Raw genomic sequence first — 144179 nt, 5'->3', positions numbered from 1 at the left:
GCCTTAGAACTGCTTATATTCCCTAGAGCATTATTAGTATTGACTCTAAAACAAAAGGTGAGGGTTTAAAAAAATAAAAGAAACACAGAGAAGGAAGGCAAACTACTGACAGTCCTATGAATTATAACTTCATACTGTATTAATAATAAGAAAAATGCAAATCAAAACAATTCTACATATATTTCTCATTCAGCAAAATAGCAAGATTTTTTGTCAGGGTATAGAAGAGTTAACATACTAGTGGAACCATGAATGAATGGGAACAGCCCAGTGATGGCAAACCTATGGCACGTTACCAAAAAGGGCACCCAGAGCCCTCTCTGTGGGTCTGTTTGTTTCACCCATTAGAGATCATTACTAGAAAGCCAAAGGGACTTGGGTGGAGCTACTCCCCTCCCCCTCTCCATGCATCTGAGGACATTTCTCACTTCTACCCCACTGGCCAGCAGTCAATGGGAGCACTTCCTCCCCTGTGGGGCAGGGGGGGGGGGGGTGGAGCACAGCACATGGCCTTGGGGGTGGGGGCAGGGCCTGGCACCCCATCTCTAAAAGATTTACCATCACTTCTATATCCTTTCTGGAAAGAATTTTGAAATAATACCCCCAAAGCTCATATTCTTTACAGGGACTTCACTTTTTTAACCCCCTAATGTATGCTTATATTCCCTAAAGTATTATTTCCTAAGGTATGTGTATATTCCCTAAAAGACAGAAAGAAAAGTCTTATATACAAAAACATACAAAGTGGTGCTTTTTGTGATAGCAAACACCAAATACCCAGAGGTTCACATCAATTGGTGAATAGCTAAGCAAATTGTGGTATATATGACTATAATGGAGCATATTGCACCATAAAAAATCATAAACTCAAAAAGTAAGAAAGATTTCATCATGAAATGTTAGATATAAATAGCTCATCATGGACTCGCCTTGCTTTTTGGAGAGTCTTTTGGAAAGCCTCTTTCTGGAGACTCGCCTTGCTTTTTTTAGTATGGTATATAGAGATTTTATTAAATATTTGACAGAGTTCTTTGCTCTTTTTATGAAGAAGACAAAGGAGCATGAACTAGATAATAGACTAGTTAGGTGGCATCAGAAATGGTTGAATGGCTTGACCTAAGGAACAGTACTTAATAGTTCATCATTAATATGAAAATTAGTTTAGTGGATTTCCTCAGAAATACATGGTTGGCCCTATAGTGCTTGGTATTTTTAAAATTCCAAAGACACGAAGTTAGGAGATATTACTAAAATGCTGGATGGCATCATCAAGAATCAAAAATATTCAGAAGCAGGTAAGTGATTTAGTGGATTGAGATCCCGGCTCAGAGATGGAGGGTCCTGGGTTCAAATCTGTCCTTAGGCATTTCCTAGCTGTGTGACCCTGGGTAAGTCACTTAACCCCCTTTGCCTAGCCCTTACCACATTTCTGTCTTGGAATCAATACCAAGTATTGACTCCAAGATGGAAAGTGAAGGTTAAAAAAAAAAAAGAATCAAGAAGATTCTGATGGACTAGAGTATTGGACTGAGTCTACTAATATGAAATTTAATAGAGATAAATTTCAAGTCTACAGATCGATCAAAGAATTATCTTCAAATCTACAAGACGAGGGAGACAGGGCTAGTCGGTGGTTCATCTGAAAACAGATTAGAGGCTTTTGGAGGACTAAAGATTCTATACAATCTAAAGTAGAGAGAGCAGCGTTCAAAAGTCACTGAGATGCAGAGTCACTTTGACTGGCCTGATGTACAGGACCTGCTCTGACCACATCTGGACTATTGGGTTCCAGCTGAGGTGCCAAATTTTAGGCTGATGAATACTTAGAAGAGCAGAAGGCTAGACTGGTGATGGGTCTAAAATTTATGCCACCCAAGGATAGTGCGAAGGAATTACAGTTGGTAATGTGAGATTAAAATGAATATCTAGGGAGCAGCTGGGTAGCTCAGTGGATTGAGAGCCAGTCCTAGAGACGGGAGGTCCTGGGTTCAAATCTGACCTCAGACACTTCCCAGCTGTGTGACCCTGGGCAAGTCACTTGACCCCCATTGCCCAGCCCTTACCACTCTTCTGCCTTGGAGCCAATACACAGTATTGACTCCAAGATGGAAGGTAAGGGTTTTAAATTAAAAAAAAAAAGAATATCAAACACACCAAGAATTATATTCTATAGAGTTTATTAATAATCACTTGAAGTAGAAGGAATAAAAAGGAAATACAAGTAAAAACCCCTAAAACTATCTAACCACATGAGCAAGTTCTTCTGCCTCTCCCTCACCTCACCTTTCACTGAAAAGAGAGAGCAAGAGGCGGGGCTACACCAAAATTAAATCCCCCCCCCCCACCCTTCATCAGCAACTAACGTGAGAAGGAAATGGGATGCTGGGAATTGGAGTTCTAGGACACATCAATTAATTACGCAGTAAGCCTAAGCAGAGAAGGACAACTATTAAGCTGTCTTGTATCACAAAGACATTAGACTTGTCCCAGGAGTCAAAACTAGCAACAATAAGTGGAATTACAGAAAGTCAGAAAATGTTTCCTGAAATCAAACTTGAACCTATCCATGAGAAAAGTTGAAAAAACAAATGGACTATTCAGGAGCTCGTGTGTTTTCCCTCCAATCTCTATTCCTCACAGCTACCAAGACAATTGTATGTAAGTGTGTTATAAGTGTTAAAAGGATATATAATTTGGATAGGGGGAAGGAAAGCAATAGAGGGAAAAACATATACATATATGAATAAGAGAGGGATATAGCATGAGAGGATGGTCTGCAGGGGACAGATGCAAAGGATGGAGGCAGGGAACCAACAGGGAAAGAATTCTGGAATGTTGAAAAGAGGGGTGAGCTGAAAAACTCAGAATCAGCCTCTGGGCTTTGCTGATTGCAGGCATCTAGGAGGCTTTGCTGCCAGGCTACCTGGGGGTTACCTTTTCCTGTCTGTGGCTGCTAAGGACTCTGGTTCCTGAGAAGAAGATCCTTGAACCGAAGCCAGCCTGACTCAACATCCAGTCAAGCCGCTGTTCGTGTGAGATCTGAGCCCGTCCGGACTTGGGATCTTTCCCTGCGCCCTGCTAAGCTTACCACAGACCATTACCCTTTGATACTAACTAAGGGGGTGTAGTGCAGAATTAGCTAGAACAGGGCCTGGGAATTTTAGGTAACTGAGGGGAGGGTTAGAGTAAGCCATCAACTCTGTGAAGACTCTCCTCGAGGAGACATTTAGATTCTTGGGACTTTATTTAGAGGGAATTTAGTGTCAGGGTTATCCTGTTTCCCTTTCAATCTTTCCCTATTTAATTAAAACACTTTCCTAGTTACTGAGTGGTTTGTGTGTTCATCTCTGACCAGGTTCTGCCCTGGTCAGAGTTAACTGTTGGCCTTCAACCCACCGTGTAATATCTGGTTACTGACCCAATTCAATCCATCTTACCCCATCCCCAATACCACCCTAACACAAGTGGAGGCATGAACACGTTACTCTCTTGCTCAGTAACATCCAGCAGCTCCCTATTACCTTAGAGTCTTCACTAGCTTACCTTTTGGCCCCCTCAAAAATAAAAATTGACCAAACAAAGAAGTTAGTTACTGAGTGAGATAATAAGAGTAAATCAAAGTAAAAAAAAGAAAAAATAAAAGAAAACATAAGTTATCATATCAAAAACAGTTTTGACCTGAAAAAACAGCATAAGGATAAATAATATAAGAATAAGCAGGCAACATGAAACCAGTATATATTTTTTTAAAACCTGGATATCATATTTCAAGAAATCATGAAAGAAAACTGACCAGATTTCTCATGAGGGTAAAGTAAAAATAGAAAGAATCCACTAATCACATCCTGAAAGAAACCTCAATATGAAAACTCTTAGGAATGATATAAACAAACTCCAGAACTTCCAGGTCAAAGAAGAAGAGTACAAGTAGTCATTCAAAAAGAAAGAATTCAATAGCAAAGAACTCAAAATCATACAAAATTTAGTAACTATCACATTGAAGAAGACAACATGGAATATGGTATTCTAAAGGGCAAAAGATACAGGCTTAGGACAGAGGATAATTTAGTGAAAACAAAAATAATACAATTGGGAGGGGGGGCAAGAATGGACTTTTAATGAAATAGAGAACATAGAAGTATTCTTGATTAAAAGATCAGAACTGAACACAGGAATAAAAATAAATCATAAAAAGGTAAATACAAGTAACGAATCAGAAAGAACTTTGTTGGGGCAACTGGGTGGCTTGATGAATTGATAGAAGCCAGATCCAGAGATATGAGATCCTGGTTTCAAATCTAAGCCTCAGACAATTCCTAACTGTGTGACCCTGGGGAAGTCACTTAACCCCCATTGCCTAACCCTTACCACTCTTTTTCCTTGAAACCAATACACAGTATTAACTTTAAGATGGAAGTTAAAGGTTGAAAAAAAAGAAGGAAATTTGTAAAAATGTAATATTTACATTGTAATGGAGGTTGGGAAGGATAATAGTATCTCCTCATAACTACAATGTTATTCATAGAGAAGGCAAATTCAAAAGGGTCTGGGAATAGTATATTATCTTTTGTTGATTTTTTTTTAAGAAAGAAAATGAAAGGAAAACAAGAACCACTAGGGAAGAAAGGAGGAGAAAGAGTGTAGAGAGGGGATTGATTACTTCACACTAGATGAGAACGATTTGTTCCAACAGCCACAAAAACAGCTGAAGTAGGTGCTGTGGAGTGCCTAGAAGTTGGTCAAGATCATTCACTGCATCTCACGCTATCCACAGTCATTCTGACTTTTGTCTTGATGCTGTTTATTGGTGGCTTTGGAAGAGAGAGACTAATGATGTTATGCAACTCTGCCTCACTTAAAATCAATTCACCTGCAAGTGTAGACATCACCCATGACATCATTGGTCCTCTGAGAAAATGAAGGAAAACTATCACTCTTTGCAAATGACATAATGGCATACCTAGAGAATCAACCCCCCCCCAAAACCAAATCAAAATAATTAATAACTTCAGCAAACTCACAGGATATAAAATAAATCCACTTAAACTATAAGCATTTCTATTTAACACCAAAAAAATAAAATCCACAAAGAGATAGAAAAGGAATTTTGATCCAAAATAACTCTAGACAATATAAAATACCTAGGGGTAGATCTATCAAAACAAATCCAGCAACTATATGAACACAATTACAAAATACTCTTCACACAAAGCCAGACTTAATTGAAAAAAACATCAATTGCATATGGATAGGTTGATCCAATATAGTGAAAACGACAATTCTACCTAAATTAATTTACCTATTCAGCATTAAGCTAATCAAACTATCCAAAAACTATTTCACAGAACTATAAAAAATAACAAAGAAATTCATCTGGAAAAACAAAAGGTCAAGAATATCAAAGGAATTAGTGGGGAAAATATATGAAGAAAGAACCAGATCTCAAACTCTACTATAAAGCAGTAATCATCAAAACAATCTGGTACTGGCTAAGAAACAAAGAAGTGTTGTTGGGTATTCAGCACATGGCAGTTAACATCTTTAGCAACTTAGTGTTTTGATAAACCCAAAGATCCAAGCTTTTGGGGAAAGAATTCACTATTTGACAAAATCTTCTGGGAAAACTAGAAAACAGTACAGCCTAGACCACAATCTCACACTATACATCATAGATACTTGATCTGGAAATAAAGTGTAACACCATAAACAAATTAGTGGAACATGAAAAAGTTTACCTGTCAGACTTATGGATAAGGGAAGAATTTATGACCCAATAAAAACATAGAGAATATTACAAAAAATGAAATGGATAATTCTGACTACATTAACTTTAAAAGGGTTTGTACAAATAAAGCCAATGCAACAAATTTGGTGAAAATTTTATAAGTACCTCAGACAAAGGCTTCAAAACATATAGAGAACTGAGTCACATTTAAAGAATACAAAGCATTTCCCAACTGAAAAAAAATGGCCAATGGATATGAACAGGCAGTTCTCAGAGGAAGAAATTAAAATGATCCATAGTCATATGAAAAAATGCCCTAAATCAGTATTGAATAGAGAAATACAAATTAAGACAACACTGAGATACTACCTCATAACTATCAGATTAACTAACATAACCAAAAGGAAAATGACAATTGTTGGAGAAGATGTAGAAAAAGTGGGACACTGTTGGCAGAACTGTGAACTGATACAGACATTCAGGAGAGCAATATGGAACCAGGCTCAAAGAACCACAAAAATATGCATACTCTTTGACCCATCAGTGCCACTACTGGGCCAGTATCCTAAAGAGATCAGAGATAAGGAAAAGGACATACCAGTGCCAAAATATTTTTAGTTGCTTTTTTTGTAGTGGCAAAGAATTGGAAACTAAGGGGTTGTCTATCATTTGGGAAATTGATGAACAAGTAGTGGTTTATCGTTGTAATGGAATACTATTGTGCCAAGAAGAACAGTGAACAGGATGAGTTCAGAAAAAAACTGAAGAGACTTATTATATGAACTGATGCAAAGTGAAATGAGCAGAACCAGAAGAAAAAATGCATACAGTATCATTGCATCGAGCACAACATAGACAAACATAGGTTTTTCATCTGTGGAGGGAAACTTTTGACATTAAAACATAGGGCAAGGGGGAAAGAAGCGTAGAGTATAAAGAATACACAAAGATATGTAATGAAAGTAACCCTGAGACTTCTTCACCTTGCAGGGGCTAAGGGTTCAGTATTTATTTGTAAAATTACCAATGAAAATTAAGGAATTGACATTACAAGAGATCACTGAAAATTACAATTTCTGGGTCTCAAAGATAAGCCACATTTGATGATGCAGGATATTTCTTGCTAACTTTCATGATTCTAAAAATGTCATACAATAAGTACACCTGCTTCCTGCAAGTTATGACTTTGTATGGACTTCATCAATCAACCTTGTATTGTACCCTATCTATAGGGTCCCTTTCCTGTGGCTATTTGTAATGTAGATAAGAAAACTGCTTGCAATGCAGATCTGAGGAGCTGTTTGTATAGTTAGAGAATGTGCTTACTTTGTTGGTTTTGGGGTAGCTAAGAGGATGTGCTTCTTTTGATAAGGAGTTAAAGTAAGTTTGTTTCTTGTCTTGATATCTTGGTCCCAAATCAATTCTTTTATTGAAGGTTTCAATACATATCAATCCTATGAATCTCAAAATATGATCATAAGAAAATTGCCTTTGCAATTATATCTTGTTTTAACTGTCCCTTAAACCTTTGTCATCAGGATTAGTTTTGACCATATTTTTATAATCTCAAGATTTGTCAATATCTATACAACACATTTACCATCCTGTCCAACACATTTCCTGTCCAATCCAACTGACCCCTCTCACTATTCAACCAATCCTTAACCTCAAAGCTGAACTAAAAGCTTACCTTAAAAGACAACTGGAAAATACCTGAAGTGATCTTGAGAAGAAACTGGAGGATAGTTTGGGGGGGAGGGAGTCTCAAGACTTATATAAAAAAACCTTGAGAAAAATCTTGAGAAATCCCCAGATTCAGAAGAGAGATTTATCTCCCCATGTTCCTCATCCTGTTCTAACTACTTCTATATCTACTCAGACTCCTCCAAGCCAACCTATTTCCCCTCCTACATCCATTACCTACTCTATGGCAACCCAAACATTGAGTCAATTAACAGAAACAGAAAATAATTAGGCTAAAATCTTATCCCCCTTAAAGAAAGTACCCATCTTCAATAAAATAGGAGATGGGATATCCTTAAGACACCATTCACCCATTACCCCCCCCCCAAGATGTTGAGAGATTCAAGCAAAATACTCCTTACTTTGAAGATGAGCCCATCATAGTTATAAAAGAGCTTGAAAACCTCAAACCTGTGCTTCTTCATTGATTGATATAGTAAATTTGCTCCAAGCTTTTATGACAGATAGAGAGAAAAATAAAATGATCTCTCTTATTAATCAGGCCCAAGGAAGAAGAGCAATTCATTGGCCACAGAAAGACCCTAAAGAGTCCCCCAACAATGAGCAAGACTACTTAAAACTATGCCAGGGTAGAGAGGCATTAGTAACAGCATGAGGGCTTGTTCTGATAGGCCTGGTGCATGGATGAGGTTTGAGAATCTTAAGCAAAAAAAACAATGAAAATCCCTCCCAGTTTATGGATAGACTTATTGTGTTGGGAGGTAGATACACAAACTTGAATCTTTCCAGAGAAAGATATCAGACAAATAAGAAAACAATTTGTAGAGAACTTTTGCAATGTGGTCACAGACTATTTTAAAACCAATTGCCTGAACTGGTCTAGTATGAACCTTTAAGAATTGAGGAGAGTAGGAGTTTACATATTTAATGTAATGATGACAGAGGAAAGATGAAGATAACAGTGACTCAGTAGAGGTATCAAAGAAATAAATTAAAATTTTAAAAGAAGAAATTGAAAAAGAAAGAGCAAATTGAGCAGTGGCCATAGTCCCTTTGCAAGAATCCACAAATAAAACACCAAAGTGTTATTTATGTTGAAAAAGAGGTCACTTAATTTTAAACTGCAGAAACTGGAATCAGGTATTCAATAACATAGATTTTAGAAATAATGGTAATTTCAGAAATAACAATAATTCTAGAAATAACAATAATCATAATCATAATAGAAAAAATTACAGAAATAATAATTAAAATGAGGCAACCGATACCTCACAACAATATACCCAAAATGGGGCTTGTTCACACTATACTTAGAGAAATCCCCCTCAATGTGGGGAACCAAGGACCTTTATTGAAGGTCTGAGAGAGGAGAAAGGACTCTGGAATCAGATAGCAAAACCTTTGATTACCTAGATCCTGATATCTTCACACCAGTTAGCTAAGTCCATTCTCCCCCAAATAGTAATGAATTTCATGTGACTCTGAAAGTTGGGATCATGTGTTATGATTTCCTCTTAGACACTGGAGTTTCCAGATCAGTTTTAGTGAGTAAATCTTATTCCAAATGCAGTTCTATTGGCTTTTTATCTGTAATAGGCATATCAGGAATACCTCTAAAAGTTCCAAAGCTTTTCCCTCAAATGGTATCTGTGGGACCCCCATCAATAGACCGCTCTTTTCTTTTAATGTCGTGTTCCTCTATGAATTTATTAGGGAGAGACATTTTATATAAACTTAAGAGTTACAATAACATGCTCTCAAGATGGTGCTATGATACTAGAATTTTCTGAGGAATCCTTAAATGTGCTCCCTTTACTTCTCTCAGACAGTCAGGAGGTGAGGAAGCCTCCCACCTTTGAAATACCAGCTGATATACTGGAGTGTCTGTGGGCCACATCTTCTTCCAGTGGAGGCCTACTAAAATCAGCTGTTCCTGTATAAATTAAAACAAAAGGTGGCCCACCTCCATTCATTCCTTAGTATCCCCTATGAAAAGAGGCAATTGAGAAAATTATCCCAGTAATAAATTCACTAATTGAGCAAGGAATAATAATTCTATGCAAATCAGAATACACCCATTCTACCTGTAAAAAAGCCAAAATTAGGCACAGTTGGAAAAATCTGTCTAGATTTGCACAAGATTTAAGGGCTGTAAATCATCACATCATCAAGAGACATCCTGTGGTTCCAAGCCCAGCCATAATTATCTTCTCTATTCCTAGCAAGCCACATATTTTACTGTAGTAGATCTATGCTCAGCATTCTTCTCAATGCCAACTCATGAAAATTCCAGGAATGTATTTGCCTTCACCTGGAAAGGTTCTGTGTGGACATGGTCCTGGTTACCACAAGGGTTCAAGGACAGTCCTACATTATTCTCACAAATTTTAACACAGGATTTAGCCAATATTAAATTCCAGAATAGCTGTTTAATACAATTTGTGAATGATTTGCTGTTGGCCTTACCAAATGCCACAATATGCCAAGAGGACAGCAAACATCTTCTTTTAGAACTACATAAGTGAGGCCACAAGGTCTCAAAGGCAAAGTTTCAGTAGTGTCTCACCAAAGTAGAATATTTAGGGTTAATTTTAACTGCTGCTGCCCACTTCATTTCCCCGAAGCACATTGAAGATATTCAGAAATTAAGCACTCCCTCCACTAAGAAACAGTTGAGAATAGTTTTAGGAGCAACAGGATTTTGTAGATGGTGGATCCCTTGCTATGGAGAAATCACTAAACCCCTTATATCTCTGACAAAAAATAAATGAGTCCCTGAACCACTTAGATTAGAGGTGGAACACCTGTCAGTTCTTAATCAAAATTTAAATAGGCTATCCTGTCCACCCCTGTTATAGGTATCCCAGATTACAAAAAGCCATTTACTTTATATGTACATGAACAGAGAGGGGTAGCTCCATGTGTTTTAACTCAAACTTTAGGACCTGTTCAATGTCCAGTTGCTTACTATTCAGCCCAGCTGGACTAAATAGTTTCAGGAACACCACCATGTCTTAGAGACATAGCTGCCACAGCTTTATTAGCAACCAAATCTACTGATTTATTATTGGGATGCCCATTAACAATAATGTACCCCCATGAAGTCAAAGCATTGTTGCTAAAGCATAGAACATAGGCATTTTCTGATCAGACTCTCAAGGTATGAGGCAATTTTGTTAGGCAATGAAAATATTACCTTAAAATTCTGTACAACTCTGAACCTTGCTACCTTGCTTCCAAATTTACCAGTTTCAGGAGAACCATTACAGAATTCATCACTGTGTTTTCAGCTTCACTGCCCTCAAATACAAGTGGTTAATGTACAGATCTGATATCTCTGTATAATTGCCAAAGATAAGAAGGCAACAATTTACATGGACTCTAAATAAATAAGCATTTGGAATGTCATGCAGTGGGTATGCTTCAAAGGGAACTTTTAACGTCAGTTGGAAAATGCATCACAAATGCAGAAATCATTAATGAAGTTATTTCTGCTCTCTAGCTACCTGAAGCTATAGCCGTAGTTCATTGCTCTGCCCATACAGGTGGAACTAACCCTGTCTTTAGAGGGAACCATTGGACAGATATTGCAGCAAAACTCAATGCCTTAGAAGGACATGAATTAATTTTAACTTTGGCAACTAGTAACAAATCAGATTTATCCTTATCCTATAATTTACTTCAGGAAGTAAAGAAATGGAAATAAAAGTTCAAAGCAAAACATATCAATGGAATACAGGTGTCATCTGAAGGAAACCTCCTGCTCCTTAGAAGTTTTATCATCAAATTTGCCTATCCATTCACAAAAACAGTCACTTTGGTACCCAGGTCATTGTAGACTCTGTTAAAAGAGTATGGATAGCCCCTGGTATAACTACCATAGCCTCTAAAATGTGTGCAGCCTGTCCCACCAGTCAAGCATATAACCAACATGCCTTTTGTGGCAGTGTTTGTTGGGTGCTCTTTGGCCTACATACCTTTTGAGCCTCTTCAAATTGACTTTATCACTATGCCAAAGGCTGGACATTATTCATTTCTGTCTAGTCATAGTGGATCAGCTGACCAGATGGCCGGAAGTTTTCCCTAGTGCCTAAACTACAATGGCTTTTGTTGCCAAGGGTATAATTGAAAGTCTGTTACCCTAAAAAAAGGACAACATTTCCCAGGAGCCCACTGACTTCCTGTCATTAAGTACTTCCTGTAGACAGGGGATATTAGGCAAGGATGTGAAGGATCCCACCTCTTTACTTCCTGTCCCATGCTTGGTGATGGTAAGGCAGGTGTTTGAACTGGCTGATCAGCCATGGACATGTGATCTTTATTTTGTATCTTCTTTATTCCTTGATTTTTAATGATCATTTAAAAATCTCTTAAAATATAATATTTTAATATTTGAAATCTTATTTTAATTTTTACATTTATGGCAACCAGAAAGGATGGAAAAAACTCTCAATTTTTTAAAGATAGCCTAGATAAATTTCTTAAGACACATTTCTCCTGTCAAGGATATTTGCCCACCCCACCCACCCTTACAAACTTCAAGAGACTTCCTAACTCCCTTTGGAGCTGCTGCCATGGTTGCACTTCCTACCAATTGGACTATTTTTAGCTGGGGGACTCTTGGAGAAGAGGAGATAAGCCACTTCTCTCACCCATCTGCTTGATGTTCCTCAGTTCCTCGCTGCTGCCTTTGGTGTTGCTGCTGCTGCTACTGCCTGTTCCTGCTCCTACTCCTGAATCATCTCCTGATCTCCAAACCAACCCCAACTGCTGTTGTTGGTCCTGCTGGGCTGCTGATAGCTGCTGGTGTGTCTTTGAAACTCACAAACTTGGAGCAGATCTCCAGGCAGCTGGTAAAAGCTGGGGTGCATTTTCCTTAGGCAACGATTAGCCTTCTAACTCCCTCTCCACATGACTGGGTAAACAAACTGCTCCCTAGCATTTTACCTTGGGGGGATGGGGAAGGGAAGAAGGAATTTACTCTTCCAAACAGGAAGTTGATTACAAGCATGGCATATTCTATGAAAGAGCAGTGCATTACCTATTTCAAACAGCTTTTAGCTTTAGGATGTTTTTTAATGAGTGCACTGATCCTTTCACTTATCTTGCCTGAGATTCAGGAGAGAAATTCATCTCCCTAAACCCAATAGGAAGTTGATTGCAAGCATGGCATATTCTACGAAAAAGCAGTGCATTGTCTATTTCAAATAGCTTCTACCATTCATGAGTGCACTGATGGTTTTACTTATCTTACCTGAGATTCAGGGGATAAATTCATCTCCCTGCAACTCTTTGTCATTTGGGCCTGCCCAGTTTGAGATTCCTAAAATCCATGTTCTCCCTCACTAAGGGAGATACCACAGTACTGACAAAAGAAATCTCAATGGATAAAAAAAATGAACTTTAAAGAGACTGAAGGTGAAAATTTTGAGCCTTTTCAGATTCCAATGTTTTATAAAAGTCTCTGTATTTTTCTGATTGTTTTATTTAAGATTTAATTTTGTTGTTTTAAGCTCATATATAAATGTATTCTATATTATTCTGTTACACTGAATCATTTTAATCTACTATGTTTTAACTATTAGATATATTCTGTTACCTTTTCTCTATGACTACTGAACAAAATATTGTAAAAGCCCATAAACAGTTTTTTTCTCCATTTTTCATTAGTTAATTGTCACATAGATGATGGATGGACTCAACATGGCTAACAACCTTTAGGGAATTTAATAAGCTAAGAATTTAGTGGTGATTCCAAGGGGTCTTCAGAAATAATTTTAATTAACTAGTGGTTTCTGAATGGATGAGTTTTTTATATTTATATTTTAAAGAATGCTGTATTAAAGGTAGAGAAACAAAGAAATGTTCCTACCACAGAGTTTCTGTGAACCAGGAAGCTGAAAAAAGAACTCCTGAAAAACCTCTTCAAGTTAATTTACTTCCACCAGAACAATATAGATTTCTTGGTTATGTTCTAGACCCAAATAAGTTTTACTTTGTTTAAAAATATATTTGCCAAGGTTGAAAGAATTGCTATGTCTGTAAAGATTGAGACAAATATCCATCAGTTCATAGGGTTGGTGTTTTTGTCATAAAGCAACTTATATGAAATATTAGAGTGGGTTTGTTTGCTATTGTCATTAAATGGGCTATTATAACTTAGGGGATTTTGATACTTCTTGAATGTACATTACCTGTTGTACTATTGTTCTTTATTAAAAACTGTTACTTTGTAAAAATCATTTGCTTGTACTCACAGTGGATCATGGCCAGGTTTGAAAAAGGAAATGGATCTCATTTTTTTATGAGAAACCTTTGTATTCTACATTTCTTTGGCTGACACTGTGTCAATGATTATAAGCTATATTTTTGATTTTTAAAACACTTTTATTATTGTTTTTGCTTGCATGTGCAATATACTATTTCAGTTTTTTTCTCTCCTTCTTGTATTGAAACACATGTCACCAGTATTGAGAAGATTTTCTTCAACTTTTTATGAATTTGCAGTAATATAAGTTTAAAACTATATTTGCTATAATGGCAATGCATACCCAATGTATGCATTGTCAAATACAATGTCAAAGCTTTAGACCATAAAAACGATGCCATCGATTGTGTAAAAAATTACGAATCTTTGCTTAATGGTTCTGTCTGATTCCAGGACAAGAGAATACAAAAGAGCCATTGCACAGTGCCACAAAGTGCACAGTGCACAGAAGCACAAAGCTAAACTTCATATGCCAATCGAGCACAAGGTCAAATAGACCAACCAATCCTGATGGAATTGATGAAAATTTTGAGTCAAGGCAAAAGGACTTGAACTTGTTTGGGGTTTGAGGCTATAGCTGTTTAACATGTGTTAAAGGCAGGTCTTCCTTATCCCACATTCTACCATGTATCTCAAATTTGGTTCCTACGTGGATCCTATAATCTAGTCCCATTTCTGTCTTTCATGGTGTGGCAAAATTTCTATAGTCCTGGCTACTTATTGGGTAAATGCACAATTGTTTAAATCATTTTAATTGGGCCCTGATTCAAGGACCTGTTATAGATTTTTTCTTTACTTAGAATTTTTACACATAAGACTTCGATAGTCTATATTTCATCAAGAAATTATTTTTTTTATTTGGATTTTTTTGATGTTTTAATTTCTCTGCCAATTGATTCATATACCTCATAACTCAGCCATGCATCCCTAAGTGATCTCTGTGTTTTTCAACACCCTCTTCAGGAGGGAATGTATAATTATTCTAAATTGCAAAGTTTAGATTCTTTTTGAGAGTAATTTTAGGTTAAGAAACATGCTACCTCTCCGAATCCAGAAAATGAACTGTTTGGAGAAGGCACCATGAAGATGCCTCCACAGACCACAAACTGCACCAGAAGCTCCAGAGTGAACTTTGGGATATGGTGATTTGAACCGTGTGGTGTTGAATGCATTTGTTGTGTATATATACTCTTATGCCTAGACTGCCCCTAATTGATTTTTTGTCAATGCACCTAGCAAACATTGATTTTGTTCTCTCTCTTCTATTTTCCTTTTATCTCCAACGATTATAGTTTTCTCTTAGAAAGTGCAATATTGTATACACCTTTAGCTAGAATATCTTCAGAGTATAGGGATTAAATTTTTGTTTGGACTAAATATAAGAGAATGTGGTCCCCAATTTAAAAATTAATACAGTTCAAGTCAAAATAATTTTTAGCAGCTTTATTTACAAAAAGAGTTAGAGTGAAAGTAGAGAAATATAAAAGGAGAGTAGAAAAGATATCTAACCTATGTGATTTTTAAATTCTTTCCATCTTGCTTGGTCTAGCACCCAGAAAAGTGCACACCCACACTACACAGGCATGTGCTAGCTAATGACAAATCAGAAACAACTAACTGCAACCCCTCCACCTCCCCTGGCTGTCCTAAGCCAAGCTTGAGCCACTATTGGCACATATGAGATGCAGGAAGTGAGGTACAGAACAGCCACTGGAGTTCTCGTCACTTCCTGTGGAGAGGGCGAGAAGCCAGTTCGATACTGGAGCTTGAGCTTGGAGGAGCCTCGAAGACAGCTTTCCCTCAGATTGGTCATGTGAGTGATGAGGACTGACTCCCTTCTCTGCCTTGGCTCTCCAAGGCCTTAAACTCCCCCTTAGACTCAGCCTGAGCCATAGCAGTTTGAGTTAAACTCCTTTCCTTCTCTCCCTCTCACTCTCTCCCTCTAATAATTTCTTCCTCCTGTTGTAATTAAATCACCATAAAAACTCCATTCTGACTTGAGTGTTTTCATTTAGGATTTTATAAATAAAATCCTTGGTGACCAATAATTATTATATTCAGTCTCAACCCCTAAATTTAATATTAACACCTAACACACTAAATATTTGCTCCAGTGCCTAGCTCCACTCACACAGGGCTTGTTAACCCCAGTCAGAGGGCCCAATGATGAATTAAGCCAGGGTTTCACCCACATAGCCTCCTCTGAGAGGGAGGCCTCTCCAGTGCTAGTCTCTCCAGAAGCCAGGAGAGGAGAGTCAGCTTTTTTCACTTACCCAATCCGAAGTACAAAAGGAGAAGATCCAAGATCAGTCTTACCAGAAGTAGTTTAAGTAGCCAGGATTCTTTAAGTAGACCATCATATTAGCCACAAAGCATGAAAGCTTGGTCTCCTCCTTGCCTATTTTGATGCCTTCAATTTCTTTTTCTTCTCTAATTGCTAATTCTAATTCTTCTCTAATTGCTACTGCTAGTGTTTCTAGTTCAATGTTAAATAATAGAAGTGATAATGGGCATCCTTGTTTCACTCCTGATCTTATTGGGAATTCATCTAATTTATCCCCATTGTAGATGATATTAGTTGATGGTTTTAGATATATACTGTTTATTATTTTTAGGAACAACCTTTCTATTCCTATGCTTTCTAGTTTTTTTAAATAGGAATGGGTGTTGTATTTTATCAAAGGCTTTTTCTGCATCTATTGATATAATCATGTGATTTTTGTCTGTTTGTTTGTTGATATGGTCAATTATGTGGATGGTTTTCCTAATATTGAACCAGCCCTGCATTCCTGGTATAAATCCTACTTGATCATAGTGAATGATCCTCCTGATCACTTGCTAGAGTCTTTTTGCTATTATCCTATTTAAGATTTTTGCACCTATATTCATTAGGGAGATTGGTCTATAGTTTTCTTTCTCTGTTTTTGACCTGCCTGGCTTTGGAATCAGTACCATGTTTCTGTCATAAAAGGAATTCGGTAGAACTCCTTCTTTGCTTATTATGTCAAATAGTTTGTATAGTATTGAAATTAGCTGTTCTGTGAAAGTTTGATAGAATTCACTTGTGAACCCACCAGGCTCTAGGGATTTTTTCTTAGGGAGTTCTTTGATGGCCTGTTGGATTTCTTTTTCTGATATGGGATTATTTAAGAATTCTATTTCTTCTTCTGTTAGTCTAGGCAATTTATATTTTTGTTAATATTCATCCATATCACCTAGGTTGGTATATTTATTGCCATATAGTTGGGCAAAGTAGTTTTTAATGATTGCCTTAATTTCCTCTTCTTTGGAGATGAGGTCCCCCTTTTCATCTTTGATGCTGCTAATTTGCCTTTCTTCTTTCCTTTTTTAAATTAGATTGGCCAGTACTTTGTCTATTTTGTCTATTTTTTCAAAGTACCAGTTTCTAGTCTTGTTTATTAGTTTAATAGTTCTATCACTTTTGATTTTATTAATTTCTCCCTTAATTTTTAGTATCTCTAGTTTGGTTTTCTTCTGGAGGTTTTTAATTTGTTGACTTTCAAGTTTTTTGATTTGCATTTCCAATTCATTGATCTCTGCCCTCCCTAATTTGTTAATATATGCACTTAAGGATATAAATTTTCTTCTGAGTACTGCTTTGGCAGCATCCCATAAGGTTTGAAAGGATGTCTCACCATTGTCATTTTCCTCAATGAAATTATTAATTGTTTCTATGATTTCTTCTCTAACTAACTGATTTTGGAGTATCAAATTATTTAATTTCCAATTAATTTTTTATTTGGCTCTCCATGTACCCTTACTGATCATTATTTTTTATTTCCTTATGATCCAAAAAGGTTGCATTTATTATTTCTGCTTTTCTGCATTTGTGTGCCATGTTTCTGTGACAGTGTATGATCTATCTTTGTGAATGTGCCATGTGGTGCTGAGAAGAAGGTGTATTCCTTTTTGTCCCTATTTATTTTTCTCCATATGTCTATTAATTCTAATTTTTCTAAGATTTCATTCACTTTCTTTTACCTCTTTCTTATTTATTTTTTTATTTGATTTATCTAAATTTGATAATGGTTGGTTCAAGTCTCCCACTAATATGGTTTTACTGTCTATTTCCTCCTTCAATTCTCCTAGTTTCTCCATTAAAATTTGGATGCTATACCATTTGGTGCATACATGTTGATTAGTGATATTTCCTCATTGTCTATACTCCCTTTTAATAGAATATATTTACCTTACCTATCCCTTTTGATCTGGTCTATTTTTGCTTTGGCTTTGTCAGATATCATGATTGCCACTCCTGCCTTCTTTCTATCAGTTGAGGCCCAGAAGGTCTTACTCCATCCTTTAATTCTAACCTTGTGAGTATCAATCCACCTCATATGTGTTTATTGAAGACAACATATGGTAGGGTTTTGGATTATAATCCATTCTGCTATTCATCTACATTTTATGGGTGAGTTCATCACATTCATGTTCAAAGTTATGATTGTCACTTATGGATTCCCTGGCATTTTGATATCTTCCCCTAGTTCTGACCTTTCTTCTTTAGCCATCTCCTTTTGAACCAGTGATTTACTTTAGATTAGTCCCCCTACTCCCCTCCCTTGAGATGCTTCCCTTTCTAGCCCCTCCCTTTTTATGTTCCCTTCCCCTCCCCCCTCTCCTTCCCTCCCTTTTTATACTCCATCCCCCCACCCCTCCTTGATTTCACCTTCTCTCTTACCCTGTTGGATAATATAAAGTTCAAGATCCCAATGGATCTAGATGTTCTAAGCTCTCAGAGTTGATTTCACTGAGAGTAAGGTTTAAGTAATACCAATTAGCAGTTTCTTCCTCTCCTCTCTATAGGAAATTCCTTCCCCTCCCTTTCCCATGTGTATCTCTGTGTGGGAAAGATTATTCTATTTAGTTTTTTTCTATTTCTTGAAGTATATCTTAGTACCATCAATGATTCACCCCCTTCCTTTTTCTTTCTTTCACCCCTCTATTCTCCATATCATCTTGATGCCCCAAACTTTCCCTATGTGTGATTCTTCTAACTACTCTAATGATGCATACAATTTTTGAGAGTTACACATCATATTTCCCCCACATATTAATATATATATAATTTGATATAAATGTAGTCCTTATAGAAGAGCATTTGAATAAAAGTAAACGATAACATTTTTCACCTTTTTCCTTTCCTTTATATTTACCTTTTCAAGTTTTCCTTGATCTTTGTGTTTAGATGTCGAACTTTCCACAGAGCTCTGGTCTTTTCTCTACAAAAATGTGGAAATCTTCTATTTTGTTGAATGCCCATACTTTCCCCTGAAGTATATAGTCAGTTTTGATGGATAGCTGATTCTTGGTTGAAGACCCAGCTCCCTTGCCTTTTTAAAAATCATCTTCTTTCAGATCATTCACGGTCATTCAGAGTGGAAATTGCAAGGTCTTGTGTGACCTTGATTGGCATTCCTTTATATCTAAATTGTCTTTTTCTGGCTTCTCATAAGATTATTTCTTTTGCTTGAAAGCTTTGGAATTTGGCAATTACATTCCTAGGAGTTGTCTTTTGGGGATTTTGTAAAGAGGGTGTTCTGTGAACTCTTTCAAGGTCTGTATTGCCCCCTTGTTCTAGAATCTCTGGGCAGTTTTCTTTGATGATAGCTTGTATTATGATGTTGAGATTACTATTTATTTCTGGCTTTTCTGGTAGGCCAATTATTCACAGATTGTCCCTCCTTCCTCTATTTTCCTGGCCTGTCACCTTGTCAGTGAGATATTTTATGTTATCTTCTAATTTCTTAGTCTTTTGCCTTTACTTTATTAATTCTTGCTCTTTTGCAAGATCATTGTCTTCCAGTTGCCTGATTCTGACCTTTAAAGCCTGGTTTTCCTTTTCAGTTTGTTCTATCCTGCTATTTGAGGCTTCAAGCTGTTTCTGTAATTGTGTTTTTTCATGCTTCTGATTGCTGAATTCCTTTTGCATTATTTCCCATTTTTTCCTGCCAGAATGCTTCCATCTTTTTGATAACTTCCAATTTAAATTCTTCAAGAGCTTGTGGACAATTTCCATTTCTTTTGGAAGGTTTTGGAGCTTTTGTTTGTGCTTCCTCTTCTGCTATTTCCTCTGTTTTTTTGTTTCCCCTCCATAAAATGTATCCAAAGTCACCCCCTTCTTCTTGCTTTTCTTGGTATTGGGGTTCTTGGGTACAGTTTGCCATCTCTGTGTTTTGTTTGTTTTTTTCTTCCTTCCTCCCCTTTCCAGTCAGAAATATTAATGAGTAGTACTTACCCTCAGTATAAGGGCATAATGGTCAAGGCTTTAGTCTCAGGCTAATTCTAGGTTCTCTGCAGCTGTGCTGTCTTCCTGGGGAGACCCAAGGACTGCTCTCCCCTGCCTGCTGGCGTTTTCGGAGTTAGTGCTCTCAGGTGAAAGTCTTTGGTGGTCTTAGCTAACTCCCAAGACCTGTAGGTGCCCCTTGCTCACGTCAGGGGATCCCTTAGGGCACTCGGTGATTACAGCATGCTAGTTCTTGGCACCTGAGATCTGTGCTCCCCTAGCCCACCTGCTGGGGTTTCAGGTGTTAGTACTCTCAGGAGAAGAACCTTATCTTATTCAGGTCTCCAGACCTGGGGCTGCCCGTTGTTCAGTCCTGGGGTGCCCCTCCCTCACTTGTTGATTCTGGCCAGTGTTATCTTTAACTCTGGCTCCAGCTGTTTGGTGGAGGAGGGGAGGGTGGGTCAGCTTTTCGTTCCCTTATATTGTGGAGGTGCCGGAATCCCACCTACCTTCAGATCTTTGCCTTGTTGTGAGGTCTTTCTGTTCTTATGAGAATGGTTGTTTTTTATTTTGGGAGGGTCTTTTGCAGTTGTCTGTGTCTTTGGGTCTGAGGAGAGGAAGCAAGTCGTGTCTACTCTGCAGCCATGCTTACCCGGAAGTCCCAAAAGATTTTTTTTTAATTTTATAGTATTTTATTCGATCATTTCCATGCATTATTCATTAAAGACAAAGATCATTTTCTTTTCCTCCCCCCCAACCCCGTAGCCGACGCGTGATTCCACTGGGTGTCACATGTGTTCTTTATTCGAACCCATTGCCATGTTGTTAATATTTGCATTAGAGTGTTCTTTTAGAGTCTCTCCTCTGTCATGTCCCCTCAATCGCTGTAGTTAGGCATTTGCTTTTCCTCGGTGTTTCTAATCCCACAGTTTGTCCTCTGCTTATGGATAGTGTTTTTTCTGCTGGATCCCTGCAGATTGTTCAGGGACATTACACCGCCACTAATGGAGAAGTCCATTACATTCGATTATAACACAGTGTGTTTGTCTCTGTGTACAATGTTCTCCTGGTTCTGCTCCTCTCGCTCTGCATCACTTCCTGGAGGTCGTTCCAGTCTCCATGGAACTCCTCCACTTTATTATTCCTTTTAGCACAATAGTATTCCATCACCAACATATAACACAATTTGTTCAGCCATTCCCCAATTGATGGGCATCCCCTCGTTTTCCAATTTTTGGCCACCACAAAGAGCGTAGCTATGAATATTTTTGTACAAGTCTTTTTGTCCATTATCTCTTTGGGGTACAGACCCAGCAGTACTATGACTGGATCAAAGGGTAGATATTCTTTTATCGCCCTTTGGGCATAGTTCCAAATTGCCCTCCAGAATGATTGGATCAGTTCACAACTTCACCAGCAATGAATTAATGTCCCTACTTTGCCACATCCCCTCCAGCATTCATTACTTTCCATAGCTGTCATGTTAGCCAATCTGCTAGGTGTGAGGTGATACCTCAGAGTTGTTTTGATTTGCATCTCTCTGATTATAAGAGATTTAGAACACTTCTTCATGTGCTTATTAATAGTTTTGATTTCTTTATCTGAAAACTGCCCATCCATGTCCCTTGCTCATTTATCAATTGGGGAATGGCTTGATTTTTTGTACAATTGATTTAGCTCTTTATAAATTTGAGTAATTAAACCTTTGTCAGAGGATTTTATGAAGATTTTTTCCCAATTTGTTGTTTTCTTTCTGATTTTAGTTACATTCGTTTTGTGTATACAAAAGCTTTTTAATTTGATGTAGTCAAAATTATTTATTTTACATTTTGTGATTCTTTCTATGTCTTGCTTGGTTTTAAAGTCTTTCCCCTCCCAAAGGTTTGACATGTATACTATTCTGTGTTTACCCAATTTACTAATGGTTTCCTTCTTTATGTTTAAGTCATTCACCCATTTTGAATTTATCTTGGTGTATGGTGTGAGGTGTTGATCAATTCCTAATCTCTCCCACACTGTCTTCCAATTTTCCCAGCAGTTTTTATCGAAAAGTAGATTTTTGTTCCAAAAGCTGGGATCTTTGGGTTTATCGTATACTGTCTTGCTGAGGTTGCTTGCCCCCAGTCTATTCCACTGATCCTCCTTTCTGTATCTTAGCCAGTACCAAATTGTTTTGATAACCGCAGCTTTGTAATATAGTTTGAGGTCTGGGAATGCAAGGCCCACCTCATTTGTGTTTTTTTTTTTCATTATTTCCCTGGATATTCTTGATCCTTTGTTCTTTCAAATGAACTTTGTTATGGTTTTTTCTAAATCAGTAAAGAAATATTTTGGGAGTTCCATGGGTATGGCACTAAATAGATAAATAAGTTTGGGTAGGATGGTCATTTTTATTATATTGGTTCATCCTATCCATGAGCAGTTAATGTTTTTCCAATTGTTCAAGTCTAGTTTTAGTTGTGTGGTGAGTGTTTTGTAGTTGTGTTCATATAGTTCCTGTGTTTGTCTTGGGAGGTAGATTCCTAGGTATTTTATTTTGTCTAAGGTGATTTTGAATGGGATTTCTCTTTCTAGTTCTTGCTGCTGAGCTGTGTTGGAGATATATAGAAAAGCTGATGACTTCTGTGGGTTTATTTTGTATCCTGCAAATTTGCTAAAGTTGTTGATTATTTCAATTAGCTTTTTGGTTGAATCTCTAGGATTCTTTAAGTAGACCATCATGTCATCTGCAAAGAGTCATAACTTCGTCTCCTCCTTGCCTATTTTGATGCCTTCAATTTCTTTTTCTTCTCTAATTGCTACTGCTAGTGTTTCTAGTACAATGTCAAATAATAGAGGTGATAATGGGCATCCTTGTTTCACTCCTGATCTTAATGGGAATGGATTTAGTTTATCCCCATTGCAGATGATATTAGCTGATGGTTTTAGATATATACTATTTATTATTTTTAGGAACGACCCTTCAATTCCTATGCTTTCTAGTGTTTTTAATAGGAATGGGTGTTGTATTTTATCAAATGCTTTTTCTGCGTCTATTGAGATAATCATGTGGTTCTTGCTGGTTTGCTTGTTGATGTGGTCAATTATGTGGATGGTTTTCCTAATATTGAACCAGCCCTGCAACCCTGGTATAAATCCTACTTGATCATGGTGAATGACCCTTCTGACCGCTTGCTGGAGTCTTTTTGCTAGTATCCTATTTAAGATTTTTGCATCTATATTCATTAGGGAGATTGGTCTATAGTTTTCTTTCTCTGTTTTTGACCTGCCTGGTTTTGGAATCAGTACCATGTTTGTGTCGTAAAAGGAGTTTGGTAGAACTCCCTCCTTGCTTATTATGTCAAATAGTTTGTATAGTATTGGGATTAACTGTTCTCTGAATGTTTGATAGAATTCACTGGTGAATCCATCAGGCCCTGGGGATTTTTTCTTAGGGAGTTCTTTGATGGCCTGTTGGATTTCATTTTCTGATATGGGATTATTTAAGAATTCTATTTCTTCTTCTGTTAGTCTAGGCAGTTTGTATTTTTGTATATATTCATCCATATCACTTAAATTGGTGGGTTTTTTTGCCATATAATTGGGCAAAGTAATTTTTAATGATTGCCTTAATTTCCTCTTCATCAGAGGTGATGTCCCCCTTTTCATCTTTGATGCTATTAATTTGCTTTTCTTCCTTACTTTTTTTAAATAGACTGACCAGTACTTTGTCTATTTTGTTTGTTTTTTCAAAGTACCAGCTTCTTGTCTTATTTATTAAATCAATAGTTCTATCACTTTTGATTTTATTAATTTCTCCCTTAATTTTTAGGTTTTCTAGTTTGGTTTTCTGCTGGGGGTTTTTAATTTTGTCGCTTTCGAGTTTTTTTATTTGCATTTCCAATTGATTGATCTCTGTCCTCCCTAGTTTGTTAATATATGCACTCAGGGATATGAATTTACCTCTGATTACTGCTTTGGCTGCATCCCAAAAGGTTTGAAAGGATGTCTCGCCATTGTCATTTTCCTCGATGAAATTATTAATTGTTTCTATGATTTCTTCTGTAACTAAACGATTTTGGAGTATCATATTGTTTAATTTTCAATTAGTTTTTGATTTGGTTTCCCATGTACCATTACTGATCATTATTTTTATTGCCTTTGGTCTGAAAAGGCTTCATTTATTATTTCTGCTTTTCTGCATTTGTGTGCCATGTTTCTGTGACCTAATGTATGGTCCATCTTTGTGAATGTGCCATGTGGTGCTGAGAAGAAGGTGTATTCCTTTTTGTCCCTATTTATTTTTCTCCATATGTCTATTAATTCTAATTTTTCTAAGATTTCATTCACTTCTTTTACCTCTTATTTATTTTTTTATTTGATTTATCTAAATTTGATAATGGTTGGTTAAAGTCTCCCACTAATATGGTTTTATTGTCTATTTCTTCCTTCAATTCTCCTAGTTTCTCCATTAGAAATTTGGGTGCTATATTATTTGGTGCATACATGTTGATTAGTGATATTTTCTCATTATCTAAAGTCTCTTTTAACAAAATATAATTACCTTCCCTATCCCTTTAGATCAGGTCTATTTTTGCTTTGGCTTTATCAGATATCATGATTGCCACTCCTGCCTTCTTTCTGTCAGTTGAGGCCCAGAAGGTCTTACTCCATCCTTTAATTCTAACCTTGTGAGTATCAACCCGCCTCATATGTGTTTATTGAAGACAACATATGGTAGGGTTTTGGATTCTAATCCATTCTTCTATTCATCTACGTTTTATGGGTGAGTTCATCCCATTCACGTTCAAAGTTATGATTGTCATTTGTGGACTCCCTGGCATTTTGATATCCTTCCCTAATTCTAACCTTTCTTCTTCAGCTCTACCTTTTAGTCGAGTGATTTACTTTCCCTTGTACTTCCCTTTCTACCCCCCTCCCTTTTTATTCCCTCCCTTATTTTTTCCTGTAGTCTTTAAAAAATTTCCCCCCCATCCTCTCCCTCCCTTGTACTGCTTCCCTCCCCACCAGTCTTTTTTTTACCCTTCTACTCCCCTATACGGCGCAAATCTATTCTCTTCTCCAATGGATTGGATTGTTCTTCCCTCTTTGGGTCAGTTTCAAAGTATGTAAGAGTTGAGTATTTCCTATCTCCAACCTCTTTACCCTTCCAGTGTATCGATGTTCTCCCCCCTCCCACCATGAGCTTCTTTGTGACATATAAATTTACCCCCATTTGTTTCTTTTCCCATTTCTTTTAGTCATAACCTCTTTTCTTTTTTAGCTTTAGTCATGTATATATATATATATACATACACATGTATATGTATTTATGCTTGCATATATCTATATACCTATTTATGTCTTGTCCTTTCATCCTATACAGTTTGTCACTGTTCCCTCTGAGTGTAGTTCTTCTAGCTGCTTAGGTGATAGCAACAGTTTTTAAGAGTTGCCAATGACCTCTTTTCTTATAGGGATACATATTTTAACTTATTGAGTTTCTTTAAAAAATTTTGTTGTTGTTGTTGTTGTTGTTTCCCCCCTCTTTTTTAATTACCTTTTGATGATTCTCTTGAGTTCTGTGGTTGGACTTCAAATTTTCTGTTCAGGTCTGGTCTTTTATTTATGAATGCTTGGAACTCTTCTATTGTGTTGAATGACCATACTTTCCCCTGTAAGAATATAGTCAGTTTTGATGGGTATTTTATTCTTAAGAGGCTGTAGGCCTAGTTCCCTTGCTTTCCGGAATATCGTATTCCATGCCTTTCGGTCCTTCATTGTGGATGGAGACAGATCCTGTGTTATCCTCACCGTGTTTCCATGGTATCTGAATGGCTTCTTCTTGGCAGCTTGTAATACCTGTTGTTTCATCTGATTGTTTTTGAATTTGGCTATAACATTTCTTGGTGTTGTCAGTTGGGGATTAAATACAGGGGGTGATCTGTGGATTCTTTCAATCTCCACTTTCCCCTCTTGTTCTAGGATCTCAGGACAGTTTTCCTGGATAATTTCCTCTAGTATTATGTCTAGTATTATGCTTTTTCTTTTGTCATGGTCTTCTGGTAGTTCAATTATTCTTAAATTGTCTCTTCTTGAACGATTTTCTAAATCGTCTGTTTTGTGAATGAGATGCTTCACATTTTCCTCATTTTTTTCATTCTTTTTGTTTTGTTTTATAGTGTCCTGTTGCCTTGTGAGGTCACTTGATTCTAGTTGTTTTACTCTGGTTCTTAAAGATTGGATTTCATCTCTGGCTTTGTGGTCATCTTTTTCCTTCTGGTCTGATTTTCTTTGAAGATCGTCTTTCATCCTCTTTATCTCGTCTTTCATCTCCTTTGCCTCATCTTTCATCTCCTTTGCCTCATTTTCCAGCTGGATGATTTTGGCTTTCAGGACACTATTTTCTTGTTTTAGTTCAAGTGCCTCTGTTTCCAGATGACTTATCTTAATTTTTAAGTTCTTTTCCCAATTGTTTTCAGCCTCTCTTCGTTGTGTTTTGAGTTCTTCCACAGCCTGTATCCAATTTGCTGGGATTTCTGGTTTATAGTTTGCTGATCTCTCCCCCTCTGTTCCATTTGGTGAGTAGTAGCTGTCTATTGTAGTTTCTTTCTTCTGTTTCTGTTGTTTATTCATATTCACCCCTTCTTTCCTCCCCGTATTTGTCTGTGCTCTTGTTCCTCTCATTTTTTTGTTTTTTTGGGACTTCTATCAGTCTCCCCTCTTGGAGCTTTAACAGAGGATCTCTTGGTGTAATCTCTGGGGGAGGGTTGTTGGGGGTTTGAGCTTTCCTGTCCTCTGGAGGCTTTTGATTGGCTTAAAGTCCAGCAGTCAATGAGGATGGATGGGGAGCCTGTGCTTCCCTGTGTTCTGGAGACTTTTGATGGAATTGAGTTCAGCTTAGTTGGGCTGGGTTTACTCTGAGTTTTAAACTTCCTGGACGGCTGGAGCAGATATGGAGGATCTCCAAAGCTCTGGCCAGGCTGCCAGGTCTATGCTCCTTCTAGGCTGCCATCTTGACTTCACCTCTAGGTTTCTGTTTTTTCAGAAGACCCTGCTCTCCAAGGGGGGAGATGCGTGGCCTCTCTAGGCTCTGAGGGCTCCTGATGGGATTAGGTTCAGCTGGTTCTTTCAGAAGACCCTGCTCTGTAAGGGGGGAGGGGTTGTGGCTTGCCTGGGCTCTGAGAGCTCCTGATGGGATTAGGTTCACCTGGTTTGGGCCAAATGAGCCCTGATGCAAAAAGCCTCCTCCTCCACAATCTGTGTTGAATGCCTGGAGAGTGGCCTGGGTTGTTTTCAAGGTAAGCCCTTCACTGGCCCTGAGGTTTTTGTTCTTTCAGAAGCTCTGAGGACTCCTGATGGGATTAGGTTCAGGTGGTGTGGGCTGAATGATCCCCAAGCCAAAAAAAGGAAGAAAAAAAAGCAGCAACCTCCTCTTCCACAGTCTGTGTTGAATGCCCGGAAACTGGCCCGGGTTACTTTCAAGGTAAGCTCTTCGGAGCAACCCCTTTGCCAGCCCTGAGTTTTCTGTCCTTTCAGTAGCTCTGAGGGCTCCTGATGGGATTGGGTTCAGCTGGTGCCCTAGAGCTGGGACTTCCCTTGAGACTCAGATGGGAGGACCCAGCCAGGGGGCTACAGGCTTCCCCCTTCTCTCTATGTTTCCCTGCCAACTGTGTTGGGCGCCCTGGAGACTGGCTCAGGTTGCTTTCAAGGTGAGTCCTCAGAGCCCTGAGGTTCCCGCTGCTGCCGTGGCCTCAGCACTCTGGGTTGGAGAGATGGGTCCTGGGACCTTCTTTCTGTCTACCCCTTAGATCTGAGTGATCTAGGGTTCTGGCTTTTGGGGTGTGGTACCTTTTGATCCAGGTCCAGGAGGAGGTTTCCCCAGGTCTATCCTGTTGTTCAGCTTGAATTTCGGTGGCCTAGGAGCGCTCTGTTTGTGATCGGTAAGGAAGGGTTTCTGAGGTCTGAACTTTTGCTGCTTCTATGCCGCCATCTTGACCAGAAGTTCCCAAAAGTTTTTTTTAAGGGAAAAGAGCCTCCTGATACAAAAATATTTATAGCAATTCTCTTTGTGATGGTAAAGAATTAGAAACTGAGAGGATGCCCATCCATCGGAGAAGAGCTGCACAAATTGTGGCCTATAGTTGTGATGGAATACTAGTGTGCTATAAAAATGGTGAGCAGTAGTTTCAAAAAAATCCGGGAAGATGTGAACTGACAAAAAGGGAAATAAGCAGGTGGTAGCTGGGTAGCTCAGTGGATTGAGAGCCAGACTTAGAGACGGGAGGTCCTAGGTTCAAATCTGGCCTAAGCCACTTCCCAGCTGTGTGACCCTGGGCAAGTCACTTGACCCCCATTGCCTAGCCCTTAGCACTCTTCTGCCTTGGAGCCAATACACAGTATTGGCTCCAAGACAGAAGGTAAGGGTTTAAAAAAAAAAGGGAAATAAGCAGAACTGAGAGAACATCGTACATGGTAACAGCACTATTATATGATGACTAACTGTGAATGACTTAGTGATTCTCAGCCATACAGCGATCTGAGACAATTCCATGATGAAAAAGGCGATCCACCTCCAGAGAAAGAACTGACAGAGCCTGAATGCAGATCAAAGCTTAGTCCTTTTCATTTCTTCATGTGTTTTTTCATGTCTTCTTCCACCACAAGACGAACATTGAAATACGTTCTGCATCATCACACATGTAAAACATATCAAAATGCTCACTCTCTTAGGGAGGGGGAAGTAGAAACAGGGAGAGAGAGAATTTGGAACTAAAATTTTAGAAAATGAATGCTAAAAATTGTTCTTAAATGTACTTGGGGAAAAAATAAAACATTATATAAACAAAGAAAGCCACAGGCTGATCTTATTATAGAATTTAAAATCAAAGCAAGGGACAGCTAAGTAGCACAGTGAGTAGAGCTCCAGGTCTGAAGTCAGGAGGTCCTGAGTTCTAATCTGACCTCAGATACTTCCTATCTGTGTGTTCCTGAGCAAGTCACTTAGCCCTGATTGCCTAGCCCTTGCTGCTTTTCTGCCTTAATCCAAACCAGAAGCAAAGTTTGTTTTTTAAAAAGCAAGATGCTTTGTAATTTCATTTTTATTCATAATTTGTAATTTCATATACAATCCTCCTTTTCTGTTCTATCATACATACGCAAAAGCCCATTCTGTTTGGTGTTTACATTCTGAGTAAAAGGCAATAGTCAGTGAGCACTGTCTGGAACTGAACAGGACAGGACATGGAGAGATAGGTGCTGAGCCCAGGCCCCGGGAGGCCTAGAACTGGGAGCTCCCCAACAGGCTCTCCTTAGGCCGGAGGGTCCCTTTTATGGACACTTAGCATCCAGGCCCAAGAGCTCCAGCATGGAGAACTGGTTTGCACGTGAGAAAGGAAGGCCACAACTAATTGAGGGAAAGTGAGATAATGAACTATTTTTCCAACCTTGGGCCTGTGGCTGGGACAGCAGGACACACAGAGACAAGGAGAAAGGGGAGGGGAAAGGCTGGCGCTCCTGGACTTTTCCCCTTTGGTGAGGGAGGACATGAGTCATCGGTGACTCCTCGAGGTGGATCCTGGGCTGGCCCACTGGCCACAGACTGAGGAAAGTGTGGGCCTGGATGCCTGCCCCACAGTCCGCCAGAGGCCAATGCTGGGATTCATTGCGATAAACGAAACCAGTGGGAGGCGCTATAAGCGCCTATAAGTGGGGTTAAACTGGCTAAGGGTTGGGGGGAGCAGCCGGGCAGCCTGGCAGGTAGGAGGACAGGGGTGATGAGGAGAGCTGTTCTCCGAGGCCCTCCCGAAGGCCCTGATTTGGTAGATGTGATCGGCCCACTGGTTAGCCAGGACTGAGGTAGCCTGGCAGCCAAGGGCTCCTGGAGGAGTCCCTGAGAAAGGGGGCCCTTGGGAAAAGCTAAGTCATTAGAGCAAAACCGGCTCTGGCAAGCCAGGGGCCTCCTGCGCTTGGCTCCTTGCAGCAGCTCTGGGACTGGAGTTGGAGACCCAGGGCAATGGCGGCCAGGGACAGGCCCAGGAATTTTATATTTCTCTGTAGAGTGTGCAGTGTCCAAATGCTCTGGATCTTGAGAACACTATGGCTCAAGCACATGCTTCCATGAAAATAAACAGCTTTTCTAAGTATGCGGCCGATTTCTTTATGGCCAGGGAGGGCTGGTGCCACCAGTCCTAGAAGCTTTTGGGAAGGGGCACAGATTGGGGGTTTTAGGGTGTGTGGAGCATCTCACACTCCAGCGTCCGAGGTAGTTCTCCCTGGGAGAGGGACAGGCAGCCTCCTGAAGGGGAAAACATGATCACTCCAGGCAACTGTGTCCCTCATGGGGTGTCATCCCAACCTAGGCTGATGAGGGTCCTAGTTATATGGAAAAAATACAACAAATACTCAAATAAAAACACTAAATGACTTAGCCTCTTGGAGATGTCTAAATGGTTTTTGTCAAATCACTTTAAGCCTCTTTTTAAATCTCCATGTTCTGTTTAACTGTGTTCTTGAAAATTGTGCCGTCAGTTTGGATTTTCAAAAAAAGGGGGGGGGGGGATTTCATAGCCTGCAGCAGCCAGGCCTGGCTGTAGAAGCAAGTACAGGTTGCTAAGGGAATGAAGGAAGAGACATATAGGAAAATTAAATGCATCAAGAAAAGCAAAACACACCTTAGCATGAATATAAGCACCAGAGTGCAATTTTTATTATGTTTTGAGGCTAAAAAATTAATTTGAATTCAACAAGCCTGGAATAAGAGAAGTGAAAAAAGGATCATGTTATTTGATGCACAAATGCTCACTATGCAAAAAATTGTCCTGCAATACATCTAATTTGCAGGGTTAAAAAAAAAAATCAAATTGCTTTTCTACACATGAGTATGGCGCAGAACTACAGTCCTCCCTGAATTCTGACCTGTCTCCTCAATTTCTAAAATAAACCCCAATAATTTCTCACAAGTGAAATAGAAACCAGAATTTTAATCTGCTCATCGGTTTTTTAAGTCATGAGGAGGCCCACTATATTAGCCATCTGGCAGATTTACTCTGCTAATGGTCAATCGTGGAGCCATCAGGAGTCCAGGATTAAGATTAAGGCCACTCCCAGGGAAACCCAGACATCAGGACTGGTTTATGGCATGGTTGACCCCACTGGCAAATGTCCACAGAGATCCTGCCTTGAAAAAGTTGTCGTTTTCCAGAGGAGTCATTGGCAAAGAAGGCAGCCTACGAAAGCACACAAACTACTCTTCTAGTTTCAATCTTGCACTCCCCTTACAGGCAGCATTTCCCACCCAGGCGGTCATGTGATTTCCACAGTCAGACACGTGAGCGCCACCTCTCTGTCTCGGGCTTGCAGGGAGCTCAGAGCGGGATGTTGGCGTGCTTCTTCCAGGGACTGGCCTGCTTCTTGCTCGCTAGCACGTCTAGGTCCTGGCAGATCCGGGCACGAGTGCTAGAAGGCTGGATAATGTCGTCCACAAATCCTGTTGGAACACGGAGGAATAGGTCATTACTTTTGCTTGGAGCCGGCAGACCATGGAGAGCTAAACAGCCAAGAGCGCCCTTCTGCCCGGGTACTTCCTGCTCTCTTGGGTAACCCAAAGCAAGCGGGGCAGGAAGCCGGGCCTGCCTTCACGGTACAGAGGCCCACCGGGGAGACACCATTGAAGTTCCTCCACTCGGTCTCTGAGCCTCCGGCCCGGGATGGAGGGATTCACTCCTTACATGGCTGGGGCAAAGCACGCCCTGGCCTGGGTCCCGCACATGTAAATGGGGGGCCGGACCTGAGGCTCGCGGCAGCTACTCCAGCACTCCTCCGGTTTCAGGTTAGGGGTCTGGATTCATTGAGGGAATCTGAGCAGAAGAAAGCCGAGTCTTCACTCAGCCAGCGAGTGTCCGAAGCTGGATTTGAACTCATTAAGAGGAGTCTTCCTGGCCCTGCCCTCACTGCCCTACACTAAGAATCCCTTGGCAGGAAAGGATTCTCAGGAGGTCTGTGCAGGCCCAGGAAGGAAAAGCGAGGGGCTCCTACTGCCACAGGAAGGAGAATGGGGCTGGTGCAGGATCATAAAGGACGGAGGAGGTTTCTGGCAGGCTTCACCAGTAGAAACGTGAAAATCCGCGGGGGCGGGGGGTGGGGATAGAGGGAAGTAGGGGGGTAAGCGGTGTGTGTGTTTGACGCAGCAAAATCTACCCCCTCCCCCCAGCATGGCAGCTTGCCCTTAGGAGCGATGCCCAGGGCCACCACTGCTCTGGCTGGGACAGATCCTGGCCCATGAATACAGGGGTGTTTTCCTGCACCCCCCAGAGAGTAGTGAGCAGTGGAGAAGAGCCGTAGAACCAGATTCTCGGGACTCCCAACTGGTCCTTATTTCTAGCACTCTGGCCTTCATCTGACAATTAAGAGGCCTTCAAGGAAAAGCTGTAAGCAGAGAACAAGAGAAGAGTGGCACAAGCGGAAGGGGGGGGGCGCCCACTTTGCCCTTCCTCCCAGGCGGATGCTGCCCATGCCTGGTTCTTTAGGGTGGTTTGGTAACTCAGTGGTCTAAAAACAAACGCGAGTCGTGAGATGTTTCTATACAAAACGATCTCATTCAAAGGATGGTCCTTGGAGAAAGACTCAGGTGTACAGCGGCAGTTGGAAGGGGCTGCCAAAGGATGGAATGGAGAGCAATAAGAGCTCAGGGAACCTTGAGTGACCAGAAAAAAGGACAGAGGCAGAGCGGGAACTCTCAGAGGGCGGAGGACAACTGGGTGATGGTAGCCAGAGGAGCCAAGTGATTCCACCAGGAAAGGGTGAGGGGCACCTGTGCTCACAAGTCGCAGGGACGCAGAGCTGGGAAGCCCAGGATAAGAACAATCTCCCCAGTAGGGGGCATCTCCCAAGGCCAAAGCTCTGACGTCTCCCTCTGGGGGAAATGGGCCAGGCCTTGTAGGGCCAGATCTCCTACCTCTCACTGCGGCAGGGAAGGGGTTTGCAAACTTCTCCACGTATTCTGCCTGGGCAGCTTCCACATTCTCCTTTCCTTTGAAGATGATCTCAACGGCTCCCTGTAACAGGACAGGCATTATGGTAGAACATACTGATGGATTCCTCCCACCCCAGGCGCTAGTCCAGCAGGTCTGCAGCGACCCTCAATGGGGGCTGCTACTGGGACAGGCAAAGATATGTAAATTTTACTGATACTGCTATCCACATCTGGAGAAAGCACTATGGGAGTGGAAATGCAAAAGACAAACCTATGATTGATCACTTGGTTATATGGTATGATTTGGGGTTGTGGTTTTTAAGATTATTCTATTACAAATATAAATAATATGGATATAGATTTGAGTAATAAAGACATGTATAACCCAGTGGAATTGCTTGTCAGCTTCAGGAGAGGGGAGAGAGAGAACATGAATTGTGAAAACATGGAAAAATATTCTAAAAAAAATTTTTTTACTGATAACAAGGACAGCTGAGTGGCCCAGTAGATAAGAGAGCCAGGCACAGAGATGGGAGGTCCTGATTCAAATCTGGCCTCAGACACTTCCTAGCTGTGTGACTCTGGGCAAGTCACTTAATCTAACTGCCAAGCCCTTGCCACTCTTCTGCCTTAGAAGCAATAAATGGTATTGATTCTAAGATGGAAGGTAAGGGTTTTCCTGGTACCATCCCTAGTCTGGAAACCTCTCAAAGTTAACTTCTAAGGGATTTTTTTTTGCTTGTTTTCATAAACAAGATTTTCTAGAAATGGGTATCCATGATGGGCATCCAGGCATACATAATGGACTTTTGGCATGTCATAAGACCACAGGCCAAAAAGCACAAATGGCTAACAGCCAGTGATGGCAAACCTATGGCACAGGTGCCAGGGATGGCACATAAAGCACTCTCTGTGGGCATGCAGCCACCCCTCCCCCCCGCAGAGTTCATTACTAGAAAGGCAGAGACTTGGGCAGAGCTGCTCCCTCTTCCTCTCTACCATGCCTGATGCCATTTTTCCACTTTCCCTGCCCCTTTGCCCAGCAACCCAATGGAAGTGCTTCCTCCCTCCCGTGTGGGGTAAGGTGGGGCAGGGCACAGCACACAGTCTCTAAAAGGTTCATCATCACTGCTATAGGGAATTGAGGGCTAGTTCTATGCAAAGCATTCCTTGACCTACGTGGTGTGGGGTACTAGAGAGCAAAGACAGGTTAATTCCTTGTCTTTGGGGGAAGGAGAGAAAGGGAGAGAGAAGGAGGGTGGGCCCTCCTCTAATTTCTTCTCTCCTCAACCCACCTTCCTCATTAGGCTCTCACTGTGGTACCATGTTTTATTGTTCTTATTAGAATATAAGGAAGGGTCATGGAGGAAAGGGAAGATGTCTAGTATTCAATCAGCTACCCTGTGTTCTTAACATAAAACAAAGTGTCCAGTTCAACAGTTACTTGTTGAATATATAAATCAACAGAGGCTCAATGCCCTGACCTTTGCCCCCATCACAGCAATCTCGGCTGTGGGCCAGGCATAATTGACATCCCCGCGTAGGTGCTTGGAGCTCATCACATCGTAGGCACCACCATAAGCCTAAAACAGAACATGCATAATAGTTATCCAAACTGACCTATAATATGGGGATTCATGATCATCCAGAAACCTCCAGAGAACTCAGTAAAATGGGAAGAAACCTCACACTGGCAATCAAGTTACATTCTCAAAGATGTTAAAAATGACAGACTGACCATTAACCTTCCTCCATCCCACATTCTCTAACTTCCCAGATTTTGCCTGGCTTCTCTCCCAGTTCCCTTTGAAAAGTCTAATTCACCAGGGGCCAGAGTGGGATATTTTTGTGGGATAGAGAACTGATTTCATGATATTTTTGAGACAATGGAGAGGTAAACCTCTGAGGGAACCAGCTTGACAGAGGATGGGGTAATGGACTTTCAGTCAGAACCCTTGGGTTCTCGTCTCAAGCTTTGCCACTTAAAAGCTGTATGATTTTTGGGGAGTCACTTTGCCCCCTCTAGCCTCAATTTCTTCATCTGCAAAATGAAGATGCTGGCTTAGATGGCCACTGGAGTTCCTTCCAGCTCAGAATCCAGGGTCCTATAATCTTACTCTCTTGATTAGCCCTTGACTTAACTAAATTAGCCCTTTACTCATAGAGTGCATCAGAGGAGCATCACTGAAATGAAGTGGTATCTTTCATCTCACCTTCCGTGTGATTACAGTGATTTTGGGCACAGTTGCTTCTGCAAATGCATAAAGTAGTTTGGCCCCATGTCGGATGATTCCTCCGTACTCCTGAGCAGTACCTAAGACAAAATGAAAATGCAAAAACTCTATTCCAAAAAAATTGATAAGAGCATTTGTGAAGAGCTTCAAAATCATGGATTGGAAAAAGACAAAACTATGAGAGGAGGGTCAGCTCCCCCTCCAGTGTCTTCCCCAAACATTCCTCCAAGTGACAGAATTGTATATGTTTCACTGCACTAACAACACCAAGCACTGTTTATTCAGCTTTTCTGGGGGCCGCTTTATTTCAGCCCCCAAAATTACAGAAATACTAAGAAATTATTAATTGTTCTTCCTCTTTTCTTTAAAAGAGTGAGAAATGATAGTGGATGATCACCTATGGTGTCAGACCCAGGTTAGTTTTACTGAACTGCTTTTTTATTCTTTCTTTTTAATTTGTTGTTGTAAGGAGTAACTTACTCAATGTAGGGGTTGAGGGAGGGCTATAATTGGAAAGAGAAAACTAAAGACCTGAATATAAAATTTAAAAATGAAAAGTCTGGTGTTTCTTACAAGATTTCCAAATAAAATACCTTCACCCAATCCCCATTTCTCTTGCATATTGCTGAGAGGCATGGAGTATAGAAATGAGACCCACCAAAACTCTTCCCCATTGGTTACTACTGACCAATGCTATACTTACCAGGCAAAAAACCAGGCACATCAACAAAAGTAATCAGTGGTATATTGAAAGCATCACAAAATCGGACAAAACGAGCACCTTTCACAGAAGAATTAATGTCCAAACACCCTAATGAAAGAATAAATGCAGTGATGTTAAACAACTATACTTAATTGTTCACATCTCAGTTCCTTAACTGTACTTTCTGGGCAGCAACAAATAAATGTTAACTGTGCTTTAGGATGCCGTCATGCTCATTTTAATTTTTGTTTATGGGAAGTATGATTATCTCCTTTATTCCAGCCTTGCTCTCATGCTCTGGTATGGTGTGAATGTTTTCTTGGAGGATGAATAAGTGCTCTGAGTGCCAGCATGGGAGGAGGGAAAGCCTTCTGCTTGTGCTGTCCAATGAACAGCCTGGCATTGTTTGGGGAAGAAAAAGAATCATGTAAACATGGGAAAATATTTAAAAATGAAAATAAAATTAAAAAAATAAAAGCAGCTTTAAAAGGAACAACAACAACAAAAAGACACCTTCAAACAAACAAAAACCCAAGAGCCAAAGTGAGTGAAACTTCAGAGGCTTGGAAGTGAAAACAGAGTAGATGCAATTTTTGTTTGCCTGTTGGAACTTAATTTAAATACTAAGGATTTTAAGAACATTTGATTCCTTAAATAGTATGTCTATATGATTTTCTGGATATATAAATTTATTATAATTTTAAAAATAAACAAAAATAGATACAGAGAAACATCAAAATATATCCAAGATCATGAAGAAAATATATGGGGGAAATAAGAGAGCTAATATAATTAATGTTCCATATAACTGTATCACTAACAAAGTAGTTAGCTACCTTGTATTATTGACTGATAAACTTCTTTTTAAAAAATTTTATTTAATTAGATGATTTAGAATAATTTTCCATGGTTACAAGACTCATGTTCCTTCCCTCCCCTCCCATATATGACACACAATTCCACTGGGTTTAACATGAGCCATTGATCAAGACACATTTCCTTATTATTAGTATTTGCACTAGGGTGATCTTTTAGAGTCCACTTTCCCAGTCATAGCCCCACAAACCCATGTGATCAAGCAGTTGTTTTTCTTCTGTCTTTCTTTTCCCACAGTTCTTCCTCTGGATGTGGATAGCATTTTCTCATAAGTTCCTCCAAATAGATCTGGATCATTGCATTGCTGCTAGTAAAGAAGTCCATTACATTCAATTGTGCCACAGTGTATCCATCTCTGTGTACAATGTTCTCCTGGTTCTGCTCCTTTTGCTCTGCATCACTTCCTGGAGGTTGTTCCAGTTCCCATGGAATTCCTCCACTTTATTATTCCTTTTAGCACAATAGTATTCCATCACCAACATATACCACAATTTCTTCAGCCATTCCCCAATTGAAGGGCATCCCCTCATTTTCCAATTTTTGGCTACCACAAAGAGTGCAGCTATGAATATTCTTGTACAAGTCTTTTTCCTTATTATCTCTTTGGGGTACAAGCCCAGTAGTGCTATGGCTGGATCAAAGGGCAGACAGTCTTTTAGTGCCCTTTGGGCATAGTTCCAAATTGCCCTCCAGAATGGTTGGATCAGTTCACAACTCCACCAGCAATGAATTAATGTCAGAACTTTGCCACATCCCCTCCAGCATTCATTACTTTCCTTTGCTGTCGTGTTGGCCAATCTGCTGGGTGTGAGGTGATACCTCAGAGTTGTTTTGATTTGCATTTCTCTGATTATAAGAGATTTAGAACACTTTTTCATGTGCTTATTAATAGTTTTGATTTCTTTAACTGAAAATTGACTATTCATGTCCCTTGCCCATTTTCCAATTGGAGAATGGCTTGATTTTTTTGTACAATTTATTTAATTCCTAATAAATTTGAGTGATTAAACCTTTGTTAGAGGTTTTGATAAACTTCTTAAAAGACTTTATATATTCATTACAATCCCAGGTGGAAGTTTTCTATGTTTTATAAAGAAACTAAGCCAAGAAGAGGAGAATTTTGCAGGTCCAGATGATAAATAATAGACAACATACAAAGAGAAGCAATATGGAATCTACCTTATTTTAAGCAAGGTTTTTGAATCTACCCCATTGGATGTTCACACTGACAAATGATGCTATTTCTTAGCCATTTTATTAATGACTTCAATGGAGGCAGAGATGGAATGCTTATTAAATTTTAGAACATGAAGCTGGGAAGAAAAGGGGGATGACAAAATCAAAATCCAAACTAAGCTTAATAGGTATGACAATGGGTTTGTGTGTATATATGAGTATAAAATATATATGTATGAAATAGCATATAGTGTAGCTTATAGAAAAGATAGGAAAAACACTGAGTTTTTCTTTATTACATTTTGTAGATATTGCATTTTTACAAACTGAAGGTCTGTGGCAACCCAGCATCAAACAAGTTTACAAGTGTCATTTTTCCAACCACATGTGCTCACATTGTGTTCCTGTGTCACATTTTGGTAATTCCCACAATGTTTCAAACTTTTTCATTTGAGGCTCTATGAACCATGCCCAGAGAGGACAGTAAACTTAATTAACATTGATGCATTTTGACTGCCCCACCAGTGAGCTGTTCCCCCTGTCTCTCTTTGGACCTCCCTATTCACTGAGAGACAAATATATTGAAATTAGGTTAATTAAATACCCTACACTGGCCTCTAAGTACTCAAGTAAAAGAGTCAATCCACGAAGCAAATTTCAACATCATTGTCTTCTTTTAATAAATTGCTACTGTCAGCCCAACCGTCAGCAACCACCACCCTCACCAGTCAGCAGCCATCGACATTGAGACAAGACCCACCACCAGCAGAAAGATTATGACTCACTGAAGGCGCAGATAATGGTTAGCATTTTTTAGCAATAGAGGATTTTTAAATTAAAGTATGTGCATTGTTTTAAGACATAATACTATGGCACACTTAATAGAATATACACAGTACAGTGTAAACATAACTTTTATCTGTACTAGGAAAAAAATTCATGTGACTCACTTTATTCCACTATTTGCTCCATTACAGTATTCTAGAAACAAACTTACAATATTTCTGAGGAATGCCTCTGTGTGTATGGATGTGTTACACACATCCATACACACGTTTATATATACATATGCATGTAATTTATGTTATTTATTATAGGAAATGTTATATGTAAATATATACACATATCAACTCACATCTATGTTTATATGACAAAATGCTTATAAATAAAATATATTGAGATACATATCCATTTATGTAATATAAAATAAAAATAATATAATATAAAGACTAAATTTATATTAAGCATGAAAATATGTAATATAAGCATATATACACAGAGCACTTTAAAAAACTTGAAATGGTTCTATCATCATTATTAGCCATTGTTATCCCTAAATCACTCAACATCCACTGCACCATAGAAAGTAGCCACTTGGATATCTGTTGATTTTGTTATGAGAAATAATAGTAAAACCTGGTACCTGTGTTTTAAAATGTAGCAGAAGATGCTAAGGACTCTTTCTCCCTCTCCCTTCACCCTCCAGATCCAATGAAAAGAGAAAGAGGAGCAATTAGGAGGTTACTGATTTCAAAACCAAACCAAACCAATATTTTAAAGGTTTTATTTTTGATCAAAAATCACATAAGTGCAGCAGCTGAGTGGCTCAGTGGATTGAGAGCCAGGCCTAGAGATGGAGGGTCCTGGGTTCAAATCTGGCCTCAGATATTTTTCCTAGTTATGTGACCCTGGGCAAGTCACTTAACTCCCATTGCCTAGCCCTTACTGCTCTTCTGCCAATGAATCCTAAATCCAGATTAGATAATGAAGGGGTCTACGCTCAATTTTGTTTTCATAGATGTTTTAATATCTAGGAGAGAGGAACAGCTCTAGGTTTCCCATCAAAAGTTCAAGAAAAAAAGTCATTAGTAGTTGAAATCACAGACCTAGAATTGGGAAACCAATTCATAGTAATGATTCTAAGATGGAAAGTAAGGGTTTAAAAAGAAAATCACAGAAGTATGTTAATATGTCTACCTTGGCTAAACCACATATATGGCATACACACGTTATGGTCCCAGCTACTTGACCACAACCAAGGTACCATGACCACCACCTGCCATGAGGTTGTCATCCTATTTTCCTTTATAAAATAACAGAGGAAATAATTCTGGAGTGCTAGTATATCCATGGAGCATACTAGGTAATGGTCATGGTAATCCATGAAGTAAGATTTTTAGGTCACACCTAAAAAAGACTTTTGGATTTCCAAAGAAGGGAAAAGTCTTGATTGGGAAATGAAAAGAACATAGGATCCTGGGTTTAAAATGGAAGAGACCTTAAAGTTTATCTAATCCAACTCTTTCATTTGATAGATGAAGTGAGCTGCTGAAGATACAACATTGTGAACAATGATCCATTTGAGCAAGAACTGAAGAGGGAGAGGGACAATGAATCCTAAATCCAGATTAAATGAAAACCAAATAGCTTATAGATAATGAAGGGGTCTACGCTCAATTTTGTTTTCATAGATGTTTTAATATCTAGGAGAGAGGAACAGCTCTAGGTTTCCCATCAAAAGATCAAGAAAAAAAGTCATTAGTAGTTGAAATCACAGACTTAGAATTGGGAAATAAAATCAAGCTTCTTAAGATGGGAAATGCTCATGGATCTAAAGGTCTCGTGACCAAAAGCATGAAATTGCTTGCCAGAACAAAGCACTTGGCAACAGTTTTTAATGATACAGTATGCAGGTAAAAGAAGCATTTTGAAAAAAGAGGGAGAAGATAAGAGCCCCTGAGGCCCTGGCTCCTGTTCATACAGGTCCTAGGAGTAGTTAGCAGGGATTTTGTTCCTAGGGTGGAAAATGTATGATCTGGAACATAAATAAGCCTGGCATATGCAAAGGGAACAGACAACAACCATTAGAGTGGCATTGAGAGAACTTGAGGAATGTATCTAAGGGAAGAGTTTCTGACCCAATAGTTCAATGATGTCTTCTAGAATTGTTAAGGACTATCTGACATCAGATTTCATTCACCTCTTTTACCTCTTTCTTGTTTATTTTTTGGTTTGATTTATCTAAATTTGATAGTGGTTGGTTCGAGTCTCCCACTAATATGGTTTTACTGTCTATTTCCTCCTTCAATTCTCCTAGTTTCTCCATTAAAAATTTGGATGCTATACCATTTGGTGCATACATGTTGATTAGTGATATTTCCTCATTGTCTATACTCCCTTTTAGAAGAATATATTTACCTTCCCTATCCCTTTTGATCAGGTCTATTTGTGCTTTGGCTTTGTCAGATATCATGATTGCAACTCCTGCCTTCTTTCTATCGGTTGAGGCCCAAAAGGTCTTACTCCAACCTTTAATTCTAACCTTGTGAGTGTCAACCCATCTCATATGTGTTTCTTGAAGACAACATATGGTAGGGTTTTGGGTTCTAATCCAGTCTGCTATTTGTCTACGTTTTATGGGTGAATTCATCCCATTCACGTTCAAAGTTATGATTGTTATTTGTGGATTCGCTGGCATTTTGATATGTTCCCCTAGTTCTGACCTTTCTTCTTTAGCTTTCTCCTTTTGAACCAGTGATTTACTTTAGGTCAGTCCCCCTAGTCCCCTCCCTTGAGATGCTTCCCTTTCTAGCCCCTCCCTTTTTATGCTCCCTTCCCCTCCCCCCTCTCCTTCCCTCCCTTTTTGTACTCCCTCCCTCCTCCCCCTCCTTAATTTTCCTTTCTTTCTTGCCCTAATGGATAAGATAGAATTCAGGATCCCACTGGATCTAGATGTTCTTCCCTCTCAGATTTGATTTCACTGAGAGTAAGGTTTAAGTAATTCCACTTCACGCTCTCTTCCTCTCCTTCTCATATGAGAGTTCTTCCCCTCCCCTTCCCATGTGTATCTTTATATGGGAAAGATTATTCTATTGATTCCCCTCCTATTTCTTGAAGTTAATCTTAGTATTATCGCAGTTCCCCCCTCCCTTTTCCTTTCTTTGCCCCCACTTTCCCCAAATCTTCTTAATGCCCCAATCTTTCCCTATGCATGTTTCTTCTAACTACTCTTATGATGATACAATTTATGAGTTACACAAAACATTTTCCCCACATATTAATATATATAATTTGATGTAAATATAGTCCTTATAGAAGAGAGTTTGACTTAAAGAAAAAGATAAGATTTATCTCCTTTTCCCTTTCTTTCATATTTACCTTTTCATGTTTCTCTTGCTTTTTGTGCTTGGATATCGAACTTTCCACAGAGCTCTGGTCTTTTCTTAGCAAATGCTTGGAAATCTTCTATTTTGTTGAATGCCCATACTTTCCCCTGGAAGCATATAGTCAGTTTTGCTGGGTAGTTGATTCTTGGTTGGAGACCCAGCTCTCTTGCCTTTCTAAATATCGTGTGCCATGCTTTGCGGTCTCTTAGTGTGTTAGCCGCTAAGTCGTGTGTGATCCTTATGGGAGCCCCCTTCTATCTGAAGCTCTTCTTCTTGGCTTCTTGTAGGATTTTCTCCTTTACTTGGAAGCTCTTGAATTTGGCAATTACATTCCTAGGGGTTGTCTTTTGGGGATTTAGTATAGAAGGTGTTCTATGAATCCTTTCTATTTCTATTTTGCCCCCATGCTCCAGAACGTGAGGGCAATTTTCTTTTATAATCTCCTGTATAATAATATCGAGTTTATTGTTTATCTCTGGTTTTTCTGGGAGACCGATAATTCGGAGATTTTCTCTTCTCCCTCTGTTTTCCAGATCTGTGACCTTCTCAGTGAGATATTTTATGTTTTCTTCTAATTCATTAATTTTTTGTGTTTGCTTTATTGATTCTTGCTGTTTTATCATCTCACTTTCTTCGAGGTGCTTAATTCTGGTCGTTAGGGACTGGTTTTGCTTTTCAGATTTGTCTGCCCTTCTATTGGATGCTTCGAGTTCTTTTTCCAATTGAGCATTCTTATCTGTCAGATAGCTGATCTCTTTCTCCCATTTTTCTTTCCAGGTTTCCATCTTTTGGATAAGTTCCAGTTTGAGATCTTCCAGAGCTTGTTGATAGTTTCCATTTTGGGAGGCGTGTTCTGAATTTTTTTGGATTTCCTCCTCATTCTCCTCTTTTCCTTGGGTACTTCCACCATAAAAGTTTTCAATAGTCACTTTTTTCCCTTTCTTCCTGGAGGCTTGATTTTGGGCCATGTGAGCCATCCCTTTGGTGGTTTTATTCCCCTTTCCTTTTTGGTCTGGGATCTGGGTTATATGGGTGGTTTTTCTGTGAATTTAGGTTGCTTCAGACTAGTTCTTCCCAGCCTTGGAGGTTTCTTAGAGTGCTGGGTCCCTGATCACAGCCACACTGCCCAGGTGTTCAGCTCCGCCCAGATATTCAACACGTGGTCCGCCCCTGGTGTTTAGCTCCGCGGAGATGTTCAGCGCAGCCGCCCCAAGTACAGCTCCGCTGAAGCGCTGGATTCTCCAGTGAAACCACCCTGAGACGTTTTTTCCTGGCAGTCCCCAGATCCCAAGGACCCTGGAGTGCCCCCCCCAGACAGAGACGTTCCCCACTCACTCGCTGTCCCGGTGAGCGCTCAGGTAGCTCACTCTGGTTTGGTGGGGGAGGTGGGGGGGGGGGGAAGGGTGGCTCAGTTCACTTTTCTGTGCAAGCTTTTCCTCCTTATTATAGTGTGGAAATGTTCAAACCCCACGTACCTTCGCCTCTGTGGAGTACTGGGAGTACTGGGGTGTCCTTCTGTTCCTCCAAAGGTGATTTTTATGCGCCTTTGATGTAGTCTATTTCGTTCGGTGCTGGGGAGAGGAAGTGTGTGGCGTCTAGATTGCAGCCATGATTACCCGGAAGCTAAAAACGACTATCTGACATCAGACAAGTTAGCACCTTCTATGGAAATGGCCAAGAGACCCATTTTAAATACATAGGGAGGGAATTTTTTTCAAATAATTCGGAAATGAGAGAAGGTTGTTCCCATGGTCTTTGTTTCTGTGCACTGGTTTTATGGACAGGCTCATAAGGAAATACAAAGTACAAACCAGACAAAGATAAGAGCAATATGATGTCAAATATAAGCTAAAGTCTCAGCAATGACTGAGAATAAGAGAAATAGCTCATAGTTATACTGTTCATAATAGGCTAGTTCCACATCTAGGATTTTGCAGACTCTGAGGTCCTATCTGGAAAGCAACCAGTGAGCGGATGGTTTATCATACCTGATGCCACTTTGGGCTGGTTGCCCACAATCCCAACAGTCTTTCCATTCATTCTTGCAAAGCCAATAATGATGTTCTTAGCATAATTAGGCATTATCTCAAAAAATTCCCTCTCATCAACAACCTAGAAAAAGGAACGAGAACTACAGTCAAAAAAGAAAGACAAGTACACATATGACAAAATAGACTTTGCCACAAATTTATAGTTGTCATCTGTTAAATGCCTTAAATCTCAATGAAATGTTTACAATGAGCCTCTGACATATTCTCATCTACCCTGACTAATTCTCAGAAGGCTATAATTAATGATACCAGAAAAAGCCAAAGTAGAATTTGATCTGATTAAAAAATATAGGAAAGGAAACTACATTTTGCTAAAAGGTATTACAAATAATGAAGGAATATTATTACTAAACATTTATGCACCAAATGGTACAGCATATAGATTTCTAAAGGAGAAATTGAAGGACCTTCAAGAGGAAATAGAGAGTAGGACCAAACTAGTCAGGGGACTTCAACCTTCCCCTTTCAGAACTAGATAAATTAAACAAAAAAATAAATAAAAAAGTAAAGGAAGTGAATGAAATGTTAGAAAAATTAGAGTTAATAAACATCTGGAGAAAATTGAATAGGAATAAAAAGGAATATACCTTCTTAGCAGTACATGGTACATATACAAAGACTGATCATGAACTAGGGCACAGAAATATTGCAAAAAATGCAGAAAAGCAGAAATAATAAATGCAACTTTTCCAGACCATAATATGATAAAAATTATAATTAATAAGGGTCCATGGAAAGGCAAATTTAAAATTAATTGGAAATTAAATAATCTAATTCTTCAAAACTGGTAGGTCAGGGGCAGCTGGGTGGCTCAGTGGATTGAGAGTCAGGCCTAGAGATGGGAGGTCCTAGGTTCAAAGCTGGCCTCAGACAATTCCCAGCTGTGTGACCCTGGGTAAGTCACTTAACCCCCATTGCCTAGCCCTTACCATTCTTCTGTCTTGGAGCCAAAACACAGTATTGACTCAAAAAAAAAAAAACCTGGTAGGTCAAAAAACAAATCATAGAGACAATTATGGACTTCAATGAAGAGAATGACAATGAGACTGGGTTGAACAAGTTCCTCTCTCCTCCAACACCAGGAAGCAAGACCCACCCGGCAGGAAGGAAGTGCTAGTCACAAGACCCAACTGCCACTTCCAGTTGGCCCCTTCCCCCACAAACTGTTAGTCTAATTTCCTTTCCACAATCGTCCCTTTTTTTTTTGTGACCTTCCTAAGGTCACATATTTATATTATAGTTACTGTAAACCTTAAAATTTCCCAGTCCCTACTTTATAAGATTGGATTAAGACCATTCCCCATTTGGGCAGTGAACTTTACTTAAAGCAGGAATGTGAGAATTCTACTTTACCTACTTGGGTCTGCCCTAGGGGAAGATAAAGTGTAAACTCTTTCCTGAACAATGAAAAGTACTTAAACCCATACTTTTCTTAAGCTAAGTACCTATAAAGGTCAAGCAACTTGTGAATTTACAAGGAACAAATAACTGGAAAACTTACTCAGAGCTTTCCTGGTGTGAATTACTAAAAAATCCACACCTTCTTAGGTGTGGACTAAGAATGGGCGGTCTTTTAGAAACATCTACAGTGATTGGTAGATGTAAGGTCTTAGGGGAGGTGACAGAGGAGATTTTGCCCTTAAAAATAAGAGCTCAGGGAAGACCTGGGGAGTCATTCTGAAACATTCAGATTGGAGAGACTCATTCTGAGGAGACTGATTCTGAAACATTCAGATGGAGGAGGGAGCTGGTGAAAGCAACTGAGATGCTGCTGGCCTGGTGTCATTAGAAATCCTTACTTAGACAGATCTTATGGTGAGTTATAAAAAACTGACTGATTTCTCTCTTAAGGCTCAGGTCTAGGCCATATTGGCTTGAGGCCTTTCATACTTATTCCTTTCTTACTCTCTCTCTCTCTTTCTTTGATTACTCATTGTGTTGTTAATTAAAATCTCTATAAAACCCAATTGACTTGGGCATTTTAATAATTGGGAATATTTCCCTGGAGACCACCTTATATTTGATTTTAAAACACAAGACACTGTAGTGAAACATATTTCTGCGGTCAAATTTACTCACCCTCTCTTATATCTATCACAATTTATATCTTCCACTATTTTAATCACTACAGTTTAAGACCTCAACCATTTTAAATCTCACATTACCAATTTACTAAATCTACTCTAAGGAAATCTTAGCAGGAAAGTTTGGCAAGGGTAGTTTGGGGTTTTATAATAAATTCAGTACAATACATGTTGAACAAAACTATTACAAGAAATTTGAATCTTAGTGCTAATACTACTTACTCTATGTTAACTAAAACTAATACCTTATTTACATATAATACAACAATATACATTGTTCCACATCATGATGTCAGTCAAATAGAAATATCTATTGATCTTTCTATTTGCCTAAGACCTTATGGGACTAACTATATACATATTTACATTTTGTATAAATATAATTTCAGACACTTGTTTATATAAACAAGGTCTCTCAATATGTCAGTTTGTGATTTTGTGTTTTGTGTCTAATAGTGTTGTGTTGAATTAATACTTATCAAGTTTCTTCAGATTTCCACTTCTCATGTTGACTGATGATCTCTTCTTTCTTCCAAGTTATGTATTGATGCATGCTATTTCCCTAATATGTGAAATTACTTTTTGTTTTATTATTTCAACACACTTAGTCTTACATATAAGTCTCATTTTCGATCTGTCCTCTTCTTATATAAACACATTTACAAAGTTCAAAGTCTTAGCTTTCCATTTCAGCTTTTCCTCTTTGTTTCTTGTCTCTAGCATCTTTTCTTGATGCTTTTCCTCAGGACTGGTTTAAAATATTTTCCTCTGGGATGCTTTTCCTCTGGATTGCTTTTCCTCTGGGTTGCTTTTCCTCTGGGCTGGGAAGTTGTCATGAACATTATGTTCCACTATTATTTCTTTGTGGTGTACTTTTTATGTTAATCAGGTTTTGTTTCCATTTCTCAGCACTATCTGTTGCCTAATTATCTTCTATGTCTGTTACAGTGATGTTGAACTTTTTCTGGTTTCACGTGGGAACAGTGAAACCATGAGTCTTTCCCTGCAACTTTTATAGCTGTTGGGGTAGTAAGCAATACTTCATGTGGTCCAGTCCATTTTATGTCTGTAGCCAATTTTCTATTGAAATTTTTAAAGTATACTATGTCTCCTGGTTTGATGTTGTGCAAATTGTAATCCAGGGGTACTGTTTGTTGTATCAAGCCCATTTCATGCAATTCTGCTATTCTTGTCTATAAAGCTTGTATATATTTTGTTAATTGACAATCTCCACCTATCATTGCAATGTAAGCTGGTTTACAAGTCCTTCCTTGACAAATTGCATGTCCATATAGCATCTCAAACAGAGAGATGTGCAAATCTCCACTGGGTCATGTTCTAAGATGGAACAGAACTAATGGCAGAATGTCCATTTTTGGTGTGTTTCTGCACAAAATTTTCCTGTCAATGCTTTAATGTCTTTATTTAATCTCTCCACTTGCCCTGAACTTTGGGGATGATATGGTGTGTGGTATGTTGCTTGTATTCCTAGGTTTTTATAAATTTCATTTAATATTGACTGAGTAAAGTGACTTCCATGGTCTGAGTCCAATTTTGAGGGAATCCCAAATCTAGGTATGATTTCTTTTAATAGGATTTTGGCCACAAATGCTGCGTTGTTCTTTTTGGAAGGAAAAACTTCTGGCCATCTAGTCAGTCTGTCTATGATGACAAGGCAATACTTAAACCCTTTGTCTTTTGGCATATTGATAAAATCTATCTGTATGCATTCAAATGGAGTATATGCTAAGGGACAACGTCCTAAGCCTTTAGTCTTATAAACTCCCTGATTAAACTGCATACAAATTTTACATTTTTGACAAATTCTTATGGCATATGAGGATATTCCTGGTGCAGTCCAAAATCATCTCACTGAATTGATCACAGCTTGGGTTCCACAGTGTCCTTGTGCATGTATTGCATTGCACATGTGATAAAATAAATTTTTAGGCAGGATGGGCTTGCCTAGTTGTGAAAGCCATATTCCTCTTATTTGTTTTGCTCCTAAGTTCTTTATCCATGATTGAATTTCCTGCTCATTATAGGCATCAGTTAGATTGTCCTGTTCAACTATTGAGAAATTCAATACATGAAAAGGTCCTTCTCTAGCTCCAAATTTTGCTGTAATGTCAGCTCTATGGTTTCCTAATTACACACGATCATTAGCCCCTGTGTGTGAAATACAGTGGATTATTGCCACTTCCTTGGGAAGTTGTACAGCCTCAAGAAGTTGCATTATATTATTATATATAAAAATGACACCTGTAATTATTAGTACATTCAAAAAGTCCTCATTGTAGGAATTAAATTTTAATGGTTTGACTAAAACATATGAAAATCATAAATAATATGGTAGTCACCAATTTAAAGTATTATTGCTCAAAGTAGAAATGACTTTTAATAGCTTTTATTTGTAAAAGAGGTAGAAAGAGTGAAAGTAGAGAAATACAGAAAGGTAGAGAAGACATTTAGCCTCTCTATCTAAATATTGCTCTGGTGCTCCATTCAGCCAGGACTTGTTGACTTTCAGCCTGGATTCAATTCTCTCCAGAAGACAGGAAAGGAAAGCCAGCTGTTCACTCACCCAAGTTCCCTCCAAGAGGTAGGTCAAGATGATGACTCAAGCTGAAGATGACTCCTGAGGCTGATTTTCTTCTTGAAACCCACTTTCTTCTTTGAAGCCCACTTCCTTCTTGAAGCTGACTCCTTCTTGAAGCCAACTTTGTTCTTGGAGTTGACTTTTTGCTCCAGAAATTCAGGGTCTTTTTATAGTGCCTTCTTGTCCCTTCCCCTTTTCACAAGGGCCAATCACAGCTTCCAAATTGCCCAGCACTGCCCATGGGGCAGTGTTTGTAGGGACCACTTCTCACCTTCTGGAGAGGTGTGAATTTTCATTTTATGGCTGATTGAGTTGAAAGGGTGGAGAGTTCCTCCACCTAGTGCTAAGTAGGGTGGTTCAAGCTTTTGTTGATTCAATTCAAAAGTAGACAAAGGAGAATTAATCCTGTCTTCACAATTTGGTGAGGTACTAAGTAGGGGTACTTAAGTTATTGTTAACCAAAGTGTTAACTCAAAATGGAGAAAGGGAATAAAGGATTCCCTTTCACAAGTAAACTGAAAGAGAAAAAATAATTCCCTTTAACATTACTGAGTTCTTAAGTATTGTATATTATGAAGGATGCAAAAAACTATACCTACTACACCCAAAGGAAGCTTTTATTCTCATGAGGAAATGAGGACCTAATCTGATTTGACTGAGGAACTAATCTTTATGTTTAAAATAGGAGGCAACATAAGTATAAAGAAAATGGATCTAAGAGTCTACCAAGAGATTTTACATTGAAGTAAAGGTAAACAATGGCATAAATGCTGAAGGATCCATGTCTAAAGAACTCAATTTTTTGCCCAAATGACTCAATTTCTCTTCTCCCACTTCCCACATTTAATTAGTTTTCAAATCTAGTTAATACCATCTCCATAGTCAAACCAAATCAATAAGCATTTATCAAGTAACTACTGTATGCTGGGCCCTGTACTAAGCCCTAGAGATACAAAAGGTGCCCAGTTTAACTGGGGAGACAACAGGCACATGATCAATACATGATAAACTGGAGGTAATCTCAAAGGGAAAGAATTAGAAATTAGCATTAAAAGCTTCTTAGAGAAGATGAGATTTTAGCTGGGACCTAAAGGAAATAGGGAAGTCAGGAGACATAAATGAAGGAGAGTATTCCAGGTCTGGGAGACAATCAAGAAAAATACAGAATCAGGAGATAGAATGTTATGTGCAAGGAACAGCAAGGAGACCAGTGTCACTGGATTCTAGAATACATGAAGGTAAGCAAGGTGTAAGAAGATTAGAAAAGTAAGAAGGATCAGGTTATGAAGGGTTTTAAAAGCCAAAGGGGGGTGGTGGTACTAGGTGGCTCAGTGGATTGAAAGCTAGGCCTAGAGACAGGGGGTCATGGGTTCAAAACATTTCCTAGATGTGTGACCCTGGGCAATCACTTAACCCCCACTGCCTACTCTTTACCATTTGTCTGAGGAGAAGCTTGGGGACTGGAGACCCACCAGAAGGCTACTGTAACAGTTCACACAACAGATGAGGCCTTCTACCAAGATGGCAGCAGTGATGCATCTGTCTTCTTCTCTCCACTCACACCGCTACTACCCAAACTCAAGCCCTTAGCCCTAACCTACTGTAATAACCTCCAAAGTGGTTTTTCAATGCCAGTCTAACCCTTCTCCAGTTCATCTTCTACACAGACACAAAATAATCTTTCTAAAGCAAGGATATCACAATGTCATTCTCTGTTTGAAACCTTTGGTGTCTTCCTATTGTCTCTCAGATAAAATTAAAATTCTTTAGCCTATCATTAAGGGTCTCTACACTTTAACACCAAAATGCCCTGGCCAGCTTATCTCATATTACTCTACTTAATGAACTCTAGATTCCCTTGGTTATACTGATGACACTCAAAAGCCACTGTCAAAAATTCAATTTATCTGCCCCTGCCAATTAGCACTCCTTCCCAATTGCTCTTATTGGGAGAGCATTATCCTCTCTGAGAGTCAAAATCTTGAATTCACTTTTGGCTGCTCACTCTTTAGCTTCTACATCTAATAGGTGATCAATTTTCCTGATTCCAAGTCCATTCACTGAGCCACAGTGCTTCTGCCAGATCACTTTCCTCTATATCATCCCTCATCCTTTCTGGAGCTACAATAAGTCTTTTACTGCAGGTGTTAATCCCAGAATTTCTACAAAAAGCCAATTAACTCCTCTCCTCTAATTCTTCCCACTTTAAATCCATTATAACAATGTAGTAATAATTCTACAAATAACCACTTTGATTCCCATTATTCCTTTGTTCAGAAATCTACTGTTTACTATTTCATGCTATAATAAAAAGGCCACATATTTTAGTACTATATATTATGTATATTTAATACTATATATTTAAACTATATAAATTATAAAATATGCTAATATACTATGTTGTTGTTCAGTCATGTCTGACTTCATGTGATCATCATTGTGGACTTTTGTCCATGGGATACTCCTGGCAACAATATGGGGGTGGTTTGTAATTTCCTTCTCCAGCATGTCCCCATTTTATAGATGAGAAATGGAGGCAAACAGATGACAAGGTAAATAAGTCACTTGTCCAGAGTCACACAGCTAGTAAGGGATGAGATTTAATTTTAATTCAGTGCTTCTTGGCTTCAAGCCAGGCTAATATACTACACTAAAATACTACTATGATATTGCCTTCTTACCTCTCTAGCCTAATGTCCCATGACCATCAATTCCCACCAGAGATTCTGAGCCAGCTTCTTTCATCAAGAAATATCCTCTTTCTCTATTTATCTCCAACTATTCCTCATTATATCCCTGTCCCCAGCCCTAACTTAAGTACAGTTTTCCCAGCAATTTTTCACTTGTGTGATTTCATGGTAAATCATTCTATGGTTATTGTTATTTCATGTGACTTGGTCTCAGCTCCTGCAGAGAGACAACTTTTCAAGGGCAGGATCCTTGCCTTCTCATTCTGTTTCCCACAACATTGATTTTTTGTGACTAGATCTTCTTATTTTACACAAAGTGAAGTTGAGCAGCCACTCCTGGGCTTAATGCCAATATGGACACTTGTGAGAAGGGAATTCCCCTCCAAATCAATTAAGGACCTGGAATTTCCCTCCTTTTGTTTTGATGTAATCAATCAGCAACCTTTGATGTAATCAATCAGTGTTTACCATTGAGATGTGCAGGGATAGACAGGCCCTCAGAGAAAGGAAGTTGAAACCCAGGAGATGGGAAACTGATTCCACAGGCACTGCCCCCCTCCCCCGGGCAGTGCCAGGCAAATTAAGGAACTATGATTGGTTCTTGAGATGTGACATGGGAGAGCTAGTGGGTGGAGAAAACTACTTATAAAGGCAAGACCAAGGCTCCACTTGGACACTTTAAACCCCTCTCATAGGGGTTTAAATGTACTCTGACAAGTCTAGATGAGATGTACTTTAGCTATAAACTGAAGAGAACTGTGAGGACCACTGGCTGGAGATTGAAACTGAAGGACCCCTGCTGATGGTGATGGAATCATCAGAATGGCACAAAGGGTGGTAGGCTAGGCAACTCTCTACCTTTCCTACATTTCCCTCTCTTTACTATTACTACTTTGATGTAATAAAGTTACTAAAGCTATTAACAGCCTCATAATTTAATTTTAATTATTATACAGTGCAGAAGCTTTAACCAGCTCCATTTTCCCAGCCTGGGCCAATATGCCCCCCCCCCCATGGACAGTCTGGCAGCTCCTTACTCCCAGGGCTTATCATCTGGGTAGTGAATGCAGTTCAGACTAAGTCCTGATAGGCTTCAGTCTTACTAACACTTGGACTTCCAGAACAGGGGAGATCCAACAGCCTTAGCTTCTCTAGCATTAGTGACCATAGGTATGGGACATCCCATTCCCAGAACCCTACAACACTACTACAAGAGGCTCCATCATTCTTCACAACTGATCCAAAGTAAAATGAGTGACGGTTCTGCCCTCAGGGAGTTGGTCACCAGATAGCTTTCTTCACTGTTTCCATGTCTTCATCATTCAAGAAGATGCTTCCCTTCCAAAGACTTGCCAAGTAAGTAATAAAATAGGTAGTGCTATATGGGTTAGACTGGAGAAGGCCAAAAGAAGCTATTCCCAGCCTTTACTAGTGCCAGAGATCCAAGGGATTCCCAAGAGTTCCCTCTCATAGGGGTTTAAACGTACTCTGACAAGTCTAGATGAGATGTACTTTAACTATAAACTGAAGAGAACTCTGAGGACCACTGGGACTACTCTAGACTGGCATAGAATATAAGCTGGCCTAGCTTTGAGTGTAACTCTCCAATAAGGATATGGATTCCACGGGTTCCCACAAAGCCATCTGCAAAGGTTCTAAACTGGTGGTTTAATGTAATGTAAACATTCATACGTAGCATGCTTCAAGGGCTTTAGAAATCTCCTGATAAAACTTGTTGCCCTGGTGAAAATTAGTGATTTAGGGGACAGCTGGGTAGCTCAGTGGATTGAGAGCCAGGCCCAGGGATGGGAAGTCCTGGGTTCAAATATGGCCTCAGACATTTCCTGGCTATGTGACCCCAGGAAAGTCACTTGACCCCCCACTATCTAGCCCTTACAACTCTTCTGCCTTAGAACCAATACACAGGACTGATTCTAACATGGAAGGTAAGATTTACAAAAAATTCGTGATTTACAAGTACCCTGAGAGATGCCTAAGGCACTCTACAGGCTTCTTGAGAAATTACAATTTTTTCATATATAGGAAAAGGCTCAAACTTTCAATTAAGTTCTCAAAGAGATCCAGTTCCAGTGTTTTCAAAGGAATTGAACAAGATAACCTCAAACATGTCTCCTACTGCTATAATTCTGTGACTTCAGAATGTTAGAATAAAGATTTTTTTAAGCACTCCAGGAATCAAATTATTATTATTTACAAATCAATGGAATAAAATAAGTTTCACAAAGACTATGAATCTGGAAAGTTATCAAAGTTTAGGAAATGTTTATTTTGATAATAGTAAATATTGTAAAAACCAAAGTTCTCTATTGGCCTATTTCTAATCTATTTACTATTTCTGATTATGACATTTACCTCCATGACTACTCCCCATAATAAAAAATATATATTATCTCAATGAAATAATCTTTTAAACCTTTGCTGGTTGGTACTCCAAAATAGCCCACTTCAAACCTAAAGCCTAATAGTCCAATCCTCAGCTAGTCCCCCACTATAATCAGAAAGATTCAACAATGTTAAAGGCAGTACTTACTGCATGTACTATGTCCACCATGTCATAAGCTTTGGTTGACTCTGCTGGAACAAGTGTGTCCAGCTCAGGAACCAGGCGGTCACTGTGCGTAAGTAATAAGAGAAGAGGACACAATTAGTAATTAGTTAACCCACAAGCATTTATTAAGCACCTACTCTGTGCAAGGCACTGAGGATAAAATGACAAAAATAAACCACTCAGAAAGCCAGCTATATGACTTCATTGTTCACATGGTCAAAAAAAAAATGACCACCAAATATAGTCTTACATTTAGATAGAATCATAAAATGAATCATTTAGTTAGCACTTACTGAATACACAATAATCAGTGTTTATTTCAACAATAGCAATCACTATTATTCCACTGAACAAGGGTGAATTGCTCAATTAGTTGAACTACTAAGAATGGGAAAAAAAAACAAAAAAACATGAGCAGCTAATGACCTCAGCAGTAAAGAAGGGCTCATTTTCCTGAATGCAATTATTTTAACAAGATCTAAATTAAAAAACAAATGCTTTGGAAATAAAAGTGCCACCTTTACAATGGGCTCCAAGTCTCAGAAAGCTGAGCCCCCAAAGCCACAAAAGAACAGCAATGGCCTTTTCTGCTGTAACAGGAGAAGCAGAAGGAGAAGAAAGGCTAAACATCATCTAGCAATATCTGGCCTGACCCTGTGGTTTTACTGATATAGAGAACTCCCAGATGAAGAAATTCCCCCTACTGATACAGGTTAGCACCTGCTCTACATCCTGAAGTCTTAGGCGAAAGTTACTTAACCTTTCTTTATGCCAGGGGCTCCTTTGGTGGTCCAGGGAAGGATGAGAACTTCTTCTCAAAATCATGTTTTTAAATGCATAAATATAAGACATGAAGACTACAAAGGCCAATCACACTGAAATTTAATTACTGAAATATTAAAATAATAAGTTCAGAGACCCTAGGTGAAGAAGTGCTGTCTTAGAAAACTGCCTAGAGCACTGGCTAAGAGTTGCATAACCAGGGTCAGCAGGCCTTGAAACCAGACCTTCCAAATCCTGAAGATGGCTCCCTATCTATCATGACAATCTTCTCTGTTTAATATTGTTACTGTTATTATTATTAATTACATACTTATAATATGTATTTTTATTACTGTCTAATACTGCCAGGCTATTTCAAGTTTGTGGGAGACTGAGATAAGTAGTTATGTGATTCAAGGTAATAGCCATGGATACAGTGAAAATTCTTTATTACCTCCCCCAAACAGTGGTTTTACATTTAGACTCAGTAAGGGAAAAGGGTCATCTTCTTTACTTGCCGTCACTGAACAGGCTGGTCCTTGACAATTCCCTGACTGGGAGGCAAAGAGAAGGTCAGCCAATTAACCCTGGAGCACCAAAGTGTGAGAAGAACATCAAACTACAGAGAGTGGGGAATCTATCATGTGACTGTGGGCAAGTTATTTCAGCTCTTTTTGACCTCTCCGTTATCTCCAAAATGAGGAAGTTTAGCCTTGACAACTTCCAAAATTCCTCCCAGCTCTGATGGCCTCCAATGGAGGATTCTAACAAATCTCAGACCCCTAGAAGGATAAGTCATTGATGGCAATGACCTCTTTGCACAGCAGAGATCTGAAAAGACAAGTGAAAAAAGTGGTTTCTTTTTTCCCTTACATAACTGTAGTTCCTCTGGAATAAGCAAGTGCTGACAATAAGGAAAAAAATGTGGAAACAAAGGCCTAACCATTCCATTAAGGCTATTTGTTTTTCTCACAATAATGCTTGTCATTTATTTCCAAGCCTTCTGAAAACCTCTCTGGGTGTGACTGACTCCTTTGCAAAAACTTCTAGAGAAAAGTAGGAAATGTAATGGAGTGACTAGATCAAGGAGTTTACAATGTTTAATGTAGCTTTCCCCCCAGGAAACAGGCCATCCTTGACCGGGATTAGTTTCTTGATGAATACATAATTACTCTGAATAAAGATAACCCAGGAGGTAACTAGTCCTTTCCCAACCTCATCTTATATGTCAACATCCGAAAGTGGTTTACCTCCAAGCACTTAAGGTCTGAAAAGTCAAGCAAGGACAAATCAGCCACTGATTTCTGTTTGGTGCAAGAGTTGTGCAAAATAGGGCAAGGAGATCTGGGATGGCTGAGTGAAGAGAGGTCCCCTCAGACACTGCTCCACGAGGTCTAGCTGGGATTCTCTTCCTTGACCTCTAATGTGCTTTATTAAACCATTTCCTCTTAGACACTCTGGAACCCGTGGGCCGTGAGACACCAACGCTCACTCAACACAAATGCCCTCTCTATAGCCAGGTGCTTCCCACTGTGGCCTCCACACAATGGCCGCGCCCATGATATAAACCATCATCAAAAGACTCAGGATATTAACATGCCCATCGTTCTAGGGCTGGCTCTCATCAGTGAGCTTTTATTAAGGTCCTGTAATATGGCAGGCACTGGGCCAGCTGCTGGACTAGGCTACACTTAGTTTACCAGTTTACATTTATATAGTGTTTAATGGTTTACAGAGCACTTTCCGTCTTGTCTCATTCAATCACTATACCAAACCTGTAAGGTAGATAGTGTAGGCTGTACTATTTCCATTTTGCAGAGGAGATCAAAGTAATTAAACAATTTGGTTGCAGTCAAAGCCCAAATACTTTCTAACTCCAAAGTCCACGTTTTCTTCCATGTTGCCTCTGATGTCTTAAGGAGTAAAAGTAAAAAAAAGTGGCTTTTTCTCTACTACTGAAAGGCCCAAAGGTACTCTTTACTTTTAAAATCTGACCAACACATAACGCTACCCCAGAGGTCACAGGCCAATCCCAATGCTGGCCTAGGCATCTAAAGTCGTAATTCCAAAGCATTTACCACAGATCGTGGCATTCACGTATTGGCGCTGGATCCTGGTTACTTAAAGGTAAGTAGTTGAAGAACTCCCGGAGGTTAAACAGGGCATCGACATCATTTTCAAAGGCTTTGTGTGCCACACCTAGAAAGAAAGGGCAAAGGGAGATTAGGTTTCAGAACAGATCAACCAAAGGGTCCCAAACTACTGTTTAAGGATTGGTCCTGCCATTTGTATACATGCTTGGAAAAAAATGCCCTTTAGGTGATGACATTCATCTAATGCACCATTTACTATTCTAGGCATGGTGTCTGGGAAAGAATGCTGCATTTCAAGTAAGAAGTGATGGCAGCACAGTGGATAGAGCACCAGGCCTGGAGTCAGGAGGTCCTGAGTTCAAATCTGACCCCAGACACTTCTTAGCTATGTGACCCTGGGCAAGTCACTTAACCCCAATTTGCCTAGCCCATACTGCTCTTCTGCCTTGGAACTGATACTAAAGTAGAAGGTAAGGGTTAAAAAAAAAAAGATGGGTTTAAATAGCTAATTACAGCTATTTACCTTTGTTACGTTGGACAAATCACCTCAGCTCCCTGGGCCTTAGATCCTCATCTGTGTAACAAAGGGGGAGACCTAACCAGTCTCCATGGTTCCTTCCAGTTCTAAATTTTATGACCCTAAATTGATTCAAGACTACTGCTGTGATTTGGAAGTACGCCCAAAGGGCTATAAAACTGTGCATACTGTTTGATCTAGCAATACCACTACTAGGTCTATATCCCAAAGAGATTGAAAAAGAGAAAGAAAAAAGATCTATTTGAACAAAAATATTTATAGCAGCTCTTTTTGTAGTGGCAAAGAAGAGTAAATTGAGGGAACATTAGTCCATTGAAAGGGCTATAAAAGATATATGATTGCAATAGAATATTACTGTGAAATAAGAAATGATGAGCAGGAGGATTTCAGAAAAACCTGGCAAGACTTATATGAACCGATGCAAAGTGAAGTGAGCAGAACCAGGAGAACACTGTACATAGTGACAGCAATACTGTATGATGATCGACCTCGAATGAGTTAGCTATTCTCAAGAACACTAAGATCCAAGACAACTCCAAAGGGCTCATGATGAAAAATGCTATCCAACTTCAGAAGAAAAAAAAAAAAACCTGTGTTTGAACATAGATTGAGGAACATAATTTTTAACTTTACATTTTTTTTGATACATGCCTTCTTTTACAACATGACTAATATGAAATGTTTTGCATGATTGCACATGGATAACCTACAAATTACTGTCTCAGGGAGAAGAAAGGGGAAAAGAGAAAGAGTGCTTAGAACTCAATATGTTGAGTTCTAAGTTATAATAAATGTAATTGGGAAAAATAAAATATTACCCCCCCCAAAAAAAGACAACTGCTATAAAAGATTATTGTCTTCTCTAAGTCATTTAAAAGAAAAAAAAAAGCACTAGAGTAGTTCAGGGGCTTCCAAAAAGGTAGAGTACCTTTCATAGCATAATAACAGTAACCAGACCTCATTCTTCCTGTTTAATTCCAGACCCAATAATGTATAAGTAACTGGGCCTATATATACCCACATAATACAAAGAAAAGCATTTGCCCTAGAATCAGAAGATCTGAGTTCAAATATCAGCTCTACTGCTTACTACCCTGGCCTTAGATAAATGATCCAGCGAACAACCCCCTAGCCTCACTCAACCTCTCAAATAAAGGGGTTAGAGTAGAGCCTTGAAGTCTACTCTACAATGATGTGAAACTGACCTACATTATATACAATTATGTGAAACTGACCTACATTATATATGACCATTATATATGACCTACATATATAATGAAATGGATCAATAAATTCTATAGATTGTCCATCCAACTGTACATCATAATCAAGGGAATAGAAATTAATCATCCATTTGTTTCCCTATATGAATGGTTAAACTGAATTCTTGAGTGGTTACAGATATCCAGCTGGAGGTTCGACAAGGTTCTGACATTTGATTGCAAGCAGTAGAATATGGCTTTCCCATCCATGACATTCTCAGAAGTTATCAATCATAATTTACTAAGAACTAAAGGAATGGGCAATTCTTTGTGGAAGGTGGAGGAGAGTAGTAAAAGATAGAAACAATATTCTCAAAACATATATTTCCCAATTAGAAGTCTAATTTGGATTTTAGGGTATTCATTTTAGCTCAACATTTCAATAAGTGTTTATAACACACTTAGGATATGCCAGGCTCTCTACTAGGTGCTAGAGACACAAAGACAAAATGGAAAATAATTCTAGCCTTAAGGAGTTTAAAGTCTACTGGAGGATTACATTAGCTAAAGAGAAGTAAATTGGAAATTAGTTTCCAGTAGGAGAGGAATCCTAAAACATTATCTTTAGGAAGTGGTCCTGGAGCTGAGCCCTAAAGAGAAGGAGGAATTCAATGAGACAGAAGTTAAGATGGGGTGCATTCCAGGTCCTGGGGACAGTCTGTGCAAAGCCAGAGTTTTCACTTTAGGAAACATGCAGTAGGTTAGTATAACTGCTCTTTAGAGGAGCTAAAGGGTGGTCATATGCAGGAGAAAAAAAGCCTGGAAAACAAGACTGGAACCAGATTGGGAGGAGCTTCAAATGTCGAGTTGAGAGTTTGTATTTTATCCTACAGACCACAGGGAGTCACCAAAGATTCTTGAGCAGAAGAGGGCCTTAGTCAAACTTACCCTTTATTGAGATTATTTTGATGGATATGTAGTAGATGGCTTGTGAAAAGAAAAAAACTAGAAACAGAAAGCACAAAGTTGGCTGTATTTATTTCATGCTAACTTGGTGCTGCATTTTGAAAATTAATTTAAAAGAAAATCAAGGCACTGGTAACCTTCTATAATTTTTTTAAGGCACATGTTCATTATCAAATTGAGGCTGTTGTGATTAAACTTGATTAAACTAGATATTTTCAGTGATGTGAGCACACCAACCACCAATGCAGATTTCAAGTTCACCTCTCTTCTTGGGAAATTTTTATCCCTGTTTTCCCATAAAAGCTGGTAAAGAAATTAGAGGTCTTCCTTTGGATTTTGAGTATCTTGGCAGCCCTAGCAAAGCAATTTGTTATCTTTCCTTTTTGCTACATAATCAGCTACTCTCCTTTTCTCTCATTTATGCTCTCAATGTCTCTGATTAAATAATGCTTTTAAGAAAAACTTGGTCAGGTAAGACCCAAATGCATTTAACTCCACATACTGAAATTAGCTCAATAATTGATCTGAATCAAGATATAAAATTCCCATGTCATATTTCCCACCACAAGGAGAATGGACAACCTATGGGAAGAACTTAAGAATCACAAGATTTAGAGCTGGAAAGATCATTAAAGATCATCTAGTCTATTGAGGCAGTAGTTAGAGCCCTGGGCCTCAAGTCAGAAAGACCAGAGTTCAAATACAGCCTCAGACACTTACTAGCTGTGTGAACTTGGGCAAGACACTTAACCCTGATTTGTCTCTGTTCCTCATATGCAAAATGGATACACAATGGAGAAGGAAATGGCAAACTACACCAATGTCTTTGCCAAGAAAACATCATAGACAAAGTCCATGGGGTCACATAGAGTCAGACATGACTGAACAACAACAAACAACAACTACCCTGGGCAATTCACTTAACCTCTGGTTGTCTCGGTTTCCTCAACTATAAAATGAGGATAATGACAATACCTCCCACATAGCATTGTTATGAGGACAATGGAGATAATATTTGCAGGGCACTTGGCACAATGCCTCAACACAGTGCTTAATAAATACTTCCAACCCTTCTCTCCTCCATCCTTTTAAGAGCCTTATGTCACAGGTGAGGAAAGCCAGAAATTCCATCTTCTCCCTCTATACTTCCCATTACATATAACCTTTGGGCATAGTGTCATCAGATCCTTACACCGACCTAAGAGGTTTTGTTTCCAAATATGTCTACAAGGTCAGAAACAGGCTCTCGAACACCATTCACACACCTTTCTATGGCCTGACATTGGGGATGTCAAATTTCTACTGGGAGACTAGGAAGGCTTGGGATGCTCTAACTGCTTACCAGGACATTTCTCTTGGCAATTTTAGCATCCAAAAGACTGCAATGTAAACACTGGAGAAAAGTGATTGAAAACAGCTTCTCATTTTCTCTGAGTGTGAAAGAACCTTCCTATTTTCATCTGGTACAAACCATCAGTGAACTTTGGGCAGCTCTGGCTTCTTAACTCTTTTTACAATAAAAACTACAAATATAACAAAAAAAAAATCTAGTAGCCACCACCACCACTACCGCTCTGATCATTGTTCTAGAGTCAGAAATGTTACCACTGTGGAACCATAGAAGTCTTTTCTTAAAAATTTCAACCATTAGGAAAAGATTCAAAAAATGCTTTTCAAAAAAATAGGTAGTTTATTATCTATTTCAAAAAGTGTTTCAATCATTTTGAAAAAGAGAATCTCTAGCTGACAAGGACAACTGGATCCTACCCACCTGACATTGTTGTGTGTGTCTTGGCACCACCAAGTTCTTCTTGGGTAACATCCTCATTGGTGACAGATTTTACTACATCAGGGCCTGTGATGAACAGATATGATGTGTCCTGAAATCATAGATTTCCAGACAAATCAATAAAAAACATCTGAGCTGGAAGAAAGAGCATTTAGTTCAATCACCTCATTTTACAGACAAGGAAAACAGTCTACAAATGTCAAGTGGCCTATCCCAAGGTCACAGAGCTACTAAATGTCAGGGGAAGACAATCATGGGTCTCTTGATCCCTAGTCCAAATTGAAGATAAATTTTCATGGCCATACTTTTATTCCTCAAAATAGTCACTTCATTAGGCTATTTCTACTCTTGATTCAATACTTATAAATGTGACTTGTGATGTTGATAACTTAAAAAAATGTGTCTAAGAATAAGAAGATAACAGGACAGAGTACATCAAAGCCCTTTGCGACACACAATGCAGTACCAATTAAAGATATGATTCAGAGCACCACACCAATTAGAGATAGGATACCTATGCTTATTGCAGTTTATTTTTAAAATGAGAAAAATGGTGTAGTAAGAGGCTCTAATGTCTTTTATATCTAAAAAGAACCTGAAGTAAAGGTAGGAGAAACTCACAGACAAACAGTTGCACACAACAAAGAGAACAATCCTCTTCTGAAAAATAATCACTTAAAACCATGTATTGTTGAGTATGTACAGTATTACCCAGAAAATGGTTCTTGATTCCCAAACTTAGTCTTGTGTTATTTCAATACACCTGATTATACCTCAAATCTCATGAAATCCTCAAAACAAAATTATTCACTTTTAAAAAATAAGGCTGGCTTTCAAGGAGAAAAAGTTATAAAGACATAGGCTGATGGTTTCCTTTTGTTTTTTTTGAGAGGAATGAGAGGATCATTTGAATTAAATGAGAGTAACTGAGAAGTGAAGTAAGACAGTTTTTCACTAAGGCTCAGGGCAACATCACCATCATCATCATCATCATCATGAGGATCTTTCTCACTTATTTGTTGCCTGAAGACATTTCTTATGCACCTACCAGCAGCTCAAGCAAGTGAATATCTGCTTGTAAAGGTAAAGGTAAAAGCACTGAGAAATATAAATGTTTATAACCCAAGGCTGAATAAACAGATACCTGAAATGTGACTCAAAAGACTACTTGCTTCCTTAATTTCTATTCATTCTCAAGATAGCTATGTTATTATCTATAAATATATATATATATATATATATATATATATATATATATCACTATGCTATCTGCACAGTTGCTATTTTAAGAAGCTAATCTGTCAGAAATTTGTGATATACATATAGGTTTATCTTTCAGAAGATAACAATTAGTTGTTCTCTATATCCATTTAAGACAGGATAAGATTAAATAGACTGAAAAGTTCCAGAAGGATGGGAGAATGAGAGGATGCAAGGAAGCCCCACCTCTCCCTCAAAAATAAGAAGGGTTAAAAAAATTAAAACTACTAAAACATTTACATGAGAAAATTTAAACTTACCCCAAATAAAAGTTAAGGAAACTGAAAAACTGATATAATTTTTATTTGCATTTGGGGTTATTACCAAGAGGGATTGCAAATTTTTCATACAGGAATGTTTCCTACAAATGTTTTCTCCAGGAAACATTTAAGGAAAAAAGAAGTATATATATAAACTGAGAAGCAAAATAGCAAACAGTGGGAAAATGACAAAATGTCAAGATATCCAGATACTATCAAATGGATAAGTGACATTTAAAGAATTTAAGGAAGAATCAATATAGGTGAGAAAATCATAACAGGTTACTTTTAAAAAGAGCAAACACTGATCAGTTAAAAACATCATAGGAGGAACCAAAGACAAAAAAAAAGAATATTTTAAAATATAATTAATCAAGAGTAAGTGTAAACCTTAATGGCCAATATGGAAAATGTAATAGAAAGAAAAAACATATGATCCAAAGAAACTGAGAGGAAAGTTAGTATGTATAAACATCATAGAGAAAGCAGGGGAAGGAAAAGAATGAACTTAAAAAATAAAGAGATATAAAAATCATGAAGTTATAAATTTGAAGTGCAGAACTATATATAGAATTATTATTATTGTTAAGATCACTGAGACAGTCTACAAATAGAGAGAAAACTCAAAGAATTTTATCAGAATATTCTAGGAATCCACTTAGGGAAACTCTCCATAAATATTTTAAGGGAAAAAAAGTGATACTTTACAAATATAATTTCTTGGCTTCCAAAACGGAGAATTTCAAATTCAACTCTCCCACACACATTGCCATTAACAATAATAATTACATTGCATAATAATATTGCATTACATGTAATAGATAATTTTATTATTTTTGTTATGCAAAAAAGTTAAGTGTGATCCCTTTGATAAAGGCACATTGCCACTAAACATTAATACTACTACAATATAAATTGAAAGTAAGAAAACAATTGGACTAAGACAAGGAACTGGTTTTATGAAAAAATAAAACATAAACCATTGGTTAATTTCATCAAAAAAGAAAGAAGAAAATATAAATTATCATTATAAAAATGTAAAGGGTAAACTGAAAACCAATGAAGAGAAAATTAAAACAATTATTAGGAGTTATTTTGCCCAATTATATGCCAATAAATTTAATAATCTAAGCAAAATAGATGAATATTTAAAAATATAAATTGCCCATATTAACAGAAAATAGATTACTTAAACAATCCTATCTCAACTAAAGAAATTAAACAAGGCATTAATAAATTTCCTAAGAAACAAGGGCCAGCTAGATACACAAATGAATTCTACCAAACATTTAAAGAGCAAATAATTCCAAAACTATATAAATAATTGGAAAAACATTAATTGCCATGGATAGGCTGAGTGAATATAATAAAAAAGAAAACTCTACCTATATTAATCTACCTGTTCAGTGCCATACCAATCAAATTACCCCAAAATTATTTCATGTAGCTAGAAAAAAGAATGAATTTCATTTGGAATAAAAAAGGGCCAAGAATATCAAAGGAATTAATTAAAGAAATATGAAGGAAGGTAGCTTAGCTGTACCAGATCTCAAACTGCATTATAAAGTGACAACCACCAAAACAATCTGGTACTAAGAAATAGAGTAGTGAAATCAATAGAATATGTTAGGCACTCAAAATGTTACAGTAAATGACCACAGTAACCTAATGTTTAACAAACCCAAAGACTCAAGCTTTTGGAAGAACTCACTATTCTACAAAAACTGCTAGGAAAACTGGAAAACAGTATGGCAGAAACTAGGCACAAAGCAACACTTCATACCACATGCCAAAGTAAAGTCAAAATGGATACATGATTTAGACCATAAACAAATAAGAGGAGCCTAGAATAGTTTGTCAGATCTGAGACATAAAATATTTAACTTTGTCTATATTAAATTAAGCAACTAAGATTAGAAGGGAAACAACAAACTGGGAAAGAAACTTTATAGCAAGTATCGCAGAAAAAAGCCTCATTTCTCAAATATATAAAGAACCAAGTCAAATTTATAAATTTATAAGAATACAAAGTATTCTCCAACTGACAAATGTCAAAAGGATAAGAACAGGCAGTTCTCAGATTAAGAAATTAAATGTATCTTTAGTTATATGAAAAATGCTTTTACTCACTATGAACAAATACTCTTACACTATTGATAGGCCTATAGATTGGTGCAAGCTTCTGGGAAAGGAAATCTGTTAATAAGAGTCACCTCACTGTTCATATCTTCTGACCCAGCAGTCTGATCCCACTACTAGTGTAATAAGAAGTTATTAAAAGGGGGAAAAGGGACTGACTTATGCAAAAACATGAACAGCTGATTTATTTGTAAGCAAAAACAAAAACAAAAAAACTAGAGACAACCTAGATGACCTAAATCAGGGAATGTCTAGGTAGTTTATATTATTAATGTAAGTAAATAGTGTTATACTATTAAAACATGAAAATGTGAATATGAAGGAAAAAGGAAAGACATAAAATAATATACTGCCATGCCCACAGAATTAAAATATGCACATCAGAGAGGCAACACAGCATAAAATATCCTATGTCCAGTCAGGAAGACTAGGACTTAAAGAATCTTGACTCATTCACTGATGAGTTGAGGAGCCCTAGGCAATTCACTGGTCCTGGGCAGGTCTCAGTTCCTCATACATAAAATGAGATGGTTGGGTCTAAATGAACTCTAAGGTTCCTTCTTATTTGAAACTTGCAATCCTATAACAAGTCTATATTTTTAAAAAAACAAGTTAAGCTAACAAAAAAGTACACAGATAGATTCAGAAATGGACACAAACCAAGCCAGTGCTACTACTTTGTTCAAATTAATTTTCCATATGCTTTGCATGACTTCATGTGAATAATTTATATCAGATTTTTTAACTTCTCAAGGGATAGGGAAGGGCCATGAAAGAGGAAGAGAACTTGGAACTTAAAATTAAAAAAAAAACTAATGCTAAATTTTTTTTAATATAAGTGGGAATTATATAACAAAATAAAGAAAAACATATTTTAAAAATAATTTTCCAATTAAATTTCCAAATAGTTTAAGTGTTAAGGTTTTATATCAGAATATGCTCCATATTGTTGGGTTACTTATTTTTATTTGGTCAGCATCAGTCCACACATAACATTTAAATAAAATCACTTTTAAAAGATGAAATGGCCCTAATAGAGCAGAAAGTTAGATAATAAGAAAACTTAAAATTTCTAATAAAAGTTATACAATCACTTTCCCTGGAGATTTTAAAGGAATAAGACAGACAGAGAAGGTAAGAGGATAAGGCTTAGAAACTGCACTAATTCTCTGGTCCTGTGCCTAGAAGTCCTTTCAAACTTTCAATTCTCTGGGCCTCAATTTCCTTAATATTCAGAAGGGTGTCAGAATGATCTTTAGAGGCCTGTCAGTTCTAAAATTTAATGACTGATCAGTCTGCAGAAACACTAGCACATTAGATTAGTGGTATCAAACTCAATTAGAAACAGGGGCCACTAAAATATGTAGGGATCCCCGAGGACTTCATATTGACTTAGAAAACCACATGTTTCTAGTTTAAAATGAACATATTTCACTAAACATTTCCTAATTATATTTTAATCTGGTTCAAGCCACATTCAGGAATGTTGTGGGTCATTGGCCGTGTTTCTAACATCTTTGGATTAATGATTTTGGGAGATTATTTTCCATTTACAGATTTAAAACTGTTTAGGATATATTTGTAATGCACTTAACATTGAAAACTGATCCTAAATCAAATGCATGGTACTCTGGCCAATGAACCCCTCAGCCTAATGATGCCATCCCACCACCTTCTCAACAGTAAGACTTTATCATGCACAGCACTCTGAAATCCAATGAATTTAGATAACAAATTAGATCTAGGTCATGCATTAATGTTACTACATATGAGAAACTACACAATTCTGAAAAGAAACCATGGAAATAGATACCAGAGTCTTACCTTCACCATGAATGTGAAGTCTGTTAAGGCAGGAGAATAGACAGCACCTCCAGCACATGGGCCCATGATCAAAGAAATTTGAGGGACAACTCCAGATGCCATGACATTCCTCTGCCAAAAGAGAAAAAGCAAAGGTATCTAGTTACTTGAGCACGTTCAAGGTTTTATCAGCAAACAGATAAAGGCAACAATAAAATAACATTTGTATTATTTACACAGAAACAGCATCTAGGCAATAGCAAAGAAATGCTATAATCTGTTGCTAAAGTTCCTTTTTCCCCCTTCTGGCTGCCTCCAAGGAGCATAATTTGGTAGAATGTTTGGGGAGCCAAAAGAAAAGAAGTGAGTTCATACCTACACACTTAGTAAACATGTGGGAAAGTACTTAATTCCCTCTAAGCCTCAATTTCCTCATCTGTAAAATGGAGATTATGGGTAGGTATACACCAGCCTCATAAATCTGTTGTGGGAAAAGTCTTTCATAAAAAATAAAAGTGTTATATAAATGCAATTTTTTATTGATGCTATAGCCAGGATGGAAGCTGGGTAGAAAGTGTGTGGGTTTTCTTCCACTACACCTGTTCTCCCTTTTCAACTTCCATTAGGATTTTTCTATTTTTCCAAGCAAAGTTCCCTCTAAAGGAGGGGTTGTTAAGGAAGTCCACATATAAATTTCAGGGAGTTCATGAACTTATGAGAAAAAAATTACAACTTTATATTTACTTACCTATCACTAAAACATTTTTCTTCAATTATGAATTTTTTAAAAAAAGAACATTATTCTGAGGGGTCCATAAGCTTCACCAGACAGCCAAATGGATTCAGGATATTAAAAAAAAGGTTAAGAACTCTTGGTTTAAGTTTCTGACAATATGTAACACCCATTCGTGTTAAAAACTAAAACAAATATGAAAACATAGGAATGAACAGACCTTTCCTTAACATAAGTAGTATGTATCTAGAACCAAGATTACATGTAGAAGGGATAAACAAGAGACTTAACAGTAAGATAAGGAGTAAAGCAAAGTTATCTATTATCATCATTACTATTTAATATAATGCTAGAAATGCTTTATCTCAATAAGAAAAAAAATTGAGGGAATAAGCAGAAGGCAAAGAGGAAACAAAATTATCACTTTTTGTAAATGACATATTATTTAGAGTACCATAGAGAGCCAATTAAAAAACTGACTGAAGCAAATGATGGTTTTAGCAAAGTTGCCAGATAGAAAATCACAAAAATCATCAGACTTTCTGTATATTACCAACAAAACTCTGAAGGAAGAGATAGAGAAATTTCATTCAAAATAACTATGAAATGTATAAAATACTTCAAGATATATCCTCCAAGACACACACAAGCATTATATAACACAACTAAAACGTTTTTACACAAATGAAGACAGGTCTAAAGAACTGGAAAAATATTACCTGCTCAAGGATAGGCTGAGCCAATATATAATAAAAATGACAATACTCCCTAAAATTACTTACCATGGTGAACTATCAAGAATTATTATTATTTTTTAAACCCTTACCTTCTGTCTTAGAACTAACTCACCCCCAACAGGTTGAGGAGTTGGAGAGGATGAGAAGAAGAGAAAATGGTAAGAAAAAAAAAGACAAATTCCCATTTGTTCTGCTAGGGCCCTCATCATCACTGAGGCAGTCTCTCTAAAAGACAAAATGAATTTTCCAACTAGCACCCTGTCCATTTCAGAATATTAGAGGGGGGGGAGTGTCCCTCCTTATTCCCATTCACCTCTATCTTTTCCTGGGCAACCTATACGCCACAAACCAAGGAAACAAGTGACACCAGCCACAGAAGAAAATGGTGCTGACTGGCAGGGAGAGGGGGAAAGAATATTGTACCACCTTAGGGGTAGTATTTAAGTTGCTGTCCTGACTCTCTCACTTTAAGTTTTCCAATCTCTTTCCACAGATATTCCATCAGTCATTTATACTCTGACAAACATACTTACTCTAGTGTAGGGGTTAAGTCCATAATTTTTTTTTTTACTATCCCGATAACTATATATCAATATATTTGGTTTCTTTTGTAATCCCAGGTATTTTGTTTTATGTACTTAAAAATATTGTTCTGAGAAGGGGTCTATGACACTAAAGAGGTTAATAACCTGGGCTCTAGAGCCTCAGTTCCACCAGGAGCAATGAAAGAAACCCTCTGAAGTCCTTTTCCAGAAAGTTAGAAATAGGCTAGTTTAATTTTGCAGTCTACTTAATCCTGCCTAGCTAACTGCCTGCCTTTCTTGTCCCTTCCTTCACCCATCTACTCCTTCCTCTCCCTGTGTTGTTACATAGAAGAGGTTACAACTCCTTCCTCATACCGACAACCCCCTTGGGCTAGATCTTCCTCATCCCACCCCAGGCAAGCCACTTAGAGCCTCAGAGTCCAGGTGCTCAGAAAAGAGTATATATGGGGAGGGGAGAGATGGAAATGTATGGAAGTCCCATGAGATGAAGGTGAGAAGAAGAAGGATATGGTGGAATAGAATCGGGGCAGGGAGCATAACCCCGGGAGTCTCTGGCCAAGGCTACAGAGAGGAATTGAGGGACATGGGCAATGGCCCTATTTAAAGGTTGAATTCAGAATCTTTATTTTATATATTTTTAGATTTTTTTAAAAATTTCTTCTCTTTAATGAATATTTTTAAACAAAGAAGATAATATGTATACAACTACTTCGAGCTAATTATTTGTTTGATTCTGAGAACTTATTATATTTATTTTTGAAATGCAGGATTTTTGTTTTATAGAATATGTGTTTATATGGAGGATAAGAATCAAACTGTCTAAGATACAACAGAAAATTGAATAGCACTACTGCTCATCGCAGGGTTCAAACAAATGATATGAGAAGAGAACAACAAAAAAACTGGGCAAGGCTATGGAAATTACATGAAATTATAGTCACTGCCATTTGTATACACAATTACCACACTACGCAATGATTATATGTATCACTAAATAAATGTCAGATTAAATTTGCTCTGAATTTTGATTGCAACATTAAATATTGTTCACATAAGCTTAGCATTCAGAATTGTTCATTGTTGCCTGCTTACAACGTTAAACAAATTAGAAAAAAATGGTCATAGATTTGCACAGTGTAATAAAACTCAATTATATGCACATTCAGAAGACAACGTAGAATGCTATAAACATCTTAATGTTTTAATATGTTGGGATTTTTATTTCAGTTTTTCTAACAATTATTCTAATAATCAGAATAAAAGCTTGTTGAGGGCAAGGAATACTTCATTTATATCTCTATATCCTCAGTGCCTGGAATGGAGTAGGTACTTCATAAATATTTGCTGAATTTTAATTGAACAATTTAAGAAATTATAATTAAAAATATTGTTATAGCCAAGATTCCTTCAAATGCAGGTCATAGAATTTTATAATGATATATTGGAATACATAATCTCTAAACTGAACTTCCATATCTAAACTCTGACAACTTTAACTATCTTTGCCCCTGATCTATGTAAATTCTCAGGCAATTTTCAAATTTAAATGTAATTAGTGTCCCTTTTCTCTACTGGGAGGAGAGCTGATACAGGAAAGAAAGGTTAAAGAGAATGTGTCAAACCAATGACCTAAATCTGGCTCCCCACTTGATTCTTTTTTGGTCCCTAGACTAATTTTGTCATAGTCACTGTCAATAAATCCCAAGAAAAAAATTCTCCCCTGGTAGACTGCTACAACTTTTACATTTAGAATACTAACCTTTAGCTTCAATGTAAAGAATTAAGGGAAAGTTCACAGGATGATAGATTCAGAGCTAGAAGAGGATCTCAGAAGTCATCAAGTCCAACTCCCTCATTTTATAGATGAAAAAAAAAAAACTGAGTCAGAGATTGATTTGCCCATAAGCAGCAGAGCCAGGATTCAAACTCAAGCTCTCTATCTCCAAATCCAAGTCCTTTTCCACTGAACCATAATGCCTCTTCAGAGCTGAAGAGCAATGACTAGTGAATGATCATCTACTATGCACCTCAGTATATTAAATATTCAATAAATATTGTTTGGTTGATTTCAAATGTCTGAGATAATCCCATTCATGTTATAGTCCAAGGGAAAGTTAAGCTGCATCAAAAGTGTCTAACTTAATATTTTTTAAAAGATGATGATAATTGAATCAATATAATTGGTGTGCTTCATAAAAGATAACCTATTTAATAACATTATTCTGGAAAAGGTTCCATAGGTTTTACCAGGCTGCAGGTTTCACCAGACTTCATCACATAAAAAAGGCAAGAATCCCTGCTTCGATTTTCTTCTCTCTCCTTTTTTGTAGCAATCTGTCTATTAGGTAGCTCTATTTCTTCTAATACTCCTCTCTCACTCTCTCTTTATGTTTCACTGTTCTGCATTCTGTAAAGCTATTTAGCTAGTAAAATTCTTTCTGTCTCTCTCTTTCTATCTCTCCACTACCAGACTCAACCCTACCCCAACTGGCCATAATGAAGAATTAAAATACATTTTTAAATGTAGTTCTAATTGTTGAATAAAGTTTTTTTCCTTGTTCTTAAATTTTAAATTGTAGGTGCTTAATCTTGGGCATGTCTCTCTCAAAAAAGAGATAGTTTCTTATGACCACATTTTCCCAATTCAGTATCACTGAACCAGATACTTTTATAAAACCTAGAATGGCTATTAACAGAACAAATCCATTAAAACAGAGGAAAATTCAAGAAAGATAGTCAGATACCCTGAAGTTTGCCAGCCAAAGGTTGAATAATCCCATATATTTTTACTTCATTCTCTTCAACCTGGGTCTCTTACCAAAAATATATCGGCATAACCAGCCAAGGATTCTACCCCTTCTTGGATTCGAGCTCCTCCAGAGTCATTCAGTCCAATCACAGGAGCCCCAACCATCATAGCTTGGTCCATGACCTGCAGGGAGCACAAAGACTTGTGTTATAACAACATTCTATCACTGTCCTCTGGCACTTAATAAAAATATAGCATTTTGTCAACACATGTTTACAGAATTTTTCATGAAAGGTGAAAAGAATGCCAACTCAGGACAAAAAAACATTATCCACCTCCTGAGAAAGAACCAGTAGAGATGGAAAGCACATGATTTTTCACATTAGCTTATTCATGTTTTTATTTTGGGGTTTTGGTTTTATGAGTATTCTCTTACAACAATAATCAATGTGGAAGTATGTGTTGCATGAAAGATACAGGTATAATCTGGATTAATCCACTGAGACACCCAGCTGCCCTTCCTGCTTTTTTTACTACTTTCAAGAGTCGACAGTCCTTTTGGCACATAATTAGTTATCCCAATTACGTGTTCAAAAGTACTGATAATGGAATGGGCAGTGACTTAGGTTATGCTTAATCCCAGACTACCTTTTTCTTTCCTGACTGCAGCCTGAGACAAATTCATTTATGACCCAGATATAAAAAACCACTTGGACATTACAAAGCAACTACATCCCCTTTATCTTCAACCCCAAATCTCACCAAACTGATTCCCTGCCTTGTTTTTTGCTCCTGGGCCTCTCTGGCAGGGCTGGCAGGGTTACCTAACCAGACAGGTTCAATGAGACCCTTGAGGGCACACAAGGCCTGTTTTACATTTCAAAAGACATTGACTGAAAGTGCAAGCAAAAAAGCTTGACCCTTTTTGGTGGATAAATATTTACTTTACAGATCTTTTGGGCATGAGCTCCAGACAGGCTTCCTCCAAACACAGTAAAATCCTAAAAAGAAGGAAGAAAAGAAATGACAATTAAAATTCATCTAAGATGGGAGAAAGGGTGGGTATTCTAGACAAAGGTTTTTGCTCTTCATTTTTTCAAGGACTTTTAGGAACTTTAATTTGCAAAAATTTTGGATTATTAATTATTTTCAAATAATGAGCCAAACACTTAAGAAAAGGATTTCCTAACTTGTGGCTATCAAGCCTTTATTCCCCAAACATGTTTCTAACAGCTTTGTAATACAAAAATGTGTATAAAATTGGGTCATGAAGTAGCACTAGACCTGGAGTTAGGAAGACCTGCATTCAAATCCAGCCTCAGACACGTACTAGTTGTGTGACCCTAGGCAAGTCACTTACCCCTGATTGCCTCAGTTTGCCTCTCTATAAAATGGGGGTAATAATAGCATTTATCTTTTTAGGGTTGTTGTGGGGATAAAATGAGATAATAATTGTAAAGCACAGTGCCTGGCACATAGTAGGTGCCATATAAATGAAAGGTATTATTAAATGAAATTACAATTCCCTCTATACTGAAGTCAAAATGTATTCCTGCCATTTTCATATAGAAGAATCACAGGTTTATAGACAGAGCTAAAAGGCACCTAAGAGACCACTGTGTCCACACCACTTATTTTAGAGTAGAGAAATTTGAGACATGGAGAAGTTAAGAGACTTGCCCAGGCTTACACAGATGGTTCAGTATTCTAAGGACAGAATTTGCACCCAGGTCTTCTGGACACTGAGGCTCATGCTCTTCCCACTGTACGATACTGCTTCTCAGATGCATTGTCCTCTTTCTAGTGGGCTTCCTCTGGTTAAAGGTTGATGTGGTTAAGGACTTTTGGTAGTTATTCTCCTGTCAGTCCTGGAAAGATGTCTTCACAGGTCAGGAAATTCAGGAGGTCCATAGGTATGTGGCCTCTGGCTGGACCTTCCCTCCTGCCTCCCACTTCTCTGCTGTTGCTGGTTCTTCCCACTTCTGAAGTAAGGACCCCCTCTCTACCCTCAAATACACCAAATTGAGAGACAAATGAACATGTGAAAAAAACCCAGGGAAGCTTGCTACAGTCCAGGCCAATCTTCAATTTTCACAGGTTCTTTGAAGATGATAAAAATAAAACATCAGAAGCAGCAAAAAATGCTGCCAGGGAGAACTTGGAAAAAAGGACTGATAATAATGTGGCAACATACACTGGGATGCCTGTCCCTTCCTTTGATTTTCTTGAATATTTTCAATTTTTTTTGGTAGCATTCTGACACCAAGGTGACAGGATCCAGAAAACATATCTTTTCTCTGCTTCACTGACTGATAATTACTTAACAAAAACTAAAGATGCTTAACCCTTTGAAGATGATAGCTTGTAGCTCCATTTAGACACCTCCCCCACATGGAAACATTTTTGAGTTAACTGAACATAGTTAATTTTACCTAATTAAATTATACTTCAATGAATTATATAGGCTGCTAGATGGCACAGCACATAGAGAGCTGGTCCTGGAGTTAAGAAGCCATAAATTCAAATTTGGCCTTACTAGCATATCCCAAGACAAGTTACTTTAAAAGAAAATAAAATTTATCTGCCTCAGTTTCTTCATTGGTAAAATGAGGATAATAATAGCACCTACCTTCTACACTTGTGAGGATAAAATGAGATAATATTTGTACAGTGCTGAGCAAACCATAAAGCATCATATAAATGCAACTATAATTATTACTATTATTACAAAATTTTAATATACTAAACTATGCCATTTCATAGGCAAACCAAGATATACATAATGTAGTTTATGTTTCTAAACTAATTTTAGACCTGTGGAGGGCACTAAAATAAAACATTGCCCATATTTAAATTTTCCTCTCTTGAAAACATCCACCTGGGACAAGCTATTTATTTCACATGACCCAATTAGAACTATAATTATGAATACTTTCAAGGGAGCACATGCTTTTAAGATTCAATTTCTTGGCTCCTCCAAAATACCATAGTTATATACTGACGAATTACAGGCACAGTAGTATACCTAGAAAATATTCTCTATTCCAAGATATCTTCCATCTGGAACCTAACATAACTCATTGATCAACTACCTCCAGAGGAAACTCACAATCTCTAGAATCAATATCACAACATAAACACAATTCTGCTTTGGGCACTTCCTTAAAACATAATGCTCTACTAAAGACATATATTTTCTCCAAAAAAAATTCCTGAGACATAGTTATTACTTATTCCCTTCATTTATTCATTAAACATTTGTTAAGCAATTTCTGTTTACATTCTACTATAACTCCACCTTGTGGCTAACCTCCACCTTTATAGTGTTTTAATTATGGACATTTTTTACAAAGTTTTATTGATGACTTTATTTTCATATCCTTCTTACTTCTACCTTTGCAATTAAAAGAAAAGCAGTAATGCAAAACTGAACAACCCAACATTATCATGTCTGAGAATATATATGACACAGCACCCCAGGCCCTACCTCTCTGGCATAGTGCCCCCTCTCCTCAGATTACAACTCTACTGCAAAAAACAACAACAATAACAAAACACCCAGAAGTTTCCACTTCCTTAAGACTACTTGATTAATTTTTTTCTTGCTCCCTTCTCTTTTTGGCTTGCTGAATCTCAACATATTACATCAGGTTACAGTTAGATGTGATGACTAAATATCCACAATGAATATACCTGACTGAAGACATAAACCAATCTTCCATTGATCCGGCCTCGGCCAGTTACCACACTATCCCCAGGAAACTGCAAGGGAAAAAAAAAAGGACAAAGAGTCAGAATATGAATGTTATTTATTTTAATGAACTTGAGTGTTGCTTTGTTTAAAAAAATAAAAGCTAAAACAATCCCAGAGATGATTGCTTAGATTACAAATATGAACGATGAAGACAAAACACCTGTAAGCTCCATTAATGCAATCAACCTGGGTTAGAAATTGAACAGATTTCTAAAATTGTGTAAGAAACAAGAACTAGTGGTATAGTTTTAGGTTTAATTCTGCTCCCAAGTGGAGCTTAGTGCCAGGGGCCTAGAATAATGGATTCCTATAGTCACGGAGTCTGTGGGGTTTTTAAGGGTCTTCAAGGAATACTGACAGTTATACATTTTAAATATTTTTTTAAAGTAAAAAAAAACAAATGAAATTTTTGAAAAAGGAAAACTATCATTTTAAAAGGCATTCCAACAACCAATGGGAATTCTCCTAAAAAGACAAATGTAAGTACTACTAAGATATTAACACAATTTTCCAGGCATAAGAACATATAGTGACTACAGCAAATCTACACCAAGAAAAACCAGACCAAGCTTAATGTTATAAAATTAAGCACTGAGAACTACACATGCCTGGTTATGTAACTGCTAGAGAGCTGTGAAAATTAAATTTTGATTTGTATGGTAAAAAACAAACAAACAGTAATACATTACTGAGATGTCCTTATCTAAATTTTGTCTCTCCCCTAGTGCCCAGCAATTTACTCAGCATCATTAAATAAACATATGTTGCATCTCTTTTTCTTGTTAAATTTTATATATACATACACAAAAATCTATCAGATTGTGTTTTGCTTTGATCTGTTTGCTCGGTTAAGACAGAATAAATCTAAAATGCTATTGTGAATATTTGTTCCATGACCTTTTTCCTATAGTGTTGAAAATCCAAGCAACCAAACTGGTGATGAACTGTCAAACGAGTGCAAGTCTAGAAGAAGTGACTGCCTAACAAAGATCTCTGAATTGAGCTCCTCTCTACAGAAAATTGGCACATAGTAGATCAATCAAAAGCCAGAGTCATCTGGGGAGCTGTGGCATTTTGTTTAAGGAGATTATTATATCTCATGTATACTAAAAGTATAAATTTAATTGCTTAAAAATGATTACATTATAGAGTATCATTTTTTGAAATATTTTAGTGAGGTTATTTCTAGAACAATAGTGTAAATCTTGAAATCTCTCAGACTTGTGAATGTTAAAAATTTCCCCATCAGGGAATTCTTAATTGGAACAGATTCCCTACTGAGAAACATTCCCCATTTTGATGTGAGAACTCCAGGATCAGAAATGGGAGGACCTCTACTCCAACCGTACTTAAGACTGCTTTAGGGGAGAAAACTCCTTGCTAAACAATGAAAGTACTTGGACCCATGCTTATAATAAGGCAAGGAGTTCTTTGAGCCAGGCCTGTTTTTAGAATTGATACAATGGGATGCTAGGTACCTAAAAGGGTCAGGCAAGTTTTCTCTTAATAAGATTAGTTGACTCAGCTGTGTTTTCTCTAGTTCAGACTTACTGAGGAGATTTGGTCGACACAGCAGCATTTTTTCTGATTCAGACTTACTGAGGAGATTGGTCAACTTAGCAGGAATTTAGATGGGCAGTCCTTTGGAAAGCATCTACAGTGATTGGTAGATGTAGGGACCTAGGGGAGGTGACATGGGAGAAAAGCCCCTATATAAGAAAAAGCAGAATCTCTTGAAAATATATCCTTTTGGAGGAATTCCTTTTGGAGGATCTCTGATGGGGATCACTTGGGAAGAATCTCTTGAGAGAGGCTCTGGAGAAAGGCCCTTTGGAACAGTCTCTGGCTGGAAGGCTCTCTGGTGAAGTCAGCTGAGATGGAGCTGGCCTGGTGTCACTAGAATCCTTGTTTAGGCAGACCTTGTGGTGTCTTAAGTGAGTCTTAAGACTCAGGTCTAGGCCATATTGGCTTGAGGCCCTTCATAATTATTCCTTTCCTACTCTTTCTCTCTTTCTCTAATTCCTCATTATATTATTAATTAAAATTCTCTATAAAACCCAGTTGACTTGGGTATTTGAATAATTGGGAATATTTCCGTGGCGACCACCTTATATTTGATTTAAAAACCAAGACACTGTAGTGAAACATATTTTCTGCGGTCAAATTTACTCACCCTCTCTTATATCTATCACAATTTATATCTTCCACCATTTTAACTCACTACAGTTTAAGACCTCAACCATTTTAAATCTAACAATAGGTATAAAGCTATGATTTGAACCACATATTTCTGAACATTGACCATAAAATACTCCTGGGCGAGATGAAGTTAAGGTAACTTAATTCAATCGTCCTGGAATAGCATCTGCTTTTAGGCCTAAAGATGGAACTGCTCATGCATGTAAGACATCTTCTGAAGAAATTAGTATATGAATTGGTAACTCTATGGGTAGTACAACTCGATTATCTACCTCTAGTAGTCGGAGTTGCCCTGGTATACGATCTGGAGTAGGAATTATATAAGAATCAAATGTTAAATCTTCATAATCGGTATGTTCATAACTTCAATATCATTGATGACCTATTGCTTTTACTGTAAGATATGGGTTATAAATTTCATCTATTATATAAAGAATTCATAATGATGGAAGAGCAATTAGAACTAAAATAACACTTGGTATAATAGTTCAAATAGTTTCTACTTCTTGAGCATCTATAGTGCTTGTGTGAGTTAATTTAGTGGTTAATATTAAGATAATAATATATAGTACTAGGGAACTAATTGAGAACACAATTATTAATGTATGGTCATGAAAATATATAAGCTCTTCTATAATAGGAGATGTGGCATCTTGAAAACCGGTTTGTATTAGATATGGCATTTAAGACATACAAGAATTAAACTTGTAATTTAACTATGGCAAAGTTATATAATTATTTTACTAATGTCTTGTGAGAAAGTCATAAAGGTTATGGGATTGACTTGAAATTAATCTAAGGGGGTTCAATTCCTCCCTTTCTTAAATTAAAATTTGATAAATACTGGTTGTTCAAATGTATGATATGGAGGTGGACATCCATAAAGTCATTCAATATTAGTTGTTGTTAATTCTACATTAAGTACTTCTCATTTAGATGCAAATGCTTCTCAAATAATGAATACTATTAGGATAACAGCTGTTAATGAAATAAATGATCCAATTGAGGATAAAACATTTCATATAGTATAAGCATCAGGATAATCAGAGTATTGTTGTGGTATGCCTGCTAATCCTAAAAAATGTTGAGGGGAAAAATGTTAAATTTACTCCAACAAATATAATAAAGAAGTGGATTTTTGCCCATATGTTATTAAGTATATATCCAGTAAATAATGGGAATCAATGGACAAAACCTCCTATAATAGCAAATACAGCTCCTATTGATAATACATAATGAAAATGGGCCACTACATAATATGTGTCGTGAAGTACAATATCTAGTGAAGAATTTGCTAGAACAATACCTGTTAATCCTCCAATTGTAAATAGGAAAATAAAGCCTAAGGCTAATAGTATTGCTGGAGATCTAGGAGCTCATTTCAGTGTTTTTTGTAACTTTTTATTACTCAAAACTAATTTTGAAAAATGTTTCCACGCTCAACCTCAAAACTTGTAATTATTAATTTTCCCTGTTTATTTATGACATAATTGTGATTCTTTTTATTACTTAAGGCTAATGAAAAAGGATCCTTTATTAAGCTGATGACTAAGTCTACTTTTAATTTTCCTGCAGTGTATAAAGTATTGTACCAGAGTATTAAATGAAATGTAATATTTTATTGAAAATCTATCCTTTAAAAGGAATATGTTTTAGGATGTCATCAATTTGATGTGAATCATGTAAATGTTGATAATATGCGCTGTGTTTATTATACATTTAGTGTTTCAGAAGAGACTCACTTATTGCCTTTTTGCCCACCTATATTATGTAGTCAATTTGCAATTGTCAAAACACGACATTAAAAGAATAGTTTATGTATAGAAACAATAGTGAATGTTAATCGCCTCCCAACCTGTATTTATGGGTGTTAGCTCAGTGGCTTTGCTAGTGGCAAGGCTGAATTATCAGAGTAAAAGCATATTTGTAAACTGTATCAGAACTGAAAATTAGGAATAAAATCATTTTCTTATTAAAAAAAAAAACCTTCAGTGGTTGTCTTTGAAGTGACCCACAATTGAACCAGTTACTGCATACTGAGACACCAAGGGAAAGATTCATCTATTTACTATTTTGTAGCAAAGATATTATTTTTTTGGCTTGGAGATGTGATTTAATTAATGATTTCCCTTTGTCAGTGAAGATAACAACTGTTCTGCAGCCTCAAACCTTAGAAAACTACTCAGGGAGCTCAGAAGCTGAGCAACTTGTGCTTTGTATTAGACACAGAATTTGGACTTGGGTGTCTCTGAGGCAGGCCCTATTTCCATTGTACAACAGGACCACAAGTAGAGTATATAAGGAATAACATCTATGTAATATACAATTATATATACATACCACACTTCTAAATAAATACCTTATTTTTATCAGCTGCCATTCCAAAATCAGCACATCTGTGTTCTACAAACATGTCACTTTCAACAAAACTCCCAGGGTCCAACAAGAGGCTGATTCGTTCTCTGGCTGTTAGTTTTCCCTGAAATTAAAAAGAACACTCAAATTGCCCTGAATAAGTCAGTCTGTAAATCATGCAAGGAAAAACAGGCTTATAAATAAGCATGCTTGCCTTCTGTCACTCTTTACCCATCTGTACTCCTTTTCCTTAGCTGTCACCATCATAAATCTGGAGACTATTCTATATCCCTCATCAAGATATAGGTTAAAATGTTATTTTCCCAGTCTGGAAGAAATTAGGTTTAGACAAACATCTCACATGATATACAAAGAGAAGTTCCAAATGACAAGATGACGGATAGACAAGGTCACATAAACAAATCAGAGGATTAAGTAAGAATATACCTTTTGCAACTATGGGCAACAGGGGAAGAGTTCATGGTAAAATAAGAGATAATGAAGATAAAATAGGCAAATTTAATTACATAAAAATTTTAAGATTCTGTATAAACAAAACAATACAATTAAAATTTGAAGGGAAATAGTTAATTAGGGAAAAATCTCTGCAGTAAGTTTTTCTTATAACAGTATGATAGTTAAGCTATATACAAGACTGATTCAATTTTCTAAGAACCAGAGCCATTATCTAATAGTTAAAAGGTCAAAGGATATGCCAGGCAGTTCCCAGAAGAAATTCATGCAAAGAACCACATTAAAAAGTGCTCCAAGGGGCAGCTGGGTGGCTCAGTGGATTGAGAGCCAGGCCTAGAGATGGGAGGTCCTAGGTTCAAGTCTGGTCTCAGACACTTTCCAGCTGTGTGACCCTGGACAAGTCACTTAACCCCCATTGCCTAGCCCTTACCACTCTTCTGCCTTGGAACCAATACACAGTATTGACTCCAAGATGGAAGGCAAGAGTTTAAAAAAAAAAAGTGCTCCAAATCACTAATAATTAGAGAAATGCAAATTTACAACCACTAAGATTTAATTTCTTATCTATCAGATTGGCAAAGAAAATAAATTAGAAAATGACAACTGCTGGAGGGGCATCGGAAAACAGGCACACTAATACACTATCAGCAGGATTGTGAACCAGTCTAGATATCTGGCTGAACACTTTGGAAACACTCTGAAACTATCCCCTCCCCAAATCATAACCTGTGCATATCCTTTGACCCAGCAATACTACTATTAGTTTTATACCCCAATGAGATTGAAGAAGGCAGTGGATGTACACAAATATTTAAATCAGCTCTTTTTGACAGCAAAGAACTGGAAACTAAGGGGGTGCCCATCTATTAAGAAAAGACTGAACAAAATTACTGTAAAGGAAAATTAGTGAACCCTAAGAAATGATGGAGAATGCTTCAGAGAAACTTGGGGAGAACTGTGTGAACTGACCCAGATTAAACAATTTATACAATAACAATACTGTAAGACAAATAACTGAAAGAAATTTGATAAATGAAATGGCCAGTTAGAGGACATAGGAAGAAGCAGGCTATTCATCTGCCCATAGAGGTGATGGGCTTAAGGTGCAAAATAAGACATTCATTTCTGAAAACTGTTATTAAGGGAATTTATTTAGCTTGATTATGCATTCATGCATGCATGTATATATACTTAAACCCTTACCTTCTGTCTTGGAATCAATACCATGTATTGGCTCCAAGGCAGAAGAATGGTAGGGGCTAGCCAAAGGGGATTAAGTGACTTGCCCAGGATCATACTGCTAGGAAGTATCTGAGGTCATATTTGAACTCAGGATCTCCCATCTCTGGGCTTGGCTCTCAATCCACTGAGCCACCTAGCTGCCCTTATATATGTTTAAAAAAAAAATTATGGATTTCATTTTTTCCCCCAATAGATGCGGAAAGTGGGAGGGAAAGTAAATGTTAATCGATAAATGGATAAATAAAATGGAAATTTTTGCTTTTTGTAATAAAGTTTTTATATTTATATTATACATAGTTTTATAGTAAATGATAAATTAAAAAATCTGATCAATGCAATGACCATGATTTCAGAAAGTCTATGAGGAAGAATGCTACTCACTTCAGAAAGCCAATGAGGAAGAATGCTACTCACTTCCTCGCCTGGGAGGTCCTATCAGGACTCACAGTGCCCTTCCTTTCCATTTACGACATCAGCGTGTAGGTCAAATGAGGTGAAGCTGCAATTCCAACAGACAGGTTTGGTGGAAAGGACCCTGGAGGTGCCCTCAGCGCACCAAGGGCCAGAGGAAGGCACGCTCTCTGGGCTCTCTTCCTCATACATAAAAGGAAGGATTTGCAAGCGGAGAATCTCTAAATTCTCTAAGGTTGCCTACCGCCCCAGCTCTTCTCATTCCACCTGTCCCAAGCTGCCCAGATGCCTCGGCCGACAGGTCCTTTAAGACAGAGACAAGGGTTTCCGTGGATTGGGAACTAGGCCTTGATACAGGAGATCCTGGATTCAAAACTAGCCTCAGACACTTGCTAGCTGTGCAAAATCACTTAATCCCCATTGCCTGGCCCTTATTACTCTTCTGCCATAGAATCGCTCAATTCTGAAACAGAAGGTATGGGTTTAAAAAAGAGAGAGAAATGATTCTCACGCTACCTCCTCACGTACTGGGAAGGCAAATAAGAAAGAAATGTACTTTAATCCTTTACAATTAATTGAAGTATCTGCCGGGGGAGGGAGTCGAGGGGGGGCTCTGTTTACCGAAACAAAATGAAAATTGGGAAAGTGGGAGGGGCTGAAGTACACCTCCCCGACTCCAATTCACTGATTGGTTGTCTTAAAGTGGGAGTCTTGGTGTACGCCGCTCTGTAATAGGCCAAAAACAGATAAGGGCAGGGCTTAAGATTCAGCATCCATAGAACTCACCCGTTTGTGCTGCGCGTCGATACGGGATTGACCGCCTCCAAGCAGCGCTTCCTGACGTTTCCGTTCGATGCGCTCTTTAACGGTGATGGGCTGGCTGCAGTATCTTCGGACCTGCGCTGTCCAGGCTGTATTACTGCTCACCAGAGCGCACCGGACGGTCCCGGCCGCCGTCGCCACCCGCAGTGCTAGCGCCATCTTTGTTCCGGTTTTCTGCTCACCTTCTTCCCCTGTATATCTCACTGCGCCGGCGCATGGGGGCGGGGGGGGGAAGACTTTGGGCACTTAGAGCATGCGCTACTTAGTCGGCTAGAAATATGACACATACATAACTTTCAGAGGGAAGGATGAACTTGTCGGGCGCGTAGGGTATTTTGTCTCACCTCCACGTGATTGAACTTGGGTCAACGATGCTGGGAGCGTTTCGTGGATGATTGAGATCTGAGCCAGAGTTGCTGAGATAATGGTGCAATGGTTGCCTGAGGGAGGAATCCAATTGATCCCTGTCCAAGGCCCCAAGTTATTGCAATAGTCAATTAACACGTTTTTAGGGCCCAGGTATTTTCCAGTGCTTCCTTCCTGAAGCCGCCAGAATAATTCTGGCTAATAGTTATACTAATCAACTCAAAGACCTTCCTTGGTACCATTTTGCTTACTTGTCACAATTCAAAAACCCTGTGGTGCAGTACTAATATATAATATAATATATAATACTGAAACTTATTTTCAGCTGTATTTTATATGACTTCTCAAAGCAAATCTTTATTTCACCTAAACTGAACCTCTTCATTGGACCACTTTTTTTTTTTTTAATCCTTACCTACTGTGTTTGGTTACAAGGCAGAAGGACAGTAAGGGCTAGGCAATGGGGATTAAGTGACTTGCCCAACTTCACACAGATAGGAAGTGTTTGAGGTCAAATTTGAACCCAGTCTCTAGGCTTGGTTCTCAATCCACTGAGCCACCTAGCTGCCCCCTGCCTCACTTTTTAACAGTCATCTTTCCGATAATGTGTTCCCTATTTCCCCAGCCTTACTCCCACAACATTACCGGCATGGAATTCCTTCCTTTGAACCTTTGGGTCATGGAGTAACAAGGTAGTAGAAGACATATTTCTAGTTAAAATTTTGTCTACAGCTCTTTCTAAAAAAGACAATGTCTCTAATCAGTGATCAAAGCCAGAATACTCCGTGGAAATTGTTCTGTGCACGCTGTTGGTCAGTATATGCTGGGTGAGAAAGTTCATGGACTCAGATTGTATCACCCAACATCCAAAAATGACAAGCATTCAATTCATATATGTAAGCCCTGAGTGTTACTAAAGTTGATTATTAACCATGACATACAAAAAAGAGTGTTTAAATTGGATGGTGGCTATAGCTGCATTATAAATATTTCCAATGAGTCACATGGGAATAAAAGCCCAACAATCCTATTATTGACTCTCTATATCATTCTCCACAATAGTAGTTTCAGACTTCAGGAAGAGCATTTAGTAAGTACTTACTTAGTATGTACCAGGCACTGTGTTAAGATAAGTGCTGGTGATACAAAGAAAGGCAAAACCAGTTCCTGCTGAAAAGAGCTCAAAGTCTAATGGGGGAAGGGATAGCATGCAAACCACCATGTACAAACAAGATTGGATAGATAAAGATATGCATCAATTTAACATATGCATATCTATTACATATATATATATATAATATTAAAGAAAAGAGGTAATATCAGGGGGAAAGAATTTATATTAAGAGAGAAAGGGGAAGGCTTCTTGCAGAAGATAACATTTTAGCTGAAACTTAAAGAACACAAATGAAATCAGGAGACATGAGTAGGGAGAAAATTATAAGAATAAAGGTCAACCTGTGAAAAAATTAGGGAGACTGAAAGGGGTAAAATTAGGGGTTGTTGACTGAATATATTATACTAGTGATTTCCAGGGATTAATTCAATCCCAATAAAATACTGGTCAGTTTGGGAATTTTATGGTGTAATTACAATAGAGGGAAGACATTAAGAAGAAGAGAGAGAGAGGAAAGAGAATTTAAACTGTTCTAGCCTGGGCTGCACCAGGCAGGAGTTCAGAGGATTAAGCCAAGGGACCTTCTCAATCTAGCTGGCTACAAACCATGAGGCATCTCCTAAATGAGGGGTCTCCTAGGAAGATAGCGTTTTAGAAGGTAAAGGAAAAAGGAATCAGCCTTAACCACTCACCAAGCATGCTAAGAATGCTGCCACAAGCTCCCAACACTGAAAGAGTGTGGAAGAGACATGAAGAAAGAGGATTTTCAGGACAAGCCAGGCATGCAGACCAAGGTGAAGGACTTGATCTGGCTGTCAATCAAATCGAAGATTCCAAACAGAATGTTCCCAGGAGGAGGCAGTTGGGAGCCTGGCCAGAGGAGAGAAATTGGGACTTTGGCTCTCTAGGGGTGACTGACCAAGGGAGAAATCTCTTCTCTGGGTTCTTGATCAAGACAGACTGGCTTTTCCTGACTTAGGCAGAGAGAGAGACCATTGTGGCTTTTGACAGAGTCTGGACTTGAATTACTCAAGCAGAGATAATCTAATTGAAGAAGAAAGAAGATTTAAAGGTTGTCCTCCATCTCTTTGACTGTCTCTGTGTTATAGCTGTGGCTGGACTAACATTTTCCAAATCCTCTTAATTCTCATTAGAGATTAGGGACACCCTCAGTCCTCTTATTTCAATTCCCATCCTGTCCTATCTTTCCAATAAACCTCCTTACCTGAGAAAGAGAAAAAGAGCATCTTCTCTAAATCTCACAGTTCACCTTTGAGTTACATAGAAAGGTGGCTGACCAACAGGGGAGGGGAAAAGGGGCAGGAAGGTGTAGGTGGAAAGCTGGGAGTTGAAGGGTGGCACTGAGGGAGGAAGGGTAGGAAATATCTTGACTTATTAGCCATTAGTGATCTATAGGCTTCTCTAGAGCATCGCTTTAGGAGTATCTATCTCTCAAGCAGCATCTCTCATCTATCTCCATAACAAATAGGCATCCCTAGCAGCTCTCTAGCAAGCCAGAGTATCCAGTTACTACAACCAGAAATAGTCCCATAGCTTATCTACTTTTTTAAAAGAGCCCAATATCTCCATGAGAGAGAGACTGGAGAGAGGAAGTGATGCAAAAATATATAGACCATTCTTTACATCACATCCTGTGTCTCACATGTACCAATGGTAGCTTAAGCTTGACTTAGGACAGCCCAGGGGGTCTGTCAGTTGTTTCTTATTTATCACTTGCTAGCACATGTCTGTCATGGGCCATGCTCCTCAACACTTAATCCTTAAGCAGGGGTGTATACATTCCTAGTTGTTAGGAGTTTAAAGACTAATAAGGATGGAGAAAATCTAAAATTCACAAGATGGAGTACCTGTGGGGAAAAAAGCAACTAGATTGTGTTGTATGTGAAGATGAGTCATGTATAAGAAGACTGGAAAGATCTAACTGTGCTTATCTTACATTATACTAGCCACACTTAGGACAAATGAAATCAAATGTTGCATCACTGATACAATTTAGTAGTTGAGCATTCTCAACTTTCCTTCTCTACATCTTAAATCATGTTTTATAAGTCCTTTATTCTTCCTTCTCTTCCTTTATTCTTCCTGTTCTCTTGCTAATGCCAAACTCTCTAACTGTGCCCTTGATGCCTTTGATCTTACCACTTTTCCTAGTACCTTCACCATAAATCAACTTTTTCATATATCTTCAGTCCCTTCTTTCCCATATGCCATGTTTGCATATCTAGTCGTTAAAAACACACATACACACTCCTTCCCTAAACACTTACATTGTTTCTTTTTAATTGAATTTTTTGCAGGCAGCAAAAAAAAAAAAAAATCTTTCTCTCCCTTCTATATATCCAACCTCCTAATTGAGAATGAAAACAAATAGTTGTTGCAAATATTTATAGCTGATCAAAACCTGTTTCTACTTTGGCCACATCCAAAAAATAATTTGCCTTATTTTGCACTCTGAGTCCTTCAACTCTATCTGGGGGTAGTTAGCAAGTTTCATCATTAATCCTCTGGAATTATGTTTGGTCATTATGATATGAGTTCCTAATTCTTTCAAAGTTGTTTGCCTCTGCCATGTTGTTATTATATAAATTATTCTGTTCAGGTTCTGTTTACTTCATTCTTCATCATTACATAAAAGCCAAAGTTCTATAAAACCATCGCCTTCATCATTTCTTATACTAGTATTCCATTATTTTTACCATGACTTATTTATTTATTCTTCTATAAATCATTCTCCCTCTAACTCCCTTCCCCTCTTCTGCACTTCCCTTCCTGTTTCCATGTAGGGTGAAATATATTTCTATATTTAGCTGTGGATGTATGTATTCTATCCTTTTTTGCACCAATTTAAGTAAGAATGAAGTTCGAGTGTCAGCTGCTGTCCCCCTTCCTCTTTCTTTGCATAGGCTTCTATTTAGGCCCTGTAATTAAATGAGATAATCTTGTTGAATCTTTCTTTCCCTTCTTCCACTCCTCCAAGTATATTTTTCTTCCCCTCTCTTTCCATTCTTATTTTAAGATTACTAAGACATAACAGAACCATTCCCAGACTTTCTCTTTGATTAGATTCCCCCATGACCCCTCATGATGGTAGACACACAGGTAATAATTAATCCTTGTTTGGTCCTTTATCATTATTCATTTACATTTACCTTTTTATGTTTCACATAGCTCCTTTTTGAACTTCAAAGTTTGCATGCAACTCTAGTCTTTTCATCAGGAATCCTTAAAAGATCTATTTCAATTAAATTATTTTTCTCCTGTAGGATTATACTTAATTTTCCCTGGAGTATACTCAATTTTTCTACACAAGCTATCCATGGCTATAAAACTTGTCTTCTAGGATAGTATATTCCAAACTCCCTGCTCCTTTATCAAGTGATGACTGCTAAATTATGTGTGATTTGGCTGTGGTTCATTGGTGCTTGTATTTTTTTTCCTGTCTGCTTACAATACTTATTCTTTCACTAGATTTTGGCCATTAATGTTTCTGGGCATTTTCATTTTGAAGTTTCTTTTAGAATGTAACCAATGGATTTTTTTCATTTTGCCCTCTGGTTCTAGGAAGTCTGGACCATTTTCTCTTTTTTCTTCTTTAAAAACTTTTATTATAACCCTTAATTTCCATCTTAGAATCAGTACTAAGTACTGGTTCCATGGCAGAAGTGAAGTAAGGGATAGGTAATTGGGGTTAAGTGACTTGCCCAGCTTCACACAACTAGAAAGTATTTGAGTCCAGATTTTAACTTGTGTGGAGTAGGAATTTTGGGAGGTCTTGATATAGCAAGATATACCCCCTTTTTAATCACTCAAATAATCAGAGTCCAGGATAAGATGTAAATAGATGTGGCTTTATTGTCTATCATGCAAAGGGCAAGGATGTTGTGTGTAAGTCAGAGACCCAAAGATAGAAATAAATCCCCCAATTTACAGGAAACGAATACAATACCCTCCACTTGTGCAAAAGAGTACCAATAAAATGCTTATGTGAAAGACTGGAAAGGAGAAGGGTAAAGGGAGAGTGAAGCTGTATCTAACTGAGTTAATGATTTAAACTTAACTTTTACTTGGAGTTTCTACTGCTAGCAAAAAATACATTGAGAATGATACACTACACTGAGAATGATACACATACAAACTTGAACACCTAGTTGCCTCAAGGGCAGTTTTAACGTTTCTTGAAAATGGCATAGAGGTTTTGATTATGGTTTTCAAGTAGTGTAGTGATTCTGAAATGTTTTCATCTTGATCTGTTTCTAAGGCAATTGTTATTGCTACAAAATATTTTATATTCTATTTTTTCAGCTTTTTAAACTTGGCTTTAGTATTTCTTGTCATCTCATGGAATGATTTATTTCTATAAAATTCATCTGATTTTTCAGGAAGTTTGTTGCTTGGGCAAGGTTTTGTACCAAGGGTAAAACTTAAAATTTCACAGACTTATGAATGTTAAAAATTTTACTCCACATTGAGGAATCCTCCAATTCCCTACTTGAAATAATTCCCTACCAGATAGTGAGAACTCTACTTGAATGTGAAAACTCCTTGCTATGGGAAGATCTCTACCCCATCCCTACTTGGGACTGCTTTAGGGGAGAAAACTCCTTGCTATGGGAGGACCTCTATACATACTTAAGAATGCTTTAGGGCAGAAAACTCCTTGCTAAACAATGAAAGTACTTGAAACCCATACTTATAAAGGAAAGGAGTTCTTTGAGCCATGCCTATTTTTGGAATTGATACAATGGGATGCTAAGTGCCTATAAAGGTGGGGCAACTTGTAAACTACTTAGACCTAAAAGGTGAAAACTTACTCAGAGGTTTTCTCTTAATGAAATTAGTCGACACAGCAGCATTTTTTTCTGACTTACTAAAGAGATTAATCTACTCAGCTGTGAATTCAAAATGGGCTGTCTTTTGGAAAACATCTACAGTGATTGGTAGATGGAAGAACTTAGGGGAGGTGACATAGGAGATTTTTCCTTTAAAAATGAGAGCTCAGAGAAGAGCTGAGATCATTTCTCAAACATTCAGATTGAGGAGAAGTCATTCTGAAACATTCAGATTGAGGAAGGACTGATTCTGAAACATTCAGATGGAGGAGGGAGCTGGTGAAAGCAGCTGAGATGATGCTGGCCTGGTGTCACTAGAATCCTTGTTTAGGCAGACCTTGTGGTGAGTGTTAAAAGACTGACTGACTGATCTCTCTCTCTTAAGACTCAGGTCTAGGCCATGTTGGCTTAAGGCCCTTCATACTTATTTCCTTTTTTCTCTCTTTCTCTTTTTCTTTAATTCCACATTTGTATTAATTAAAATCTCTATAAAACCCAGTTGACTTGGGTATTTGAATAATTGGGAATATTTCCCTGGCGACCACCTTATATTTGATTTAAAAGCCAAGACACTGAAGTGAAACATATTTTCCGTGGTCAAATTTACTCACCCTCTCTTATATCTATCACAATTTATATCTTCCACTATTTTAATCCCTACAGTTTATGGGCTTCACTATTTTAAATCTCACACAAGCTATTAATTTCCTTTCCAATTCTTTCTTCCATGGCTCTTATTTTTTTTTCCAATTTTTTTTCCTCTAGCTCTCTCTTTCAATTTATAAACACATCTTCAAACTCTTTTTTTTATCTCTTGCTTCATCTCTTCCAATAATTCTTTGTGCCAGCGTCATATTTTTCTTTGAGGCTTAGTTTGTAGTTATTTCATAATCATTCTCTTCCATGCTTGGGCTTTAAGCATTTTTGTCAATATGATTTCTTTTTTTCTTTTATTCATTTCTCTAGGCTACTTTTTATTTCAGATTTGATGCTAGAATTAGATTCTTTGTACTTCTGGAGAGAGTCTATACTGGTCTTTTTTGTGCTTTCTTGGGGTAATCAACATTGTATGGTACCAGTATCTTAGAGACAGCTCAGGTTTGTAACCTATAATCTTTCAGTGCTAACAAAGTGGTCTGATCCCAGAAAAATTCAGATTGCTGCCCCATTGATCTGCACTCTGCAAAATAATAAATTGCTGTTGGACTCATTCCTATCAGTTAGCTAGAAGACTCAGTTAGTCTAAACAGATAAAATTGCAAGCTTCTGTTTGATCTGGGATTCTCAGTGTGATTATTTCTCAGTAGGTTTCAGACAGAACTAAAAGTTGGAATTGAGACTACTCTGCTACAGGGACCTAGGCCACACAGCTCTTGCTGCTGAAATTTGTCCCTTGTTCAGGACACTGACTAGGGTTTCCAACTACTCCTTACTTTAACATCCTTCTTATCCTGATATCTCTGGACTCTCCTCTGAGCCTGGCCTGTATCCATGACCAATAACTGAGTACTGAGTGACAGAGATGCCAGTTGAACCTGTTCCCACACTTTGCATGAAGTTACATTGACCATATGGGTCTAGATGTCCTCTTTTCCCTGATGCAGAGCCCTTCCCTGTGTTTGGTGCTCCAGCCAGCAAGCCTCTGGCATATTACTGGCCAGATCCTGTCTACAAACTCCACAGACCTCTCTTTCTCCCTATGCTAACATGGGCTAGAAAAAAATACTGACTGTGACCTCTTTCTTGGATTTCTCCCTCAGAATAAGATCTGGCATATTTTCTAGATTTTTTTGGAATGTGGAAGGGAAATTGACTGTTCTTCTTCCATCCTCTTGGCTTTGCTCAGCCCCTTCTACTCTATCTAACTATTGACCACTAACCAAGTATCCTTGGAAAAACTACTCTATAACTGATACTCTTATTTCCTTTCCATCCAATATTTTATTGCTATATAGCTTTTGTCCTCTTCTCTTTCAACAACTCTTTAATTGCTAAATCCCAAGTATTTATCCAGGAATCACAGAATATCAGAGTTGGAAATTATTTTAGTGGTCATCCTTTCTAACCCCTAGGTGATTGATAAACCTTTCTATAATGTTCCCAACAAGTTGTCATCCATTCTTAATTTGAAGATTTTCCATGAGGAAGAACCCACATCTTCCTAAGGCAATGCTTTCCATTTTGATCATGACTTTCGGGTAATCCAATAAAATGCTCTCTCCTGGATCTATTTTCCAGGTCAGTTGTTTTTTCAATGAGATATTTCATAATTTCTTCTATTTTTTCATTCTTTGGTTTTGTTTTATTGTTTCTTGATATCTCATGAAATCATTAGCTTCTACTTACCCAATTCTAATTTTCTAGGACTGAATCTCTTCCATGATCTTTTGATTCTCCTTTTCTATATGATCCATTCTACTTTTCATACTACCCTTTTCTTCATTGGACTTTTTTGCCTCTTCTTCCAGTAGGTCAGTTCTGGTTTTAACTCTGCTTATTTCTTCATCTGATTTCTGTATCTCTTTTTCCATTTGACCAATTTTGCTTTCTAAGCTGTTATTCTCTTTTTTCCTTTCATTTTCCCCTCATTTTTCTTCTGTCTTATTTGGTTTCTCAACTCCTTTTTGAGTTCTTCCAGCGCTTGTGATCAATTCCCATTTGGGGGGCAGAGTTTTCATGTTTGCTTTTTTCTCACCATCTCTTGTTGCTTCTGTTTTTTGCTTTTTATTCCTGGAGAAATTTTCACAGGTCAAGAGTTTGTTTGTTTGTTTGTTTTGTTTTGTTTTGTTTTGTTTTTGCTGCTGTTTGCTTATTTTCCTGCTTGAGAACTGGAAGATCTGCAACTTGCTGGCCTTTTCTATCTTAGCTTCTGGCTCATAGGATTTTCCCTGGGGCTATCCTCACTGTAGCCACAGGGGCTTGAGTGCACCCAGTGGTACTGCACTCTGAACCTCACTTCCAGTGTCTAAGACTTCCAGGAGTGAGTCTGTGGTACTCTTTTTTTGTTGTAACCCACCTCCTGGGATCCTGGAGTTGCCTAGGTCCTGGTTGACAGTGTTTTGCCCTGGGGCTAGCTTCATTGCTACAGTAGAGACTTGAGAGCACCCAGTGCTATGGAGCTCCTAATCTCATTACCCAGGTCTGGGACTTCCAGGGATGGATCTTTTGTTGCTGTAGTCTGCCTCTTGGGATCCCAAAGTTGCCTAGGTCCTGGTTCTGTGTCTGGCATGGTAGGTGGGCAAGAGGAGGAGGAGTTGACCTGTGCTTTTCCTTGTGCAATTTTGCCTCTAGTTCTCCCTTATGTCATGGAAATCCACTCTCTCTGCCTACCTTTCACATTGTGTGCAGTGTCCTTCTTTGATTCCTGTCCTTTTGAGGAGCCTTTTAAAGATTGGTTTGGAAGGATATTCAGAGTAGTTTCAAGATTTCATGCTACTACACTGCCATCTTGGCTCCACCATTCCCATTCCACTTCAGGTAACTTTTAGGAATTTTCTCCTTAAATCAAGTTTAATCTCCCTTCTATTACTGACAACTATTATTTTTTTTTCTCCTCTCTGGAGCAGAGTAAGTCTAATTTCTCTTACACAGGAAAACCTTTCACATAATCAAAAGCTACTAACATGTTCCCCTAGGTCAACTCTTTTCTAGACTAAACTCAGTTCCTTCAAAAATTTCTAATATGGAATGGATTCCAGACAAGCCACCATACTGGTCACATTCCTCTGGAGATTTTTGACTTGTTTTTCAATGTCCTTCCTAAAACATGTTACTCTGAAATTTCCAATGATCTTTAAAAAAATGTTATCTTCTGACTTTGAATGGATACTAAGGATCAGTTCCAAGACAGAAGAGAGATAAGGGGTTGGGGGTAGGCCATTGGGATTAAGTGACTTGCCCAGGGTCACATATCTAGAATGTGTTTGAAGGCAGATTTGAACCCAGAATCTCTAGTCTCCAGACCTGGCTCTCTATCCACTGAGCCACCTTGTTGCCCTATACTTCTATTAGTCTTACAAGAGCAGTTTGTACTGGAATTATTACCTCCCTTGTTTTGGATGCTTTGTCTCTCATTGTAACCTAAAATACCATTAAATACTTTGGCTACTGAAATAGCAGTGTAATCACTGAAACAGTTGTACACTGTGTACATCAGTGGGTCAATAGATCAATTAGCAGAATTAGTTAAGATCAATTAGAAAAAAATAAGAAAGAATAATAAGAAAAATATATTATTTTGTGCTATTTAAACAAATAATAATAAAAAATGGAAAAATACAAAACAGAAATAATATTAACACCAATTATAGTAATTTTATATTAAAGGCAGTTAGATGGTACTAGAGCACTGGGACTGGAGTCAAGAAGATTCATCTTCTTGAGATCACATCTAATATAAAGACACTAGCTATGTGACCTTGGGCAAATCACTCAGTTTGCCTCAGTTTCCTCATCAATAAAATGAACTAGAGAATGAAATGGCAAGCCACTTCAGCATCTTTGCCAAGAAAAGCCCAAATGTTGGGGTTTAACTAATGTAAATTAATTGCTATAAGAAGAAAGTACCTTAGCAAATATCTGTTTGATCATCATATACTTAGAGTTGGAAGGAACCTCAGGAGCTATCAGAGACAACACCCCCTGATTTTACAGATGCAGAAATTAAGTTCAGAGACAGAAAATAGCTTGCTCAGGGTAACACAATTAGTATGCGTCTAAGGCCAGATTCTACCTTAAGCCTTTTGGACTCTAGGTCCAGCTCCATGTTTACCCATCTTTCTGTCTCATTTGACTTATTTGCCAAACAGAGCAAGTCAATTGTCAAAGGCAATACTGGGTTAGAATATTAGTTCATCTGTAAAACATTACAAGGAATTTCGGCATCACATAAAAGTTTTTGATATCTCAACCAGGAGACAAATAAATGTTTACAATGAGGAATAATTTATCTTCAAATGAGTATAATAACACAGGGGATAAATTTATTTATAATAGAATTAAGGACTTTCAGACAATTTTGATGAAAAGACCAGGGCTGAGCAGAAACTTTGAAATGCAAACATGAGCATCCCAAGAAATCTAGAAAGGTTAAATAGAATTGAGGAAGTGGATGAGATTAAATGATGGTAGACTTTTATATTGATGGTGAAGTGACAGCTAGATGGTGAAATTGATAGGATGTTGGAGTGAGAGTCAAGAAAATCTTGTTTAAATCTTGCCCTAGATACTTTTTAGCTGTGTGAAACTGGGAAAGTTACTTAACTTTTCCTTATTTGTAAAATAGCATCTATTTCACAGGATAATTGTGACAAATAAGATAATATTTAAAGTACTTTACAAAGTATTAAGAACTACTTCCAGTATGATTCCAGTCAGTATGGTATTCTATTAAAATAGAATTGCTCTCTTTTGTTTTTACATTGACTAGATTTCCACCTACCTTTCCCCTGGCTTTCACTTATAACAAATACTTTTTTTTTCCTTTTTTATTCAGCTATTTTATTTTTCTAATTATATGTAATAACAATTTTCAACATACATTTTCTCAAATTATGAGATCCAAATTATCTTCATTCTTTCCTTCCTTTCCACATCTCTGAACTGATGAACAACAACAAACAATGTTTTTCAAAGAAAGAAAATCAACAAAATCAGTTAATACATTGGGAGGGAAATCTTAATGAAGAGAAAGGTAATGGTAGTGATACAAAAATTAATAATGAGTGTCCATTTAACATTGCTACATGTTCACAAAACAAAATAAAATGATGTTTGGAGGAGAAGGGCAAGTAGGACAGCTTTATAATTAACCTGTTAAATGTTTTATATACTGAGTTGCATGCTGGGAGCTAAGATGGCAGAGTAAATAACACTACACTCACCTGAACCCTTCACATACATTATAAAAATTAAATTTAGTCTCTAGTAATAAAAATATTATATTTTATGAGGTTTATTCAAGATTATTAGAAATCAAGGATACAAAATAATAAACCACATGCCTAGGGCTGATTAGCCCATTCACAGCTTACTCACTACATCTTGCAATGTCTGAGTAGAGGAAGAGAGCTCCTGGGAGGCAGAGAGTCCTTTAAATACTAATTGTGATCTCGCCCAGGTGGAGACTCAGGTGAGATTATAGGGAATTCTGGGAAGTACCAAGGACTTTTGGGGATTGAAGTTTGGGATTCAAATCTCCATTTTTACATATCCCCCTGTGATCATATTGGGAAACCAGTTTCCCCAAAAGGATCATGGAAATATAATCAACTTAAAGATTGCAATAATTTGTGGGTAAAAGGAAAAAAAACCAAAACCAATGATTACTAGGCACATTGACAAAAAGCCAGTTAGGGGGAAGTCCCCTTTGGCATAACAGTATACATACAAAACAAATGCATTTAAACCCCACACCCAAAGTTCATTGTTGATCTTTCTTGTGCAGCTTGTGGTCTGTGGAGGAATCTTCATGGTGTCTTTTCCAAACAATTCAGTTTCTGGATTTGGAGAGGTAACATGTTTCTTAACCTAACATTTCTCTCTCAAGGAATTTAAACTTTGCAATTTTAAAATAATAATAAATTCTCCATTTTTACAAAAACCCCTGAAGAGGGTGATTGAAAAACACAGGATCACTTAGGGATGCATGGCTGAGTTATGAGGTATATGAATCAATTTGCAAGAGAAATAAGAAACATCAAAAAAATCAAAATAAAAAAAAGATAATTTCTGGATGAATTATAGACTATCAAAGCCTTATGTGTTAAAAATTCCAAGTATAACAGGTCCTTGAATCAGGGCCCAATTAAAATTATATAGGCAATTAAGCATTTACCTAGTCAGTAGCCAGGTCTACAGAAAGTTGCCACTTCATGAAAGACAGAATAGGGATGTGATTTTTAAATTTCCTCCATCTTGCTTCGTCTAGCACTCAAGAATGTGCACACCCACACTACACGTGCATGTGCTAGCGAATGACAAATCAGAAACAACTAACTGCCCCCCTGTGCTGTCCTAAGCCAAGCTTAAGCCACCATTGGCACATGTGAGACACAGGAAGTGAGGTAGAGAACAGCTTCTGGAGTTCGCTCACTTCCTGTGGACAGGGCTAGGTGCCAGTTCGATCCTATAGCTGGAGCTGGGAGGAGGCCCACAGACAGCTTTCCTTCTAATTGGTCACGTGAGTGAAAGGACTGACTCCCTTCCCTGCCTTGGCCCTCCAACTCCCTCTATCTCTGCCAGGAGGTTGAGTTAACCACTTCCTTCTCTTTCTCTTCCCTTCTCTCCCTCTATCTCTCCCTCTAATAATTTCTTACTCCCATTGTAATTAAATTACCATAAAACTCCATTCTGACTTTAGTGTTTCATTAGGATTTTCATAAGTGAAATCCTTGGCGACCTATAATTAATATATTCAGTCTTAAATCATAAATCTAATCTAACAGGGACTAGATTATAGGAGCCAAGTAGAAGCCAAATTTTGGCACTTGTCTTTAAGTTTTTTCATGAAGAGTGAAAAGGCAGGCCTCTGTCTTAATGTATGTTAAGTGTCACAACCTTGAGTCTTCACACTAGGTTCAAGTCCTTTGTATTGGCTTAGAAGTGCATCAATCCTACCTGGATTGGTTTCTTCTTTTTTGACATGTGTGCTCTTTTGGAACAATTCAAGTTTAACTTTGTGCTTCTTTGGCCCTCTGCAATGGTTCTTTTGTATATCTTGTCCTGGAATCAGACAGAATCATTCAGCAAAGTCCCTTAATTTTTTTTTACATTATTTTATTTAGTCATTTCCAAACATTTTTCATTGGAGACAAAGATAATTTTCTTTTCCTCCCCCCCCCCCCCTCACCTCTCCCCTAGCCGATGTGCAGTCCCACTGGGTATCACATGTGTTCTTGATTCGAACCCATTTCCATGTTGTTGGTATTTGCATTAGAGTGTTAATTTAGAGTCTTTCCTCAGACATGTCCCCTCAACACGTGTAGTCAAGCAGTTGATTTTCCTGGGTATTTTTACTCTCACAGGTTATCCTCTGCTTGTGGATAGTGTTTTTTCTCCTAGATCCCTGCAGATTGTTCAGGGACATTGAATTGACACTAATGGAAAATTCTATTATGTTAGATTGTACCACAGTGTATCAGTCTCTGTGTACAGTGTTTTCCTAGTTCTGCTCCTTTCGTTCTGTATCACTTCCTGGAGGTTTTTCCAGTCTCCATGGAATTCCTCCACTTTATTATTCCTTTGAGCACAATAGTATTCCATCACCAACATATACCACAATTTGTTCAGCCATTCCCCAATTGAAGAGTATCCCGTCATTTTCCAATTTTTGGCCACCACAAAAAGTGCAGCTATGAATATTCTTGTACAAGTCTTTTTCCTTATTGTCTCTTTGGGGTACAAACCCAGCAGTGCTATGGGTGGATCAAAGGACAGACAGTCTTTTATTGCCCTTTGGGCATAGTTCCAGATTGCCCTCCAGAATGGTTGGATCAATTCACAACCCCAGCAGCAATGAATTAATGTCCCTACTTTGCCACATCCTCTCCAGCACTCATTACTTTCCTTTTCTGGCATGTTAGCCAATCTGCTAGGTGTGAGGTGATACCTCAGAGTTGTTTTGATTTGCATCTCTCTGATTATAAGAGATGTAGAACACTTTTTCATGGGCTTATTAATAGCTTTGACTTCTTTATCTGAAAACTGCCTATTGATGTCCCTTGTTCATTTGTCAATTGGAGAATGGCTTGATTTTTTGTACAATTGATTTAGCTCTTTGTAAATTTGAGTAATTAAACGTTTGTCAGAGGTTTTTATAAAGATTGTTTCCCAATTTGTTGCTTCCCTTCTGATTTCAGTCACATTGGTTTTGTTTGTACAAAAGCTTTTTAATTTGATGTAGTCAAAATTGTTTATTTTACAATTTGTGACTCTAAGTCTTGCTTGGTTTTAAAGTCTTTCCATTCCCAAAGGTCTGACATTTATACTATTCTGTGTTCACCTAATTTACTTATAATTTCCTTCTTTAAGTTCAAGTCATTCACCCATTTTGAATTTATCTTGGTGTAGGGTGTGAGGTGTTGATCCAAACGTAATCTCTCCTACACTGTCTTCCAATTTTTCTAGCAGTTTTTATGAAATAGTGGATTTTTGTCCCAAAAGCTGGGATCTTTATGTTTATCATATACTGTCTTGCTGAGGTCACTTGCCCTAAGTCTATTCCACCGATCATCCTTTCTGTCTCTTAGCCAGTACCAAATTGTTTTGATGACCGCTGCTTTGTAATATAGTTTGAGATCTGCGACTGCAAGGCCCACTTCCTTTGTATTTTTTTTTCATTATTTCCCTGGATATCCTTGATCCTTTGTTCTTCCAAATGAACTTTGTTATGGTTTTTTCTAAATCAGTAAAGAAATTTTTTGGAAGTTCAATGGGTATGGCACTAAATAGATAAATAAGTTTGGGTAGGATGTTCATTTTTATTATATTGGCTCATCCTACCCATGAGCAGCTAATGTTTTTCCAATTGCTCAAGTCTAGTTTTAGTTGTGTGGAGAGTGTTTGGTAGTTGTGCTCATATAGTTCCTGTGTTTGTCTCGGGAAATAGATTTCTAGGTATTTTATTTTGTCTAAGGTGATTTTGAATGGGATTTCTCTTTCTAGTTTTTGCTGCTGAGCTGTGTTGGAGATATATAGAAAAGCTGATGACTTATGTGGGTTTATTCTGTATCCTGCAACTTTGCTAAAGTTGTTGATTATTTCAATTAGCTTTTTGGTTGAATCTCTAGGATTCTTTAAGTAGACCATCATGTCATCTGCAAAGAGTGATAACTTCGTCTCCTCCTTGCCTATTTTGATGCCTTCAATTTCTTTTTTTTCTCTAATTGCTACAGTTAGTGTTTCTAGTACAATGTCAAATAGTAGAGGTGATAATGGGCATCCTTGTTTCACTCCTGATTTTATTGGGAATGCATCTAGTTTATCCCCATTGCAGATGATATTAGCTGATGGTTTTAGATATATACTGTTTATTATTTCTAAGAATGACCCTCCTATTCCTATGCTTTCTAGTGTTTTTAATAGGAATGGATGTTGTATTTTATCAAAGGCTTTTTCTGCATCTATTGAAATAATCATGTGATTTTTGTTGGTTTGCTTGTTGATATGGTCAATTATGTGGATGGTTTTCCTAATATTGAACCAGCCTTGCATCCCTGGTATAAATCCTACTTGATCATGGTGAATGACCCTTCCGTTCACTTGCTGGATTCTTTTTGCTAGTATCCTATTTAAGATTTTTGCATCTATATTCATTAGGGAGATTGGTCTATAATTTCCTTTCTCTGTTTTTGGCCTGCTTGGCTTTGGTATCAGTACCATGTTTGTGTCATAAAAGTATTTGGTAGAACTCCCTCTTGGCTTATTATGTGAAATAGTTTGTATAGTATTGGGTTTAGCTGTTCTTTGAAAATTTGATAGAATTCACTTGTGAATCCATCAGGCCCTGGGGATTTTTTCTTAGGGAGTTCTTTGATAGCCCTTTGGATTTCATTTTCTGATATGAGATTATTTAAGAATTCTATTTCTTCTTCTGCTAGTCTAGGCAGTTTGTATTTTTGTATATATTCATCCATATCGCCTAGATTGGTATATTTATTGCCATAATGTAAATTTTAAATTTTTAATGATTGCCTTAATTTCCTCTTCATTGAAGGTGATGTCCCCCTTTTCATCTTTGATGCTGTTAATTTGCTTTTCTTCTTTCCTTTTTTTAATTAGACTGACTAGTACTTTGTCTATTTTGTTTGTTTTTTCAAAGTACCAGCTTCTAGTCTTATTTATTAGTTTAATAGTGCTATCGCTTTCGATTTTATTAATTTCTCCCTTAATTTTTAGGATCTCTAGTTTGATTTTCTTCTGGGGTTTTTTAATTTGTTCCCTTCCAAGTTCTTTTATTTGTATTTCCAATTCATTGATCTCTGCCCTCCCTAGTTTGTTAATATATGCACTCAGGGATATGAATTTTCCTCTGATTACTGCTTTGGCTGCATCCCATAAGGTTTGAAAGGATGTCTCACCATTGCCATTTTCCTCGATGAAATTATTAATTGTTTCTATAATTTGTTCTCTAACTAACTGATTTTGGAATATCATATTATTTAATTTCCAATTAATTTTTGATTTGTTTCTCTATGTACCCTTACTGATCATTATTTTTATTGCCTTATGATCTGAAAAGGCTGCATTTATTATTTCTGCTTTTCTGCATTTGTATGCCATGTTTCTGTGACCTAGTGTACGGTCAATATTTGTGAATGTGCCATGTGGTGCTGAGAAGAAGGTGCATTCTTTTTTGTCCCTATTTATTTTTCTCCATATGTCTATTAACTCTAATTTTTCTAAGATTTCATTCACTTCTTTTACCTCTTTCTTATTTATTTTTTTATTTGATTTATCTAAATTTGATAGTGATTGGTTCAAACCTCCCACTAATATGGTTTTACTGTCTATTTCCTCCTTCAATTCTCCTAGTTTCTCCATTAGAAATTTTGGTGCTATACTATTTGGTGCATACATGTTGAGTAAAGATATTTCCTTATTGTCTAAAGTTCCTTTTAACAAAATATATTTACCTTCCCTATCCCTTTTAATCAGGTCTGATTTTGCTTTGGCTTTATCAGATATCATGATTGCCACTCCTGCCTTCTTTCTATCAGTTGAAGCCCAGAAGGACTTACTCCATCCTTTAATTCTGACCTTCTGAGTGTCTACCTGCCTCATGTGTGTTTCTTGAAGACAACATATGGTAGGGTTTTGGATTATAATCCATTCTGCTATTTGTCTATGTTTTATGGGTGAGTTCATCCCATTCATGTTCAAAGTTATGATTGTCACTTGTGGACTCCCTGGCATTTTTATATCCTCCCCTAATTCTGACCTTTCTTCTTTAGCTATAACCTTTTAAGCCAGTGATTTACTTTAAATCAGTCCCCCTAGTCCCCTCCCTTGATATGTTTCCCTTTCTAGCCCCTCCCTTTTCTTCCCTCCCCCTACCCCTTCTCCTTCCCTCCCTTTTTGTGTTCTCTCCCCTCCTACCTCCCTTGTTTTTCCCTTCTCCCTTACCCCGTTGGACAAGATAAAATTCAAGATCCCAATGGATCTGGATGCTCTTCCCTCTCAGAGTTGATTTCACTGAGAGTAAGGTTTAAGTAAAAACTCTCTTCCTCTCCTTCTAATAAGAGAATTCTTCCCCTCCCCTTCCCATGTGTATCTTTGTGTGAGAAAGATTATTTTATTTAGTTTTTTCCCTATTTCTTGGAGTATATCTTAGTACCATCAATGATTCCCCCCTCCCTTTTTCTTTCTATCCCCCCTTTCTCTATATAATCTTGATGCCCCAAACTTTCCCTATGCATGATTCTTCTTACTACTCTATTGATGCATACAATTTTTGAGAGTTACACATTACATTTTCCCCACATATTAATATATATAAATTGATATAAATGTAGTCCTTACAGAAGAGAATTTGAATAAATGAAAAAGATAACATTTTTCTCCTTTTCCCTTTCCCTCATATTTGCCTTTTCATGTTTCTCTTGCTCTTTGTGTTTGGATATCAAACTTTCCACAAAGCTCTGGTCTTTTCTTTACAAATGCTTGGAAATCTTGTATTTTGTTGAATGCCCATACTTTCCCCTGGAAGTGTATAGTCAGTTTTGATGGATAGCTGATTCTTGGTTGAAGACCCAGCTCTCTTGCTTTTCTGAATATCATGTTCCATGCCTTCTGGTCATTCAGAGTGGAAATTGCTAGGTCCTGTGTGACCCCGATTGGTGTTCCTTTATATTTAAATTGTCTTTTTCTGGCTTCTTGTAAGATTTTTTCTTTTGTTTGGAAGCTTTGGAACTTGGCAATTACCTTCCTGGGAGTTGTCTTTTGGGGATTTAGTGTAGAGGATGTTCTGAGAACTCTTACAATGCATATTTTGTCCCCTTTTTCTAGAGTCTCTGGGCAGTTTTCTTTCATGATATCATGTATTATGATATCAAAATTACTGTTTATTTCTGGCTTTTCTGGTAGAACAATGATTCTCAGATTGTCTCTCCTTCCTCTGTTTTCCAAGTCTGTCACCTTATCAGTGAGATATTTTATGTTGTCTTCTAATTCTTTAGTCTTTTGACTTTGCTTTATTAATTCTTGCTCTTTTGCAAGATTATTGTCTTTCAGTTGCCTGATTCTGACCTTTAAATACTAGTTTTCCTTTTCAGTTTGGTCTGACCTGTTTTTTGAGGCTTTGAGCAAATGTTTCTGCATTTGCATATTTTGGTCTCTCATATTGCTGAGTTCCTTTTGCATTGTTTCCCATTTTCGTGCCAGAAGGCTTCCATCTTTTTGATAATTTCTGATTTAAATTCTTCAAGAGTTTGTGGAGAATTTCCATTTCCTTTGGAAGGTTTTGGAGCATTTGTTTGTGTTTCCTCTTCTATCTCCTCTGTATTTTGTATTTTTGCCCCATTAAATGTGTCCAAAGTCACCCCCTTCTTCTTGCTTTTCTTGGTTTTTGGACGCTTTTCCACTTTTGCACTGTTTGCCATCTCTATCTGAGTGAGGAGGACTGGCTCTTAGTGTATCTGTCTGATGGTCTGAGGCTTTAGCCCCAGGCAAATTGTCTGTTCTCTGGAGCTGCGCTGTCTTCCCGGGGAAGCCCAGGGTTTGCCCTCCCCTGCCTGCCTGCATTTCAGGTGTTACTGCTCTCAGTTCCCTCCAGTTGCTTCTCTGCTGCCTTACTTTCACACTCTGAGCCTGGCACGGCACTGTCCACAAGGTACCTCAGTGCCTTTGCCGGCCCTGAGGTTTCTGTCCTTTCAGAAGACCCTGCACTCTAAGGGGGGAGGTGTCCTGGCCTTGCTGAGCTCTGAGGGCTCCTGATAGGATTAGGTTCAGCTGGGTTGGTCTGGATGCGCCCCAAAGCAAAAACCTCTGCTGCTTCCCTGCCTTCTGTGTTGGATGCCTGGAGACTGGCCCAGGTTACTTTCAAGGTATGCCCTTTCGAGCAACCCCTTTGCAGGCCCCGACGTTTCTGTCCTTTCAGAAGACCCTGTACTCTAACGGGGAAAGGGTCCTGGCCTCCCTGAGCTCTGAGGGCTCCTGATGGGATTAGGTTCAGCTGGGTTGGACTGAATGTGCCCCGAAGCAAAAACCTCTGGTGAGACTCAGATGGAGCCCCCCATCTCTCTCTGTTTCCCTCCCATCTGTGTTGGATGCCCCTGAGACTGGATCAGGTTGCTTTCAAGGTGCTCCCTTCAGAACAGTGTGCCCTGAGGTCCTTTTGCCGGCCCTGAGGTTCCCGCTGCTGCTGCGGGCTCAGCGCTCTGGGTTGGGGGGAGGGGTCCTTGGACCTTCCTTCTGCCTTCCCCTTAGACCTTAGTGATCTAGGATTCCGGCTTTTGGGGGACATACCTTTTGATCGGAGTCCAGAAGAAGGGTTCCCGTGCTCTGTCCTGTTGTTAAGTTTGAATTTCAGTCCCCTGGGAGCATTCAGTTTGTGATCGGTAAGGAAGGGTTTTCAGAGGTCTGAACTTTTGCTGCCTCTAAGCCGCCATCTTGACTGGAAGTCCCTTAATTTTTTAAAAACAATTAGAGGCATCATTTTTACAGTCTCAAGCTTTTGGGGCATGCATTGACATTATAGCAATATATTTTAAACTTTTATTACTACAAAATCAAAAAAGTTAAAATCTTCTTAATACTGGTGACACGTGCTTCACATATAAAAAGGAGAGAAAAAATAAAAGACTGAAATAGTATGTTGCACATGCAAGAAAAATATAACAATAAAAGAGTTTTAAAATTCAAAAATGTAGCTTATCATCATTGACACACTGTGTCAGCTAAGGAAATGTAGAATTCAAGGTTTTCTCACCAAAATGAGATCCATTTCCTCTTCATACCTGGCCATGATACACTGTGATTACAAGCAAATGAATTTTACAAGGTAACAGTTTTTTAAAAAAATAAAGAACAGTAGTACAAATATGTAGGTATCAAAATTCCCAAAATTCTCAATAGCCCAATTAATTACAATAGCAAACAAAAACCACTATCATTTTTTACATGAGTCTGCTGTTTTAATGTGATTTCAATATCACATGTATGACATTTAAAGAAAATGGATACTTGTCACAAGTTTTTTCAGGTGTAGAAATGTTTTCAACCTTGGCAAACATATTTTTAAACAAAGTAAAACTTATTTGTGTCTAGAACATCATCAAGAAATCTAGATATCATTTAAAATGTGGCAGAGGAGTCTAGGCAAAACTCAAACCTCTGTACTGTTGATGTTGAGTAAAGTGAGCTGAAGAATTATAAATGAGAAATGCTCCTCTTTTGGGAGTCATCCAGAGGGGTACAATGCCCTGGGATTAACTTCCCAGCTCCTTTGGTATGAGACTGTGATGTCCCATCCATTCACATTTTTATAAATGTGGGAGGTGGGGATTAAAATTGTATTTCACTCTAGCTACAAAAATGGACCTTACCTCCTGTTAGGGCCAGGCAAAATGGCCAGAGATTGTTAAAAAAAATTCTAAAAACCATGTCTAAAGACCTCTTAAAATCAATTTGAGATATTTATCTAAACCTCATTAAAATTTCCAAAGGTTGTTAAACAATTGTAACCAGTTCTGATGAAGTCCATCTATCTTCTATGTGACAATTTACAAAGTCAAAGCAGAAAAGCTATTTTTACATAGGCTTATTCAATAATATTTGTTCAGTATAGTTATAGGGGAAAAGCAACATGTTATGATTTTTAAATTTTAGTTTCTCAGCTAAAGTATTATAATTTTAGAGGTTTATTAAAGATTAAGAAATAAAGAATATACAAAATAAGAAATCATGTGCCTACGAGGGCTGAAAAGTCCATTCAATTTCACTCACTACATCTTGGGAGATGTGTGTCCCTAGAAAAGGAAGCCAAGAGAGGGGTGGGGGCATACAGTCTGTATAAATAGCCATTCTTGCTCTCAGCCCAGGTGAGACTTTTCAGGTGAGATTACAGGGCATTTTGGGAAGTGGCCAAGGACTTCTGGGAATTGAGGTCCGGGGTTCAAATCTCCATTTTTACAATTCTCCATTTGATCATTTGGGAAAAAGTTTTCCCCCAAAGGATCATGAAAACATAATCAACTAAAAGATTACAGTAATTTGAGGATAAGAGGAAAAAAGAACAAAACCAATAATTGCTAGATGCATTGACAAAAAAAACATACAAATAAATGTTCAATCAACGACATCCAAAGTTCATTCTTGATCTTCTCGTGCAGCTTGTGGACTGGAGGCATCTTCATGGTGTCTTCTCCAAACAATTCAGTTTCTGGATTCAGAGAGGTAGCATGTTTCTTTACCTAAAATTGTTCTCAAAAGGAATTTAAACTTTGCAATTTAAAATAATGATATTTTTACATATTCCTGTGAAGAGGGTGATTGAAAAACACAGGATCACTTAGGGATGCATGGCTGAGTTATGAGGTATATGAATCAATTTGCAAGAGAAATTAAAAAGAAATCAGAAAAATCCAAATAAAAAAGAAAATTTCTGGATGAAAATATAGACTATCAAAGTCTTATGTGTAAAAATTCCAAGTAAGGGAAAAATAAATCTATAACAGGTCCTTGAATCAGGGCCCAATTAAAATGATCTAAGCAATGATGCATTTACCCAGTTAGTAGTCAGGAGTACAGAAAGTTTGCCACACTATGAAAGACAGAAAAGGGACCAGATTATAGGAGCCAAGTAGGAGCCAAATTTGGGGATACTCGTCTGTAAGTATTTTCAGAATGAGTGTGGATACAAGGAAGGCCCACATCTTAACGTATGTTAAATATCTCAACCTTGAGTCTTCACACTAATGTATCCTGTGTGCTCTTTGTGGCACTAATCAGGTTTAGCTTTGTGCTTCATTGGCCCTGTGAAATGGCTCTTTGGTGTATATCTTGTCCTGGAATCAGACAGAATCATTAAGCAAAGTCCCATAATTTTTTAAACAATTAGTGGCATCATTTTTATAGTCTCAAGCTTTTGGGGCATGCATTTACATTATAGCAAAGGTATTTTAAACTTATATTACTGCAAAATCAAAAAAGTTAAAGAAAACCTTAATACTGGTGACATGTGCTTCAAATATAAAAAGGAGAGAAAAAATACTTAAATAGTATTTTGCACATGCAAGAAAATATAATAAAAGAGTTTTAAAAATTCAAAAATGTAGCTTATAATCATTGACACTGTGTCAGCCAAGAAAATATAGAATACAAGGCTTTCTCACCAAAAATGAGATCCATTCCCTCTTCATGTCTTGCCATGATCCACTATGAGTGCAAGACAAATGAATTTCATAAGGTTTTACCATTTTTTATAAAGAACAGTAGTATAAATATGTAGTTATCAATATCCCCAAAATTCACAATAGTCCAATTAATTACAAGAACAAACAAACACACTATCATTTTTTATACATGAGTAGCTGTATGGCATTTTTTAAAGCCTATGAACCGGTGGATATTTGTCACAATTTTTACAAATGTAGCAAATCTTTCAACCTTGGGAAGCATATTTTTAAACAAAGTAAAACTTATTTTGGGTTTAGAACATCATCAAGAAATCTAGATATTCTGGTAGAAGTAAAGTGAGTTGAAGAGTTATAAATGAGAGAGGCTCCCCTTTTTTTTTCTTTTGGGAGGCTTCTAGGCATACATGCCCTGGGATTAACTGCCAAGCTTCCATTCACATTTTTAGAAATGTGGGAGGTTGGGAGTTATAATTGTATTTCACTTCAGCTACTAGAATGGGCTTTACCTCGTGTTAGGGGCAGGCAAAATGACCAGAGATTGTTAAGAAAAATTCTAAGAATCGTGTCTAAAGAACCTTTAAAATCAGTTTGAGATAATTAGCTCTTTAAATTTTCCAAAGGTTGTTGTAGCACTTTTTTGATGAAGTCCATCCATCATCACCTATGTGACAACTTACAAAGTCAAAAATAGAAAAGCTGCTTTTTGGTGTTTATTTCTGGCTTTTCTGGGAGTCCAATTATTCTTAAATTTTCTCTTCTCCCTCTATTTTCCAGATCTATCACCTTGTCGGTGAGATATTTTATGTTCTCTTCTAATTTCTTGGTGTTTTGGCTTTGCTTTATTAGTTCTTGCTTTAAAGCCTGGTTTTCTTTTACAGTTTGGTCAAACTGGTTTTGGAGATGCATGAATTTCTTTTGCATTATTTCCCACTTTTCCTCCCAGAGGGCTTCCATCTTTTTGGTCATTTCTGATTCAAATTCTTCATGGGTTTGTGGAGAGTTTCTATTTCCTTTGGAAGATTTTGGAGAATTTTCTTGTATATCTTCTTCTATCTGCTCTGTATTTTGTATTTTGGCTCCATAGAATGTGTCCAAAGTCGCCCCTTTCTTCTTATTTTTCTTGGTATTTTGGGGCTTCTGTGCTTCTGTGGAGTTTGTCATCTCTGAATGTGGAGGATTAGCTTTTCTTATCTCTGTCTGGTGATCAGAGGCTTTAGTCCTGGGTAGATGGTTCTATGAGCTTTCCCTGGGTTAAACTGAATATGCCTCACTGGAACTGGAATGGAAGGGTCAGACCACGAGGCCACACTCTCCCCCAGCTCGCTTTCCGGAAGTTGCCTTCAGAATCGCTGGCCGTGAGGCTGTTTCGTCGGCCTGCGGGGGGATGGGCTGCAGCTTTCCCAAGCTCGAGGGCAAGGACTTTCACTGAGACTTGGATAGCAGGATCCAGCCCGTGAGGCTGTCTTGCCCGCCCTGAGGGTTGCTGTTGTTTCGACCAGCTCTCTGCAGCAGAAGCCCCAGGCAGTAACTTTCACTGGGACTCGGGTAGAAGGCCCTGAGGGTTCTGCTCTCTGAGCCCGGCCGGGCTGCGGCTTCTGGGAGCCTTGGACTCTGCGCTCCTACCCCTGAGGTCCGAGTGATCTCGGGTTCTGGCTTTTGAGGGGAGCCGTACCTTTTGAACCGGGTCCAGGTCCAGGAAGAGGGTTCCCAGGGTCTGTGCTGTTGATCGTTTTGAATTTCGGCACCTTAGGAGCTTATCGTTTGAGATCGGTCGGGAAGGGTTTTCCGGAGATCTGAGCTTTAGCTTTCTCTAAGCCGCCATCTTAACCAGAAGTCCGAAAAGCTGCTTTTTATATGGGCTTACTCAATAATGTTTGTTCAGTGTAGTTATAGGGGGAAAGCAACAGAATTTAACCATAGTTAAAACCCAGTACATTTAAATGATTCAGTGTAACAGAATAGTATTGAATGCATTAATATATGAACTTCAAACCAACAAAATTAAATCTTAAAACAATCAACAACATGCAATAGAATACAGATTTTTATAAAACATTGGGGTCTGAAAAGCCTTAAAAATATAATCTCCAGTTTCTTTAAAGTTCCTTGGTTTTTATCCATTTAGATGCCTATTGTCAGAAGGCAGAAGATTGGTAAGGGGTAGGCAATGGCATTCAAGTGACTTGCTCAGGGTCACACAGCCAAGAAGTGTCTGAGGCCAGATTATAACCCAGGACCTCCCATATCTAGGCCTGGCTCTCAATCCACTGAGCCACTAAGATGCTCCCCCATAGTGAAAGTTGGTTTTAGGAATCTCAAATTGGGCCAAAGAGTTGCAGGGAGATGAATTTCTCCCCTGAATCTCAGGTGAGATAAGTAACAGAATCCGTGCACTCAAAAGATACCCTTTGAAATAAAATAAGTCAGGCTTATAACTTCCTGTTTGTAAAAGTCTCTTCCTTCTCCTTGTTCCCCTCTGTGGTCCTTGTAGCCTAAGGAAGAACACCCCCGTTTTTACCAGCTGGTGTTTGTGAGTCCTGAAGAAACTGGGGCAGCTACCAGCAGCTTGGGCCCTGGGGCTGGGCCTGGGGTGATGAGTGATCTGGGTCAGAGGCCAGAGTTGCTGGGGCTGGGGCTGAGGCTGGGGCTGGGGCTGGGGCCAGGGCCGGGGCCAGGTCATGAGAGTGATCTGGGTCAAGCAGGTCCGTATTGCTGGAGCGCAGAAACAGGCAGCAGGAGCTAGTCAGACAGGGTTGGGACCAGGTAAGTGATCTCCAGAGAAACATGGCTTAAAAAAAATCTAGTCAGTTGTTCTCTCTATAGCTGATTAAAATAAGCTATTAAAAGTTGAACTTAGTCACAGTAGAGAAAAGATTTAGGAAAGTTAAGAAGATTGAGGGTATTTTGTCACAACCAACATGGTCAGCCAAAACTGTAAAAGTTAAATTTAGTCTCTAGTAATAAAAATATTATATTTTATGAGGTTTATTAATGATTATTAGAAATCAAGGATACAAAATAATAAACCACATGCCTAAGGCTGATTAGCCCACTGATTAGCTTACTCACTACATCTTGCAATGTCCGAGTAGAGGAAGAGAGCTCTTGGGAGGCAGAGTCCTTTAAATACTAATTGTGATCTCGCCCAGGTGGAGACTCAGGTGAGATTATAGGGAATTCTGGGAAGTACCAAGAACTTCTGGGGATTGAAGTCTGGCATTCAAATCTCCATTTTTTACAACACACAAAAAGAAAATAAATCATCTCAAAACAAAGAAAAGCAGGAAGAACACATCTCACTGGGATAAGAAATAAGAGTAATCCAGAAAGTATAGCAACTATGGGAACCAGCAAAATTTGACCCAGCCCAACACACTGCTACAAGATTGATAGCAATGAAGTGGCAGAATAGGACTAAACCCAATCTGAGCCACTGTGCATGGGTAGGGAAGGAAGAGAAGATTTGCAGAGTGGGGCTGGCTCAGCCTAAGCCACTTAACACAGATAATGAAAATAGATCAATATACTTCCCTGTAGAGGCAGAGCACCTGAGTCAACAAAGCATCAAAGTAGGGTACTTGCCCAGTCCAAGACATTTGATGGGGGGCACCAAAGCAGAACAAGGACCAGCTCAGCTCGTGAGACAACGGGGGAACTGGCAGCAAGGGGAGTGGAATCTAGCTGGAAGAAATATCTGCAATGCTCCACACAGCAAGCCAGCAGGGCTACTCCCATGACAGACACACAGTGGGTAACAAAGGGCTTACCCCAAGGTACCAGAGAAAAGAACTCTGTAAGCTTATAAAAGTGCTCTCTCTATCCCAAGAGCAGAGAAGACTCTCAATGCATAGACATATAATGGGAAAAAAGAACTAGAAAAATGAACTAAGGACAGAGAAAAAAATGGACTGTAGAAAGTGATTTTAGTGGTGGGGAAAATCAAAATATGAACTCAGCAGAGGTCAATAATACCAAAAAGGAAATATGTGAAACCTTGAAGGAAAGTGTGAAAGGATGGAAGAATTTTAAAAGAAGTTAAAAAATCAAATAAGAGAAGTGGCAGAGAGACTCAATGGCTGGGAAAAATATTCACTGAAGAAATCAACTCCCTAAAAACTAGAATAGAACAAAGGAAATGGAGGCACAAAATCACACTGAAGAAAACATTTTCTTATGGCCTCGAACTAACCAAATGGAAATGAAGGCAAAAAAAACAAACAAACAAAAAACCAAAACACTGCAGAAAGCTACTCCTTAAAGAGTAAGATTGGCCAAATGGAAAAGGAAAATAGCTCTTTAAATATTAGAATTGGGCAAATAGAATCCATAAGACATCAAAAAACTATTATGCAAAATCAAAAGAATGAAAAAATAGGAGAAAATCTGGAATCTTTCATTAGAAAAACAACTGACCTGGAAAAGAGATTAGGAGAGATAATCTAAGAATCATCATAATACCTGAAAACCACAATTGAAAAAGAACCTGGACACCATATTAAAAGAAATCATCAGAGAAAATTGCTCTGATATTGTGACAGAGACTGGCACTAGGTTAAAGTGCCAAGCTGAAGAGTATGTGAAATTGATCACCTTGATGGGGGAGGGACCCCAGGAGTGGATTCCAAAGGAGTAGAAGACTCTGGCTGGAGAACAGTGAGGGTCTCTCATTCTTGAGAAGCTGAAGAGAGAAGGTGGAAAAAAGACTTTCTCCTGAGGGTTGCCCATTTTCCCTGCTGGTGACTGGAAATCTTTCCCCCCAACACTTCCGAATTGAAGAGACTTCTGAAGAGAAACCTGAGCAGACTTTACCTCAGCTCCTGTTGCCCACGGGTGAGTCAACCTGACTTTCTCTCAGGGGGCTCAGGCTGCCAAGGCCCAAGTTCCCCCCAAACTCGAGGAGGGAGGAAAAGGGTTTAGATAGAGACAGGGACCCCTTTTCCCACTTTCCTTTTCCCATTCTTCCCTGCCAGTTATGCCTTCTGTATTACCTGATTGAATTGACATTAAAAGTTATCTGTTCCCCAAGCTGAGTGTGAGTGAATGGATCAAGGGGAGATCTTTTGGTCTCGAGTAGTGGAGGGACAAGAGTGAATTGGGGAGAGTAGCTTTAGCTAAGGAGGAAAGGCAGAAGGATGTGATAGAGGCTGGCACTAAAGAAAAAGTGCCAGACTGAAGAGTATATGAAATTGATCACCTCTATGGGAGGGGCCCCAGTAGTAAATTTCCTGAGGAGAGAAGACTCTGGTGAGGAGAGCAGTGAGGGTCTCTCCGTCTGGAGACATAGAAGAGAGAAGGTGGATAAAGACTTTCTCCTAAGGGTTACTCATTTTTCCTGCTGGTGACTGGAAATCTTTCCCCCCAACACTTCTGAATTGAAGGGACTTTCTGAAGAGAAACCTGAGCAGACTTTACCTCAGCTCCTGTTGCCCACGGGTGAGTCAACCTGACTTTCTCTCAGGGAGCTCAGGCTGCAAAGGCCTGAGTTCCCCCCAAGCTCAAGGAGGGAGGAAAAGGGTTTAGATAGAGACAGGGACTGCCTTTCTCCACTTTCCTTTTCTCATTCTTTCTTGCCTGTTATTTCCTTTTGTAATTACTTGATTGACTTAACATTAAAAGTTATCTGTTCCCCAAGCTGAGTGTGAGTAAACGGATCAAGGGGAGACCTTTTGGGTCTCAAGTAGTTTAGGGAGAGGGACAAGAGCGAACTGGGGAGAGCAGCTTTGGCTAAGGAGAGAAGGCAGAAGGGGAAAATCTTCAAACCCCCTCTCCTCTCTCCGAGCCAACCCATTACTTCTGCTGTCTCCCTGAACCCCGCTTTGTGGAAGGGGGGTTCTCCTCTCTTTTCCCCAACTCCATACAAAAAATCCAAACTTCCCTCGGGGTACAAAACTTCCCCTCATTTATCTTTTTTCTAATACAATATCCTTGAATCAGAGGGGAGAATAGAAATTGATACCGCCTGAAAAAGACCCGACCCCCCCCATATCCTAGGACCAGAGCCAAATTCTAGAACTCATAGGAAAAGGAAAAAAAGTACTGCATGCAGCCAAAAGGAAACAATTCATATCTGGTAAGCCACAGTCAGGATTGCACAGGATCTAGCAACTTCTGCATTGGAGGACATAAAGGTATGGAATATGATATTTTGAAAGGCAAAGGCTCTAGGCTTACATCTAGACTTACCTAGAAAAGCTAAGCATAATCCTGCAGGGAGAAAAATTAACATTTAACAAAATAGAGGACTTCCAGACTTTCATGCCCCAAAAAACAGAGCTGAAAAGAAAATTTGATAAGCAAATTTGATATTCAGGAGAAGCATAAAAAGATAAAGTGAAAACTTAAGGGTTTCAATAAAATTGAATTAAACACTTTCCCTGGGAACATGTTGAGACACTTAAGATATCTACAGTAGCTGAGATAGTTAAGGTACTTAAAGTACTCAAAATACTTAAAGTACTTAAGATAGTTAAGAACTTTTTCACTACTAGGGCATTGAGAAGGATTATACTTAGAAAGAGGGGAGGGAGCAAACTGAATAGGATAGGCTGATATTTCCCCTGCCCCTCAAATCAAGGAATGGGAAAGAGGAACAGATGGGGAGAAGAGAAATGGAAAGATATAAGGGGATAAAATATTTCTCATGAAGAGGCACATAAAAGTCAAGACATAGAAGGAAAAGGTATTGGGGGAAGTGGTGGGCAATGCTTGAATATTACTCTCATTAGAATTGGCTCAAAATGGGAATAACACACTCCCCAGTCAACCATAGAATGTTTATATTCTTTTAAAACCAAGCTGAATATAATGGAGAATTGCAGCTCCATGTACAACACTCAACAATCTTTTTTGATTCTTTTTTTGTATATTAAAAATACTGGTATTGTTTGTCAAGTTAAGAATAACAAAAATTATTTTTTAAAAGTCACAAAAAAGATGAGAAATGATTATGAACAGTATCATCTCAAAAAGCAGAGAGAAGCATTGAACAATAAACCAGTTTAGAGAAAATTTGGCCAGAGATCCAACAAAAACAAAAAAATATTCCAATGGCATTTAAAGATTAAAATGAAAGGAGGACAGCAAACAGAAAAAAAATTGGAAAAAAATTTAAATTATTATCACAAACATTTTTTTCCCATCAAAGATAAGAAAACCACAATTCTTGGTCTCTAACATTACAGTCCTAGATAGTGTATTACAGAGGAGGTAGAACTGGCACTAAGAAAATCAGACAGGGAAAACAGATGTTTTAGACCAAATACACAAAAAAGAAATCAATGCTGGAAGTGACATAATTGCAAGGGTACTGAGTGACATGTATGCAGTTTTGAAAGAGGGAAAGATACCAAAGACTTGGGGAAAAATCTTGAATATTATTAATACTGAAAAAGGCAATCAAGACAGTATAAATAACTATTTATATATAATTCTGCTCCCCCAGCTATAGAAAATTGTTATGAGAAACATCTTAACAGTTAATGAGGGAACCTTTAATAAGAGAAAAAGCAGGTTCTCACAAGTAGCATTCAACATGAACCACACCTTCACATATAAATCATTGACCATATTAAAGCATATAGTATTTGTTTATTGTTAAAAACATTTTATTCAGTAGAATGTAATACTAGCTTACAACAAGGTGTTTCCCTTTCATTCATTAAGATTTCTGGAAGAAAGAACAACAGAGAGAACTTTGTTTGATGACCTGATCATAAACATGAGTCAAAGACTAAAAGATTTATGCTCAACAAAGATATTCCCCATTGTGATGAAAGAGATCCAATGCTGAGTACAAGTTATAGAGAATACATATAGATAGGGATATCCTCCAAATGCTTCTGTGTAAATTACATTGTAGTCATTGCATTAAATACCAGAATATATCACTAAATTCCTTAAGAAGGTAATTTATAATTACCACCTCCACTTCCTCTTTTCTCAATCTTAACATTCTACAATCTGTCTCCTGACTGTTATTCAACTGAACTTGTTTTCTCCAAAGTCACCAATTATGTCTTTTTTTTTAAACCCTTCCCTTCTTACTTACCATCAATACTGTGTATTAGTTCCAAGGCAGAAGAATGGGAAGGATAGGCAATGGTGGGGATAAGTGACTTGCCCAGGGGGGTCACACAACTAGGATGTATCTGAGGCCATATTTGAACCCAGGACCTCTCATCTCTGGCCCTGGCTCTCATTGATGTCTTAATTTATCAAACCAAATAGACTTTTCTTTAGTCCTCATCCTTTTTCACTTCTCTGCAGCATTTGGCACTGACCCTCATTCTTGTCCTGTTGATGCTCACTTCTCTCTAAGGGTTTGTAACACTACTCTCTCCTGATTCTCCTACCTGCCTAATCCACTCATCCTCAATATTCTTTGCTGGATCTTCTTCCAGGTCATGCTCACTAACCATGATTATCTTGGACCCTCTTCTCTTCTCCAGCAATACTATTTTTGCTTGGTGATCTCTTTGGCTCCCATGGTTTCAATTATCATTTCTATGCTGATGATTTCCAGATCTACTTCTCCACCCCTAACTTCTCTCCTAACCTCTGTGGAATGATTTCCAGATTTGCTTATCTGGTCTTAATCTCTTTCCTCACTTCTATTACATCTCCAACTCACATTTCAAACTGGCTTTTTTGTAGACATCTTAAAATCAACATGTCCAAAAATGAGCTCATTATATTGCTCCCCAAACCCTCACTTTTCCCTAATTTTCTTATTATGGCAGCAGACTGCTATCTTCCCAGTCCCTCAGGCTCATAACCTAGATGTCATCTGCAACTCTCCCTATCACATCTTATCCCACTTCACCTTCCATATCTTATCAATCTATTCCAAAGTCTTATGAATTCTACCTTGGTAATATTTCTTATAAATTCCCTTTCATCTCTTCTGACACTGACACTACCAAGACTGTATGTCTGGTCTCCTTGCTTCGAGTCTTTTTTTAAATTCCACTTTATCTTTCTTCCAGTCAAGGTGATTCCTTCATTCAACTATCATTAATAAGAGTATATTAAGATTGGAATTATATCTATTAAATGTCATCAGATGTTGGCAGTCTACGGGTTTGATTCTTTTGTTGACACTGGTCATCACTCTTGTCCTGTTAATAATAATAATTATCAGAATAGCAGAATAAAACTCCATAGACTTGGTAGGAAGGGATCACATAGACAGTATGACAGAGGCAAGATAGGAGATCCATGTCTTCCTGGAGAATAGACCGTGTGACACTTCCTCACATTGTATTTTTCACATTTATCTTTTTTTTTTAAGCATTACGTTGATACTCAACAAGAGCCTCCCACTTAAATAACATATAATTTGTCCCTTGGTGATTCTAATGCAAAGGTATGGGGCAGAAGGGAGGATGGCAAAAACCATGTTAGAATATGTCTCAATTTCAAGCAATAAGTGAAGGCAAATCCTTGGAGGCTACTGAGAAGCTTCATATTTATATCAAGAATCAGAGTAGTATACCTGAGAGGGAACTCAGAAGTCATCTAATCCAATGTAATTTTACAAAGGAGGAAACTGAGACCTAAAGAGGTTAAGTAACCTGCCCAAGTCATAAAAGAAGTAAGGTTCCATGGCAAGATTTGAAACCAGGTACTCTAACTTGTGTGTAACTCTTTCCATTGTGTTATCTTGCCTCTAATGTTCACTTCCTTTTTTGTTATCTGTAATCACTTCTTTTCTTAAACAAATATGCAATAATTGTCTACTAAACAAAGTGACAAGACGGATAGAAAGTTGACCTTTGATTCTGTAATTATTCTGTAATCTAGGGTTCACATCCATTCTATATTAACAGCGAAATGCCCCTTAAGCAACTCTCTAAAACTAAGTTTCAGAGCAAGTATAGATCTGTATTGATAGAAAGAGATACATTACCTGGATAAAATTATAGTTTAGATAAAAGGAAAAATACAACACATTGATGTAGACACTGAGGATACAAATCCTAGATTTAAGATTCTAATCTGTCAACAAACATTTATTAAACACCTCTTTTTTCCTAGACACTGTTAAATTCTAAGGAAGCAGAGACAAAAATGTAACAGTTCATGCCCTCAAAGAGCCTTCATGATGTTAGAAGAAACAACATGTATACATTTTTTTAATCTCTTAGAATGTCATGTGCCCTGCTTTTTGACTGCTTAATTTGATCGTAAATACTTGCTTTGAGAAATGAATCTGAAATCAGTAGACATGGTCAGTACCAAATAATTTCAGAAAACAAATAAAATTGATTGCATTTTAAGCATACAGGAAATGATTCATTACTATTGTGGAAATTATTTGTGAGACACTTGCCTCTGGACAGTCACATCATTCACTCATTAGACCAAAGATAAAAAATTAATACAAAGCTGGGAGAAGAATATAAATGAGAAAAAGATGGGTCTGGACCTTGGATTTCATCAGTGGAAGAAATACCCACATCTATGAAATTTCAGACTGATTTTAATTTTCATAAGCTCTCAAAAATCATCTATTTATATTCTTTGATCATTTATCCATTGTAAATTTTGTATTATAGTTATAGAAATGTATTGATTTCTAGTGGATTCTAAACATCAGACTTTTATCTGATATATTTTCTATAAATCTTTCCCCTAATCTATTTCTTCTGGTTTTATTTAGGATGTGTTGTTTTGGTTTCAAAAATTATTTTTTCTTTTAAAAATCAAACCTTTTGATTTTCTCTCTAATAATTTCTTCCATTTGTTTGATAAAAGTATTCCTCCTCTCAACAAGTGAGATAATTTTTATCCTTCATTTTCCTGCCAGCTTTAAAAAATCTCCATATTTAGATAAGTGATATAGTTTTAATTTATTGTAGTGTATGATTAGAACCCTAGATCTAAAAATCACATTTGCCATGCAATTATTCAATTTTTCCAACAGTTTTAAGTACTGATTTATCTTCCCACTTTTTTTTCCTGAGATACAAGTTTATCAAACACAAAATTCTTAGAATTATTAGGTTCTTCTTTGTTTCCTGTTCTGTTCAAATGTTCCATTTTTGCCATAACAATAGTTTTTATTATTGCTTTATAATATATGTGAAAATCTGAAATGGTGAGTCTTTACTTGTTTTCATTTTTGTAGTTCTTAATAATTTTGTCTACTTTTCCTTATGAATTTTGTTTTGTGCTTTTACCATTGAATTCTCTCCACATGCTATAAAATCTAGTATACTTGATACTCTAATCAGTTAAGAATTTCTTTTCTTTTTGGATTGATTGCATTCTGTTAATGAATTGTTATGGCCTTCCACTATATGTATCATTATCAATTTTTTTAAGGTAAAAAACTGAAAATTTTTTTCTAGCAAAGTTTTGCTGAAGTATTATTAGACTCATATATATTGAAATTCCTTTGCTCTAACTTTGAATCTTATCATAATACAATGCCTTTATTTATATCTTTTAAGGTTTTCTGGTTTGAATTGTGCTTTGTCCATCATTGATGCTAGTCTCTTTTTTTTTAAGTTGGCAGTTCTGCAGGGAAATTTTTCAAAACTTTCTGGATTAAATGTGTTTCCTGTAAATGTGTTGAGAAATTCTATTTTGTAATCCATTTGGTAACTTTTTAACTCTTTCTTGAAAAATTCAATCAACCAAAAATTTTAAATAATAACTGTGACCAGGAGACAAAGGGAAAACCTGGTTGTTGATGATCTTTCTTTTTCTTTCTTTCTTTCTTTCTTTCTTTCTTTCTTTCTTTCTTTCTTTCTTTCTTTCTTTCTTTCTTTCTTTCTTTCTTTCTTTCTTTCTTTCTTTCTTTCTTTCTTTCTTTCTTTCTTTCTTTCTTTCTTTCTTTCTTTCTTTCTTTCTTTCTTTCTTTCTTTCTTTCTTTCTTTCTTTCTTTCTTTCTTTCTTTCTTTCTTTCTTTCTTTCTTTCTTTCTTTCTTTCTTTCTTTCTTTCTCCCTTTCTCATTTTAACTTCCAAAGTTGAATTTAAGTTTTGGAAAAAATAACTAAGAACAAAAGGAAGAAAATATGAAAAAACTTCACTTCTTACTAAATAATGTACAAAGTTACCTTAATAAATGTATATGATTTGTACACATGTTATCTAACAATTGTTATAAGAAATAAAACCTATGTATTTTAATTTGAACAAGATAGTCAAGAAAGTTATCCTGTATGCTTTAATTGAATTTTGTGACTATTTAATGTTTTTCTTTACTTAGTTATAACTAATATGTGTGTTCTTTTGGTTCTATTTTCTTTACTCTGTTTCATTTCAAATATTTCTTGATATATCTCCTTAAATTCTTCAAATTTGTTTTTGTTATAGCAGAAAAGAAAATCCCCTAACATCTATTTGCTAAAATTTATTTTAAAATTCCCCAGTTGGGAACACAGTTTGTTTCAATTTTTGTTGTTATTATGAAAAATTATATTAAGAATACTTTGGTATAGATAGATCTTTCGTTCCTGTCAATATTGTTCTTATGATTTCAATCTAATACTTGGGCTTTTGTTTTCATAACTTTTATCATATTAATCCATACTATTTTCCCAAAAGAACAAACAACCCACAACCCTACTGGAAGCTTATTAGCATGCCAATTTTTCGACAGCTGAATCAACATTGAATTTTTTTTTAATTTTAACTATTTTTGGCCACTTGATAGATGTGTCCTATACATGATATTTTTATTGTACAAATCAGAATACCTTTCCAAAAAGGGACTCTGCTACTTACTTTTTTCACTTTTTAAGGAGGTCCTAGACACAAATCATACCTAAGCTTTGTTAAAGATTTCCTAGGAGTTATTCCGGGATGGGGGCAATGATACCAAGCAAGAGATTTCTGGCCGCCCCTCTTTGAGGACAGGCCATCTTTGATGAATTTCTGTCTATTCAAGTCCAGAGTGGGATGTCTTATTTTGCATTTGCCTATAAAATACACGTCTCCCCTAACTAGGCTGTTTTCACTTTGGTCTTTACTTTACATGTCTAACAAAGTTCTTGCCACAAAGCAGGCATTTAATGAGTGATTGTGGATTGATACTTTTGAAGACCATAAGCAGCCAAGAAAATACTTTCATTTCTTACAAAGATTTTCCTAGTCCTTCTAACTTATGCAACTTTTTGTGGTCCACTGCCATTACAAATCTCTACAACTTGCCCAGGGATTGTCAAAAGTCTGAGATTTTTCCTTGTCATTGTAACTCTACTTCATGGTTTCCTTTTTCCTTTCTCCTGAAAATTTTGTTCAGACCCTTCCCCCCAGGGAATTATTTGAGAGCCCTCACCAATGGACTCTCCTCAGGACAGCATATATCTCACAGTATCTGTCACCTACTTCCCTCCCTCCAATAAAGCAGCCTTTAGACCAGTAGTCTCTTCATGTCTCCCTTAGGTTCAGCATCTTCTAGCTTTAATCTTATCTCCTTTATAAAAATTTTTTAAATTTACTAATATTTTATTTTTTAATTCAGTTACATAAAAAACAATTTTGATCCTTCATTTTCTTTGTTTGAGCCCAATTCTTAGCCTCCCTACATCCTCTCTCCCCTCCCCAAGACAGCAAGCAATTCAATTTAGATTTTACATGTGTAATAGTATAAAACATTTTTTCACATTAGTGCTTTTATGAAAAAGAATTTGAGCAAACTAAATAAAAGGGAAGAAAAAAAGTGAAATATAGTATATCTTGGTCTGCATTCAGACACCATCATTTTTCCCCCCTCTGGAGGCAGATGGTATTTTTCATCATAAGTTCTTAAGAATTTTCTTAGATCACTATTGCTAGGAATAGTTAAGACATTCGGATTCACCATATAAGGTCCTGTTACTGTGGTTCTGCTCACTTCACTTTGCATCAGTTCATGTAGATCTTTCCATGCCTTTATTAAATCATCCTTCTCATCATTTTATAGCATAGTAGCATTCCATTATAATCATTTATTATCACTTGTTCAGCCATTCCCCAATTGATGAATATCCCTTCAGTTTCCAGTTCTTTGCCACTACAAAAAGAACTGCTACAAATGTTGTTGTAAAAACAGATCATTTCCCTTTTTAAAAAATCTCTTTGGAATACTGGCAGTCGTGGATCAAAAGGTATGCACATTTTGAAAGCCCTTCGGGCATAGTTCAAAATCGCTTTCCAGAACATTTGGATCAATTCACAGCTCCACCAGCAGTGTATTAATAGGGCAATTTTGCCACATCCCAGCCAGAATTTACTATTTTCCTTTTCTGTCATATTAGCAAATCTGATAGGTGTGAGGTGGCACCACAGGGTTGTTTTAATTCGCATTTCTCTAATCAAGAGTGATTTAGAGCATTTTTCATGTAATTATACATATAGCCTTTAGCCTTAAAACTTCTATATACTTTGATCATTTATCAATTGGGGAAAGATTTGTATTCTTGTAAATAACTTTATCTCCTTTCAAAGATGGCTTGAAAAGCCAAAGTCTTGAACGTTCTCATGCATTGATACATCTCTGTCCTGTCTGGCCTCCCCTGCTTCCTGTGACTGGGACCTTCTCATACTCAATTCCTTCTAGACACTTAAAGGTTCCAGTACAGGGTATAGGACCCTTTTTTGTGTCATGCGTTCTTCTGGCAGTCTGGTGAATCCTATGGATCTCTTCTCAGAATAATGTTTTTAAGTGCATAAAATAAAATATATAGAACTAAAAAGGGCAGCTAGATGGCACAGTGGATAGAGTGCTGGATCTGGAGTCAGGAAGACTTATCTTAGGGAATTCAAATCTGACCTCAGACACTTACTAGCTGTGTGGCCCTGAGCAAATCACTTATCCCATTTGCCTCAGTTTCCTCATTTGTAAAATGAGCTGGAGAAGGAAATGGCCAACCACTCTTGTATCTTTGTTAAGAATTCCCCAAATGAGGTCACAAAGAATCTGACACAACTGAAATGACTGAATAAGCATTACAAGAGAAACCAATTATATAGAAGTAAAAATGTAATTCCCTCCCCCCCCCCCTTCCAGTAGGTAAAAAACTTCAGCTCTAGTAGAATATCTATCTGGCTTTATGTATAAATAAATTATAAGTTGTTTTCAATGTAGATGGTCGAGCAGCAGCATCAATAATCCAAAATGGTAAGAAAACAAAAATTTGAGCTTTGGAAGGAAAGTTATGATTTTTGCAACTCTAAATACTGGAGAGAATATAAGCTCTTTATCAAAAGTATTGTTTCTATTTTTTGGCTAGCACATTAATAAGTGCCTAATAAATGCCTTAGTTAGTTAATTATTCATGCAAGGACTAATATAATAGCCTTTTGATTGTTCTCCTTGATTTAAGACTCTCTCTATTCCACCCCATTTTTCATTCAGCTGCCTATTATTTTCCTAAAGCCCAGGACTGATCATGCTACCCCCTCCTGGAACAAATATAAATCTTTTGTTAGATTTTTAAGGCCCTTCATAATCTGACCCCTTCCTACCATTCCTGTCTTTTTATATGTTATTGCCCTCCACATTCTCCACAATTCAGCCACACTGGCCTTCCAGCTCTTCTTCAAACAGGACATTTCATCTTCTGGCTTTGCATCAACATTGCCCAGTGCCTGGAATGCTCTCCCTTTCCCTTTCTATTTCCTGACTTCCTTGATTCCCTTCAAGACTCAGCTCAAATCCTACCTTGTGCAAGAAGCCTTTCCTGGTTGCCTTCTGCCCCCACTGCTAAAGTTTTCCCTCTGAAATTTCCTCTCATTTTCATTGTCTACATTTGTGCATACATAATTGTTGACATGCTGTCTTCCTCATTAGAATGTGAATTTCTCAAGGGTAAAAACTATTTTTGCCTCTCTTTGAATCTCTAGCACTTGGCATGCCTAACACATAGAAAGTGTTTAATAAATACTTGTGGACTGATTAATCAGAGCCTGTACAAAAATCATAATATTTAGTTTTTGCAGAGCTAAAATCCAGATTTTTATACAAAGATGAATCTAACACAAAAGTAATGCTACTCTCCCTGTTATATATTATATACATATATATAATATATAATATAATTAAGTAATTTAAATATAATAAAATAATTTAAAATAATAATGAATTAAAAATAAATAAGTTAGAGGGGCAGCTAGGTGACTTAGTGGATACAGGTCTAGGCCTGAGACAGGAGGTCTTGGGTTCAAATATGGTCTCAGACATTTCCTAGTTGTGTGACCCTGGGCAAGTCACTTAAATCTCCATTGCCTATCACTTACCATTCTTCTGCCTTGGAACTGATACTTAGTGTCAATTCTAAGACAGAAGGTAAGGGTTTTGAAAAAATATTATAGAGAGAGAGATCAAACTTTTGTGTGATGAACAAATGACAAAAATTTGTTGGGAAATAGATCAAGGGTCAGCAGTCCTTTACTGGTTTTCCTACCCAAGTGCAGCCCCTGCAATTTACACAGATCAGGAAAGGTATGAGGCTGAGTTAGGAATTGAAACCAATCTGTCCAACCCAGCTTTGCCTAGCTCCTTCTGATTTGCTCAAGTAAATAAATGTTTTTTTTTTCCCCTAGGCTAAGGGATATGATTAAAAATTAAAAGAGATTTCTGACCCTAATTCATTGTATAATTAAAAGTGAGTGTGTTAGAAGAACCCACAGAAGAGCTGAGTCACTTCAAAGAATAGAGGTCTCATGGCTTCTGCTGACCTTCATTCCCCCCAACACACTCAAGACTTCTGGTCTCTCCACTGCAAAATCAACTCCTGCATTTTCGCAGAGGGTGTCAGAGGGCAGAAGATGGCTCAAAATCTGCCTACCATGGAAGAAAGAAGGAACAATCTTCAGGAGATAATAGCCTCAGTGGCATTGGGAGTGAATTATCCCATCCAGACAGATCAACTTGGCTGTAATCATCCTTTGTGTCTGTCTGACCATATCAATTGCCTACATGTAGACTAATTCACTTATGTTTGTCAGCTACATGTTTCCTCCTACATGTCCATGAAGTCAAGAAGTCACAAGCATTTATTAAGCTTCTACTATGTGCCAGAAATTGGGCTGAGCATTAGAGATACACAGAAAAGCAAAAAACAGTCCTTGCCCTCAAGAAGTTTACAGTTTAACGAAGGAGACAAAAGAGATGTATAAAGATATAAAAATACATAGTATTTCTATTATATAATATAAATAATATATTTTATAATTATTAATAAATTATATTATAATTATATATTTAACATATAAATATAATAAAATCTATAACATATTATAAACTTATATATAATAAATAAAATATAACAATATATAAATAATAAATAAATGTAGAATAATATAATAATAAATAAGACAAGAAACCTGGAGATAATAAAGAAAGGGAAGATATTAGTGTTCTGAGGAGCAATTAGGGCATCTTGCAGATGATAGAATTTCAGTCCAAACCTAAAGTAAATTAAAATGTGGGTCATTCATTCTATACTTGAAGGACAGAGTCCTCCACTGATACCCCCAAGGGAGAAAATGCTCAGAGTTGGGAAATGGAGTATCTTTTGTGAGGAATAAAGATGTCAGAAGGGCTTTAAAAGCCAAATAGAGGCCAGAGAGGACAGTGGAAAAGCACCAAGTCTAAAGATGGGAAGACATAAGTTCAAATCTGGCCTCAGACACTTCTGATGTTAAGACAGAAGGTAAGGGTGTAAACAAAAAGTCAGAGAATTTTCTATTTGAGTCTGAAGGTAATAAGGGCACTTAGAGCTTATCGAGTAAGGGAGTGACATGGTCAGATCAGTGGTTTAGGAAGATCAGCAGCTGAATGGAAGATGGCAGAGAGATACTTGAGACAGAGAGACCAACCAAAAGGCTATAACAATATTCCAGGAGGGAGGTTCTGAGGGCTTGCCCCTGGGTGATGGCAAAGTCAGAGGAGAGAAGAGTACACATATGAGAGCTGTTTTGGAGGCAAAATCAGCCGTTCTTGGCAATAAACTTGATATGAGGAGGAGGTAAGAGAAAAGGGGGGTAACAATGACCCCTAAGTTGTCAGCCTGGGCATCTGGGAGAAAGGTGCAGCAATAAGAAAGTTATGAGGAGAGAGAGGGTAGGAGGAAAGGTCACTTTTGGACCTGATGAATTTAAGATGTCAATAGGACATCAATTTTCAAGATGTCCAATAGTCAGCTGGAAATTTGATCAAGAAAGGGTTCAGAACTGTTTAAAATAATCTGCCTTGATTTGGAATTACGCTCAAAGGGTTCTAAAAGTATGTATTTCTTTTGATCCAGTAATACCACTACTAGGTCTATATTCCAAAGAGATTTTAAAAAAATGGGAGAGGAGCTATTTGTACGAAATTATTCCTAGCTTCACTTTTTGTGCTGGTAAAGAATTAGAAACTAAAGGGATGTCCCTTGATTGGGGAATGGCTGAACAAACTGTGGTATCTGTTGGTGATGGAATACTATTGTGCTCAAAGGAATAATAAAGTGGAGGAATTCCATGGAGACTGGAACAACCTCCAGGAAGTGATACAGAGTGAGAGGAGCAGAACCAGGAGAACATTGTACATAGAGACTTCAATATTGTGGAATGATCAAACGTGATGGATTTTGCTAATAACAGCAACACAATGATCCAGGACAATTCTGAGGGGCTTGTGACAAAGAAGGCTCTCCAGCTCCAGAGGAAGAACTGTTGGCGTTGGAATACTGATGAAAACATAAGTGCCTCATCCATGAGTGCCTTGAAACTAGGAAAACTTCCTGTACCGGGGGGGCGGGGGATGGGATTCTGGTTTGGTTAGTGGGTTGGTTATTGTCCTTTGTACTTGAAAAGTTCCAAAATAATATCACTATGTCTGGGTCAATGTACAGTGCATCCAACTGTGGATGATCAGACCAGTCTGATCTCAGAAGGCTTTGCCAGAGGGCACAAGTAGCCCCTGTGAACATTTGGAAGCATATATTTCTAAATGTGTTCATCTCCTATTTATTCTGCTTCATTCACAAAGCAGATGCAGTGCTTTCTTTGACATAAGCATGCCATGGCAAACGATCTATACCAAAGTTCTTCAGAGAGACCTTGAAAGAATCCCTTAATCACTTCTAACCTCCAGTGAGTGCTTGTCTATGTCAGTTCTCCATAAATAATCTTTTATGCAAACTTCCATTAGAAACTTACAATTAATGGGGAGCTGTGAGAGTCAATGGATTGAGAGCCAGGCCTACAGATGGGAGGTCCTGGATTCAAATCTGACCTCAGACACTTCCCAGCTGTGTGACCCTGGGCACGTCACTTGACCCCCATTGCCTAGCCCTTACCACTCTTCTGCCTTGGAATCAATACAGTATTTTTTCTAAGGAGAGAAGTTAAGGGTTTAAAACAAACCAAAAACTTTGGAATTTCCAAATTTGGAAATTCTAAAAATTTGGAATTGAACAGGATTGGTCCAACAGAGTGGCAATGCTTTGTGTAAAATGGCTTACAACAGTAAAAAACTTAACAAATCTACCCGAAAAAAATGGGAGATAATATGTGAGTCCAGCAGAGGATCCAACTTATCAATTCCTCCTCCATATCTTTTGTTCTCTGTCCACCATTCCCACATTTCCCCGAAGTAATTTCTTCCTAATTGGCCTCCCTGCCTGGGGTCTCTCCCATCTCCTTTCTATCTTCCATAGAGTTTTCATATTGGGTTAAGTCTCTTCCTGCCTGAAGACCCTTTATTTTCTAGGATAACAATCATCTCAGTCAAATAATTAAGGCCTTCCACAACTGTTTCCAGTATACTTTTGTTCACTTGACTTTTCTTTATGAGCTGCTGGCTATAGCAGGACCAGATTGCTGACCCTTCCCTGATTTTTACATCCCTCTTCCTGCCTTCTGTCTTTGTGTATTTGCTCAGTCCATCTCCCATATCTGGAATTCATTTCCTCCTCAACCTTTGATTCTCCCAGTTTTTAGTGTTCTTCTTAAATTGTCATATCTAGTTATCTATGAACATGTCATGTTTCCTCTATTCAAATGTAAACTCCTTGAGGGCAAAGGCTTTCATTCTTGCCTTTGTACCTAGAGCACCTGCCAAGGTATTCTGTACCTAAGAGTTACTTGATAAATATTTATTGAATTAAATTAAAGTGGATAAATATTAGTTTGTAGTATTTCAAATCAGATCTGTTTGACTAAGTATTTATTTTAAAAGTCTCAATAAAGACTTTTTCAAGCCACTGCCATGCCAAGAACTCTGAGTAACAAACATAATCAAACAGTTTTATTCATTCTTAAGATTTATCTTGGAGGTTATTTCTCGTCCAACACCTAAGTGTAAAATGTTACAGACCAGGACAGATGGAATTGTTACTCAAAAAATTAAACTCAAAACCCCCTTTAAAATGTTAACAATATGACATAGTTCATAGTTATCGGATATGAGACTAACAGTTTGCAACTTCTAATGAAGGAGTCAGAGTTGTTCTTACATTTTCAGAATAGTTTGTTTCATTCAATCTCTGTCTCTCTCCCCTCCTCCCCTCTCTCCTCTCTTTCTGTCTTCCTCTCCCTCCCTCCCTCCCTCTCTCCCCCTCCCTCCCTCTCTCTCTCTCCCTCCCTCCCTCTCTCTCTCTCTCTCTCTCTCTCTCTCTCTCTCTCTCTCTCTCTCTCTCTCTCTCTCTCTCTCTCTCTCTCTCCTCTCTGTCTCTCTCTCTCTCTGTGTGTCTCTCTACCCCCCTCTCTGTCTCTGTCTCTGCCTCCCTCTCTTTGTCTCTCTGTCTCCCTCTTTCTCTCTCATTCTTTCTCTGTCTCTATCTCCCTCCTTCTCTCTCTCTTTCCCTCTCCCTCCTTTCTCTCTGTCTCTCCCTCCTTCTATCTCTCTCATTCTCTCTGTCTCTCTCTCCCCTCCTCTCTTTCTCTGTCTTCCTGTCTCTCCCTCTACTCTCTTCTATCTCTCTCTCCTCTCTCTGTCTCTGTCTCTATCCCTCTGTCTCTATTTCTTGCCCCTACCCTGCCCAGCCCCCCAGCATATTCATACCAAAGGTTGAAGCAATTCAAGGCCTTATTCCTTCACACCAGGACACTAGAAATGCACAGTACTTTCATGGCTGGCTAGGGTGTCAAGAATTTTTTGCATTAGCAACTCCAAGTTACAAATATAATCTGGCAGGAGTAACCTGTGAGGTCATTAATGTCTTCCTGCGAGGATTACTCACAGTTAACCAAGAACACCTAGACAGCGAGGGAGGTGGAGAATCCAGGCTTTGATGGAAGGAGCTAAAAAAGGCCCAGAGTATTTGGTAGCATAGGGGACAACTCTGAATTGCAGGAAGACCCTGGTTAGTTGGCCTATGAGTAAGGGTAACCGAAAGGAGAAAAGACAGTTGAAAGAGAAATAACTGACCCAATTTATTTTATAATTGAACCAAGGCATCAGGTATGCTCCTTTTTCTCCAATCTGCAAACTGGACTTTTGTTCTGGGATCAAAAAAGCAGAGTCCAGTTCTAGTGTTCCCTAGGAAGAATGGTGTCCAGAAGTTTCATAACCTGGATTTCCTGTTGTAGGACTAAAGTCTAGTCTGTGTCTGCTGAACAGAGTAAAGGGAGGCAGACAATTTAGTTAAAAGGACAAAGTGCAACAGCTCCTGGAGGCATAGAAGAGCTGCAAACTAAGGAGGATAACAAAAAGGAGCCATCTCTATTCATCAAAGTCATGTGGTCTTTGCTTTAAAATGATCATATTAGTTTTCATCTAGCTCCCAGTCCTGCTCTCTGTGGAGCAGACATTTTGGGATTTTGCATTTAGCTACAGAGACAGGTTATCCTTTTAGTTCAGTTCAGTTTTTAAAAATCTATTAATTAAATCCAACAAAGATTTATTAAATGTATTAAATTAAATTAAAAGCCTATCATGTGCCAGTCACTATGCTAAATGCTGAGGATATAAAGGCAAAAGCAAACACTCTTTGCCTTCAAGAACGTTACATTCTATTGAGAGGAATCAGAAGGCATACAGATAAGGTAAATATACAATCTATGCAGAGTAAACACAGCCAGGTTCCCATTAGTGCCAATAATGAATCCTCCGAAGTGACTGCTTTATTTGAATTCACATTGCATTTTCCCAGCTATCATATTTTAGGTAATTATAACTTCAGAGTACAGATGTGAATACATGTGACTGCTTAACTCCTCTTTCTCTCGCGTCCCAATGAAAAAGCAAACACTGCTTTAAGGCCTCCCAGGGAAGACAGAATTCCATCTTTCATCTCTCCATTGAGGAAGACTTCTGACTGTTGTGTCGATTCTTCCTGCTTTGAAATGAAATGTTGGGTCTGACTGTAACTTTGTGAACCTTGACAAGCAGGAAAAGCTGGTGCCAAAAGTTTGGAAGCAAAGTCCAGGCTGAGATTTGCTGGGAATCTGGACCCAGGTAAGGCAGCAGGCCAAGATCCTGAAGAACTACTGGTGGGACCTACCCCAGTGGGAACAGAGACATCCATTCGCCCTTCCAGGGATTGCGCTACATTTGGAAGTGCATAATTGGAGGTAAATGCTTTGTGAAAAATGCTTTAAATAGGAGTGTACTCTTCCTAGGGAATGAGGGGAGAGATCAAAATATGTCACCCCCAAAAGACTGTGTGTTTTATGACTTTTGTTCTTACTATATCGTCACCATAACTAGTCTCTATAAACATATCAAATCCAACCATTCTGGAGGGCAATTTGAATATATATATATATATATATATATATAATATATATAATATAATTTGAATATATATATATAAATATAATATATATAAATATAATATATAAAATAAGTAAATAAATATATGCATTTATTTATTATATTATTAAATATAATATATAAAATAAGTAAATAAATATATGCATTTATTTATTATATTATATATTATGTTTATATAATATATATTTATTTATATATTATATGTATTATATAATATACATTTATTTTATTACTTATTATATATATATGTGTATATATATATATATATATACACTACTACTAGAGTACTTTGCCATTTCCTTCTCAGGCTCATTTTACAGATGTGGAAACTGAAGCAAACAAGGTGAAGCAACTTGCCTGGGGTCACATAGCTAGTAGATGTGTGAGGTCATATTTGAACCCAGGTCCTCTTTACTCCATGTCTGGCTCTCTATCCACTGAGCCACCAGTTGCCTGTTAGGCATTAAGGGAGACATGAAGTGTAGGTAAACCATGAGACCTAACTTCATGGAGCCTGTGGTCCAGGAGAAAAAGCACAAACGTGGATGACTATAATACACACAGGATTAATGCATTAAAGAAATATAGATTTATGGGTCGGGATATAATGTATGGTCACAAAACAAAGCTAAATTAAGTCTACAGGGTAACCTCACCCAAGTCCTTGATTAATATCTTCTCTGGAAGGCCACTATTTGTACAATGGATAATGAATGCAGATCAGAAGATTCTGGGCTTGGCCTTTGTTTACTTTTACTATGCATTGCACATAATTTGTACTCACTATATACTTGCTGATTAATTTATTTAAAAAAATAACTTTGAGGAAAGGAATAATGTTCTCCTCAGAATTTGGGCATAGCCTGGAAGTCATAGATCTCTGACTTGATTCCCCGAAACTCCATGTAACAGGGATTGTAAAATTCCCCTCAAGGGGAAGCCTGCAGACTCATTTTACTTGCAGCCTGTAGAATTTTGTCTTCTCGTGTTGAAACCACAGAACCATCACAGGTCCTAGATTATACAGAAAGGCACTACTATCACCTTGTTTGGATCTCTTCTCCCCAACCATCAGGTTACAGTGTTGAGGAACTGCCTGGGATGCATCAAAAAGGAAAACAAAGCATCCTCTATTACTTTTCATAGTCGCTGGAGAGGACTTCTCACATGTCAGGCACTACTCGAATTTAACACCAGCCCTGGAAACTAGATAGGTTTATCCAGTTCCATGGGAAAGAAGCTGACACTTGTGATGAGCCTGAGAGACAGGCAGTTTCATTTGCCCTGAGAAATTGCCACAAAGCTGCCAAGGGAGTTGAGTGTTTGAGAGGGAGGAGTTTGATGCTCTGGGAAGCTAGTGAATCGGAGAATTCTCATGCCAGTTATGGACTGCTGGCCAAAGAGGAAGCACAATACTCTATGCATTTATTTTTTTATTTGAATGCCAGTTCTAATTAACACATACATTAATAATTAATATATTAATACCAGATAAATTATTCTACAGGAGAGCAGGCTGAAGATGATGATGCTAGAGGAGCAGAAGAAACATCAGAGGGAAAGAACCTGGATGAGATTACCAGGCAGATATAAATCTTAATTTCTTCATGACTCGGAGAGTAGGCAAAATGTGGTGTATTTGAGTTGAGAGATCCGGGTTCTAATATCAGCTCTGCTACTCACTAACTTGCTATCTCGACTTTGGGCAAGTTTTCCACCTCTCACCATCAATTCTATTATCTGCAAAATGAAGGGATTAAAGTAGATCATAGGTTTTTAACCTGGAATAGATTTCAGAAAGTCTCTGAATTTGGACAAGAAAGAATATATATTTTTAATAGAATTACATTCTTTTTGTAATATTATATCTTTTTAAATTTAACAATACTATTTTCAGAAAGGGCCCACAGGATTCACCAGACTGCCAAAGGTGTCTATGACACCAAAAAAGTTAACACTAGGCAATCCCTATAAGATTTCTTTGAACCCTGATACAGATTCTATGGGATTAAAAAAAACAAACAAACACAGGAAGAAGGCAAAACTCATGTTCAAATCTTATTTCTTCCCTTGAGATCTATGGGCATATTTTAGTACTTGAAGTTTGGAGAGTTCTTCAGCTGAAAAAGGTGGAAGCAATCCAAGATCTTAGTTGGGCTAGAATGTCAGGTTGGACTCAGATAGATTGGAAGTTCCCCAAGGCCCATGTAAACCATCCTACTCCTCTCTTCTAATTCAACTTGGTTGTTTCATCTTTCTGTACCTTGGTGGGTTGACCTCTCCGTCAGTGTAATCACATGAAAAAATTATTTCTGAGGACCATTTCTCAAAGATAGATCCATGTTACTTGCTCTAGATTAAACCTGAGATAGCTAAGAATTTGAAGGGTCCTAAGAGGGGATTTCAGTCGACTTCTAACCAACTCTTCCTGCCTCAAAAATGCAGTATACCAACCCTAATCCTAATTAGTATGGGGCTGCTGAATCTAGTTATAATCTCACCTTCCTCATCCTGAGTTTGTCTTCCTGGGTGATTTTAAAAATTAAACTTTTTTTTTTTGCTTCTGGTTCATGCTCCCTGTTACAATTTCCCACCAGCACGTAGCATGACCATTGCCACGCAGACTCTTTATCCAAAAATTCGAAAGCTTTGTGCCTTAGACCAGAGAATACATCCCACTACTCATCTCCCTGGGAGAATTCATTCATTCAGCCTTGGAATTCCAGCTGTCCTGACTGGTGAATGAGTGCGTACAAACCAACCTAACCCACTAAATCTAACTGGCTTTCACATCTTTCTTTCATATCCATTCACCTGAGACATCAATGCCATTTGCCTGGTTGCCTACATACTTAATACCTCTGTCACTCCACTTTCTTCCTTTTTTCTACAAACAGTTATTAAATCAATAAAATTCTTTAATTGAATGTCCTACAACTAAGTTCTCTACTCTTGATTTCCAAGACTGAAACTCCCTTCTCTGACCTTATATATTGTCTTTTCCACTAGAATGTAAACTTTTTGAAGGCAGGAACTGAGTTGCTTTTTGTATTTGTATTCCTAGCACTTAGCATAGTATTCATAACAGTAGCTACTTAGCAAAAGTTATATTTGTTCTTTTTAAAATTAAAATTGTTTCCAGATTACATGTTAATATAATTTTTAATAATTGTTTTATAACATTTTGTGATGAATATTCTCTCCCTCCTCCTGTCCCCACTCACCAGGATGGAAAGATATAAGATGTATATGTATTATCATACAATATATATTTCCATGTTCATCATATAGTGAAAGAAGACAGGTATCACTTAGCTAGAGAAAAATTCATGAAGGAAATAAAATGAAAAGTGGTGTGCTTCGATTTGCATTCAGATTCTGACAGTTACTTTTATAGTGGTGGATTTGAGTCCTTTGGAGTTATCTTGGATCCTTGTGTTGCTGAGTATAGTTAACTCATTTATAGTTGATCATCATACTTTATTGCTGTTATTAGATACAATGTTTTCCTGGTTCTGCTCACTGCACTCTCTATCACCTCATATAAATCTTTCCATGTTTTTTTTTTTTGTAATCATCTTATTCATCATTTCTTATGACACAGTAGTTATAAGCATTACCACAACTTGTTTAGCCATTCCCTGATTGGTGGACATCCCTTCAGTTTCTAGTTCCTTGTCACCACAAAAAGAGCTGCTATAAATAATTTTGCCTTCCCCTATCTTTGATCTCTTTGGGATATGAAACTAGTAGTAGTATGGCTGGATTAAAGAGTATACAGTTTTATGGCTCTTTGGGCATTGTTCCAAATTGCTCTCCAGAATGGTTGTATCAGTTCACAGCTACACTAACAGTGTCCCAAAAGTTGTATTCATTTTTTCATATTATTTATTAAAATGTGTATGACTTATGAGTAAAAAGCTGACAAGAAATCTTGCAAAAGGTAAGACTCAAGGTTGGAAAAAAGGTATGTTAGTTAGGGAAAAGAACAAGGACCAAATGTGTGTTTTCATTAGAAAAGAGAACTCTTGAGAATCATTAAACTCCTTCTACCATTGCAAGTCAGCAACTTCTTTTTTTAGGGAAGGGATAGAGGGAATGCTGAAGGCCAAGGAGGCATGGCTGGTAGTCCTTGACTAGAAAAGGACCCGGGAGTTCAGAAACCTCTCAGTAGCTTAGAAACTTCAAGAACTGCCTATTGCCCCAAGAGGCAAAGTGATTTGCCCAAGATCACACAACTGTTACATGTTAGAGGGCTTAAGCCAAGGTTTTTCTGATGCTGAAGCCAGGTTTTTCTCCACTACCCCAAAAGATGAGAGGAATGTAACTGCTGGATTCTGAGCTGCTGCTGTCAGATTCTGATGCCCAGAAACAAGTCAGAGTCCTCACAGATTCTCATTTTCTCTGTAGAGGATTCCTTGGAGCTGTGGCAAGTTTCTCTAACAGCACTCCTGGGTATATTTCCCCTCCCACTGGAAATGGGTGATAATAATCAGGCAGTGAGTTGAACACTTCCTTGGGGGAAATGTACAGAAAAGAAACTAATTTGGAATGGACTCAGGCAAATGTGTTTAATATCTGAGTCAGTTGCCTGTTTTTGCCTAATTATTTCACTCTTTTTGCTTTGAATTCATGGCAATGTGGTTCTAGCTCGTAAAAGGTACATCGGTGTTATAGCAGCTCTTTTTAATGGTGGCAAAGAATTGGAAATGGAGGAGAATGCCCATCATTAGGGGAATACAATAAGTTTTGGTATATGATTGTGAGGGAATACTATTCTGCTATAAGAAATGATGAATAGGATGGTTTCAGAAAAACCTGGGAAGATTTTTATGAACTGATGCAGAGTGAAGTGAGCAGAGGTAGGAGATCATTGTACATAGAATTATCAATTTTATTATGATGATCAACTGTGAAAGACTTAACTACTATTATAAATGCAATGATCCAAGATAAGTCCAAATGACCTATAATAAAAAATGTTATCTAACTCCAGAGAGAGAACTGATGAACTCTGAGTGCAAACTGAGGAATAATTTTTCTTCTTTCTTAATTTTCTTGCTTTCTTTGCAAGATAGCTAATATTGAAATAAGTCTTTGTCTGATTTCACACGTGTAGTTGATATATTGCTTGCTTTCTCACTAATTGATATCATGCAAAACATAGTTCCATATTGGTTATTATGTGAAAGAAGACACACATTAAAAAACCCACAAGGAAAATAAAGTGAAAAATAGTATACTTTGATCTGCACTCAGACTCCATTAGTTCTTTCTCTGGAGGTAGAATTTTTTATTACAAGTTAGAATTGTCTCAGATCATTGTATTGCTGAGAACAGCTAAGTCATTCATAATTGACTGTGGTACAAAATTGCTAAAACATTAGTGTATGTTTTTCTGATTCTGTTCACTTCACTTTGCATCACTTCATGTTAAGTCTTTCCAGGTTTTTCTGAAATCATGCTGCAAAAGTCACATTTGTGCTCTTCCAGTCAAAATGGTGGCTTAGAGACAGCGAAAGTTCAGACCTCTGAAAACTCTTCCTTACCAATCACAAACTGAATGCTCCCAGGACACCGAAATTCAAAATGAACAACAGGATAGACATGGGGAACCCTCCTCCTGGACCTGGATCAAAAGGTATGGGCCCCCCAAAAGCCAGAACCTAGATCACTCAGATCTAAGGGGTAGGCAGAAGGAAAGTCCCAGGACCCATCCCCCCCAACCCAGAGTGCTGAGCCAACAGTAGCAGTGGGAACCTCAGGGCTGGCAAAAGGGCCTCAGGGCTGGCTATTCTGAAGGACTCACCTTGAAAGCAACCTGAGCCAGTCTCCGGGGCGCCCAACACAGACAGCAGGGAAAAATAGAGAGAAGGGGGAAGTCTGTAACCCCCTGGCTGGGTCCTTCCATATGATTCTCAAGGGAGGTTCCAGCTTTAGGGCAGCAGCTGAACCCACTCCCATCAGGAGCCCTCAGAGCTTCTGAAAGGACAGAAACCTCAGGGCCGGCAAAGGGGTTACTCCAAAGGGCTTACCTTGAATGCAACCTGGGCCAGTCTCCGGGCATTCAACACAGATTGTGGAGGAGGAGGTTTTTTGGTTCAGGGATCATTCAGCCCACACCAGCTGAACTTAATCCCATCAGGAGCCCTCAGAACCCAGGGAGGCCAGGACCCCTCCCCACTTAGAGAGCAGGGCCTTTGGAAAGAACAGAAACCTCAGGGCCGGCAAAGGGGTTGCTCCAAAGGGCATTCCTTGAAAGTAACCTGGGCTAGTCTCAGGGCATTCAACACAAACTGTAGAGGAGGAGTTGTTTTTTGTTTTTTTTTTTTTGCTTCAGGGCTCATTCAGCTCAAACCAGCTGAACCGGATCCCATCAGGAGCCCTCAGAGCCTAGGGAGGCCACAACCCCTCCCCCCTTAGAGAGCAGGGTTTTCTGAAAGAACAGAAACCTAGAGGAGGAGTCAAGATGGTGGCCTAGAAGGAGCATAGACCTGGCAGCCTGGCCAGAGCTGTGGAGATCCTCCATAGTTGCTCCAGCCATCCAGGAATTTTAGAACTCAGAGCAAACCCAACCCAACCAAGCTGAACTTAATCCCATCAAAAGTCTTCAGAACTCAGGGAAGCCCAGGCTCCACACCCATCCTCACTGACTGCTGGACTTTAAGCCAATCAAAAACCTCCAGAGGACAGGGAAGCTCAAACCCCCAACAACCCTCTCCCAGACTACACCAAGAGATCTTCTGTTAAAGCTCCAAGAGGGGAGACTGATAGAAGTCCCCAAAAAAACAAAAAAATGAGAGGAACAAGAGCACAGACAAATAAGGGGAGTAAAGAAGGGGTGAATTTGAGCAAACAACAGAAAAAGAAGAAAGAAACTATAATAGACAGCTACTACTCAGCAAATGGAACAGAAGGGGAGAGATCAGCAAACGATAAACCAGAAATCCCAGCAAATTGGATACAGGCTGTGGAAGAACTCAAAACACAACTAAGAGAGGCTGAAGACAATTGGGAAAAGAACTTAAAAATTAAGATAAGTTATCTGGAAACAGAGGCACTATAGTGTCTTGAAAGCCAAAATCAACCAGCTGGAAAATGAGGCAAAGGAGATGAAAGATGAGGTGAAGAAGATGAAAGATGACCTCCAAAGAAAATCAGACCAGAAGGAGAGGGATGACCAAAAAGCCAGAGATGAAATCCAGTCTTTAAGAACCAGAATACAACAATTGGAATTAAGTGACCTCACAAGGCAGCAGGACACTATAAAACAAAACAAAAAGAATGAAAAAATTGAGGAAAATGTGAAGCATTTCATTCACAAAACAGATGATTTAGAAAATCGTTCAAGAAGAGACAATTTAAGAATAATTGAACTACCAGAAGACCACAACAAAAGAAAAAGCCTGGACATAATACTAGAGGAAATTATCCAGTAAAACTGTCCCGAGATCCTAGAACAAGAGGGGAAAGTGGAGATTGAAAGAATCCACAGATCACCCCCTGTATTCAATCCCCAACTGACAACACCAAGAAATGTTATAGCCAAATTCAAAAACAATCAGATGAAAGAAAAGATATTACAAGCTGCCAAGAAGAAGCCATTCGGATACCATGGAAACATGGTGAGGTTAACACAGGATCTGGCTGCATCCACACTGAAGGACCAAAAGGCATAGAATACAATATTCTGGAAAGCAAGGGAACTAGGTCTACAACCAAGAATAAAATACCCATCAAAACTGACTATATTCTTACAGGGGAAAGTATGGTCATTCAACACAACAGAAGAGTTCCAAGCATTCATAAATAAAAGACCAGACATGAACAGAGAATTTGATGTCCAAGCACAGAACTCAAGAGAATCATCAAAAGGTAATTTAAAAAGAGGGGAAAAAAACAAAACAACAACAAAAATTTTTTAAGAGACTCAATAAGTTAAAATGATATGTATCCCTATAAGAAAAGAGGTCATTGGTAACTCTTAAAAACTGTTGCTATCACCTGAGTAGCTAGAAGAATTACACTTAGAGGGAACAGTGACAAACTGTATAGGATGAAAGGACAAGACATAAATAGGTATATAGATATATGCATGCATAAATACATATACATGTGTATGTATATATATATATATATATATATATGACTAGAGCTAAAAAAGAGGTTATGACTAAAAGAAATGGGAAAAGAAACAAATGGAGGTAAATTTATATGTCACAAAGAAGCTCATGGCGGGAGGGGGGAGAACATCGATACACTGGAAGGGTAAAGAGGTTGGAGATAGGAAATACTCAACTCTTACGTACTTTGAAACTGACCCAAAGAGGGAAGAACAATTCAATCCATTGGGGAAGAGAATAGATCTGCGCCCTATAGGGGAGTAAAAGGGTAAAAAAACGGACTGGTGGGGAGGGAAGCAGTACAAGGGAGGGAGAGGGTGGGGGGGGATTTTAAAAAAACTACAGGGAAAAATAAGGGAGGGAATAAGAAGTGAGGGGGATAGAAAGGGAAGTAAAATAAGAGGGGGGGATTAGGGGGATTGACTATAAACAAACATTGGTATAGAAGGAAATAGTGAAAGAAGAAAAGGCAGGACCAGGAGTAGAAATCAAAATGCTGGAAAATACACAGCTAGTAATCATAACTCTGAATGTGAATGGAAAGAACTCACGCATAAAATGCAAGAGCATAGGAGAGTAGATTAGAATCCAAAACCCTACCATATGCTGTCTGCAAGAAACACACATGAAGAAGATAGATACGCATAGGGTGAAAGTAAGAGGATGGAGCCAAATCTAGTGGGCGTCAAATGATAAAAAGAAGGCAGGAGTAGCAATCATGATATCGGACAAAGCCAAAGTGAAAATAAATCTAGTTAAAAGAGATAGAGAGGGTAATTACATCCTGATAAAAGGCAGTATAGACAACGAGGAAATATCTGTACTCAATATGTATGCACCAAATGGCAGAGCATCCAAATTTTTAAAGGAGAAACTAGAGGAGCTCAAGGATGGAATAGATAGAAAAACTATACTAGCGGGAGATCTGAACCTTCCCCTATCTGAACAAGATAAATCAAATCAAAAAATAAATAAGAAAGAGGTGAGGGAAGCAAATGAAATCTTAGAAAAATTAGAGTTAGTAGACATATGGAGAAAAATAACTAGGGACAAAAAGGAATACACCTTCTTTTCAGCAGTACATGGTACATTCACAAAAATTGACAGACCACAATACAATAAAAATAATAATTAGTAAGGGTACATGGAGAGATAAATCAAAAATTAATTGGAAATTAAACAATATGATTCTCCAAAACCAGCTAGTTGAAGAACAAATCATAGAAACAATTAATAACTTCATTGAAGAAAATGACAATGGTGAGACATCCTTTCAAAACCTATGGGATGCAGCCAAAGCAGTACTCAGGGGGAAATTTATATCCTTGAGTTCATATATAAACAAATTAAGAAGGGCAGAGGTCAATGAATTGGGCATGCAAATTAAAAAACTAGAAAGTGAACAAATTAAAAATCCCCAGATAAAGACTAAATTTGAAATCCTAAAAATCAAAGGAGAAATTAATAAAATTGAAAGTCAAAGAACTATTGATTTAATAAATAAGATTAGAAGCTGGTACTTTGAAAAAAAAAACAAATAAAATTGACAAAGTACTAGTCCATCTAATTTTAAAAAAAGGAAAGAAAAAAACCAAATTGACAGTATCCAAGATGAAAAGGGAGACCTCACCTCTAATGAAGAGGAAATCAAGGTAATCATTAAAAACTACTATGCCCAATTATATGGCAAAAAATATGGCAATCTAAGTGATATGGATGAATACTTACAAAAATGTAAATTGCCTAGACTAAAAGAAGAAGAAATAAATTACTTAAACAACCCCATATCAGAAAAAGAAATTGAACAAGCCATCAAAGAACTCCCTAAGAAAAAATCCCCAGGTCCAGATGGATTCACAAATGAATTCTATCAAACATTCAAAGAACAGCTACAATACTATACAAACTATTTGACAGAATAAGCCAAGAAGGGATTCTACCAAATTCTTTTTACGACACAAACATGGTACTGATCCCAAAGCCAGGCAGGTTAAAAAAGAGAGAAAGAAAACTATAGGCCAATCTCTCTAATGAATATAGATGCAAAAATCTTAAATAGGATATTAGCAAAAAGACTCCAACAAGTCATCACTACGATCCTACGTGATCCTACGATCAGGTAGGATTCATACCAGGAATGCAAGGATGGTTCAATATTAGGAAAACCATCCACATAATTGACCATATAAACAAGCAAACCGACAAAAATCACATGATTATCTCAATAGATGCAGAAAAAGCCTTTCACAAAATACAACACCCATTCCTATTGAAAACACTAGAAAGTATAGGAATAGAAGGGCCTTTCCTAAAAATAATAAACAGTATATACCTAAAACCATCAGGAAACAGCATCTGCAATGAGGATAAACTAGAAGCCTTCCCAATAAGATCAGGAGTCAAACAAGGATGCCCATTATCACCTTTATTATTTAATATTGTACTATAAACACTAGCAGTAGCAATTAGAGAAGAAAAAGAAATTGAAGGTATTAAAATTGGCAATGAGGAGACCAAGCTGTCACTCTTTGCAGATGATATGATGATTTACTTAAAGAATCCTAGGGAATCAACCAAAAAGCTAATCGAAATAATCAACAACTTTAGCAAAGTTGCAGGATATAAAATAAACCCACATAAGTCATCAGCATTTCTATATATCTCCAACCCAGTTCAGCAGCAAGAATTAGAAAGAGAAATTCCATTTAAAGTCACCCGAGACAATATAAAATACTTAGGAATCTATCTGCCGAGGCAAACACAGGAACTATATGAACACAACTACAAAACACTCTCCACACAATTAAAACTAGATCTAAACAATTGGGAAAAGATTGCTCATGGGTGGGACGAGATAACATAATAAAAATGACCATCCTACCCAGACTTATCTATCTATTTAGTGCCATACCCATTGAACTACCAAAAAACTATTTTACTGAATTAGAGAAAACCATAACAAAGTTCATTTGGAAGAATAAAGGATCAAGGATATCCAGGGAAATCATGAAAAAAATACAAAGGAAGGTGGTCTTGCAGTCCCAGATCTCAAACTATATTACAAAGCAGCGGTCTTCAAAACAATTTGGTACTGGCTAAGAGACAGAAAGGAGGATCAGTGGAATAGACTTGGGGTAAATGACCTCAGCAAGACAGTCTACGATAAGCCCAAAGATCCCAGCTTTTGGGGCCAAAACCCACTATTTGATAAAAACTGCTGGGAAAATTGGAAGACTGTGGGAGAGATTAGGTTTGGATCAACACCTCACACCCTACACCAAGATAAACTAAGAATGGGTGAATGACTTGAATATAAAGAAGGAAACTATAAGTAAATTAGGTGAACACAAAATAGTATACATGTCAGACCTTTGGGAAGGGAAAGATTTTAAAACCAAGCAAGACTTAGAAAGAGTCACAAAATGCAAAATAAATAAGTTTGACTACATCAAATTAAAAAGTTTTTGTACAAACAAAACCAATGTAACTAAAATTAGAAGGAAAGCAACAAATTGGGAAACAATCTTCATAACAAAAACCTCTCACAAAGGTCTAATTACTCAAATTTATAAGGAACTAAACCAGTTGTACAAAAAATCAAGCCATTCTCCAATTGAAAAATGGGCAAGGGACATGAATAGGCAATTTTCAGTTAAAGAAATCAAAACTATTAATAAGCACATGAAAAAGTGTTCTAAATCTCTTATAATCAGAGAGATGCAAATCAAAACAACTCTGAGGTATCACCTCACACCTAGCAGATTGGTCAACATGACAGCAAAGGAAAGTAATGAATGCTGGAGGGGATGTGGCAAAGTAGGGACATTAATGCATTGCTGGTGGAGTTGTGAATTTATCCAACCATTCTGGAGGGCAATTTGGAACTATGCCCAAAGGGCGCTAAAAGACTGTCTGCCCTTTGATCCAGCCATAGCACTGCTGGGTTTGTACCCCAAAGAGATAATAAGGAAAAAGACTTGTACAAGAATATTCATAGCTGCACTCTTTGTGGTGGCCAAAAATTGGAAAATGAGGGGATGTCCTTCAATTGGGGAATGGCTGAACAAATTGTGGTATATGTTGGTGATGGAATACTATTGTGCTAAAAGGAATAATAAAGTGGAGGAATTCCATGGAGACTGGAAAAACCTCCAGGAAGTGATGCAGAGTGAGAGGAGCAGAACCAGGAGAACATTATACACAGAGACTGACACATTGTGGTACAAGAGAACGTAATGGACTTCTCCAGTAATGGCTTTACAATGTTCCTGAACAATCTGCAGTGATCTACGAGAAAAAAAAAAACAACTATCCTCAAGCAGAGGACAAACTGAGGGAGTAAAAACACCGAGGAAAAGCAACTGCTTGACTACAAAGGTTGAGGGGACATGATCGAGGAGAGACGCTAAGTGAGCACCCTAATGCAAATACCAACAACAAGGAAATGGGTTCAGAGCAAGGACACATGTGATACCCAGAGGAATCGAGCATTGGCTAGGGAAGGGGTGGCGGAGGTATGGGGGAGGAAAAGAAAATGATCTGTTTCCAATGAATAATGTATGAAAATGACCAAATAAAATAATGTTTTTTTTTTAAAGTCACATTTGTTATAGAACAATAGTATTCCATCATGATCATATACCACAACTCTTTCAGTTGTTCCCCTGTTGATGAACATCCTCTCAGTTTCCAATTCTTTGCCAAGACAGAAAGAGCTACTAAAAATATTTTGGTACAAATGGGTCTTTTCCCCTTTTAAAAAATCTCTCTGGAATGCAGAGCTTATAGTGAGTGGTATGACTGAATCAAAGGGCATACACAATTTATTGCCCCTTGGGTATAGTTGAAATTGCTCTCCAGATTGGTTGGATCAATTCACAACTCCATCAATGACGCATTTTAATGTCCCAATTTTTCCACACTCTCTCCAACATTTATCATTTTCCTTTTCTGTAATATTAGCCAGTCTGATAGGTGTGAAGTGGTAACTGGTGGAATCTTGTGGGTACACCATGCTATACCTACCTTCTCCAAAGTCAACAAGATTTAGGGGTCCCAAGAAGCTAGAAAGGAGAGCTGATGTTCCTGCTTTGACTTTTTTTGGTTCTGAGGGACTTAGGAGAATGACATATTTCTAAGAATGAGTTGAAGGAAGGGGGTTGGGGTGGCTTAAAAGAATTCTGGGGAAGACATGATACACAGGGTTTTATATGTCTTCAGAGAAGTGTTAGCTATGGTTAGTGGGGGAATGCCTCTCTTAGGACTCTTTGCTGACCATCATCATCTGAGGAGCTGAGGAAAATATGGCTAGATTCAAACCAAGACTGCATTCAATAGCTGAGTGTCATTGACAATTTGTCATTGTGAGATGCTTGGGTCTCTTTCGAAGCCTACTATTTACTCTTTCCACCCCCTCTCTAGGAGTTTGGTCCATGGAAACCTGTTCTCTGTTGTCCATCCAATTATTACCTTTCCATTTTTCTCTCTAAGAGCTTGAGAAGAAAGGATGTGTGTGTATGTGTGTGTGTGTGTGTGTGTGTGTGTGTGAGTGAGTGAGAGTGTGTGTGTGTGTGTAGAAGAAAAAGTAGGACCCTCTCATCCTCCTAGCTATGATGTCAATGTAGCCAGAGCCTGTACCTTTAAATGGTTTTTTTGGGTGGTTGATGGTTTTTACTCTCTGAAAACTATGGTTATTTGCTCTGTGTTGCATCCAAGAGTATGAATTCAAGGAATGAGACTGAGGTGGGAGAGAGAGAGGCATCATGCCCTTATAGGGTCAGGAGATGATTCTTCCATTAGCAAAAGCTGGGAGTGGTGACCAGAGTTGAAAAAAAGAACAAATCTGATATTTTAAAAACTTTTCATAGTATATATAAGTACCCCACTCATACCCCAAAGCCATAGATCCATAAGGAAAATTAGCTGAAGAAATGTTTGAGGAAGGAGGATTGGAGCTGCCTAATGAAGCTGTTTGGTTTTAGCATTGGTGTAGCAAAAGAACTGGGGCTGTTAGCCTGGCCTGAAGTTAAAGAAGAATTGAAAATTCTTTGAAAATTAAACCTAGAGCCCATCATACCCTACCTCACCCTTAGACTATATAAACTATAGATTTAAATGGCTAATTGTTCCACTGATACTATGGACCTAGCTATAGCTGAGAAGGGAGCTGTGACAAGGAGCCTGGGTACTGTATGTGTTAAGTTTTGTTTGCATGTTTGTTTGTTCTTCAGTTTCTAGAACTGTGGAAGAATAGCGTGTTCCCCAGATAGCTATGTCATAATCAAGCATTAGAGAAGAAACATCAGTGCATAGAGCAAAATGCCACAATGGGCTCAGGGTACCAGAAACCTAGTCGTCTGTCTATGAGGGAGTCAAGAAAGGAACCTTACCAGAAATCAAGCAATTAGTAAACATTTATTAATTGCCTGCTATGTACCAGTCAATCCACTAAGCAGTGGAGATTTTTTAAAAAGCAAAAGATAGTTTCTGCCCTCTGAGAACTTGTAGTCTACAGAAAAACTCACTAGAAGCATTGCTGATATGAAGCTTAAAGGAAACTAGAGGATATGACTTTGCCATCCATTTCAGTCAGATTCCAGTTATCCCTTCATAGTCAAACTCCCAGGAAAAGAAATTGCAATTGCTGCCTTGGCTTCTTCCCATTTATTTTTCCACTCTTTGTCATCATTTTTCTTACTCCCCTACTTGAATGAAATGACTCCCTCTAGATTACTAACATTATCTCAAAATCAATACTCATCCTTAATATCATAGGATTATAAATTTAGAACTGAAAGAGAT

General features: G+C 37.9%; 1 protein-coding gene across 2 annotated transcripts; it reads right to left on the bottom strand.

Moving 5' to 3' along the window:
- Positions 1 to 30597: 30597 nt before the first annotated feature.
- PCCB (propionyl-CoA carboxylase subunit beta) lies at positions 30598 to 83159 on the bottom strand. 2 transcript variants are annotated; one of them, XM_056793652.1, is made up of 15 exons: positions 82842 to 83159; positions 79933 to 80052; positions 75314 to 75382; positions 72565 to 72621; positions 71690 to 71803; positions 66878 to 66988; positions 61377 to 61485; positions 56885 to 57005; positions 54027 to 54108; positions 44040 to 44163; positions 35834 to 35941; positions 35110 to 35210; positions 34381 to 34479; positions 32879 to 32978; positions 30598 to 31411 (listed from the first exon to the last, which is right to left on the bottom strand). In XM_056793652.1, the coding sequence occupies exons 1-15, from the start codon at positions 83034 to 83036 to the stop codon at positions 31290 to 31292; spliced, it is 1632 nt and encodes a 543-aa protein (XP_056649630.1). In that variant the 5' UTR covers positions 83037 to 83159; the 3' UTR covers positions 30598 to 31289. The 2 variants fall into 2 exon arrangements, with proteins under 2 accessions (XP_056649630.1, XP_056649631.1); XM_056793653.1 differs by lacking the exon at positions 82842 to 83159 and adding an exon at positions 82059 to 82208.
- Between the last annotated feature and the right edge of the window lie 61020 nt (positions 83160 to 144179).

Source organism: Monodelphis domestica, chromosome 4 (genome assembly GCF_027887165.1).
Source record: "Monodelphis domestica isolate mMonDom1 chromosome 4, mMonDom1.pri, whole genome shotgun sequence".
In the NCBI taxonomy this organism is placed as follows: domain Eukaryota; kingdom Metazoa; phylum Chordata; class Mammalia; order Didelphimorphia; family Didelphidae; genus Monodelphis; species Monodelphis domestica.
The sequence above is the reverse complement of the archived record's forward strand: the minus strand, read 5'-3'. Positions and strand labels throughout refer to the sequence as shown.

What these genes read in the sequence shown, in the direction of transcription:
- PCCB (XM_056793652.1), bottom strand. Translation starts at nt 83,036, where the DNA reads ATGGCGCTAGCACTGCGGGTGGCGACGGCGGCCGGGACCGTCCGGTGC. An exon ending in TGGTGGACATAGTACATGCA is followed by an intron (nt 44,164 to 54,026) that starts GTAAGTACTGCC and finishes TCCTTTTTCTAG; the next exon opens with GTTGTTGATGAGAGGGAATT. An exon ending in CTTCCCTGCCGCAGTGAGAG is followed by an intron (nt 31,412 to 32,878) that starts GTAGGAGATCTG and finishes GTGTTCCAACAG; the next exon opens with GATTTGTGGACGACATTATC.